This window comes from Nannobrachium achirus (genome assembly GCF_963921795.1).
Source record: "Nannobrachium achirus genome assembly, chromosome: 18".
Classification (NCBI taxonomy): Eukaryota; Metazoa; Chordata; class Actinopteri; order Myctophiformes; family Myctophidae; genus Nannobrachium; species Nannobrachium achirus.
This window is the reverse complement of record NC_137825.1, coordinates 26,760,201-26,882,096: the sequence shown is the minus strand read 5'-3', so window position 1 is coordinate 26,882,096 and position 121,896 is coordinate 26,760,201. Positions and strand designations below refer to the sequence as shown.

Here is a 121,896-nt window from a genome sequence, read left to right as displayed (position 1 = left end):
CACGCAACTAAATGGCACCATGCCATGCCGTGAAAGGAAATGCTTCCCTGTCTCTGATTGGCCCAGATTGTCTTTTGATTATGGGCCCTAATCGTGCTTAATCCATTGATCTCAAGCCAGCTTTAGGTGGTGTGTGTGGATTGTTGACAATGGAGATATTGTGGGGAAGCCCATACTGCAAATGTCAGCAGGCATTCTCCTGAGGATCTGCCCTGATCTCCACAAACAGTAGAGTTTCTCAAATTAGACTCAAACTGTGGGCCACGGGCCATGGTGGATTTGGATATAAGTTAGGGGCTTAAAACCATACACACTACTGGCTTGAAACATATTATCTGCTAAGGTGACTTCTCTGACCAGCCTGTCGGCCTGTACAGGCTCCACATACAGGGGTTTCTATTGTGGAAAGTGGAAAGTTTACACAGTCAATTACATTGTCATAAGGCCACTACTGTATAGTACAATAGGCTGTCTTTATACTTTTATCTCTGAAGGATTTTGTTTTTTTGTAACCTGAATGAGAAATGGAATGTTGTGAATCTGGGTCAATACATTCCAGACACAAGTTCACTACAGTCTCACTCACAGCACGCGTTGAATCGGAAGTGTGATGACCTTACGGCAAGCTCTTCTGGGAGTCAGCAGGCTGTCACCACAGGAAAGAAAAATAATTTGACTCCTTTACACAATGATATTTTATGATTATTTTGTATTTGCAAATGTTCTTTTATTTGTTTTAGCAATACACTAACACATCATGACAGATGCAGAAAGTGCAAGAGTTTCATCCTGTTCAAACTATAGTAGACTGAACATCAAATTTCAAACATGCCTGGTCTTTGCTCTCATCTGGTTGACCTGGGTTTCAGCGATGACTCTTCCAGCTCTTGTTGCATATGACGTGGCTTTGTACTCCGCCTGTAATCAATCAACCACAACATGTCACACTAAGAATCACAAATATGTATCAGTGTTTCTGTGTATGTTTGTGTTTAGAGCTTACAGCTTCCTCCTTCCAAATGTTGAGGATAACACAACAACGTTGAACTAACTAAACCTTATATCAGTGTTACAGCTATAAACAATACTAGGTGTTGACCTAGTACCACCACTTTTCTCCCCAATTTAGTCATAGCCAGTCATGTGTGTACTGCGGTCCCTGTGGCCCCATTTGAGAAACACTGCCCTAAAGGAACCCACAGACTCCCTGGAATCCACTTTGAGAAATACTGGTATAGACAACCACATGCCTCCTTCATTACACATGGAGTCACCAGCTGCTTCTCTCCATCTGACAGCAACATAAAGGAATTTCAACGGGAGAGTGTATTTATTTAGATATATGGTCTATATAAAATAAAGCAAAATGAATTGATAAATGAGACAAGCAATAACATGAACTCAAGGCATTATAATGTAATTAAGTGCTCAGTGTTAATTCTGTCGCCTAAAGCTATGACTGAAAATATTCGCCGACTACCTTCACTGAAAAAAAACGAAATAAAAACTAAGCTGTGATGGCACTAAAATCTTATGAAATTTAGTCAATTAATAGACTAAAACATTTCAATTGACTAAAATATGAGAAACAAAATAGAATATTATTTAAAAGACTATCAAAATTAACACTGTTCCAGTAATAGGCCTACAGTATATATCTCAGAGACCTCCGGGGTCTTCCTCATTCTCGTTATCACAGAGAAACAACAGCATAAGCAACAGACAGGGACGTGCAGAGAATGTTAGAGAGGCAGGGCTGAAATTTTAACAGGGCCTTTTGGTGAAAACATCGAAAATAACAGACCTCCAAGCTCGAAGTTCAGGAGAGTTTGGACAAGGCAATTCTCTTGAATGCTGACTTCAGGTATGGCATGGAAAGAGACACTTGCATTTCTTTCACCATAGACAAAAGAGCATTCATGGTCTGTAGAGGGCACAGATAAAAGCTAGAGCCCCCTTTGATGTATATGTGTACACATGCCTGGTGCTAGATATATCAAGTGAAGATGACTGGATGGTGTAGTAATAAACAAAATTAAACCAAATGGCTGGTTTGGACCCTGACCCCAGCAAAAATGTTTAAAGTGGATTGTGGAATCCTGACTTCACACAATGTTATCATAAATATAGCACAAGGCAATGATAATGACAATGTCTGTCGCTGTGACATTTTAGAATCAGCGATTACCCTCTTTATTCTGTGTTCCAAGCCTTTTGTTCCACCTCACCCAGCAGTCTGCCACATCTGCATCAAGAACAAGGAAAGTAACTCATTATGCAGTATAATGAGTTACCCCCTATGCTTCATGCTTCTGATAAGAGGATAATATCGCTTAAGACAGCCCAAGTTATACCTTGTCACACAACCTCACTGGTGTCCCCCATCTATTGTAGACTCCCTTTCAGTCTGCTCCACAGTGGCTCTCAGCTCTTCCACCTCTGCCAACACTCTCCTACTGTACACTCCACCATGACCACCTACCTGCTGTTTTAGTTCTTCTTGGCTGCGTGACACAGATGGACTCATGGATCTCCATCTCATTCAGGTCAACCGCCATCTTTCTGATTTTGCCAGCTGCCCACAGTCCACTTCAACTTTGACCCATGTGAGCTCCAGATAAATACGGAGAAGCTTGCACTCATTATGTTCCAGCGAAGCCTAGAGAAAGGACAAAAGGAAATTAAGGCACAATGAATAAATAGAAACTCAAGGACTTAAATTATTCCTCCAAGATTATGAGTATTATCAAAATATATAATATAATTTTAACACCTATAGAACATGCAAATGGAAAAATAGAAGTGCGTTTTAAACAGTGAAATGAACACCATCTAGTGGCCAAAATTAAATTAGACAGCACAATCCAGTCAGTTTACCCAAGAGTGTAAAACAGCATCAAATAAAATGTAGTTTTTGTAGGGAGTAAGGGGTGAGGGAGTCGTTAACACTCTGGGACTTACTGTATGTTTTCATTTTCTGCGAAAGTTTTAAACTCACATCCTTAACTTTCTGCTCTTGCTTGACTTTGGCCATGAGAGTTGAGTTTTTACTCTTTTGTCCTCAGGAGTCAGGAATTCTGTGTGTGCTGTTTTATTTATTTATAATATAAATAAATAAAACAGCAGACACAGAATGCCATACCTGCAACACTCCCCAAAGGGGACTGCACAGTGAAACGATAAAGTTAGCTCAAATTGGCTAAATTGAAATAAAATCAACTCTTAACTCCATTGGATACATAAGACTTGTCTGTAAATCTAAATGTGTGTGCCAAAAACAACAACAAAAAATCTCCTCCATGCAGCTCAATCTATCACAGCCACGCAACAACGGAACCAAAGAATGTGGTCACCAGAAGTTACAGCTGAGAAATGTGGACTGCTTTGAACCTTGCTCTTTCTTTAGGGCCACTCTCATTACATCGTTAATGACATTACCTTATTTTGAGGTTAGAGGCCTGTAATGAATGTGGGTGGAGAGGTCACCAGAGTGGTACAGTATGTGTTGTGTTATACCACAACGATGTTTAACCCGGTGTCAATTATCTAATGTAATCCTGGGGAGAACAACGGACTGACCTCATGCTTCCTTCTATGCATTAGCAGTCCAATCCGCTTCTTTTCACCTGACAGGGGGGAGTTTCCCTGGCTGGACGTAGCGCGTGGAAGGAATACGTTATTCCAACCAGTTCCTTTCCGCTCCATCAGGCACCCCGGCTGGCCAGGGGGAGGCAGTATAGAGACCAGGATTACTGCATGTTTTGTGGGGGTATCTACCCTAGGAGTCACAGGGAGAACATGCAAACTCCACACAGAAAGGCCCTTTTGCCAACCCCACCTAGGGTATGCCACGTGCCACATGTCTCTGAGCTTTTGTTGTAAATCTGTGGCAGGGCACAACTGCTGCTCAAGGAAGGAATCAGCATAAGAATGCCAAAAGAGGGCGATCATTGCCAGTCACAGAGACACTACGCTGGCCAGGGCCATTAAATGCTGCCGATACCCCAAGCATGTAGACACAGACACAGTGGAGTATGTATACAGAGATATCTTGGTAGTTGGTACAGCAACTCCAGATCATGCCTTTGAAAGATTGTAGTCGACACGACGACACATCATGAGACACATTTGCACCAGGACACAGCATGAGAGAGTAGATGACAGCAGGCTTTTAGATCAAATTCACTTTCATTTCCGGTGCATATGCCCCGGAAAAACAAAATGCAAGTGAGCAAGCCACTCAGTGTCACTGGGTGGACGGGTGATTAAAGCCCAATCATAGCGGTGCCATTGATACAAAGAGATTTGTGGAATTTGTCGCTGTCGCTGTTATATACTGTATCAGTCAGTGTTTCCCTATACTGTCAACTAACAAGAGAGGGTCTAATAACAGCATGTACATGTGGATCTTGGACGTCATCTGGTTCTTCTACGTCAGCCCAATTCGAACTTCATTGACTCCAGTATAAGACTTTAGTTCTAAAAAGTATAAACATTTCACAATATTCATGGGGAAACCTGGCCTACTGAGCTCCATAAGGAGTCATGCCATGCAGGTGTTGATAGGCTTTCACAAACTTGATGGTTTTGCGCTCAAAGCCTGTACTTCCGACTTCCGAGGCAGAAACTTAGTTTACCCTAGTGTGCACATAGAAGAACAAGGGGTGCCCTGAGAATAGTTGTACCTACAAGCTAACACTGGCCCAGTCTGACGTGTTCGTGATCATGTTCAGTGTGTACTTGCTGTTGTTGCTCACTGTGGGAGCCGTCTCATCAGTAGAGGTTCAGAACCCCAGAGGTGTTCCTTTATCAAAGATTCAGTTCTATGAGGAAAATGTCTCCAACCCTCTCAGCAGTTATAAAATACAGGTAACCACATGCCTCGCGTGGCTTATTGCTTTTCTAAAACGGTTACAATATGGCAACATGTTAAATCATAAACATGTACCAATTAAAACTGTTCAATTTCACTAATAATTCACTACAACGTCTGCAAGAAAGTTCCCAGCTACAAGAAAGTAGTTGTGGAACACTGTGGAAAGAAAAACGCACCTGGGTTTGTCTAATATACCACAGCAATGAAGGGAAACCAGCCAATCAGAATCAAGGAATGGAACTAGCCGTTTTAGAATAAACCGTTTACTTGTTGTCGTTGAATATATAATATAGTTTAGAATACCTTAAGCTAGTTTCTTTGATGCCATCAGTCAGCATCTCCCTATAGTCACTATAGAGAGATGCTGATAGACACCATAGTATAACATAAACAATAGAAACTTAACGGTTTACAGCCAGTAATTAATCACAGCTAATGAGACGGCTCACCTAAACAACATCAACTGGGGAGGCATTGGAAGTAAAGTGTCACTGCGAAAACATCTGCAGGAACACAAAAGGCAAGCCAGGACCAAGTGTGGAGAAGAGGGGTCACAGGTGCAGCGTGCAGCTTGGTTGGTGAGCTGGTGAGACGAATGAGAGCTCCAGCAGGTATAACCCCACAGTCCTGAAGACATCACATTTTCCTGGCCAAGGCTACATTCACCAAACGTGAATGGAGGAGAAGCATCGTTAGATGTAATTATAATCATAATATATCAGCATTTCTATAGTGTCTACTATCAGGACGGGGTCTAACAATGGCGTGGCGTCCATGTGGATCTTGTACGCCATCAGTCTATGATGTCAGTCATCTATGACATCATACTATGATGTCAGCCATTGACATAATTGAGATACGTCTTTGGCCTAATGGCAGTGTGCGCATGACTTTTAGTGCTTATCAGTGTTATCAGTGGATAAAGACATTTCTCATATTTGCCTCAAATAGACACAGACCTTCTTCAAGGACATTCGCCTCCAAGGACCTATGCCATATTAACCAGTTAAATGTTCATCGGTTGAGAGGCTTTCACTAATTGCGGCCCAGGCAGAGACTTATTCTAGTGACCATAGACAACAAGGGGTGTTCTGAGGATACTTGTACCTACTAGCTGGCTAACGCTCTTCATCATCATCATGTTTAGTAGGCACTTACTGTTACTGCTCATTGTGGGAGTCGTCTCATCAGTAGAGGTTCAGCACCCCCGAGGTGTCCCTTTATCAAAGATACAGTTCTATAAGGAGAATAAACCTTTTACTTGCGTCGATGGATCTCGTACCATTTCCTTTGATAGAGTCAATGACGATTACTGTGACTGCAAGGACGGATCTGATGAGCCAGGCACAGCTGCTTGTCCCAATGGCAGATTCTACTGCACAAATGTAGGTTTCCGACCATCTTTCATTCTTTCCTCCCGTGTCAATGATGGAATCTGTGACTGCTGTGACACAACAGATGAATATAACAGCGATGCTTCATGCCAGAACACCTGCCGAGAGCTAGGGCAAAAAGAGCTGCAGGTCCTGCAGAAGAAAGCACTCATAGCTAAACAAGGATTTCTGCTTAAGCAGCAACTTATACAAAAAGCCAAGAAGGGCCAGGAGGAAAAACAGAGCAAACTAAAAGAGCTTCAGGCTAGTAAGAGATATGTGGAAGAAACAGTGAAGGCTCTGAGAACTGCAAAGGAGACTGCAGAGCAACCAGAAAAAGAAGCTAAAGATCAGCATCTGAAGGCTTGGGAAGATCAAAAAGTGCTCATTCAGATGGAGAAGGACAAGGCTAGGATGGCCAAGGTTTTTCTGGAACTGGACCGTAATGCAGACGACTTTGTCTCAATGGCAGAGCTTCTGTCCCACATTGAGCTTAACCCAAATTTGCACAGGTCCTTGAAAAGGGCAAAGGCATTACTGGGGGGATTCGACAAGGTAGACATAGCAGGATTTGAGACAATGTGGAGCAGCAACAAAGAAAACACATTGGGTCTCCAAAATCTTTTTTTCGCTGCTCCACATGTGGCACCAGTCGATGCCCAGGCAGACAGCCCGGCGCCGTTAGAGGCCCCAGCAGACAGCGCATTGCCAGTAGAGGTCCTCCAGGAGGATGTGAAGGAGCCGGTCTCCAATAGCGACTCTGACGTCCCAATCGAAGAGAAGGACGATGATTATTTGGAGGATGAGGATGATGTTGATGGATGGACACCTGAGCCTGACATCCCATTGGATGAGCAGGACGACACTAGGGAATATGAGGACGAGGACGACGACGACGAGGACGACGAAGAGGATAATGAGAAGATTACTCCTCCGAAGCACTCTCATGAGAAAAAGCACTCTGAGGATGACACCCCATTGGATGGGCAGGACATGACTAAGGAATATGACATGGAGGACCTCGAAGAGGGTGATGAGAAGATTTCTCCTCCAAAGCACATTCATGTGAAGAAGGATGATGAGCCAATGCCACCCTATGACGAAGATACACAGAAGCTTATTGATGCCGCTCAGAAAGCAAGGGATGAATTCGAGGAGGCAGATAGAGCTCTCAGAGAAATGGATGATCAAATGAGGAGACTTGAGAAGGAGCTTTCCCTTGACTTTGGGCCCAGTGCTGAGTTTTCTTACCTCTATAGCGAGTGTTACGAGTCATCTTCCAGCGACTACGTCTACAGGTTTTGTCCATTCAACAAAGTGTCCCAGAAGCCCAAATACGGAGGATCAGAGACCAACCTTGGATCCTGGGGATCTTGGGCAGGACCTGATGGTGACATCTACTCCGAGATGAAGTATGAGCATGGGACAGGGTGCTTCCAAGGTCCCAACAGATCTACCACCGTAAAGTTAACCTGTGGAATGGAGACACTACTTCAGTCCACCTCAGAGCCCAGTCACTGTGAATACCTCATGGAGTTCATCACCCCTGCAGTGTGCCATAAACCTCAAAGCATGGATTCCATGCTCCATACACATGATGAGCTCTAGTTAACCCTTAGTGCTTAGCTGCATGAACCTTAGCGTTCCTAAGCTGGATATGTCATAAATAGGTGAACAAAAGCTAAACATCCAGCAAAAACATACAGATCGTCAGATAACCTAGCCATCACAGTATGCTATTTCTGGTATAAAAGGACTGTGTAAGTTCATTTAACAGAAAATGTATAAATCGTATTTTATTTAAAAGGGAAATACATTCCTGAACAATATATGATTTAAAAAATCACACCCAATGTGAAGTGAGCGGTGGTCGTGCTTGCATAACGTCTTCAATTGGTAATTGGTGATGTAATACAGGCTACACACACACACACATTGCTATGGCAAAACGCTGAGGAAAACACATTGCTATGGCAAAACACTGAGGAAAAAGACTAGGATATAAGTCTAGGATGTAATTGGTGATGTAATATGGCTACACACACACACATATTGCTATGGCAAAACGCTGAGGAAAACACATTGCTATGGCAAAACGCTGAGGAAAAGTGGCTACAGATAGGTCTAGGATGTAATTGGTGATGTAATATGATGTAATATGGCTACACACACACACACACACACACACACACATTGCTATGGCAACGCTGAGGAAAAGTGGCTACAGATATGTCTAGGATGTAATTGGTGATGTAATATGATGTAATATGGCTACACACACACACATATTGCTATGGCAAAACGCTGACGAAAACACATTGCTATGGCAAAACGCTGAGGAAAAGTGGCTACAGACACACGCACAGCCACTCTATGGAGCGGTTTACCACCGCTCAAAAGGAGTGACATTTGCTTAAAGGTGCTGTAAGTGTGTGTGTGTGTGTGTGTGTGTGTGTGTGTGTGTGTGTGTGTGTGTGTGTTTCTTTTCTAAAATGATCTTAAATGCTAATGTTAAATAGCACTATAATTATCAGTTGTCCAGCTCTGTAGTAAACAAGGCGTTGGATGTGATGAAATAGCTATTTCATCACCTCCAATTAGCATTTAAAATGTCCATATTTGGTCAAAGTTGGATCCCAAATATTACGCTTCCCAGGGTGTGTGCTGACGTCATCCAATGGAAAACCCTTGAAAAAACAGAATGGTGTCATCAATCGGGCGATGAAGCCATCATCACCATAAAAGCCAATGAGGGGATTGATGAGCTTCACATGACACTTTGACCAGACAGTAAGTGATTGGTCAGATTTCACTTACTATAAAACGGGGAACGCCGGTGCAAACCTCTAGTATCTATCAATTAGCCAGATATATGTGTCTGTGTTTATACCCGTAACCAATCACGGGCCATGGGCCTGTAGGCAATCAGAGGGGCAAAAGGTGACGTCATAACATCGAGGCATAAGGGCGACGAGAGGGGCCCGTATGCCCTAGCCAATCAGAGAGGGACAAAGGGACATACTGTAGCTTCCCCCTGTCAGGTCATAAGAAGCGGTATGTGACTCCTCATGCACTGAAGGAAGCATGAGCTCAGAGACGTGCATGGGTGTCCTGGAATTGGAAAATAAATATTGTACGCCCAGGGTCACATTGGCCAAGCTTTGATCATTTTTCATGAAAATAACGTATCATAAATAGCACCGCTCACTTCACAGTTCAAACTGGGTGTGACTTTTTTTTTCAATTATATGTTTTTACAGTAAATATGTTCAAGGTTCAAGTTTGTCTCCCTTGGGAGAAATGTGTCTTGGAGACAGAGCCACATCTGCCTTGTACATTATAACTAGACCAGGTCAACCTGGTTGTGCCAGACCCCCTGTCTATCATCATCATTTATGACATCATGCCTTTTGTAGGCATGTCATCATCATGTCATCATCATATATACCCTTTATATAGAAAACCCGGACAGACAGACCGACATTTGCTTATGTAGGCCTACCCATTTCATGGGTCTGGCAAAAACAATTAACAAAGACAAAAAAAATAAAAGAACAGACATTGCACCCATCCCATGATACAGTGCCTCTACTCAATCTGTCGTTTAATAATAACATTTTAATTGACAGAGGAACAAATGAGTGCTTATACCTATTGTATTTGGCTATTGTAATTCTATTATTATACCTACCTATTATTATAGGTAAAATATCAACGGTAGAAGGATGCTGAGGTTGGAACTGCCATACGGCCTACTCATAGAGTTATAATAAGAAGGGCCTACTAGCCTAGAGGACATCTATGGATGTAGTGGAAGAGGACATGGAGGTAGTTGGTGTAAGAGGAGGAAAAGGACAGGGTGAGACGGAGTCGGATGTTGATGATTCGTTGTGGCGACCTATCAAGGGAAATGACAAAGGAACACTTCTTGTAAATTACAATCAATTACATCTTTTGATTTGTTTTAACCAGAACTCCCCTAAATCCACTACAGCGCCATAAAAATACATTTTTCAAGAGAAAATCTGTAAAGAAAAAGAATGAAAGAAAGTAAAAGAAGTAAAAAACAAACAAACAAACAAACAAACAAACAAACAAACGTATAAATATTAAATATTCAACTTATGCGCAGGAACAACGCTACAAGGATGTTCTTGAATGCATTTGACACCGCGATATGCAACAACCACCATAGTAGTCCATAGCCCGAAGAGGCGATCCCACTTTGATTGGCTAATTATTGGTTGTTGTAACCGAGGTTACACAACCACAGACGTAGAGTACGCAGACGTGACGTTGTTCGTTTTTTTTTTGCCAACGCCAGCTGCACAGACTGAACCGTCCCTCCCTGCTATGGGATGAATAAGAATACTAGTATGTTGGAATCATTATAACTCTATGGTTGGAATGTACTTAGTTGCGATTGTTGTCATCTATCCAGCTGTATCTGGTCAGTGTGCCACGCACTATTTTGTTCTCGTAACAGGCGTACTGGCTGCATTCCAACATGTCAACAGGACTTTGAGAAGCTACTTGGCTAGGTCTTATTGTGTAGGACGCTCAATCAGGAAACACGGTGTCATTCACAATCACAATAGAACCAGAATGGATCAGGATGACAGCGGTTGCCCTCAGACGCCGCTGTTTACATTCGGAGTCATAGCAGACATTCAGTACGCGGATATCGACGACGGCTTCAATTACAAGCGCACACGAAAGCGATATTACAGGAACAGCTTACAGCTCCTGCGAAACGCCCAGGACACGTGGTGGTCGTCAGCTGTCAAACCGAGCTTCATCCTCCAGCTGGGCGACATAATAGACGGCTTCAACAAGAGGCACGACGCGTCAGAGGCGGCCCTGGACACCGTGATGAGGGAGTTCACCTCCAGTCCCGTCCAGGTCAGGCATGTGCACATATGGATAGAGCCCTTTTATCCGTCTGTAAAAAGTGCCCTCTCCACACCATTGAATTGCAGTTTTTACTATGGTGAAAGAAACGCAAATGCCCCCTTTCATTGCCTTGTCCAAACTCTCCTGAACTTGAATGCAGCAGCTTATGTTGAAAATGGAAATAATTGCCCTCTCTGTGTAGAAATCTAGAAATCCATGCCGTTACGCCACATATCCAGTATTGACTTTATACATGATAATTCTAATAGTTCAGTGAGGCTGAGGCACTTGCACATAGTCATCAAAGGGCGCTTGAGCCCCTTCCCTTTTATCCATCTGTAAGAGAAGTGCCCTCTCCAGACCACAAATGCAGTTTTCACTATGGTGAAAGAAATGCAAATTGCCCTCTTTCCATGCCATAACTGAAGGCAGCATTCAAGAGAATTGCCTTGTCCAAAGTAAACTCTCCTGAACTTGAATGCAGCATCTTATGTTGAAATAAAGAAATGCACGTCCCATGCAATCAGTGTGGTATCGCCCACTGAAAATAGCCGACCTCCAAGCTCACAACGCTATTTTCGATATTTTCACCAGGCCCTTTTAGAAATTTCAGCTGCTGCCTCTCTAACATTCTCTGCACGTCCCTCCGTCCCTCCCTGGTCCAGGTCCACCATGTGTGGGGGAACCACGAGTTCTACAACTTCAGCAGGAACACGTTGTTCCACTCGCAGCTCAACAGCACGGCCCACAGTGAGTGTGACCGGGTCAGTGGCCTCCAGACAGACGGCATCTACGCCTACCACTTCAGTCCAGTGCCCAAGTTCAGGTTTGTCGTGCTGGACGCCTATGACGTGAGCCTCCTTGGGAGAGAGGAGACAAGTGTGCAATACAGCGAGGCACTGAAACTGTTAAAGCAGCACAACGATAATGAAGACCTTAACCATCCTCCAGGTATGCACACTTAGTAATTGGTTCATAATAATGCCATTGTGTTTATTAATTCTGAATATTAATTTAGTAAGTAGTAGCTTACATCACTAGATAGATATTGATCTTTCAAGAGAATGGTTGCATGTTTTGCTTTCTTCTTTTTTTGCCAAGAATCTGAGGTTCTGGACTCTCTGGAGAGAAGGTTTGTGAAGTTCAATGGAGGATTCAGTAAAGAGCAGCTGGATTGGCTGGACACGGTTCTTACCTTGGCTGATGAGGGAAGTGAAAGGGTCACTGTTGTCAGTAAGTGCAATTTAGGTGTTGTATATTACTGGTACATAAATTATACACACACACACACACACACACACACACACACACACACACACACACACACACACACACACACACACACACACACACACACACACCCTTATCGTGCATCCATGTTCCCATATCCCCATTTGAAAGACACTGCCTTATGGGATTGTAAAACATAGATAAAGAGCGACAATCAATCAATACAACAACAGAAACCTCACAATGTTGAGCACAAACAGTCCACACAAAAGTAGGAAAACAGTGAGACAGTACCATACTGTGTAGCCTGTGTTACAGTATGATAAGTCAGAGAGAAAATACCTTTTACTGTGCATTACACCTGCGTTACCTGCAGGTGCTCATTATGACCAAGCAGAGTTGTTTTGGGGGATAGCACGTTTTACATCTCTCAATGTCCTGTGTATCACCTGCTTTGAAATTGCACATAATATATGCAGGACGCTAAGTGATGATGAGCATTCCCCGAAACAACTTGCTTTGGACTCGTCGGCCACGCCCACATTTTTGTGAAACCAGAGCTTGTAGAGACAAAGATGCTAACCCGTGCTATCCATTGATGTGCAATATTGTTGAGTTTATCCTTGTAAAATACAACCAGATAGGACTTCTAGCTCATGAAGAGGATAATCAGCAAGCGCAAAAAAATTATAATTGATATCAAGTAATCAAATTGCTTCTAATAATAATTCTATATATATAAGTCATATCCTAAGTTTTACCCCAACCACACCAGTTCTGCAATTCCATGGCATCACTGGTGTTACAATGTGAGGAAAAATCATAATTATTGTATTCACTCACTGTAGCAATCATGGTGACAATGCAAATGGTTTATTTTCGACAGGTCATCTCCCTGTACACCCAAGCTCCACGGAGCCCATCTGTCTAGCCTGGAACTATGACGAACTACTGGAGATTCTCCATTCCCATGGCAGTGTGGTCTGTTTCATGGCTGGCCATGACCACGATGGGGGATACCACAGGGACAAGGATTCAGGAGTGCACTACCTCACTTTAGAGGGGGTGATTGAGACCCCGCCTGACAGTGACGCTTTCGGCACAGTCTCTGTTTATGACGACAGGATGGTTCTAAAAGGGATAGGAAGAATCGCAGACAGAGAGCTGCTTTTCCCATGATGCCAAAGTGACAGAAAGCATGTAGAATTTCTCTCTGACTTGGACAATTAAACATTACAAAGTAGGAAGCTCTTTGAATACCGGAAAACTATTTATTAGTGCTATTAAAGTATTGCAGAGTAAACAGCACTTAAATCGGCATGCTGCTGCCTGAGGAAAAACTAGGTCGAAATGTATTGCCTGTGATGTCTCCAGTGTGTGTGTGTGTGTGTGTGTGTGTGTGTGTGTGTGTGTGTGTGTGTGTGTGTGTGTGTGTGTGTGTGTGTTTTTAAGTGTTTGAACTCTGCAGTACTTAAATAGCACTAATTAATAGTTTGTTGCATTCACTTTATTTCTTAATTTTACACCTGTTTGGAAGCCCTCCCCCCACTTTTTTTGTGATTTAGAATAATCACACATTTTAATTCTCTGAATCGACAAACCTGATTTAACCACATGAGGCCACAGGTCCCTATTCTGGGGGCGAACATTTGGCTAAAATAGCAGATCTTCAAGCTCATAATGCCTTTGTGTTGCAACACGTGAGGTTGTAGATCGGCTGTCCCTGGGTCAACTACATAGGCTTAAACTGGTTTAATAGGATTCTTTCTTGATTGTGTGCTGGGAACAGCATAGAGAGACTGACATATTTGTTCTGGTCTAAGCAACACTTACCTCATCTCTGCAGATAGGCTACCTCAAATCAACATGTTCTTTTTACCCTTATTTTGTGGGTGAAACAGATTAATATTAAATCCTAAACATAATTTATTTTAAGGTGATTTTTAAGGTGACCGGTGTGGTGATATGGACATTCACTTATTAAGAATGTATAATCTGTATGAATGTTGGCCAAAGGCTACAATAAATGGAGTTACTTTTGAAATGTTTTATTTTATGTGCATGCCCATTTCTTTCATTCTTTATTTGATTTCCAAAGCTGGTTATGATATATTTTCACAAATTACAATGTTTACATAACAGCAGAATTTATGAACACAGCAAATCAATTATTCTAGCTTATTCTGGCCTTGGGGGGTAATGTATAGCTCCTCCCACTACTTCTGTGCTCCTGGGTTTTGTGCAAAGGGGTCAAGGGTTGCTAACTATCTGAAAATCAAATGAGGGACACCTGGCTGGACGTCCTATAATAACCTCCTAAAATAACCTAAAATAAAATCTCACTGCACATACTTACATATTTATTTTGCTATATTTAACCACTTGAACCCCTGCATCAATATATTATGGGCGGAACATTTAGGCAAACCAAGTTTGGGTCCCAAGAATCCCTCCTAGGAATGTGAAGTAAAAAGTGGCTTCAAATTCCCAATAAATATTTGCATTTAAAATGCAAATGTAGCGGAGTAAAAGCATCATGAGCTTGCAAAAATAAATAAACAATAATGTACTTGGGACTGGGTAAGTTACTGTACACGAGTGGCAGTGAACCTAGCTCTTACGATGTCGTGTCTTCCGTCACTGACTCACCACAGACGTGGCCGTGTGTTCTGCAACAGAACTGCGCTCGGCTGGCGCAGTGTCCCGTTTGGAGAGAGAGAGAGGGCGAACTTTAGCGCTCTCTCTCTCTGCGCTTGCAGCCCCGCTGAGCGCTGCTGTGCCGCTGCTGGAATCCAACACAACAATGGCGACTCCCAGTCCTCCTGACAGCAACTCAACAAGCAACAGCAACATCGCAGGCTCCACGTCGCACCAGCACCACCCGCAGACTCACAGCCTGACCACGGTCAGCAGCAGCATGCAGGGTAGGCAGATCGGACGGGCTCTGATCGCCTTGTCCCACTTTATACTGAGACATCAGACATTGGTCTGCTTTTTTAGCTCCCCATGAAACTACATGGCTATTGGCTACCAAAGTTAGCATTGATGCAGTAGCCTTTTCCATTAGCCTTATAGGCCTGCCTGTGCGACAATCTCAACCCTTTTATTCTCCCGCACGCACCATTATAGTCCAGAGATTCCCTGACTTGACAATCGTCACAAATCGCTACATTTGTTTCAATATAACAGTACTGCTATCAGTGGATTTTCATCAATCGATGTTAGCTCTTATATGCTGCTGCATGTACCACGGAGGCCTACATTGGACAGTGTCCTCCCTCTCTTCGCATAAGCGACTATGCATGCATAACTCTGTCTACTACATTATAACTCAGTAATAATAGCGTTTAAACCCTCCTTGTCTGATGTGTATTAGCCTTTATGATACGTTTACGTATTTGCATTTTGACAGCATCATAATATGACAGAAAATGCAAACTGGGTATGTGCCACCCTAAGCAATAGGCTACTACTAATTATGTAGGAAAATGATTTCTTAAATTGTTAGCAGAATTGAGTTGCATGATCTATAAATGTCCCCGATTTTTTAGTATCAAATGTTTTATCTAAACCTTACAGAAACCAACACGTGCTGGAGATGTCAAAATGAAACAGGTATTCAACACTCATTTCTAGAGATTTTCTCTAGGTTCTTCTCTTGAAATCCTTTGAAATGTTTCCCATCAGCATTGCTATTTTAAATTGTTTTCCCAGCTTTGTAAATTATACATCTTCTTCATTTTACTTGCATGTCATTCCATTACTCCATTCTCTGTTGCACATTGCGAAATTGTTGTCAGAAAGCTCTCTTGAGATATTATTCCAGAGGGCTTTACATTGGTCTATTTTCCCTTGTGCTAGCCTGCAACACATTGCTGACTTGTTCATATCTGCAGTAAACTACTTAGCTTTGGACCGGATTTACAAACTTGTATCCCCTATACCGAGATATACCGGACGATGGATCAGAGACCGCAAAAATTGTCCTTCTTTATTAGTCAGTCAAAGCAGATTCACTGTAACCTGCCGTTCCACTCTGTGGCATTTGCACTGGCAGGTATGGTTTGATTGCCGAAATGATTAGAACACCAACCCAAACTGATAGAAGCCCAAAGGAAATGTAGTAAAATGTGTTTTCTTTACTTCAGGGTTTCAGATAAGCCTGTCTGGAGTCCCCCAAAGTAAGCATTAGAACTCGCACACATAGCACACCGACCTCCTCTCTCTGTGGTTATATCTTAATAGTATAAAATGGCTTCCTTTGACTCCAACCATACTGACATTCAAATATTGGGTGATGTGAACTGTGCTGCCTGGCAAACTTGTCTTCCCATGTTGTGGAGGTATTTTCCTTTTCTTCCCCCAGCTTCTGATTGAGTCTGTTCATCACACTGATGTCAGATGCGATGGAGCAGGGAAAATGAAGCCACTTAATACTATTGGAACAGCCTGTGTGGTGCTCTGGTAGTTGGGAAGTCTGTCCACTGTTCACTGCTCCTAACTAATACGAACTCGGATATGGGCAAGGAAGATTAATTTTTTTTGCACCTGGGCTTAAAGGTTATGGGATCTGTTTGCACCCCAGGATTGGTCCCGTAGGGCATGGTAAAGAGGACTCAACACTTTTAACACAACACTTTTCATTGTAACTGGGCTTAGCTATGCTCTGGATGTAAATGATATCCTCTGATTAGGGCTGGGCGATATGACATCAATATCACTATTGTTCCCAACCTTTGCCTTGATTACGATAATGAAATAAGTGATAATAGCAGATATACAAAAATACACATTGTGGTGCGTTGTGAGCTTTAGATAGGCTATTTTCGCAATTTCTATATGCCACTATTGCACATTGAAGTATAATACAGGGTTAAGTGGTTAATAAGACTAATCAGAAATTCTATTAAAAGTTTTCTGTTGATTTGTTTATGTATAAGAAATTCAGAAATTATTATCAAAAACGTTCTGCTTCTCAATTAACCTGCATCAGCAAGATCGGATATTGGTTCTAAATATTGGCATATACACATACACACAAAATTGCCCAGCCCTACCTCTGATGTGCCCAATTCACTTATTGTGTGACTGGGAGAAATGCACTACATTCACCAGCAGCCAATAAATGTGGTCACAAAGTAACTAGTTGTATTCGAATTACTTTGGCACACATTTTAATGAAGTGTTAGATAAGTGTTGGGTCACTTTGATATCTTGAGGGAATTGCTCAAGTCTGAACTGCACAATTCTAAATGTAATCATTGGATTGGTCATGCATTGGGATTCCCAATATCAGTCTTTTGCCCATAATAAGTGGAACTGTACTGCAAGATAGCAGTCTGTTTAAACAAAATAAACCCTGTTTGTTTAATGAAGTTAAGGCAAAAGAAATGGCACAGGTACTGTTGTCTTGAGTACTGGGAACCCCTGCACTTCTGGGCACTTGCCTGCTTGTGTTTAAAGTGCATTTTGTGCTTCCTTTGATCCTTGAGAACATGCTTGAGACAATCCTAAAGTCCCTTGGGTCATTCTGTGTATGAAAGATGATCTCTTTAGAGTTGGTGTTTTTCCTAGCATGAGTAAGTGAAATTGTGATGATGCCACACAATAATCTTCAGGCCATTTCATACCTTTGTTTCCCTTTTCTTTTTTTTACCTCAATATAATTACACAGTGTAACACTGTCTGTTGGGCCACAGGGATGTTTTGACAACATTTATTGTTTAATCTCTATGGAGATTTATTATATCTAGGGGTGCACCGACCGATACCACTTTTTCACAACCATGGAAATTGAGTGGTTTACATAATGTATAGTTTTTTAACTGTCCATTTAAAAAGAGCAGGAATTCTCCCTTGAAATAGCATACGTTATAATAATCTTATGCAAGCATTACTTATGGCCAATCGGTGTCTGTAGAGACCCTGCTCAGCTGTTAATTGACAACCAACTAGCCAATTACAATGCAGCTGTCCCTATGGGTTATGGGAACGATGGCGCTTAGAAACATGCATGTCATTTTCAGTTATTAGAACAGTCTGTCTTAACCAGTTGTTTTCACAAACGGCAGATAGCTACTCGATATTCCTTATCTTTTATTACTCAATAATTGGTAGCATTTTGGAATTTTCTTGCATTTAAGAAAATAAAGTAGGTAAATATGTGTTCACTGTTGTTGACACATTGCATCAGTTCTTCGCATTGTCGGGCTTAACTGCGTGTTTCAGCTTGGTATTGTCCCGTCACCTGATATCGGTATCGGCATCGGTGCACCTGTAGCTAAGTAGAGACAGTTACAGTACCAAGGTAAGACAGGCATTTTGTCACACTGTGTCTGCTGTGCATCATCGTATTTTATCTGTTCTTTACATTAGTGTGTGTTCACCCCACAGTACGTTGTCCATGCTGTGGGACTTTGGCTGTGTTCTTATCTCTTTGCCGTGCCAGGTAAACGTAAAGCGCTGAAGCTGAACTTCGCCAATCCTCCCGTGAAACCGGCCTCCAGACTTCCTCTCAATCCACCACCACCAGCTCCCTCTTTCCAGAACCCGCACATGTTAGTAAAGATAACATAATTATCTCTGTCTTTCTGTTACTACATGTGTCTGGTAGAGCCAGACCAATATTGACCATTAGTTGCCTTTTTTTTTACATATTGGTATTGGCCATTTTGCAGCTGATTTTACCACTTAAAACTTGGTGTCCCCGTTTTGAGTTATGTCATTGCGTATCGCTTTGTGACATAATATTTGGCACTTGTAGATTGGCAATTATATTGACAAAATATAGTGAAAACATTGATAATCAGTAAGTCTAGCACTACTCTCTAAATTATGTTATATAGCTTAGAGAATAGAGATATTAGAACCTTGCTGCCTGGTCTAAATTCATTGATTCTTTTTTTTAATTTTTTTATATTCTTTTGAATTGCAGCTGCCTGAGATTTTTCAGTATTTGCACTCGCCAGGTTGTCTGCCCTCAAAGGCAATGAATTGTGGAGAATGGAGCGAGGGCATTCTTCAAATGTTTCTTGAATTAGTGAGGCTCAGAGATTGCTGATGAAATATTTAGCGCCTCGATGCTAATCTATAATGTATGCTCGCTCTGTCCCACACTGTGCTTCTCTCACCCCCCCCCCCCCCCTTTCACCATCTCTTCTTCCTGTCCTCCTAACCACCACCTTCCAGAGAGCGTCTGCGGACGCACAGCATCGAGTCGTCGGGGAAGCTGAAGATCTCTCCTGAGCAGCATTGTGACTTCACGGCGGAGGATCTGAGAGACCTGGGAGAAATCGGCCGCGGGGCCTACGGCTCCGTCAACAAGATGGTGCACAAACCCACGGGCCAGATTATGGCTGTCAAGGTGACTCGGACAGACCCATCTTGAGCTGGCCGTATTTAGGGCCGTCGCGATTATTACATTTTACATGACCATTTATTTGTCTCTCAAATAATTGCAAATAATTACAATACTGACATTTGACAACATTGCACTTTAAACATTGATAGTGGAAGTAGCCGATCTACAAGCTCACAACGTGTACAGCGCATTGTGAGCTTGTATTGACTTAAATTAGTTGTTGTCATTATCCTATGCTGTCTGGGTGTATACTCACCAGGCAACATCTTGCTACATGTAGTCTAAAGGCTTTTGTACACCTGACCAAGCCCACATTTTTGTGCCAAACATTTGCATGAAAACAAAGTGGTCATTAAATACTCGTGTTTCTAATGACCCTGCACACAGGAGATGCAATTTCATGCGAGTGAAACCTACTAGAAAGCACATTTGGGAAATCCTAGTTGCGAATAGGGTATGGGACGCTAAGCGATATTATTGTTTATCGCGATAAAGAACACACATGATAATCGTATCGTGGAGAATTAATATATTGTGATATCGTCCTCCGTCATGCACTGGGATCAATTCACCTTTTATTTGCCGAGCTGCAGATCCGGTACCACACAAACCCTCTATAACTGGTAAAAGGTACTTATAATATACGTACTTGATACAGTCTTTTTTTTCACTCTCTATCAAATGTCTTTGCCAAAAAATAGCCGATCTACAAGCTCACAGCGCGTGAGCTTGTAGATGTTCCCGCCCCAGGATAATGGATTTGATAATCACGATAATATCGTAAATCGTGATTTATTTTGTCACAATAATCGTGATATGACATTTTCATATTGTCACATCCCTAGTTGCGAAGCTGTGGGCTTGAGGCTGGAGTGCTTACCTCCACAGGGCAACTCAAGTCAAGTGCTTCCTATAATTGACTAATATAAAAAAGTGCCAGAGCAGTAGTCTTCGTAGCTGGGACCTACAGTATACACTCCCCTGCCTGACTGAATAATTGGTTTAAGCCATTCAACGGGTACACATTATTGTGTATTATTATTTTATGCTTTAACTATTGAAAAACAGCACAGAGTGCCGCGCTGCAAGCGTTTTTTTGTGTGAAAAAAGCATGTTTCTACGTCAGTGGTTCTCAAACTCTTTCATGTCAAGGACCCCTAGAATTATATGTATTTGGCCGCCGACCCCGTCTCAATATTTTGTATCAGGGACCCCCCAGAAGCAAATATTTGAGTTAAAAATGTTCACTTTAAAAATTAGATATTCAAAGACATTTTCATATTTTTCAAAAATTGCAGATCTACAAGCTCGCAGCGTGTCACTGTGAGCTTGTATATCTGCTATTTTTCAATAGTTAAAGCATTCAATAAGCTTAGGCTAAATGGGTTAATAACATAGATTAAGTTAGACCCACATTTGTTTCATCTGAAAATCTTTTTTCGTTTCAATATATAGAATTTGTTGTATTCGTCGCCTCCCTCAATCAAATCAAAATGTAACAAATGAATACATTAAGTCTACCTTTGTGGCCACTAATAGGGGTTAGTGGGTAAATGTAAGTGTGTTAATGTAGTGTTTGTCTCTCAGAGGATCCGCTCCACGGTGGATGAGAAGGAGCAGAAGCAGCTCCTGATGGATCTAGACGTGGTGATGAGGAGCAGCGACTGTCCCTACATCGTTCAGTTCTACGGCGCCCTCTTCAGAGAGGTCTGACTAATAACCTCCAAGACTCTTGTTTAATTGATGTTTGCCGCATTTTTCTTTTGCGAATCCGTTATTTCCGGGGTGCAACAATGTCATGCAACAAAGTATAAATTATGTCTTATATTTGAAATATCACACTGTCTATTGTTTGGCTAATTTGATTAACATTTGCTCTATACTTCCAGGGTGACTGTTGGATATGTATGGAACTCATGTCTACCTCGTTCGACAAATTCTACAAATATGTATATTGCGCATTAGATGACGTCATTCCAGAGGAAATATTAGGCAAAATAACATTAGCAGTGAGTAGATACTTTAGTTTTTGTCATTTCATGTCAAGCATGTTTTCTGATCACGAGTGCAAGGAGGCTTTCAGTTAATGTGTTTTACTTCATCTTCCAACAGACCGTTAAAGCACTGAACCACTTAAAAGAAAACTTGAAAATAATCCACAGAGGTAAGTTTCTGTCACTTTAGTGGATTGCGCTTTTTGTTGCCAGTCAGTATTTGGCACAGAAATGCTTACCCTCAGTACCCTGTGTCCCATATGTTCCAGACATCAAACCTTCCAACATTCTAATGGACCGAAAGGGTAACATCAAGCTGTGTGACTTTGGCATCAGTGGTCAGCTGGTGGACTCGATAGCCAAGACCAGAGATGCAGGCTGCAGGCCGTACATGGCGGTAAGCAGATGGCATTATACAGGCTATAGCAGTCAGGTTGTCAATGTGGACTATATTGTCCACTACTCCTATTCCTATAAAGCAGGGGTCTTCAACATGGGGTCCGCGACCCCTAGGGGGTCTGTGGGGATACTGCAGGGGATACCCGAAATTGTTGAAGTTTTATATATTTTCTATTTAAAAAAAGAGATACAAAATAATTTGTCTTTAAATATAAAAACATGATTCTGTCTCTTTTGAATAGCTTGTATACATGATTATTGTGCAATTGACAGATTGTTAGTGATAGATTGATAGTATTGAAATTGGTTCTTCTCAGTTAATAAGGTATGTTTATAAATGGCAGTGGTGCGGCCACTTGTACATGCATGTTTAAAATAAAAGCATGACTATAATAATCTATTATTTTAATAGCATAGTATTGAATGCACATTAACTTCGTATGTTTATACACATGAAACACAATTTTAAACATATAGATATATGTTGTAGCTCCACCCCCACCCTACGAGGTAGGGGGTCCCTGCTTCATCTCCCCATCAGTTTGGGGAGATGAAAAACGTTGAAGACCCCTGCTATAAAGTTATCAAGCTATGCAAGTTATTTGTTATATCTGCCCTGTGCACCTTTTGTTTACGAAGCCTAAAAGCCAAACAGAAATGTAATTCTTATTCATAATGTTCCAATGTTCAACGACAGAAACTCAATTAAATCACTTATCAAAGTTATTTGAGCATCAATTAATCGCCAAGTAAAATGTCATAATCGTGAGCGCTCTACTCTCAGACATTAAGCAGTTTCCTATTTGGGTGAAAGTAAAAAAATAAAGGGTAATATTGCCATAAATAGCAGATCTACAAGGTCACAGCGCATCACAGTACAACAATCTATAAAATATGTCTTACGTTTTTGATAATGGTGCCATCATTGCACAGCCAGTGTGTGCTAATGCTTGTAAGTGGCTGCATGGTTATGCCGCTCGTGTTCATCCAATTGTCACGCTTCATACACCCCAACTATAAATGCCAAATACTCTGCACACATCAGACCTATAGTCAAACATATGAAGCAGCAAAGTGTTGCACTGTTGGAGAATATTTATCCTCAGCAGCCATGACTTCTATGCTAACATATAGACCAGTGGTTTTCAACCTTTTTCATATCAAAGTCCATTATTTATTCTGAGAGCGTAAAATGAAACCAAATTTGGTTTAATTGAAACCAAGTTTGGTTTCATTTTACACTCAAGAGTTAAAGATCCATTAGGTTCCATTTGATTACCAACTCCATCATTTAGCTGGGGACCACCTGGAACCCCCTCAAGGACCACTGGTTGAGAGCCACTGATATAGACTATTCTTGGTGGCTGAATAATTCCTAGTGACACATGTGCAGGGGTGTGTACTAGAGCGCCGCTCCACTTGACTATAGTTTGAGCTGCACGTGGTCCTGTAAGAGTGCGTCTACCTCGTGCATCGATCGAAAAGACCTTTCTCACCTCTTAAAAAAAGCTGCAGAGTGTCAACAGTGTGAATTGACATAGGAATGAATGACCCTGCCTGGATGCATATCAATGGTCCATTGTATGACCTGCTTAGTACCAGTCTGTAGGTGTGGCGAACTAGATGTTATGAAGCAGTCCAAAGAGAACATGGATTCATTAATTAAATTACAGAGGTGACGTCTGCAAGGTTAAACGTATTTGACCCATTATGCAAGTAAAATAAATAGAATAACATTACATATTGCGGGTTAATAAATAGGTCAACATTTTAAAGAGGTTATTTCACTCGGCGATCACTCGCATGCGTCTGTATGCGTGAGCGTGTGGGTGTGATATAGCACTGTACTAGTTAAAAATCCACAGTACATCAACGCACATGTGGTACAACAGCTCTAAACTAACAAAGAGAAATGTCGTCATGTATTCCCGTCAGTCATTCCTGGGGATAAAGTGGTTAAAACCTCTGGTTGGGAGTACTTAAGAGTACCCAGTGTAAACGTACTGCAGTCCAGATATGGGCATGGATGGATGTTAGCCATCAGTGTGTCCTGGATCATGGTTAACATACAGCTTGTGTACAGCTGGATAAAAGGCTATTTACACTATAGTTCCTCCTTCATCCACTGAAAAAGGCTAATGGCTCCAGCCATTTGAAACAGCTAATGGCCCTAAAAGATGTCTCCACCGTGAAATACTGTGCTGGGCTTGACTGTGTGTGTTCTAATCTACTGTGTGCGGTTTGTTTTCCAGCCGGAGAGGATAGACCCCAGTGCTTCCAGACAAGGATACGATGTCCGGTCCGACGTATGGAGCTTGGGAATCACTCTGGTGAGTCTATACGTTTTTTTTTTTTTTTTTTTTGTGATCATGAAACTTTCACAAATGTATGTCTGAGGATTGTTTTTTATAGTTTCTTTTTTGTTTTATAGGGATCGGACGATATGAACATTTCACATCACGATTATTGACAAAAGAAATCGCGATTTACGATATTATTGCGAATCAAAATCCAATCCATTATCCTGAGGCCCAAAAATGCTCCACCTCACGACGCGTCACGTTGTGAGCTTGTAGATCTCGCAATTTTTGGCAAAGAGAGTGATAGAGTGAAAAAAGAACGTATATTAGTACCATTTACCAATTATAGAGGGTTTAAGTGGTACCGGATATGCAGCTCGGCAAATAAAAGGTGAATTGATCCCAGTGCATGACGGAGGACGATATCACGATAAATTAAATATCCACGATGCGATTATCGTGTGTGTGTGATAATCGATAATATCACGTATCGTCCCATCGCTATTGTTTTACTATGGCGCTGTTATGTATGCGTAGAGGTGTGAAATAGAGTTGTGCTTGTGTGTGGAGGATGAGTTCACCAGTGTATCAAGTGTCAGTATTTTGTGTTTGTTTTCAGTACGAGCTGGCCACCGGAAGGTTTCCATACCCAAAGTGGAACAGTGTCTTTGACCAGCTGACCCAAGTGGTGAAGGGGGAACCTCCTCAGCTCAGCAACTCGGAGGAGCGGCAGTTCTCTCCCAAATTCATCAACTTTGTTAACCTATGGTGAATAACGATGGCCAGAATTCTGTATTGCATATTAATGTTGTTTTTAATTTTTTTTGTAGCCTAATGTGTTAAACTGCCACACATAGGATTTTGAGGTAGAATTCAATTCAATTCAATTTTAAGTAGCGGACTCAGGTCCAAATACACCCTTAGTCTGGATGCATACCGTGAACTGCTCATTATGTGGCTTGAGAGCGCCACAATGATGCTGTTTACGATACATGCAGCCGTTGCATGAACTTGAACATTTAATGTTAGAAGTGCTTTAAAAGTCCTCACTCCCGCAGTGACAAACATCTGACTAGCACTGCACCTTCTGGGTTTTTTAAGGAGTATTCTATAATATTATTATATTATATACCGGTATAGAAATCTATAATATGAAATGATGCCTTTAAAATATGAAGGATCCAGTGTTGATCCAGGAAGTACCATAGGTCGCCAGTGCAGTTAAAGAAAAATAATTCAAATTACTTTTATTTTCTTTTTAAATTAGCAATTGTATAATATTATTATTTTATTAAAGAAAGTGTCAATAACTATTAATAGGTAATTTTTTTTTATTTTTCTCATGTACCAGACAGGTGAGAAAGTCTAGTCTTGAAGTAACTGTTTTTGCTGCCCTCTGCTGGCAGATGCCCAGGGCTGCATTATATTCATGAATGATTATTTCTAATAGTTTCGTACTTTTCCAATTCTTTTTACCAGCCTTACAAAGGATGAGTCAAAAAGGCCAAAGTACAAGGAGCTCCTGGTAAGTTCACTAACACATCTATATAAATTGCAGTCAAAATGTAGTTTGCATTCAATACACAACCAACAACAGCAACCTACAATACAAAATTATTTTGAAGCAGTGTTCTCTTTTTTCCCCTTTTTATACACTTGAGAACTGTGGTCAGAAATAATGCTTATTAAATAATGCTTATCACCGCAGCATTTAGAACAAAACAACGTCTTTTTGCATAAACAAAATACATTGGTCCAAACCCAGTTCAGCTCTGTTCCAAAAATTAAACAAATCCTCTTGCTGTCCGTCAAGCTTTCCTTCAGTTACATGACCTGTCTGTTAATATTGACGTACGGGGACGTTACCTGTGCGTTGAACAGGGTCCGCCGTCTGTACTTGGGTCAACGGTGTACTCCAAAGTCCAAACACAGAATCCTGAATGGCAATAATTCCACAAATCCAAGTCTCCAAACAATTGGCATCCAATAAATCCCTAGCTCCAATTCCCCACCCTGGTTCCCAAACGCATTGGAGGAGGAAAAGTTTGACTTAAATAACTTTTAAAACTCCAGTCTCTACCAACTCCAGCCTCTACCAAAACAAATGAGAAACGGATAATGCTGGACAATAAGTCCTTAAGCTGCTGCTACCAGCATACAGACTGACCCCCACACACTCAATCACACACCTGCTGAATATCTCAGTCATGAGCAGGGAGGTTGACAGCTGACACAATAAATTAGAATCAATTGTCGATGGCTCTGGCCAACAAATTCCTCCCCTCCCCATGGAGGAAGCTGACCAAAGAAAATAGATGTTTACCCGGGACTCAAACTAGTGAAAACAAGCACACAACACGTCGCTTCGTGTCTCGTTGTGAGCTTGTAGATCGTCTATTTTTACTACTTCTTAAACATTTGTTTGCTAATTTATGGAATTTCTTCGATTTTTCTTCGATTTCTTCAAAAAATTATTGAAAAAATAATAATTTAATTTGTTTTTTAATTCATGAAATTATGCTTTTTCGTAATGTTTTTGGAAAATGTTTAAAAAAAAAAAAAAAAAAATGTAGAAAATACAAAATAAAGGGACCCATAAAAATGTATTTGGGAACCAACCACTGTTGTAAATTGACAATTTTCACTTAAAATGTTTGAATAGTATTTGCGTATAATGACATGCCCAAAATAAGGATACCAGGTTAACAAGCTAATCTGAATTTGTTGCTATGTCTCACCCCAGAAACATCCATTCATCCTGATCTTTGAAGAGCGCTTCGTGGATGTTGCCACATACGTGATTCGCATCCTGGATCAGATCCCTGCCTCCCCCATCTCCCCTATGTATGTAGACTGATGGAGGCCTGCTGCAGGGGGCCGGGGTGGGCACCGAACACTGCAACACACGACGGGTGGGACACTACGCAACGCGCGGCGCATGACATCTTAGCCCTCAGATGCAGAGTTACTTAGGATCACCTGTTTGTTCACACATGTTCCAACAAAGGAAAAGTTCCAAATTGCCCTGTGCAATATGATTACTGTTATTATCATCATTATTATCATCATCAAACAGATCCTTATGCTACCCATCCAATGTCAGTGAAATGTTGAAAATCACAAAATGAAACATTTTCACCGAGCAAATCTTGAAGGCATAACAATGTCTCGAACTCGGATGTACACAAATACAGAACCTACCAAATAAAAATGTTGAAAAAGTGACACTTATTACGTATGAAAAAAAAAAAAAAAAAACTATGGGATTGTACATTGTCGACCGTATGTATGGGTTTGTGTGTTCACCTCCGCATTGTTCAATTATGTACAGATGTATGCAGAATCAGATAGACCTACTGTCTAAAACACACACGATCACGCAGTTTGTTGTGGGCACCTTCACTCATGCTAAATGAATGCGTATGCAAAAGTATTTTTCTTCTGGAAGCTGATTGACAGGGTAGCGTGGCTTTACTTTTTTGTTTTTGGTTCCTTTTTTTTATATGCAATCTGTGAGAGTTTCTGTCTTGATAGACGATTGGGACAACATGATACAATATCTCACATTAAATGCTACATTGCCTGATATAAATTTGCTCCAGGACATAACGTCCGCCGATGTAAATGTGTATGTATATAGTACATCTTATCTGCTGTTCTTGGCAGGTTCTTTACAGCAGTTGAGGCTTGTTGTTCCCCAAATGGAGAAAGATGTTCTTGGCAGACCCCAGTCAAGTGGTCAAGAAGAGCTTAAGACTACAGTTGTTGTCATGTGTGGTGACATACTGTAAAAGGATATTATAAACCATCTCCCATAGTTAAAGGATACAGCGAGTTGAGAATAATACATTGGCCTTTTAAGCGTTGTACAGTTGAACAGCTCATTAGGTCAACAATACACTTGGCATGCTCTTCTTCAGTGACTCGGCATGTTCCTCTAGCTTGCAGTGATGATGGAATGTTCCATTTCCTTTGCCGAACCATGTATTACATTGTGGGTGGGTCTCCATAGTCTTAATGTGCATCAACGCTCCTTACCTGCTTTCCTAAAGCTGCAGCTGGTGGGGCGCTTCATTCTCCAGACTATAGAGACGCACCCTTTTTGTCTTTCTTTCTCGGAAAGCCACGTCTACCAGTCGGGGTCACCCATGATCCATGTGTAAAATTTGGTGGGGAAAACCAACACGATTTGGCGTAATTTAGCTAGTTAACCAAACTGTACGGTGCGTGTAAAGGGGTGAGGATGGTGGCCGTTCAACATTGGGGCGTCAGCCATGTTGGAAAATGGCTGAAAAACCGATGTTGTTGATGTCAGGGGTTTTGGGGACACTGCATATTTGTGGTATATTCAGGAGGTCGGGACATCATATTGCAACTGGTAGAGAAGCCTTGTAGGCGAGACAATTCTCTATTGTGTAGTCGGAGAATACTGTCAGCTTTCTCTTCGTAATGCTATAAAAACCAGACAGAATCATGGAAACAAGAGAATTATTTCTCACAGAATATGGACACGGGAAGCTAACTTACAATACAACTGGTGAATATAAATGAGAAGTACATATTGTATAAATGGCAATTTACTAGAATGTTCATATTAGATTATAAGATAATATTAAGGGCAATGAGTATTATATTGTATCTTTATCGAGGGTTAAAAAATAAAGTTCACATTGAAAGATTCCAAATCTGTATGGTGGTATTCTTGTGGACACCAATGAAAGGTAATCGCAGAAATGCTTTTGCTGTGATACATTTATTGCTCGACAGTATACATGGCAGTGGAAAGATACTGTATTTTACAAAATAGTACTGTAAAGCAATTCAGTGGCCAAGCAACAAAGAAGCTTCTGTCAGATGTGATTTCTTTTTTTTTAACTTGATAACGGAAAAGAGACAAAAAAACAACAACAACCTCATCACATAAAACACAGGCCCAGTAGATATTGGTCATCTATGCAAAACGGGTTAGAAAGAGAAGAAAGGAACTCAACTTAAGTATATTTGAAGAGGATGGGCTTTAGTACATGTAACAAGTGCAACAGTTCATTCGTAAGAAACAGGAAAATTTGTTTGGCAATACAAAATGCCAAATGAGAACAAATGCTTGTTTGTAGTTTTAAAGGCACATACTTATGAATGCACTATGAATCCTCTCCCATTTAATTGCCAAACAATATGGCCATGGTACTTTCATGTTGGTTGAAATCTCAAATTAATTGACTTCTTGCTGAACTATAAGCTTTTTTTCTTTTCCTTCTGAGACACTTTGAATTAGAGTATCAACATTTTCTCACATTATGACAGCTAGTTATAGGCTAGGGTGCAAGTTTATGCTGTGTTATGTGCAGTATTATTCACAGTTAAGATCTGAATATATTACTTTATTCCTATTCACAAGTGCTGGTCATTTCTGCTTCATATTTTTCCCTCAGGAAGATTTGTTTAAGAAAATTAATTTCCTTCTTGAAGTGGTCGGTTCACTTTGCATCATATTAAGAGTAATTTTGGCTAAGATATGTGCATGGTCAAAATGGTAGCAATGGAAATAAACAAAGAAATCCCAATCTATCATAAAGGAATGTCAGTATAAATACATGATAATGTATAAATATAAATGAAAAATAAAATAAATATCTTCATGTGATCGTCTTGGAAATACAAAGAAAATGTGAAATTCATAAGGACAAAATAAACATTTTAAGTGAATATTTGGGAAAGAATAATAGAGATGACATTTAAGTTTTCTTTAACATTCCTCTGGCTTTGTGTTAAGTTAAAGGAGCACTTCACCCAGTTTCAACCTCTTCATATAATTGGTCCTCACTAATGTTTTAATACAGGGGTCTTCAACAGGGGGTCCGGGACCCCTAGGGGGTCCTCAGTTACTACAGGGGGGCCACCAGATCTTTGTGAGATAGGATCATGTTTTTTACATCAACCATTTGAATCCTAGCATCCCTATTCTGAGTGGAACATTAGCCAAAAATAGCAGATCTACAAGCTTGCTGCGAGGCGTTGTACGCTTGTAGAACGGCTATTTTTTGGCAAAGAGGTTTGTAGAGGGAAAAGAAGAGCAGACTAACTATGTATTTGTCGGTTCAAGTGGTTCAATGTCTGAAAATACACATTACTCCAACATGATGACAGTGCTGTCAAACAACTCTAAGCTGTCGAAGAAATCTATGAACATTTTTAATCTGCAACACAATTGTATACAATAATAGTGGGGGTCATTTATCTCTCTCTCAGCTAAGGGGTCCTTGGCCTGAAAACGTTGAAGACCCCTGCTTAAATAAGATGGCACATGTGAGACAATGGACAGTTGAGAAACCAGCCTACTACAATGACATCATTGGGAATTCCAAGCTAATCGAAACTATAGACTCTCTCTTCCTGCAAAGTTGGCACGCTGAAACAGAAGCCTTTGTTATGGCATTAATACAAATCTCATTGAAATGGCCAAACTTGCCTTTCCGATGACTACCGGTAGGCAGGATTCTGAACTGTCCACAGCCCTCCTCTGAGACACAGACTGAATAGACAGAAATGGTGCCATCTTATAATGAGCATTAGTGAGGAGTCTGAGGACCAATTATAATGAAGATGGGTTTTGTGGTTCTTTAAAATCAAATGACATTATAATCTCTTATAGTTCTCTTAACAAAATGCAGCTAATTAAGGGGGGTCAGGAAAGCAACTAGTGTTTCCTTATACAGTATTCTGTGTTTTTGATGAATACATTTGTAATTGTTTATGATGGAAAATCACAAATACTAGCAATGCTACTTTCAGAGCTTTCAAATTTGTAATAACCTGTCATAATTAAAGCTGAGTTTTATTTGTTTAGTAGAGTAAATCTGTGATAAGACCAAAGGCTGTTCATATAGGTATGTCAAAAACAACAACCCTCCTATTCTGTGAATAAATATGCCCAAATAGAGTGAAAATAAACTTGTATAAAAAGGTCCTTGGAAGGAATGACAATCTTTTCTGCACACATAATCTAGGCTGAAGCAATAAAAAGTGACAAATGTGTACTAAGCTACCGGTGAAAAGTACAAATTTCTTTCTCATATTTACATAAAATAAACTGATTACACAATTGTTTCTAGGTTGCAACGTGTTTCTCCCACACCACTGACAAAATATGCAGACTTCAACTTGTCTCTGTCAGTGAAAATAGTCATGATATTTACAAATTGGCCATACTAAGTAATCCAATTTGATTTTATAATCTTTCTTGTTTCCAGTAATACAAACATAAACTCAGACTCAGAAAGCATACAATGACTGTTAAAAATGTGTCTTCAAGTCTAGTTGGAATAACACTGACATTGAATGCAATTCTTGCATAAATCCCTACAGGTAACCTTTCATTATTCACTTACAGAAAATCATTACTGTATCCGTGACTGATTTGGCAGTTGTGCGCATCATTGTCCTTAAGGACAAAGATCATGACAAAAAGCACCTTGTCATTGAACGCTGGATATGACAGCAACATTTTTCCATTTTGTAGTGGGAAAAATAAAGTCTTTGGCAAAATACAATTCTGTAATTCAATTCCTGACTTAAACAGCAATCTTTGGATCTTGAGTTTACAAATGGTCGGCTGTGTGTGATGACACGTCAAACCATTGCAGTGCAGGAACAAACATTGGCACTTAGACTAACTCTGTGATAAGACGTATTATTGGTATCATTCATTGGCACTGTTTAGTAGATGGTCTGTATTGCAGCTGATCTCTTGTGAACCAGTGGTCCATGGCTAGTTCTCTAGTCGGTGTCACATAGTGTTACTGTTTGACGGCTAACTGGCTGCTAGATGATTCCTAGCTGCCACTAGCTTGTGTCTGGTCAACACTAGCCGGTCGCACCGCTTTCACCAGTGCTCCAGATGAAGGTCCATGGCAGAGTTCAAGTTAATGTCATCCAGGAACTCTGTGTTGAAGATACTGGGCCCGTTTGGCGGAGCAACATGGAAGGCCGTGGCGGAGCTAGGCGGCGTCAGGTCCAGCCACTCCATTGTCTCCCACGACGACTCGCCAAAGGTCATGCCGGTCATCCCCTGTTGATCGGCAACGGGGGACACCTTGCTGTTGATGGGGGACAGGGGGTTCGGAGCGTCCATCAGGTCTCTGTGGGCCAGGAGCTTGTCCTGGTGGGGATGTTGAGGATGGTGGTGGTGGTGTTGGTGATGGTGGTGGTGGTGGTTATGTGGACTGGCGTAACCTTCTCCCCCTCCGTTCCGCTCGTCCTCCTGCCCTCCGTCCTCGGCGGCCATTTTGAGGAGGGCCGCCTCGCCCCCCCGGCCAATGGGACTGCCCAGCAGGGTCTCCAGGTGGCTGTCGGCCATGTGATTGGACGGGTGGTCGTAGGGGAGCTGGGAGGGGGACAGGTGGACGTAGTGTCTGTGGAACTTTGGGACGACGAGGCCGGCACTCCCTGGGGACACAGTAATGTGGGGTACAACTTTGGTTATAGAAGACCTCTCCCTCTCTTCTCTGGCGTTAGCTGGCATCTCTTGAACAGAAAGGGAGGGGGATTGAGGGTCACAGCACAGAGTGGGATTTAACATGGATGTCAAAAGGCGATTTTTACACTATCTTGTGTAATGCCAGCCACACCTTTCATTAAATCAACACTACGCTTATCTTAACAGAGCGACTAAACTCAAATGAGATGGAGTGTTGTAGGCCTCAACTCACCTCCACTCTCTATAAGCACGTCCAAAAGTTCATCCATCTGCTGACTTCTGGTCAGTTGCTGGAATAGAACAGTTAAAACGTCTGTTAGCACACAGCCTTCATCATAATACAAATGATCAACACGTTTCAGGCTGATTCTCTTCAACATGAAATTCACAAACAAAGCGTCAAGCCATCAAGAAACCAACTTAAACTTAATGAAGGGTGAAAAGTGAAGTGCAATGAACAAAGTGGTGCGTAACGGGCGATGCACAGAAAATGACAGGAAAGAAACAGGGGTGAACTGAAATTAAAGCAACGCCAGTCAGTTAAAAAATGAATAATCATAATTTGGCCAGCCATCATCGAATGCATTTTCTGCATGGATTGGAATTTACCTGCTTGACTGCATCCTCATAGCATGGGGGCTGTCTTAAGTCAGATGCAGCTGATTCTGAGCTACTGAAGGCAGAGACCTGGCACTTTTGGCCACCTTGCCGATGAGAGGGCAATATTGACATCTAGTACATGAAAAATAGGTTAAAAGTTAAATCAGCCTACCAATTGGAGAAGGGGAGCTTTCCAGATAGAATGAGAGAGTACTGTAGATTACAAACGCAGAATGAAACACGAATAAAGTCCTAGTGATAAAATAAGCCTTTAGAATTATCCCTAACTTCTTATATATATGGAAAAGTAATGGTTGGCGTTGTGAACAACAGAGTTTTTTTGTAAACATGAAACAATGTGATAAAGCAGGCGAACTGTTCAAAGAACAGAGGTATGATGGAGGTACAGTAACAATGAACCGCTATGGAGGATGACTAGTGTACAGGGTCAGAGAAAGGCAACACATTAATAGAAAGAGAAAAATGGTTAAGGGAACGTGAGGAGGTGATCCAGCAAAGTATCAACACCAAACTACTACATAGCTCTTTTGTGAACTTCTTACCTTTTGCATATTAGAAGGATTGGCCTTGGCTGCAGCTCTGGGGTTGAGACCACATTCAGATGAGTTGGGATAGGCTCCCTGGAGCCCTCTTTGGTCAGAAGGGTAAGAACAATTTACGGGCTGGACTCCACTCTTCTGCTGGATCTGGAGTCAGGGACAGACAGCAAGTTGTGGTGCATTGTTATACACTGTATGTACACCATGCGAAAGAGTGAATTGAAGCCACACGGAGCACAATTACATGGTAATAATAGTTATAATATCAGAAGAACTATAATGAATTAATTAATTAATACAAAACTACAATAGAAATATGAACTCACAGAGGCTGTAAGTATTATTTATAAGAGAAGGGAGGGTCCAAAATGTCATTCTAGAGTTTGTGAAATGTTCCATTGTACTCAGTCTCTGAAAATCCTGACATTAATGTATTTATTTGCAAGAAAAATACACATTCGAGCTCAGGACAAATAGTGACAAGAAGAACGTGATTGTATATTCTATAATATTTAATCACAATAACATTTTCTTTGTTCAGCTGTACTTCTGAGGATCCTAACATTATAGCAAACTGCATGGTCACTGTCGGGCAGAAACCTCGTATCTCCAAGTTTCAAATGTGTACGTATTTTCATAAAGTAAAGCCCTGCTTCATCATACAAGCCTGTCGCCCAAAAATAGCAGATGTACAAGCACACAACGCCTCGCACCTCGAGGCGCTGTGTGCTTGTAGATCGTCTATTTTCACTACTTTAAACCATCTTTTAAATGATAAATACAAGACGAACGGTTTCGGACATACAAGGTTTCCACCCCGACAACGACGGTTATCATTTCCGCACCTGCATGTTGCGGCCCCTGGCGTTGCCCTGGGGCAGAGGGTGACTGCAGCCCTCCCTGCCTAGCGGAGACAGCAGGTAGGGGTTGTTGGGGGAGGAGGAGGGGGGCTGGGGGCTCCCGGAGGAGGAGGGCTCCCCGCTGGGGGAGTCCTGAGGGGAGCACTGGGGGCTGAGGAAGGCAGACATCGTGGCAGTGGCGGTGGGGCTGACAGAAGGGGGCGCCATTGTGTCCATGCAGCGGGGCCCAGCCCCGGGGCCCCCCATGCCGCAGTGTCCCCCCATGTCGTCCATGCAGCTCCCGGGGGGGCTCTTCAGCTGTTTGGGAGAGGAGAGAGGGCAGCTGCTGGAGCCGAGGGCCATGGGCTCCTGCTTGATGGTCACGCCGCCGAAGAAGTGTTGCTGGCCCATCATGGCCGGCGGGGGCGCCTGCGGGTGGTGGTGGTGGTGGTGCATGGAGGGGTGGTGGGGGGGCTGAGATGTCGGGGGGCCGCCGTCCTGTGTCGCGCCGTAGCAGCGCTTCCTCTTGTGGAGCTGCATCTTCAGTTCTTCCACCTGGCAAGAAGACACGGAGCCACTCGATTGGGTGCATTGCGTCATAGCATGGAAATGTCGCGCTTGTTGTGTGAAAGTAATGGCAGTGTAACTGTTAGGGCTGTCACAATTATCACATAATCGTCTATAGTCGCAATTATTTGAGATGATCATTTTTGCCGAATCTTCGTAACCGTGTCCGTGTTGAAACATTTTCAAATGTTAAAGCGAAAGCAGAAATAGCAGATCTACTAGCTTACAACGTGCGCTATTTTGTAAATGTTATTTTGTATAATTATATATATAAATACATTGATTACAAAGACAAACAGAAATAAAATGTATGCTCCTGTGCTCCATGCCAAAAACACAATTGAATCGCTAATTGTTATTATGTGTACGACAATTGTCAACTTACATTTTGGAATCGTGACAGGCCGTTGTGTGTAACGGCGTTAAATTACACTTTCGTGACATTTCCCGGTTGGTAGGTTAGTAGAGAAACTTGTGTTTTTAAATGGCACTTTGGGGGTGTGTGCGCATTCGCAACAATTCACGGTAGGGTTAGCGGAGAAACCCGTGCTTTTAATCAAAAGGCAACGTGGTTGAGCGCTCGGCCCACCTGTCTCTGCTCCTGGTGCAGCTTCCACGTCAGCTCCTCGATCACCTTCTGCTTCTCCACCAGCATCTTGTCCTTCTCCGCCTCCGCTCCGTTCCCCGCGCCTCCTCCTCCTCCGCCCTCCCCTCCTCCTCCGCGAGGAGGGCCTCCGTCCTCCTGGTCTGGGGAGGGCTGCGGCTGGAGCGCGGCGAACTGCGGCGGGGAGGGCATGGGCACGTCGCTGAAGCTGTCCGGGAGCGAGCCGCTCAGCGACAGGTCGGAGGAGGCCGGGGAGATGGGCGGCGTGGAGGAGGTGCTGGGGTACGGGTAGTAGCCTCCCTGCATGCATGGGAACCAGTGGTTGGTTTGGACAGAAGATCTTTTTGATTTTGTTTTTAGTCATTGTCTTTTGAAATGTTTAAGTTTTGGTTTTATAGTTATCTCACAACGTGTCGCGATGTGACGCGTTGTGGTTTATGTATGTTATGGTTTATGTATGTTTTTTAATATTAGAATGTATATCTGCAAAGTAACTAGTAACTAAAGTTTTCAAATAAATGTAGTGGAGTAAAAATACAATATTTGGATCCGAGATGTAGTAAAGATGCAGTAAAGATGCAGTAAAGTAGAAATACTTAAGTAAAGTACAAACACCTCAATATTGTACTTAAGTACATTAGTTATAAAGTAAGTAAATGTACTTAGTTACTTTACACCTGATGTTGATCGAATTGTCTGTACACTTCTTGTCTAAATGTGAAAAAAGTGTATTGTAAATAGCGGAGCTCCTTGAGGTTATTCCTAAATAAATAATTTCAATATATATATATATATATATACCACTGCTCGGAACTACGCCACTGGAATAGAACGAGCGGCGAGATCAAAGCGTGTCGCGCTTATAGCAGATTTACAAATAGCAGATCTACAAGCTTACGCCTCGCGCTGCGAGGCGTTGCGAGCTTGTAGATCGTCTATTTTCGGCAAAGTGGTTTGGTGTAGAGTGTAAAAAGTAAAGAGTGAAAGGCCAAGTTTATTAAGTATTTACGGTTCAAGTGGTTAAATATCTGAAAACATTAATTTACATGAATCCAAAATACACTGATGATCGTGTTGTCAAACAATTAAACTACATGGAATCTATGAAAAGGTTTGGGGGTCCCTGCTTCATCTCTCTCTTAACTAAGGGGTCCTTGGCCTGAAAACGTTGAAGACCCCGCTTTTAGTGGAAGGACTCAACACTGACCTGGGACAGAGCGCCGGCGGAGGAGGGCGGCGACTGGTAGGAGGACAGGGAGCCCGTGGGGGTGATGGGGAAGGTCATGGTGGTGATGTCACTGGAGCCCGACGGTGAGGAGCCCGCGTTGGAGTCCTTGAACGGCCGGAGTCTCTCGATGAGAGCCGTCTTCGTCCCGGAGACGGGCATGCCGCGGATACGCAGCTGCTGCCTGAGCTCTGATACCTTGGACAAGACACACAGAGAGAGAGAGACAGAGATCTTTAATTACATGGACGAGCAGTGGTGAAAAAGGTACTCTTTATTTAAAGGAGTTATAGTCAACTTTTCCTTGAAAAACGGACACTAAAATAAAAATATTTAATTTCGAAAATATTTTATAAAAAAGATTAAGCTTCATATATGTGTTTCATTAAAAAATTACCACAAAAAGCGTAAAATAATGATAAAATAATAATTTTGGCAATTTTCAGACCCTAACCCAGACTTTGTTTATATCCCTTATCAATCCACATAAAAGAATAGAAGTATTGTACCTTCAGGTCGTCCAGGTTGGCTGGCAGAGGGCCAGGTTTGACAGGTGAGATGGTGGTAGTGTGATTGGGATACGTGGTCTTGGACGGAGACGAGGAGCTGCTGTGGACGGCGCTGGCGGAGCCGTTGTGGCCGCTGGGGCTGCAGCCTGTCAGCTGATCACTGGCTGCTCTGCAGAGGGAGAGGGTTCATGGGGATTTGTCACAATGCAGCAGGTTGTAACGTTCATTGCAAGTGGTTAAGACCTGAAAAATAACTAGAAATGTCTTCTAAATCCTAATGGTTTTCTGAAAAACTTGTGTTTCTTTATCTGTGGTGCTCAAAGTTTTTAATGTCAAGTACCCCTAGAATTTTGTATATTTGACCACGGACCCCCATTCTCAAAATATTTTGTTCCAGGGACCCCCCAGAAGCAAAGATGGCGGACACATTTATGAACAACATTTTGTGCAGGCCGGGCACTTTGTGTAGTACAGTACATGTGCAGTATGTAACAACAGTTTTTGTCATTTTTGAACAATACGTTTTTCAGAGAACTTAGGTCAGGCCTTCAAGGTATATCTGCTATTTTTGCTATTACTGAACGATTTTGAACATTTCTGAACAGTTATGCACATTTTTGACACTCATGAGTTAGTGCTCAAAAATTTTATTAAAATGTAAAATGTTTTATATGTTTTATAATTTTCCTTTTGTTTTCCCATTGGCCCCCCTGGTGCCAACAGGTCTGATCCATTCACTGTTTCCATGGCGGGTGGAACTCACTTCTGACTGTGGGCGGGTGGCGGGTGCAGTGGCTGGTAGCTGAAACTGGGCTGCCGCTGCTGCTGGGCCTGGGCCTGTGCGTGCTGCTGATGCTGCTGCTGCTGGGAGTGTGTGTGTGACTGTGCGTGAGCGTGGTGGTGCTTCTGCTGGCTGAGGATCTGCAGCTGCAGGAAGAGCTGCTGCTGCTGCAGGAGGCGGGCGTAGGCCGAGTCCATGGGCGGAGGGGACTTCTCCGCCTTCTGGTCCGGGGGAATGTACTGGTGGTACTTCAGCTTCTTTACCTGGGGCAGCGGTGGGGAAAAGTAAACTCACATAAGTATGTGAAAGTATCGATACTGCAATGTGGAAACACTCTGTTAGACTGCACACCAGAGTACCTATGAGTGTGGAATCCCCATTCCGCCAATGCATTTCAATGGGAATAATGGAGCGGTTTCATGCCAGTAGAGGATATCTGCGCGCCACGCCGCGCCAACCTTGCGTTTATGCTGGAGCAGATACATTCTTCGGTTTTCACCCTCTGTCTAATCGGGTGAGTCGAAGGCGGAATGGGGATGGTTCTGGAAGTGACTGACAGGCGCGGCACTGGCTTTGGGACAGAATGCACTCTCTGCGTTTTTTTGATCCGCTGGCGACCATACTTTGGTCTGGGTGCAGCCTTACAAGTAAAAGTCCGGAATTCAAAATGTACTTGAGTAAAAGTATGAAAGTGTTCAAAATCAAATCAAAATGTACTTAAAGGTACCAAAAGTAAGGTACAAAATGTTTGAAAATAGCAGATCTACAAGCTCACAACGCTTGAGCTTGTAGATCGGCTATTTTCAAGTAGCCTAGGTATAAAATAGTGCTAAAGTGGGCTAAATGTATGTTTTTTTTTATATTGTAATTTGCATTTGTAGTCCTACACCAGCCATGTTGAGGACCAACACAGGTGTTCTGATTGACATAGAACATTAGATCCATGCCAATCAAACAAATTGAAACACCGTTGTTGGTCCTCAACATGGCCGTTTAGACTACAAATGCAACCCATGAATATCTGCAAAGAGTAAAAGTACAATATTTCGATCCGAGATGTAGTGGAGTAGAAGTAAAAGTATTGGAAATTGGAAATAACTCAAAAGAGTACTTAGGTACAGTACTTAAGTAAATTAGTTACTTTCCACCACCTACCTTGGGCTTCACATCTTTGGGCTTCTTGTGTCGGTTCTTGTCCGACGTCTTGGACTGTGAAGGAGAACGGGGCGGGGTCAGGGGTCAATTGTGTGCGGTGAACATTTTGCGCCGAATGGAAAGCTACTGTAATAAAACCGGCAGGCCTGTGAAGACGTTCTTAGATGACGTGCGTGTATTAAGGGAAGTCTTTGAAGTAGGTCTGACCTTGACAATGGCAGGAACGGGTATTGGTGGAGTCGTCTGGCAACCGTTGGCACCCGGCATCCCCTCATCCTGGCTTTGATCAGGTGGGTCTCTGGACGGACCTCCCTGTTCAAACAATTAGCAGCAGAATGAGTCTCTCAGGACACAACGTTTGCTCACAATCTTTTAATTTTCCTAACAGTCAACATCAGAACTGCTGAAGTTGCGTAGAAAAAAAAGAGGATGTACACCTCCCAACCCCCAACTTCGGTTTCGCCTTTGCAGTCTTGTAAAATAACTCTGGAAACTGGAAAACAAATTAGTGAAAGCCTATGCCTATGGAGCTTGCTATACAGCATAAATGGAAATTCTCAAATAGATTTTTAGGGATATTTTCAAAAATATTCCTGTGGAACATAAGTGACAAACCGATGAGCGCTTCCCATCGCAACTTTTGTGTGAAGGAGTTACAGACAGTAGCATTCAGAGATTGTGGAATACATGTCTGGCTTGAGAGACTAAAGAAGAAGAGATACATGACCTTGCAAGATCCGCTAAATCAGGGTTCTTCAACAGGGGGTCCTCAGAGTTTCTACAGGGGGTCCTCCAAATCTTTGAATGATAGAAACTTTTTTTCTCCTTTTTTTTTATTAACCAATTGAACCCTAGCATCCATATTCTGAGAACTTTAGCCAAAAATAGCAGCTCGCAAGCTTGTAGATCGGCTATTTTTGGCAAAGAGCTTTGGTGTAGAGAGGAAAAAGAGCAGACTAAGAACAGAGTGAAAGGTCAAGTTTGTTAAGTATTGACGGTTCAAGTGGTTAAATATCTGAAAATACAAATTGACATGAATCCGAAATACACTGATGATTGTGCTGTCAAACGATGACACTATATGGAATCTATGAACAGGTTGTGGGGGTCCCTGCTTCATCTCTTTCTCAACTAAGGGGTCCTTAGCCTGAAAACGTTGAAGACCCCTGGCCTACACTGTAAAAGTGTTCACTCCGAGCAAGAGATAAATGAACACTGAGTATTTTACGGTGTATTATCTGGAATATCAACAATGCTACACATGGTTCTACTTCCTTTTAAGAGTTGATGGACAGACCCACTTAGCCCTTCTCTTCACCTTCTCATATTCACCCACCGTTCTACTATTCCCTGATGCAATAGTAAGTAATAACTAAAAAGCTAAAGGAAGAAAGAAACACTATCCAAACATATAGACTTCTGAAGAAGATTTGGACCCAGCGAAAGCTTTGAAATGCTTGATGAATTGCTTTGGTTATTGTGTTTGTCATCGATGTCGAATCTCACTGGACTGCCTGCAGTTGGAGTGTCACGCCGGATTATTGTGATTGGTTGAAGGAACATGAATTCCAACGCGGCTACATAAGAGCGTCTGAACCTCTGGGGGAATGGAGGTCATGCGGGAAAATGAAATGTTCGGCAAATGTATTAAAACTCCAGACCAGACCTTATAAAACATGACATGTTTATGCGCACACGTTTTAAAATGCTGTGCACCTTCTAAGTAGCATTTCGGAGGGAATCAATTTCACTTGCGCGGACAGCATTCGCAGAGGAATTCTGACAAGCATGCCCAATCAATCATATATTTTGACATTGCCATGGGGTTTATCGTGCCCCTCATGTCTGGCAAATGCACTGGCACAATGCTAATACAAAGTGTGGATTGGAAAGCAAACAAAACTGCCTTTTCTTTCTCCGTTAAAAACGAGGTCCACTGACGTTATAATTGTGTGCTGAAATGTCCAGACAAACATTTCCAACTGACTGTTGGATAACCAGACTTTGTCCAGTAAACGGGGACATGTCACAGGTGAGGATAATGAGTTAGAAAACAACAACGTTCTGGTGGGGGTGTTTCAATCAAGGGGACCGTGGGGATGATGTCATCGGTGGATCGTAAACAGTCTGGAATGCGGAGACTGGTGTTGTTTGACAGGGCCAAGAGCATTACTCAGGGTGACACGTAGGGCGTTAGGCAGGAACATGGCACAAATGGACCAGGTATACTCTCAGCTCAATGGGTCGCCAGATACCACAGAACAGGGGAAGATAGTGCAGGTCTTCATGCAGCCATACGAGGGCAGTATAACCAAAGCCTTTATGGACTGCATGCCATAGTAAGTTGGTTCACAGTTGGTAAAATCATTACTCAAGTAGGATATGTTGTATGCTTTGTTTTCTCCATGTATCCTTTTTCATCTGTTTTAGGTTCTCTTTGTTTTCGTTTTTTTTTTCCATTGTATAATTTTGACCCAGAAGAGGTATGATGGTGTTTATACGGTACATGCAGGTCACGGTGTTTTCTCTCTCCATATATATAAGTCTGGGCAAATGTGGGGGTATGGGGAGGGGGATGAGAGACCTTTTGTCCACGAGTAGGAAACCACCGGAACATAATTATATATATTGTATGTCAAATGAAATGAACTGCAAAGAAATGTAATGTCTCCTACACAAAGTGGATTTCAGGGACTTGACCCATACAAGTCTGTAACTTTGACAGTGTACAAATGGACGGGTTCATTTGGTTCCATTTGTACACTGTCAAGAGTTATGGGGAGACCTTGAAATTTGAAAGTTTGAGAAACACTGCCTTCCTTAGTAGACATCAGTAGGCTATTAATATGAGTCACTGTCTGAGGTGAGATTCTTCCTCTCAGCGACAGAGGAAGGAAGACATTGGAAGAACCACTTCAACCCTAGCGTCCCTATTCTGGGCGTGTCATAATAGACAAACATGAGTCAAAAATAACAGATAGATACGAGCTCGTGAAGCGTGTTGTGGCTATTTTCAGAGATTTCCAAAAAGATTTGGTGTAGAGGGAGACAACAACCTATAGTACACAGACAGATAAACAGGGGGTTCCAGGGCAGGGGGTCCCCAGCTATCACACACATTTTAACCACTTGAACACTATTTTATACTTTGTATTTACTGGAGTATTTCCAATTTCCAATACTCCACTACATCTTGGATCCAAATATTGTACTTTGACTCCACAACATTCATTTGACAACTTGAGTTACTAGTTACTTTGTAGATTGATTATTATTAGAAAACATACATTAACCACTTCAACCCTATATACCCTTTGGCCATTTGAAGTTGGCCGATCTACAAGCTCACAATGCGTCGCGATGCAACGCATTGTGAGCTTGTAGATCTGCTATTTTCAAGATTTTTATACATTTGAAGTTGGCCGATCTACAAGCTCACAATGCGTCACGATGCAACGCATTGTGAGCTTGTAGATCTGCTATTTTCAAGATGTTTATACATTTTAAAACTTGAAATGGGACATTCTGCATAATGAGTACTTTTGACTTTTGTTACTTTAAGTACATTTCGATGCCAATACCTTTGTACTTTTAATCAAGTAAAATTTGAATTCCGTACCTATACTTGTAACAGAGTATTTCTTTCTACATTGCAGTATTGATACTTTTACTTCAGCAAAACATGTGCGTACTTTTCCCACCACTGGAGAGACAGCAGTTCTCTCTCTCACCTGTCTTGGGCTGGTGAGGGCAGGCGAGGAGGAAGAGGAGGGCGCGCTGCCAACGGCCTCGGACGAAGGGCAGGCTGATCCCTGTGACTCATCACTGTTATGCTGCTCGGGAGACAGGCTGTCGCTGCTGCTGTCCTCCTCGAAGGCATACGAGTCCTCTTGCTTGGGGAACTTACCATGGTTTACTACAGGGAGAGGGAGAGAGAGAGAGACAGAGGTAAATAAGATGTTATCCACTCCCCGCAGCAAAGCAGAAAGAGAGAGTGCTGAAACAGGCCATGCTTTAAATGTTGTTTGACACATGAAAAAGGAAAAGGGGGTGAATGTTTGTGTGTCTCGGCCTCGCCAAAGTGTGTTTGTACAAGGCTCATGTTTGTGGGTGGCTTTTGTACGTGTACCGGCGTGCACTGCACACCTCCCCACCCGCCCCCACCACCGCCTGGATACGGCGCGCGTTACTGGACTTTCAGGCCCGTGAACAGACTGAACAGTGGTATTCACACACGGCCTGCCTGTCACTTTCACCTAGTGCAACACTCAGCGCGGAGGTGTTACGCCGCACTGGTGAGAGACTGAAACAAGCTACTTCACAGTGACCAAGGCCGCGATTGGCCGGGCTGATAGTGAACGGGAGCTGTGATTGGCCGAGCTAAGAGTGGCTGGCGCTATCTGGAGGAGCTGAACCTGGGGTTAGTGAGGGGACACAGAGACAGAGCAGGGTAGAGGGTCGTGTGTGTGTGTGTGTGTGTGTGTGTGTGTGTGTGTGTGTGTGTGTGTACAGGAGGTATAAGACTCTCCTTTAGTATCCAAACATGTGACCTGCCAAGAACAGACCCTGGTTTCAATCACACCACAAGCTCTGTGAAAGACTCTAAACCCACCCCAACCAAACCCCGACCAGCCATGGTCACATGCGCGCGCACACACACACACACACACACACACACACACACACACACACACACACACACACACACACACACACACACACACACACACACACACACACACACACACACACACACACACACACACACACACACACACACACACACACACACACACACACACAGCTATGGCTGTGTATTAATTGTGAAGTTCCAAGCGTGTGATCTGTGCATTTTCTATCCGCTAAGTAAGTATGAGCCTTTACAAGTCATTTTGATGTCACTGGTTGACTGAGGTGCACAAATTGTAGGGAATATGCGAGATAAACTTCCAAGTAGGCGTTTGGAAGTTATGACAGTTATGCCACTTACAAAAAGCGATGGGCTGCTGGCCTGGTACGGGCCTTGGAGGAGGCCATTGACGTATTATTTAAAAAGGGGTTGTAGAGCTTTACCACTTAAGCCCTATTTATAATACTTTGTTGTATGCAGGTGTTGTGTGGCAAATATAACTCATGAGCAAGAGGAGAGACAGCTTGTAGATCTGCTAAGTGTTTGCATATAATAACACACTCAAAATAGGGACACCAGGTCCCTTTCAGTAGGGTCAGTGAATACATGGGGACCAGCAGTAAAACAGCCTGGTCCTATCACAGAGCGTTGGACAGTGTAGGTCAGGGGTCTTCAACGTTTTCAGGCCAAGGACCCCTTAGTTGAGAGAGAGAGATGAAGCAGGGACCCCCACAACCTTTTCATAGATTCCATATATCGTTTCACTGCACAATCGTCAGTGTATTTTGGATTCATGTCAATTTGTGTTTTCAGACCTAATAAACTTGCTCTTTCACTCTGTACTTAGTCCGCTCTTTTTCCCCTCTACACCAAACCTCTTTGTCGAAAATAGCCGATCTATAAGCTCAGCTTGTATATCGGCTATAGGCTAGGGTGCAAGTTGTTAATATAAAAAGTATTGGAAGATTTGGAGGACCCCCTGCAGTAACTCTGAAACACACACACACACACACACACACACACACACACACACACACACACACACACACACACACACACACACACACACACACACACACACACACACACACACACACACACACACACACACAGTACTATGTACCAACATATAGCGTTGGCATCAAAATGTACTTGTACCAAAAGTAAAAGTAGTTGTGAAAATAGGCAGATCTACAAGTTCACAACGTGTCACAAGCTTGTAGATTGCTTATTTTCAAATAGCCAAGGAATAAAATAGGGTTTATGTAAATGTTTTATAATTATTATATAATTATAATGTATATCTGTCTATTCAAATAAAAGACGTAGTGGAGTAGAAGTAAAAGTATTGGAAATTGGAAATACTCAAGTACAAATACTACAAAAAAATGGATTCAGGTACATTACTTAAGTAAATGTACTTAGTTACTTTACACCACTGGTATGTATAAGCCAACCAAGCATGCAAACAAACACACGTGTGCTTGCATACATGTGTGGATACAAGGTTATACAAACACATATACGATACAGTACACACAAACACGCACACAGACACGCAAACATACTTACACTTCTAAAGAAAAGGCTGGACCCAAATACAGCTGCTGCTCATCTCAATAAACTACAGTCCTCCTAAAGAGGTACACTGCTAAACCCCCAGGGTTCATTTCACTCAGAGTGGACACACTGAACCTTGCGGGTCCATTTTTACACTCTAATACAGTGGTTCTCAACCTGTGGGTCGGGACCCCCCAAATTATTTTGGGGGGTCCCCAGATGATTAACTTAATGTGCAACATTGTTTTCTCACTCAACAGTAAGGTATCTGCACATTTCTAAAGTGACAATTTAAGGACTTTTTAATACCTCTAAAATGACAAATTAATCATTGGCCAAAATGTCAAATATTAGAGGCAGAAATTGTGAAAATAGTTGCGAGCCGTTGTGAGCATGGAGCTCTGCTATTTTCACAATACCGTGTTATACAAAATGTAATGCCTCAACTCTTAGTGCTCGTCAGGGTGGGAGGGGGCGGTCCCCTGTTAAAATATGATTATTTTGGGGGTCTGAAAAGGTTGAGAAACCACTGCTCTAATAGAGTTAAATGATCACCCAGGATTTGACAGTGCAGTCAGTGTAAACCGTGTGACTGCAGGTACTTTACGCAACATGTTTATACTGAGAGCGAAAGTGGCCAAACATAAATCCAGCATATCTCTATATTTCACCTTTACAATGTTTTTTCTTTTCTCGTAAATGAATGTCCTCATTTGACTAAAAGGGTGTTTTTTTTACCCATTAAGACCCAATGCCTATTCTACAAATGCCTTCTAAATCAGTGGTTATCAAACCTTTTCGTGCAACTTAACATATATACTGTATATTTGGCCGCGGACCCCCATCTGAAAATGTTTTATGCCAGGGATGTACCCCCCAGAACAGAAGATTTATTTTTTGGCAGATGTACCAGCTCATAGTGTGTGTGAGCTTGTATATTTGCTAAATGTATGTTGCTATATATAGCTAAAAACTTAAATGACACAGATTTCCTTGTTTGAATGGGGTAAAGTGAAAGTACATAATACTGGACATACAAATCTGGACAGGGAGGAATTATATCGAGACTGCTTCTATTAGTCTCGATATAATTCCTGGGATGTTGGGGTATAAGACAAACAATGCAAGGTTAAGAGTGTTGAACGGGCCACTGAGCACTACTCCTTTCTCCTTAAAAATGATAGAGTGACACATATGTGTTCCAGGTCTTAATGGGTTTATGAGTTGCAGGCAGCAATACTTGTCAACCAGTAGTACGTGTCCTACCCAACACCACTGCAGATTGCCTAAATTAAAAAGCAGGGAGACGTCCCAAACCACTACAGATGTGCTCCATACCATATCATTAAAATAACATTGTATTCATTAACACCCATTAAAACCGGGTCCCATCGCACCTCTCCTTAACAGCACCACCACCATGCCATCCACTGGAGCAGTGGTTCCCAATCCTTTCAGGTCGAGACCCAAAAGAGAAATTAGACGTTTGCCCGGGACCCAAACTAGTGAAAACAGCAGATCTACAAGCTCACAACGATGTTGCTTCGCTATTTTCACTACTTGTTAAACATTTGTTTTCTAATTTATGGAATTTCTCAGATTTTTCACATATTTATTAATGACATTTCTTTCATTAATAAATAATAAATAAATAAAGTTGTTTCATTCATGAAAATCCTAGCTTTGTGGGGAATGTTTTTTGAAGATGCTTTGAAATAATAATAATCAAAAACAAAATGTAGTAAACCAAAAAATGAAGGGACCCATAATAATGTGTCCGCGACCCACAAATGGGTCCAGACCCAGTGCTTGGGGAACCAGTGCACTGGAGAGACCGGCCCAGACGTGGCCGCTTCACAATGCAATGGAGTTCATCCTGGATTACAGCCGCGAGCAGCGGATTCCTCTGAAATGTTTAGTTCACCGCTTTGACAGCCGTTTTGGTTAATATCTACACACACATTGAGTTGAGTCGAGAGTCTCGAGTTGAGAGAAGTGCACTTTCATCCGCTCAAAACAAATGACGTTACGTGAGTGAAACACCTCCCCAAAGGAAATCACACACAAACCAAGCTGTGAATCACACACATTTAAAAGGTATTAGTTCATACGGGGGTGAAAATCCTCAGTGTTAATTTGTCCATTTGAAACTCAGAGAGTGAACAAAATGGTAACCAAATGGACCCTTACAGTATATGGCAGTGGTTTTCAACCAGTGGTCCTTGAGGTGCTTCCAGGTGGTCCCCAGCTAAAAGATGGAGAGTTGGTAACCAAATGGACCCTTATAGACCTTATAGACTCTTAAAGATCACTCTTTAAGAGAGTATAAAATGACACTTTCAAGAGTTACATTATTTTTAAACACCTGTATTACTTAATTTACAAGAAGTTTACACAATTAGAGAATGTAGAATGTAGAAAGAATTGTTATTTTGGTCAATGTTTGCCTGTTATTATCTCCTATGGTACCAACATCCATACTGGAATTGTGGACAAAATCGTATCCAACGATAACAAAATATTCTACGTTTTGAGACTGAGAGGCTGAATCTCATGTTGGTGGTCCGTGGCTCAAATGCCCAATAAATAATGGACCCCGATATGAAAAGGGTTGAAAACCACTGGTATATGGGACCATTTTGGAAACATTTTTGAACATTCTCAGTGTTAAATGGACAGAAAACTGCACAGCAACCGTTCCACTGATACCTGTCATGGAGTCCATTGTGACAGCAGAGTCTAGGGGAATGATATTCTTTTGTACCAACTCAAGGGGGCCGGGCCTCACGGCCAGTCTCTCATTGAGGTCGCTGGCCAGCCTGGCTCGTTTGAGCCTCATTTGGGCCTCCAGACAGGAGGCTTCTGAGACGGGGTCTATACACGGCACACACACACACACACAGACAGACGCACGCACGCTTAGCTATCATACCATACATGTGTTCATAGTGTTACAGTATCAAATAATGTAACATCACCAGGGTTTATATTAATGATTACAACCAGACAGTGGTGAAAAGCAACTCATGTTACGTGTACTGTACTTAAGTACTGTACTTAAATACAATTTTGAGGTGCTTTTACTTCTACTCCACCTCAGAGGATGTAGTGGATAATTATAGTGCATTTTACTCCACTACAATTATATAAAAACGTTTGTGATTTACAAGTTACTTTGTAGATTTTGATAAAAAAAAATTACGAAACACACTAACCACTTCAGCTGTATATATATTTCAGCCATTTAAAAATACAAGTAGATTGGCTATTTTTTCAAAAGATTTTTGATACATTTTGACAGTTATGCCAATACTTTTGTACTTTCACTCAAGTACATTTTGAATTCGGGACTTCTACTTGTAACAGATCTACGTTGCAGTATTGACACTTGTGCTTAAGTAAAACACTTCTTCCTTCACTGCAACCATATCTGTATTCCAGAATGCGAGCATGCAAGATGGAAGCCTCTGGGTGTACCTGCTTGCTGCAGGGAGGGACCTGTCTGTCCATTTGCAAATGCCAACGTGCACACAGTGCTGACGCCACACTGACAGGAGACAATCAATCTATCCTGGAGTTCTTCAAATTACTCCTCTCTGTTTTTCTCCGCCACTCAACAGCCAGACACGTTCAGCGTTAGGAAAACAAACGCAGTGGCTCTAATTAACGGGAACGGGCTGCAGCCGGGGCGAAATCGTCTACCTTCCATCCATCGCTCCCTATTAAGACCTGTAAAATAATCAGTCCCAGACATGACCTGGCTTGGCCTAGAATGTATTACCCATCAGTGATGACAGGGCTAGGGGGGGATCTAGTTGGATTATCTCACTGAAAGAAATGGCAATACGTATTTGGTCGAATACAACTTTCGTCCCATCTCTCGGGAGCCAAATGTGGAGGATGAAATTAGATGCATTGCCAACATTAAATTAATGATATGAGGTGTTTTATTGGCCCGGTTCAGGTGAAATATTATTGTGTGATGAAAAATGTATTGGAAATGGAGAGGTGACAGGTGATCCGTCATAAGAAACACAAAAAACAGTAATTTCAACATCAGAATTAAGTTGTGCTGATGTCCAATATCAATTATAATCATTGCGAAACACAGAAAGTATTTGGCTAACAGGCTAATACTCGCTTCAGTGTCTCACACAAATTAAAGTGTACATCTTAAAAACGTGGGAAAGAAGCACAAGAGTTTGAGGAACCGAGGATGGATGCAAGGAAAGGGCAGAGGGAGAACAAAAGAACGTGTTAAGGATACATTTACAGGAAAACAGGAAATGAGGATGAGAGGAAAAGCATAAGGAAAGGAAGGAAGGATGGAAAGAAGGAAGTGTAAATGGTGGACGGCAGTGGCCAAGGAGGTAAAGCGGAACAGTTTGTAATCGGAAGGATCCCGGCTCGATCCCTAGGTTAGTGTCAAGTGTCCTTGAGCAAAACTGCCCCCGATGAGCAGTCCTTGAATATCTTCCTAGTTCCTACGCAGTCGGTGTGAAAACGCTTTGGATAAAAGCGCTGTATGAATGCACCATTTACAAGATGAAAGAAAGTAAAGGCTCGATGAGCCAACACGGAGAGAAGTGAGAGAGAGTCCTTTTACCCACAGAGGCCTGGATCAGGTGACGGCTGCACTGATTGATTGATTGAAGACTTTATTAGAAGTTTGCATAGGAAAAGGTACAGTTTCATGACGGTACAGTTCACTGGTACAAGGTCTACTAAAAGGAGATCCATGAAAAGACTAAGCTTATTTCCACTGGAAACCATTTAAGTATCTCATATAACATTGAATGACAGACAAATAGAACACAGTACTATGCAGTAGATATGTAAAGAAAAAGAAAAAAGAAAACAGTAAGTCTAAACAAACAGTATATACAAAGAAGGGGCAGGGGAGGGTAGGGTTGGGCTAGGTTCATTTTTTACCAGTTGCGAACGGCTGCTGCCTGTAAGTGTTTTTTTAGGGCAATTTAAAGGATGCTAGTGATCCACACTCCTTTATGGCCTTCGGTAAGGCTTTCCACATTTTGGTGGTATAGCAGAAAAACGAGTTTGACCCTTTGTTGGTTTTGACTCTGGGTTGGAAGTGATCTGTGGCGCTGCCTCTGTGGCGCTGCCTCTGGTGTTGTAGTTATGGACATCCTGACACTGGTCATATGACACTGATGAGTCATATGACCATGTCAGTTACTTCCAGTGAGTGACGTGGTCATACGGCGAAGTCTTAAATGAGCCATTAGTGTCCCTCATGTTGACATGCCATGTCTGTTAACCCAGCAGGGTGACATCAGCATCTGTTTATAATTCAGCCGGCCCTGGACCTGTCACCGCGTCCTCCCCGCTGTCTCTGAACTCACTCGCCACACCTGACACTCTCTTGGCATGAGGGCTGATTTAAGACCTGATTCTACATGGTGGGGATCAGGGGTGTCACAAGGGGGGGAAAAGTGGGAATGAGTTACTAGGGCCCAAGGTGAAGGGGCCTTAATTATGTTATACTTTAGCTATTGAAAAATAGCAGATATACAAGCTCACAGCGTATAGATCTGCTATTTTTGAAAAGTTGTGAAAATGTGTGCAAGTCTTTGAATATATGATTTTTTTAAGCAAACATTTGTAACTCAAATTTTGCTTAGTTTGGGGGGGTCCCTGGAACTAAATATTTTGAGATGTGGGTCCGCGGCCAAATTTATATCATTTTAGGGGTCCTTGACATGAAAAGGTTTGAGCACCATTGACATAGAAACATAGTTTAAAAAAAAAATAGCAGATCTGTATATCTGCTATTTTTCAATAGTTAAAGCACAAAATAAGGCGTAATAATGCGTTCCCAGTCTAAATGGGTTAAATCTCCTCCCCCTATGAAGAACATTCATGGGGGGCCCGCAGTGAATCCTTGTACCCAGGGCCCAGAATTTGGTGCGACACCCCTGGCGGGGATACGCGCAGAGCTTTGACTGTGTTTAAACTGCATAACAGCGCTGCCGGGCTGTCCCTCAGACTTGGCGGGCGGACGTCCCGGAGCGCGGGCATAATGTAACGCGATACGGTGAGCCTGGAGTCGGCCTTACAGACTTTTAAACATTCCGTGTGGCTGTGTTAAAACACACGGCGCACTTTAAGCCTATTGCGAGTCCTACCTGCTGACTGTATCTGTCAAATGTAAACATTGCGGCAAGAAGCAAGACGTATGGTGCATTAGGCAGGAATAATTCCCTTTGTGGTTCCATTTGCAGAGGATTAAATAAAAAAAGTGCCGCTGCCATGGAAATGGAAATGCACAGGCCTTGTATAAATCGACGGGTGCCTAGGTACATACTGGATGTGTGCATGTGATGGTGTGTGCACAATGCACAGCTGCAGTATAGCTGTAGCAGTGTATGTGTCTGTTATATTGTGATGAGAAAATGTTACATTGTTCGTGCAACAAAATCAGGGACGCGCAGAGAATGTTAGAGAGGCAGGGGCTGAAATGTCTAAAAGGGCTTTTTAGTGGAAATATCGAAAATAGCAGACCTCCAAGCTCACAACGAGTCGCAGCGCAACACGTTGTGAGCTTGGAGGTCGGCTCAATTCTGGAGATGTGGTAACGGCATGGATTTCTACACAGAGAGGGCAATTCTTTCAACGTAAGATGCTGCATTCAAGTTCAGGGGAGTTTGAACAAGGCAATTCTCTTGAATGCCGCCTTCTGCTATGGCATGGAAAGAGGGCATTTGCATTTCTTTTCACCATAGTGCAAACTGCATTCATGGAGGGCACTTTTTACAGACGGGTAAAAGGGCAGGGGCTTGATGTCTATGTGTGCACGTGCGTGTTATGTGCGGTGTGTGTACGTGCGTGTGTGTGCATGAATGGCGAGACAAGTGGCGAGCGGTCAGACGGCATGCCCCTCCCCAAGGCCACACGCCAGCCGGCCCCGAGAGGCTGCGGGCTGAATCTCACAGAGCCTAATAAACACCAGATGTTCCCTGGGTAATATATACACAGGCGCTGTGCTGTGTCCATCTCCCCAGCAGGAATAACACAGCCAGGGAGCGCCCGCCAGCCAGCCAGCCAGCCAGCCAGCCAGGATCTGAAGTATCACATCTACAGGAGAACGGAGGAGGAGGAGGAGGAGGAGGAGGAGGAGGACGCGCCTGCATGAGCTCGGTGAAATGTTTTATTCTTTGGGGGCAGATCCTGGACATAAAGATGCAGTGGAACAGGCGAAGGCCCCCGTTGTCAAGACTAGCCTCGCCTGCGGCTACCGGGTTCTTTATCTCCCTGTGTGCGTGGAACTAATAAATAATACTCACAAACTCTTCAACAACCCCTCTTCAATCTGCCTGCGTTGCCAACCTCTCGGCTACAATTGCCAGACAAAACGACCAATCGAGGAAAAAAAAAAAGAAAAAGAAATGTAAGTGCTCGAGGCCCACCGGTCCAATCGCGTTACTCCTTGCTTCCTTATCTCCGTCAGACTCCTAGAAACTGATAGGGCCGCGCTGGGCCTCTGGATTCCGTTCCCCCGCACACTTACCCCTGGTTATCGGGAGGCTGGAGCCTCGGCGAAACAGCACGCGGTGCCAGAGATATCATTCAACAAACTCCTGGCCTGCACCTCCCTATAGTCCCCATGTCCCCTCCTCTCCCCACAGACAAGTCATGTATAAATACCCAGTCAAGAGCAGCAACGTCCGACCGAAGGCACCAACGGTACAAAACTGGCTTCTCTCACCGCCTGCCTGCCCGTTTGCCGGGAGAAACACATTGTTTTGCAGCAACAATGTGCAGACTGTACCCAAGGCACAGATACTATCTCGGTTAAATGTGGTTCTCTGACTCCGTCCCCCGCTGCACAAAACATCTATTATACAATCAAATTTGGTTTTCCCAGTGTGCACTTGTGCAGAGCACCCACAAACATTTGATATGTGATATTTCCCCTACACACGAACGAGCTTGAAGCAAGTGCATTGTGTCCCATATTAACCCTTGTAATAACAGTTAAACACTTACAACCCTATACTTTGTTGCACATCAAAAACACTCAGAACCTGTCGCAATGCGACGCAGAGGGAGCTTGTAGATTGCTAAATGTATCTGAATGTTCGCCTATTTTTGCAGAATGTTCTCCTATTTTTGTCAAATGTTTGCTAATTTTACATTTACCATGACTTGCCCAGAACAGGGACATGCCGATAATTGGGACGCTATAGGGTTAAGAAGCACACTGTGTACACTACTTGGCACGGTGCAAATACTGCAGGTCTGAATGCTCTTGTGATGTTTTTTGATGTCTCATACCAATCTAAGGAGTGCAAAGCCTCTGCGCATGCAAACACATAAATCTGAACCCAAAGCTCAATCTAGCAGGATTGCTCTATTTAGATATCCCTGTACTGATGCACTGTGCTGTAGGCACTGTGCTGTAAACAGGTGCCGTCAATGTAAATCTGGCCTGCTGGCCGAGCGCTCGCTGTTTCTACTGAGACCAAGGGCCTCTCCAACACAAGAGCATTCCTCGGCGGTCACTCACCGACCTGTCTGCTCGCTGCTTGCTGGCAGCAAAATCTGCCTGTCTGTCTGTCTGCCCAGGGGTGTCGCACCAAATTCTGGGCCATGGTGCAAGGATTCACAGCGGCCCCCCCCCCATGAATGTTCTTCATAGGGGGAGGGGGTTTAACCCATTTAGACTGGGAACGCATTATTTTGCGCGTTAACTATTGAAAAATAGCAGCTACAGTATACAAGCTCACAGCGCGGCACTTGGTGCCGCACTGCAAGCTTGTAAATCTGCTATTTTTTAAAAATCATGAAAAGTCTGAATGTCTCAAATCCTTCTAAGGTTTTTTGAAAAACCTATGTTTCTATGTCAGTGGTGCTCAAACTTTTTCATGTCAAGGACCCCCAAAATGATATGTATTTGGTCACTCAGTGTGAGTGGCCACGCTGAGTGAGCTTGTATATCTGCTATTTTTCAATAGCTAAAGTATAAAATAATTAAGGCCCCTCCACCTTGGGCCCTAGTAACTCAGTCCCACTTTTCCCCCCCTTGTGACGCCCCTGTGTCTGCTCGGCCTGCTTTGTTCCTGTGGCTACCTGTTGGACGACTCCGACTGGAGACGATATCGACCACTTTCGTAACTTTATGAACTTGTCCTCTGCGATCGGTCACCTCCTGCATCTTCAAAATTAATTGACCCCTGATATACAGTACGTCTGTCTCTCCTCCTATCGGCATGTCTAGGGGGCTGTCTGTTTGATTTCATGCTCTTAAAACAAGACTGTATATCGTCACTGTCGGGCAGAGACACCTCGTATCTCCAAGTTACAAATGTGTGCGTGTTTTAGTGAATTAAAAGCCCTGTACTTCATCATACAAAAGTGTTGCACAAAAGTAGTGAAAATAGCAGACCTACGAGCACACAACGCCTCGCATCGCGATGCGTTGTGTGCTTGTAGATCAGCTATTTTCACTAGTTTAGTAAAAACAAACACTTTTGGACATATGAGGTTTCCACCCGACAACGACGATATACTACGAGAAAGAGAGAGAGCGGGGAACCTACCCAGAGAGAGAGAGAGAGAGAGAGAGAGAGAGAGAGAGAGAGAGAGAGAGAGAGAGAGAGAGAGAGAGAGAGAGAGAGAGAGAGAGAGAGAGACACAGACAATGACAGTAGGGAAGAGGCCAACATGCTGTGATGGGGTGGGGGTGGGGGGTGGGGGGGGGCTTTACACTGTTTTATTGTGAGGTAAGTGCCTCGGCTCGTGTAGGCAAGGCCATGTCGTGTGTCAAGTTTCAGGGCCAGAGTCAGACGGCACAATGCCACATTCTAGATAGATAGATAGTCAATCTCCCTCTACGCATGTCCTCCCCCTCCCTCTCTCTCTCTCCCTCTCTGTACCTTTCTTGGTCTCCTTTCCCCCCCTGGCAGTTGGTATTCAGTTTTATTAGTTCAGGTGTCTCTCTCCCTCTGTCTCTCTGGCGTTATCTATCTCGTTCCTTTCTGATGAAGGGGGTTTCGTTGCACTTGTCACGTTGAGTGTTAAAGTATGTTTGCATGTGTGTGCTTATTATGTGAGAATCCTGTGTGTGTGTGTGTGTGTGTGTGTGTGTGTGTGTGTGTGTGTGTGTGTGTGTGTGTGTGTGTGTGTGTGTGCGTGTGTGCGTGTGTGTGTGTGCGTGTGTGTGACTGTGTGCGCGCGTGTGTGTGTGCGCGCATGCGTGCGTGTGTAGGTATAAGTGCATGTTTAGCTGGAAGGCGTTACTCACGAGGCATGATGCCTTGGTCTGCAAGCTGCTCTTGTGTCCTCCTCTGTTGAAGTCTTAGCTGCAGGACTATAGGTGGGCGGGAGAAGGGTGAGAGAGAGAGAGAGAGACGGATGGACAGACAGACAGACAGACCAGGTGGAAAAAACAAAGAGAAAGACAAAGACAAAAGGGGGTGGGAAGGACAGACAGACAGGTAAGGGAAAGAGAAAAAGGGGGCAGGGAGAGACTGAGAATTCAGCTGACTTTTAAATTAGTAACATATTTGTTTGATTGCGTTTCATAATGTTTGATTTGGACGGCTATACTTTGAATCCGTTGGAGAGTGGATCGTAATGCGTGAGCGTGCGCTCACTTTGAGTCCATGTTGCATTTAGGCAACGATCCATCATCGAAACAAGCATCCCAATGCCAATCTCTGGAACTCATTAAACAGACAGCAAGCAGTTTGGGACGCGCGCACATGCACACACACACGCACACACACACACACACACACACACACACACACACACACACACACACAGATGCCTGCACAAACCCTCACTCTCCACACAACCCACGCTTACATCCATGGGCGCACACGCATGCATCCACCTGCAGGCAGAAAACAAAGAAGACGAAAAAAAGTGAAGCCGCTTTCTCACAAATATTTCTTTCTCGTAGGACGTAGGGAATGATAAACACTGCTCCTGGCCTTTAAACAGATCTGTTCGGCAGTGTGTGGTCTGGGTCCATGGATGTGTGTGTGTGACCGTGTGTAAGCACATGATGTGAGCGTGCGCATGTGAGTGTGTACAACGTGTGTGTGTGTATTGTATGAGTGCATGTACGGTATGCACACGCCCATGTACAATGAGTGGAGTGTCTCAAACATAAAAGGAAGGGTCCTAAACATAAAGTTCCCCCCATACGGTCTCCGTTTGTCTGTGTCACATGCCTCTGATTAGGGATGGGACGATACGCGATATTATCGTTTATCGTGATTAATGGTATCGTGGAGATTTAATTTATCGTGATATCGTCCTCCGTCATGCACTGGGATCAATTCAGCTTTTATTTACCGAGCTTGTACCACTTAATCCTCCTATAATTGGTGAAAGGTATAATATACGTACTTGATAAAGTATTTTTTTCACTCTATCAAATGTCTGCCAAAAATAGCCGATCTACAAGCTCACAACGCGTCGCAACGCCACCCCAGGATAATGGATTTTGATTATCGCGATAATATCGTAAATCGCGGTTTATTTTGTCACAATAATCGTGATATGAAATTTTCATATCGTCCCATCCCTACTACTGATGTGTGTGTGTGTGTGTGTGTGTGTGTGTGTGTGTGTGTGTGTGTGTGTGTGTGTGTGTGTGTGTGTACGTGAGTGCGTGCGGACGTGCATGTGTATGCATGCGGATGTGTGTGTGTGTGTGTGTGTGTGTGTGTGTGTGTGTGTGTGTGTGTGTGTGTGTGTGTGTGTGTGTGTGTGTGTGTAACACCGCTGTTAGCTGAGGGTCTCCGGGAAGAATCCTGTGTCTGACAAGCCAGCACGATGTGTTCTGCCCTTTTTTATGGGCTAATCACTTTACGCCGTTGCTGATCACTCTCAGGCGTTCGGTGTTAGTGGCGTGCCGCCGTGTTACGGAAACAACATAAATCCAAAGAACCAGCCGTTAAAGCGAGGGGAATAACAAGTTCTCCTATTCTCTCCTTAATTAGCCGGGGCAATATAATCTCAAACTAATTTGAGTATGTCATTAATTTAACCTCCCCCCAATTCAAAGTAGTAGCCTGTTTCAACTCATGACGCAAAGAGCCTTTGTGTTCTCCAACTAGGGATGGGATGATATGAAAATTTCACATCACGATGATTGTGACAAAAGAAATCGCGATCTACGATATTACTACAACAATTATCCTGGGGTGGGACATTTGCCAAACAAATAGCAGATCTACAAGCTCACAACACATCACGTTGCGACACGTTGTGAGCTTGTAGATCGGCAATTTTTTTGGCAAAGACATTTGATAGAGAGTGAAAAAAAAGACTGTATCAAGTAGGTATATTATAAGTACCTTTTACCAATTATAGAGGGTTTAAGCAGTAACGGATATGCAGCCTCGCAAATAAAAGGTGAATTGAGGACGATATCACGATAAATCAAATCTCCACAATACGATTATTGTGAGTGTTTTTCTAGTACGATAAACGATAATATCGCTTAACGTCCCATCCCCATCTCCGACACAATTTGATCAGGTGTCAGGTGACCCGCGGGGTCTTGGGAGAGCATCTCCGTTATGTAACAACACCTTCACCTTCGCAAAATCAAACCATCTGCTTCGGTTTATACTAGAGCAGGGGCCATGACCTGCTGCCCCCACCCCCTCTCCTCTCCTCCACACACACACACATACATCACAAAGACTGTACGCAGGCATTAATCTGTGCCCTTAGATCTGACCGAAACATGCCACTGATCGGCCTGGAAAACCTATTCTTACACTTGCACAAATGCCGCACTGCATTCCCACAACAATGCACTCTCGGTCTGTGCCGTGTGCTCGCACACACGTTAGCTCTCACCTCTTATCTTTTGTTGTGGCTCTCTATCTCTCATGAGGATGAGTCACGTGATATAAAAGGCTGGCTGGTTCTGCTGCACTGCTTCTGTCGGGTGGAAACCTTGTATGTCCAAATACCGTTCACTTTGTATTTATCATTTTAAAAATGATTTAGACTAGTGAAAACAGCCGATCTACAAGCACACAACGCCTCGCGGTGCGAGGCGTTGTGTGCTTGTAGATCTGCTATTTTCACTACTTTTGTGCGATGGCCTTGTGTGATGAAGCAGGGCTTTACATCGTGAAAAAACATGCACATTTGAAACTTAGGAGATACAAGGTTTCTGCCCGACAGTGACGATATCAACTCTTAGGAATGGATCGTCATTGAAAGAAATCCCATCTCATTATTACACAGAAAATTACACCCAACATAATAATTCTGTCTTGTAACCGCAAGTAATTTAGCCTGTATTTGGTATATCATCTGGGCCCTATACACAGTCAAATGTATCAGAATATTCAAACTAGACCCGTACAGCGTGCGTATCCGTGAACCAGCATTAAAACCCCTGAACAGCGAAGAGCATCACTTCATCGGCGATACACTGACCGCCTCTCAGATGTCCATTTCAATGTTGTGCGGGATGAACTTGCATGTGTAAACAACCGAGGCTCTACCAGCCTGCCAGTGCGTTCGCAGTTAAGCCTAATTTATATACAGAGCTCTAAAAGTTAATGCATTGCATTAAGATGTGTTGTCAGCCTGTTGTCTCTTTGGCAAGGGACACCCTCACGCGATGGACCATAAATTAAGCTTTAGGGATGATTCATCTGCTGCCAAGCTCATGGCCTTGTCATGACCAGGGTCGTCTTCTAATGCAGGGCTTCTCAACCTGTGGGTTCTGGGGGGGTCACCAGATGATTAACTTAATGTGCAACATTGTTTTCTCTCTCAACAGTAAATAAAACCAACATAAAGTTTAAGTGTATAGACTAGAGGGTATCTGCATATTTCTAAAGTGACAATTTAAGGATTTTTTATACCTCTAAAATGACAAATTAAACATTGGCCAAATTGTCAAATATTAGAGGCAGAAACTGTGAAAATCAACATTCTCACAACGCCTCGTTGTGAGTATGTAGATCGGCTATGTAGATCGGCTGTTTTAGATATATCGGCTATTTTCACCATATAACCGTGTTATACAAAACGTAATGCCTCAACTCTTAGTGCTCGTATAGGGTGGGGGAGGGTCCCCAGTTAAAATATGATTATCTTGGGGGTCGCAGCCTGAATGGGTTGAGAACCACTGTTCTAATGGGGCAAGAGGCTTATAATAACCCAGCACTAACTTCTACTAACCAGCACTAACTATCCTCATCCTCTTGTAAACTAACTAGCAGAGCTACAGCAAAAGGGAAGGGACGGCATTAACTTCATTGGCACCCGTGAACTTTCTTTCAACAAGAGCAGGAATGTACTCAAGACGGCAGATGTATTAGCATGTGTGTATGACTTCTCATAAACAGGTATTCCTCAATGACGTATGGAGTTTATTTTAGCATAATACCTTAGCCTAAAAGCGAAAATCCGTCCAAAAAAACAGAACACTCGTGTTTTATGACTACGGGGTTGGTCCTAGTGCTAGATTTGTGAACATGAAACAGAGCCCAGATGAAGGAGCAGCCAAGATTCTAACCTGTGATGTCATTAAGATATACGTTCTGGAGCTGCTTTGCTGACAGTGAATGATAAACCTAGTTTACAGATATGGTGACAGAACTCTGGGTGATTCGCTGGAGGTACAGTATGGACACATTACTTCTGCTGCAGAACACTTACACCTGATGTGTACTTAGCTGCGCGCTGGTGTCTCTTTCACTGACGACAGACGATCTGCAAGCTCAATGTGTGTTGCATGCGTGATACATTGTGAGCTTGTAGATCTGCTATTTTCAGTGTGAGACGCCGGTGTGCGAGTAAGTAAATCAGGCGTTAGCACTAACAGGAACTCTGGCTCTTGGGATAAATGTGTAAGATTTAGTTTTAACTATAACTATACTGATTCAACTGCACATTATGTATTTTTATCTTACTTAAAAAAAAGAGAAGATAAGCTATAAATATTAGCTTTTTTCAACCCTTGTCAAAGTTTGAAAAGCGTAAAACTTAATTTTTTTTCTATTCATTTGTAATGTTTGAGTAGTACATGAGTAAAGTAGAATTCATAATAATAATAATATTAATGATAATAACCACCAGTAACTAATAATAGCTTAACCACTTAATCCCTAATTAATTGCTATAGCCTACAACAAAAAGTAAACCTGTCGTCACTGTTTATGGGAGAGGGTTTGGACAGATCTCGCCAATCATTTCCCCACAAAATAGGTGACGCCAGGGTTAATGTGGTTAATGCACACCACAGTACTCCAACTTCCAGGATTCAAAGTAAATGTCACAGTGGGCGTTGTGTTCGTTCGCAGGTATTGAACGGCTTGCAAAGGTCCTGGCAATGTGTGTGGAGCTGTTTTAATGTGTAACATGCATTTGACATCTCAGCGTATTGATTTAACTTCTATTTGACACCTCTGTCCTAGGATTACGTAATGGCTACAGAGAACAGACCACATCCACTTAAGCTGTTAATCAAGGCAGCATGAGAAACGGTCGCGCACGCACGCACACGCACACACACACGCACGCACACACACACCCACGCACACACGCACGCACACACGCACGCACGCACGCACACACACACGCACACGCGCGCACACACACACACACACACAAATATACAGAAAAAGTGGAGGTTCACAGGGAGTACTTAAGTGAGATCTTTATCTTCACTTGTGGCCAGGCCCATGCAGCAGTAGTTCCCATAGCGTTGATAATGCGCCTCCAGCATGGTGCAAGGAACAACAGTTGCCGGTGTCATATTTTTACTGGCCACCGAATGCAACTTAAGCTGCTACAGTTTAAAGAAAAGCCATCAATCCAGCAAAAAAGCCAGCAACTAAATTGGCTAAGACCCCCCTCTGTCATCAGTGGCTATCAGAGAGAGATTTAGAGACAGTTTTGCTTTACTTTTGGGGACCATATTTCAGTCATGCACTCGTAAATACGCTCGCCAATCACTGCTTGCTGAAGCCTGTATCACCAGACATTAATTAATCACAGACTGCAACATCGCACAGGTTCACAAGCGAGATGACCTTCTCTGCATCGGAGACCGTGTGCTAGGTATCGCCACATCTGTGGCACGTTAACAGCCTACAGCAGGGGTCTTCAACGTTTTCAGGCCGAGGACCCCTTAGTTGAGAAAGAGATGAAGCAGGGACCCCCATATTCCATGTAGTTTCATCGACAGCACAATCGTCAGTATATTTTGGATTCATGTCAATTTGTGTTTTCAGATATTTAACCACTTGAACCGTCAATACTTAATAAACTTGACCTTTCACTCTGTACTTAGTCTGCTCTTTTTCCCCTCTGCACCAAAGCTCTTTGCCAAAAATAGCCAATCTACGCTCACAACGCCTCGCAGCGCCTGGCGTTGTGAGCTTGTAGATCTGCTAAAGTTCTGGCCAAAGTTCTCAGAATATGGACACTAGGGTTCAAGTGGTTAATATAAAAAAGGAGAGAAAAAAAGGTTTCTATATCACACAAAGATTGGAGGACCCCCTGTAGTAACTTTGAGGACCCCCTAGGGGTCCCGGACCCCCTGTTGAAGAGGGCCTACACTACAGCATGTGTGGGCCAAAAGCACCCCAAACATGAGCCACTGTGTGAAAATCTTCGTGCCCTGAAAGCTGTTTTTTCTTTGTTTAGCTTTTTCACGCAGGCATTGGGTTCTCTAGAACTGCCCTCCCCAGGGCACTGACTGGGGGTCATTTCCCACCCTGCTCTAACCAACACAGAGGAAAAGCATCATTTACCCTCCCATTTCTGGAAAGCAATTACAGCCCCAGAGATTGGAGCGAAGTCAAGTACGGCTCCACCGAGCCATTTCAAAGTAGAACAGAAGTTCCATGAAGCGCCACGATCAAAAGTGTTTTATTTGAGTTAATTGCTTATATCAAACACTGCACCGCAAAACCCAGAGTGTTAATTTAACTAGTCCTTCCATTTGTAACTCAGAGAGTGTACAAATGTAACCAAACAGACACTCAGGGTTTCACAGCGCATTACACACACTCAGGGGTGTCGCACCAAATTCTGGGCCCTGGGTACAAGGATTCACTGCGGCCCCCCGATGAATGTTCTTCATAGGGGGAACTGGGAACGCATTATTATGCATTGTTTTGTGCTTTAACTATTGAAAAATAGCAGATATATAAGCTCATGCGAGCTTGTAGATCTGCTATTTTTGAAAAATCTTGAAAATGTGTGCAAGTCTTTGAATTTTTCAAATCCTTCTAAGGTTTTTTGAAAAACCTATGTTTCTATGTCAGAGGTGCTCAAACCTTTTCACGTGAAGGACCCCCAAAATGATATGTATTTGGCCAAGGACCCCCATTTCAAAATATTTAGTTCCAGGGACCCCGCAGAAGCAAAATTTTAGTTACAAATGTTAACAGATCTACAAGCTCGCAGAAGTGCCGCGCTGTGAGCTTGTATATCTGCTATTTTTCAACAGCTAAAGTATAAAATAATTAGGGCCCCTCTACCTTGGGCCCTAGTGACTCAGTCCCACTCCCTCCCCCGTGACGCCCCTGCACACACTGGCTGCAGAACACAGAGCGTGTGTCACAGAGGCCGAGGCCCGGTCACTGCCATCAGTTACGTGCTCCTCAGGGAGGTGGCAGTGTTGCTCAGACTACAGACAGGAAATACAACATATGGTCACCGCAGACAGACAGCACTACCAGACCAGTGTTTCTCAAACATTCAAATGTCATCCCCATAACAGTGTACGAATGGAGCCAAATGAACCCCGGGCAATGTCAGAGTTACAGACTTGTTTGTATGGGTCAATTTAGACCCCCCCTAAAGAAACCCACAGAGTCCCTGGAATCCACTTTGAGAACCACTGTACTATAGACTACTACACGTCCCCAGAGAGGAGCACAGCAGATGTCCGACGAGCGGATAGAATGAGAATTCACATGGACGGGGGAAATACAGAAGGAGTGAAAGATGATGTTGTTGGGAGAGACAGAGAGGGATGAGGGATTGACTGAGAGAGAAATACAGGGAGGCATACACACACACAGACAGACAGACAGACAGACAGACAGACAGACAGACAGTGTGATGTGAATGTAAGATGTGGGTAGAGAGGCTGGGTGTGTGTGTGTGAGAGAGAGCAAGAAAGACAAACCCCCAACAGCTGCTGTGCGTTAAGGGGAGTTTAAATCAGTGTTTGCAGTCCATACGTTCCTCCCTGTTACAGTATGTACCTGCAGGTAGACACAAGCATGCACGCACACACACACACACACACACACAAGATCGCGCGTGCACGCATGCACACACACACACACACACGCACACGCAGGCTGTGTGATGATAACCTATGACCTCCGCCTTGGGTCTAATCTCTCGTTATCGGGGACCCCTGAGCCTGGGAGCGGGGAAGGTCTCTCTCCCTCGCTGCGCTGAGCAGCAGCAGGTCACACAGTTGGCACGAGACAAGTGCACTAACCTGCCCCGACGGGAGGAGACACGGACCGGTGCTCACGTGTTCCGCTTTTACGAGCAGGCAAGGCCGACATCAAAAGAACACGCCCAGTCATAAATCCCCGGCGGCCGTGGCAGGACGCATCGTCAGGCCTGGTACATCATGAAGTCTTCCTCTTATATACGCCAGGGCCGGCCTCCCCTCTGGTATTCCTCGTACCAGCACATGCCCGCGGTAAATCACGCACACCTGTCACTCTGCTGGTGGTGCTACTGAGCGGCGTGTCAGCACTAGAATCATCGCCGAGGCGAGGACACGGGAGTGAGATGTCAGAGTGCAGACGATGTCAGAGGGGAAACTATTGGGTTCATATTGATTAAACACCAGAAGCGTGCCAAGAGATGACCAACGAACTGGTTCAAAGGAGAGTCTCTTATTGGTTGCAAGTGGCAATTCTTTCTTTCTATTCTTCAAGACAGATATTGGAAACTGTCCAAATACCACAGTCCATCCCATAATAAACAACATACACTGCAATAGATAGGCGAAATAGTTGAGCACAGCAGATAAGCCTTGGCATCTGTCATCATTTTGACTTACCTGTTCTAAACTTGCTTCGTATCAGTATGGAGTGTTCAGAGCCCAGAAGAGTCATAATGGTTAAAGTACGGTTCCAGTGTTCAAAAGAATTACACGCACACACAACTCGACAAGCGGCACACGCTCTCAGTTCCTCCTCCACGCCCCCGGCCTCTTCGCTGGACCCCAGAGACTGAGATGAGCTCCAGCTGACCCAACCTGCCTCATCAAAGGTCTTCAGGAGACTGGTGGAACTGGTGCAGAAAAACAAAAACAAAACTGTTGTATCTTAGCCTCTTGTTGGGTCTCCACTCTCTTCCTGTCTCCTCTTCACTGCCTCTCCCCCAGGGTCTTCTTGATGTGGGAGTGTGTTTGTGTATGTGTGTGTGTGTGAGAGAGAGAGGGAGAGAGAGAGGGAGAGAGACACGGTGGGCCGGTTAAGGCTTTGGTCCCATCAAGCTGCGAGCTCTGAGCAGGGCCAGAGAGAGGGAGAGGAGATATGCCCGGCTCTGGGGAGGGGCTAGCAACTGCTGCTCGCTCCACCCCCTGGGGAGAGGGCAGAGCAGGAGGCTGGACCGGGACGTCTGATGGTTCCTTCCTCCCTGCTACCAATGTAAATATATCTGCCTATCTGACCACAGGCTGACAGCAGAGAGAGAGAGAGAGAGAGAGAGAGAGAGAGAGAGAGAGAGACACAGAGAGAGAGAGTATAAAGAGATACAGGAGCACTAGTACTAGTGCCAAGCGATAGAAAGTGTAAAAAGTGAAAGAAGTTCTTATGAAATCATCATTCTGAGGAGAACTCCTATAAACAGCTCCCGCCGTTAAAGTACAGTATATAGAAAAGTGCCCAGTTACGCCCAGTCAGTCATCCAGTACTGAGAAGCCCTTATCTTATCAGCAAAGTATGATAGGAGATTCTCCAGCCTGTATTCAACAACGCATCCCTTCCTCCGGCTCCCACATACCAGCCGGACATTTGTCAAAGTTGAACCGAATTGTCGACCTGCGTTGCCTGCTCTCCTCCAAGACGGCGTTGGCCAACAACTGCTGCCAGGGACGTGCAGAGAATGTTAGAGAGGCAGGGGCTGAAATTTCTGAAAGGGCCTTTTGGAGAAAATATTGAAAATAGCTGACCTCCAAGCTCACAATGCGTCGTGCTGCGACGCGTTGTGAGCTTGGAGGTCAGCTATTTTCAGTGCTTGATACCACACTGAACTATAATCATAATCAAATCAGTAGTAGATGTGGCCTATGGCATGGATTTCTACACAAAGAGGGCATTTTTTTAAACATAAAGATGCTGCATTCAAGTTCAGGAGAGTTTGGACTATAATTATCTTGAATGCTGCCTTCAGGTATAGCATGGAAAGAGGGCATTTGCATTTCTTTCACCATGGTAAAAACTGCATTCATGGTCTGGAGAGGGCACTTTTTACAGACAGATAAAAGGGCAGGGGCTCAAGCCCCCTTTTATGTCTATGTGTGCACGTGCTTGACTGGTGCTCCCGTAAGCGGCACGCAGCAGCACTCTAAAGATGTCCGTCAGCACGTCAGCTCCTACACACAGGGCTGTTGGCTGAACATGTTGAGGCTTTCTCCGCCAGTTGTTCTTCCCTCAGTCAATGAGGATCGGCACATAACAGGAATAGGCCAGATTTTGCGCAAGGACGAACAGGGCACTTCTTCAACACAATTAAATCATTAAGGGTGCATTGTTACACTCTTTACCACCCTATATAATCCACTGACCAGAGTCATCCAGGGGTCTATATTAGGCCCCCTCCTTGTCCCCCTCTACAACAAATCTCTTCGCCGAAGAATAGTCGAGCTACAAGATCTGCTATTTCCACTGAATATTTGCCCCACGATAGGGATGCTAGGATTCATGTGGTAAATGAACACTCAGTGACAGTGTGTTTTGTTCGTCCTGTTGGACTCCCCGAGTCCCCCTCTATGTCTCTCTCTCTCATTATCCCAAAAATGGTCAAAATGGCTTGGCAGGCCAAAAACACATATTGGCAATTTTTACACCTTGTTAATGTTAAGCTCAGTGTCAGGGAAACCCCAAGGGGAGTAAATGCCAGCAGAACAGTATTTCAAGCCATTTTGGCAAAATTTTGATCGGCGCTACTCACACGTTTGGCAGTGTAGCTCATGCCTCGAATGCCTGATGCTTAAAAGCCGTACCTCGTTGTAAAGGTGACAAATCCAACGATAAAAATGTTATAAAGTCATCTAGGAGTCTATATTAGGCCCCCTCCTTGTCCCCCTCTACAACAAATCTCTTCGCCGAAGAATAGATCTGCTATTTTCACTGAATATTTGCCCCACAATAGGGATGCTAGGGTTCATGTGGTAAATTAACACTCAGTGACAGTGTGTTTTGTTGGACCTGTTGGACATAGGGGGAGTCCCCCCCATGTCTCTCTCTCTCATTCTTTCATGGTTTCATCTTTCCCTGTCATCCTCATCTCAGGTTTCGCATTGTTACCATTCTCTTTGGGGGTCTCCCAATGTCCCCACTAATCTCCACGATAGGAGGCCTCATGGACGTCCCTACACAGCAACTCTAATGGACCATTATGGCATGGTTCTCAAAGTGGGTCCCGGGGACCTCCAGGGGTCCTTGAGAGGGTTCCAGGGCGTCCCCAGCAAATTTAGTTCATACACTGTAGCTTAACCTTTTATACGTCAGCTATCAGCTACTAGCCGACAAGCTACTCCGATAGGGGTCCACAACCAAATACATATCAATTTTGGGGATCCTTGACATACAGTTGCTTTATGGGTCTGTGTTTTAACGTGCAATATTCAGTTGAGACATAAATCCAGTGAGTCTATGACAAGGGCATGATGACGCTGGTGCTTAGCACATTTCCACCGGCCTCCACTTCTCCCACTATATCACATCAGTTCTGCATCAGCTCACTGTGGATACACAGTAGCAGCATTAACTACCAGTCACCATGGATGTAGTAGCAGCATTAACTACCAGTCACCATGGATGTAGTAGCAGTATTAACTACCAGTCACCATGGAGATGTAGCAGCAGAAAACTACCAGTCACCATGGATGTAGTAGCAGCATTAACTACCAGTCACCATGGATGTAGTAGCATCATTAACTACCAGTCACCATGGATGTAGTAGCATTAACTACCAGTCACCATGGATGTAGTAGCAGCATTAACTACCAGTCACCATGGATGTAGCAGCATTAACTACCAGTCACCATGGATGTAGTAGCATTAACTACCAGTCACCATGGATGTAGTAGCAGCATTAACTACCAGTCACCATGATGTAGTAGCAGCATTAACTACCAGTCCCCATGGATGTAGTAGCAGCATTAACTACCAGTCCCCATGGATGTAGTAGCATTAACTACCAGTCACCATGGATGTAGTAGCAGCATTAACTACCAGTCCCCATGGATGTAGTAGCAGCATTAACTACCAGTCCCCATGGATGTAGTAGCAGCATTAACTACCAGTAGCAGCATTAACTACCAGTCACTATGGATGTAGTACGGTGTAGACCGTTCTACTTGCCCAGGGAATTTCCTTGTGTGTTGCTGACGGCTGTATACATCCCACCAGAAGTGAGTGCATCCGAAGCTATGGACGAGCTTAGTGATGTCATAGGCAAGCAGGAAAATAAGCACCCGGAAGCCATATCAATCGTGGCTGGGGACTTTAACCACTGCAACTTGAAATCGGTGCTGCCACACTTTTACCAGCACGTTAAGTGCCCAACAAGGAAGGAAAGGACGCTGGATCATTGTTATTCCACCATCAAGGCTGCCTACAGAGCGGTCCAACGGCCCCACTTTGGGAAATCTGACCACCATGCGGTGCTACTGCTACCTGCCTACAAGCAGAGAATGAAGAGCGAGCAACCCAAGGAGAGGTCTGTTCAGTGCTGGTCCACAGATAATGTATCTAAACTCCAGGGCTGCTTTGAATCGACAGAATGGTCCATCTTCAAAGACTCAGCCACAAGTTTGGATAACTACGCTGACACTGTCACCAGCTATGTTAAATTCTGTGTGGATAATTGCATCCCAGCGCGAACCGTTCGCTCTTATCCCAACGAGAAGCCGTGGATGAACCATGATACTCGTCTGAAGTTGAGAGAGCGCCGAGCCGCTTTTCAATCTGGGGACGAGGAACGGTACAAAAAATCCAGATACGACCTGAGGAGGGCGATCAGAGACGCTAAGAGACAATATAGGGACAAACTGGAGAACAACTATAGTGGCTGTGACGCACGGCGTATGTGGAGAGGGCTGCAGGCGATCACGGATTACAAACCGAAGCCGGCTGTTATTAACACCTCGGACTCTCTACCGGACGAATTGAATAACTTTTTCGCCCGCTTTGAAACTCACAACACGGACCCAGTTACACCGGTGCGGGGAACACCCGGTGCGGTGGAGCTGCAGGTGACACAACGAGATGTGAGTAAAACTTTTAAAAGCGTTGGGACTCATAAGGCGGCCGGCCCTGACGGGATTGCCTCACGTGTCCTTAAGTTGTGTTTCGACCAGCTTTCGGGAGTCTTTACTGACATTTTTAATATGTCCCTGTCATTGTGTGTGGTACCGTTGTGTTTTAAGGAAACCATAATTGTACCCATAGCAAAGAAAAAACCTGTCGCATGTCTCAATGATTATCGCCCTGTGGCTTTGACCTCTGTTCTTATGAAGTGTCTGGAAAAAATGGTTATATCACATATAACGCACATTATCCCTGCCAATACTGATCCATTACAGTTTGCATACTGTGCTAATAGATCAGTCGATGATGCTATTTCTCTCGCACTACACATTGCCTTGAAACATCTGGAGAATAGGAACTCTTATGTCAGACTACTCTTCATAGATTATAGCTCTGCCTTTAACACGATTGTACCATCTAAGCTTGTGTTGAAACTCAGGGGTCTTGGTCTTGGCAGTAGTATCTGCAACTGGCTGTTTGACTTTTTGACAGGCAGGCCACAATCTGTACGAATAGGGAACAAGCATTCATCTAAGATATTGACCAGGACTGGAGCGCCCCAGGGCTGCTGCCTCAGTCCCTTGTTGTATAGTCTGTTCACCTATGATTGTGTTGCCAGGTGTGGCAATAATTCTATTCTCAAATTTGCAGATGACACCACGGTTATAGGACTAATATCCAACGATGATGAGAGGGCCTATAGGAGGGAAATTGAAGAGCTAACCCTATGGTGCCAGAATAACAATCTCTCTCTAAATGTTAGTAAAACAAAAGAGATCATCGTTGACTTTAGGAAGTCTAAAGTCAATCACAGTCCCTTAACCATAAATGGTTCACCTGTAGACATAGTGGACAGTTTCAAATTCCTGGGTGTTCACATAACAAACTCACTCACATGGTCTCAAAACAGCGAAGGTATCCTTATGAAAACGCAGCAGCGATTGTACTTTCTGAGGCGCCTCAGGAGATTTGGCCTGAGCACCAAGGCTCTTGTTAATTTCTATCGCTGTACCATAGAAAGTGTTTTGACAGGATGCATCACAGTGTGGTTTGGTAACGTGACTGTTCAAGACAGTACACAGTTACAGAGAATTGTGAAGAGAGCTGCCAAAATCATTGGCACAGAATTACCACAGCTACACACAATTTATAACACACGCTGTAAGAAAAAGACAGAGAACATCTTAAAGGACAGCTGTCACCCCGCCCATTCCCTGTTCTATCTCCTCCCATCCAAAAAACGTTACCAGAGCATCAAATCTCACACCACCCGTTTCAGTAATAGTTTTTATGCTCAAGCAATCAGGATGCTTAACGAAGAGATGGAAGCGAGACGTAGGTAGTCAAGTGCAAAATACGCAGTTTTTAAACTGTACACTGTTACACTGTATGGTTGTTTTGTTGTTTTTGGGTTGTCCTGGGTGACCTGTTGTTGTCTTGTTTTTTTTGTGTGTAATAAGGCGAAGAGTGCTCTTGGCACAAGCATTTCATTGTATGTCTATACCTGTATGGATATGCATTTGACTAATAAACCTGAACCTGAACCTGAACCTAGTAGCAGCATTAACTACCAGTCCCCATGGATGTAGTAGCAGCATTAACTACCAGTCCCCATGGATAGTAGCAGCATTAACTACCAGTCCCCATGGATGTAGCAGCAGCATTAACTACCAGTCACCATGGATGTAGTAGCAGCATTAACTACCAGTCCCCATGGATGTAGTAGCAGCATTAACTACCAGTCCCCATGGATGTAGTAGCAGCATTAACTACCAGTCACCATGGATGTAGTAGCAGCATTAACTACCAGTAGCAGCATTAAACTACCAGTCACCATGGATGTAGTAGCAGCATTAACTACCAGTCACCATGGATGTAGTAGCAGCATTAACTACTACATATTCTGGCAACGGACCCCACCATCCGAAAATGTTTCATGTCAGGGACCCCCAGAAGAGATATATAAACTCAGCACAAAAAGAAAGTAAACTTGACTTCGGTTCATTATATCTCCCCTTTAATAATACCAATTTGTATTGTGTTTTATCATTTTCATTGTTGATTCGTCATCTTTACAACGAGGTACAGTTTGTAAGCAACGGGCATTCGTGGAATGAGCACCACAGCCAAACGTGTGGGTAGCGCTGACCCAAAATTTGCCAACATTCGGTCCATCATATCCCCCCTTTAATTATGCCAAATGGTATTGTTTTTTATATCATTTCATTGTTGATTTGTCGCCTTTAAAACGAGGTACAGCTTGTAAGGATCTGACATTCGTGGAATGAGCAACACAGCCAAACGTGTGCAGCGCCCCTCCAAAAGTCAAATAGTCAAAATGGCCTGGCAGGCCAAAAACAACATATTGGCCATTTTTACACTTTATTAATGTTAAGCTCAGTGTCAGGGAAACCCCAAGGGGAGTAAATGCCAGCAGAACAGTATTTCAAGCCATTTTGGCAAAAATTTGGTCGGCGCTACTCACACGTTTGGCAGTATAGCTCATGCCTTGAATGCCCGATGCTTAAAAGCTGTGCTTCGTTGTAAAGGTGACAAATCAACGATAAAAATGATATAAAACACAAAACAACTTGGTATTATCAAAGGTGAGATATAATGGACCGAATTCAAGTTTCCTTTCACATAGTCAATGTCAGGCAGAAACCTTGTTTCTCCAAGTTTCAAAATATATGCTCTTTCATACATTAAAGCCCTGCTTCATCATACAAGAGTGTTGCACAAAAATAGTGGAAATAGCAGATCTACAAGCACACAACGCCTCGCGAAACGCCTCGCGTGTGCTTGTAGATCGGCTATTTTGACTGATGATAAATACAAAACCAACGGTTTTGGACATACAAGGTTTCCACCTGACAACGACGATATATATATTTTATTTATATATTTTTCAGATAAGAAGAAAAAAGTTGTCATGCGCTATGAGCTTGCAGATCTATCAGTTTTGAATAGCCAAAGTATAAAATATGGCTAAAATGATGCCATAACTCATTATTATGATGGGGACCCCCTGGTATCCCATCAAGGACCGATGGGGGTCCCCGGACCCCACGTTGAGAACCACTGCTTATACCAAGGGTCTTCAACAGGGGGCCCGGGACCCCTAGAGGGTCATCAGAGTTACTACAGGGGGTCCTCCAAATCTTTGTGTGATAGAAGCTTTTTTTCTCCTTTTCTATATTAACCACTTGAACCCTAGCGTCCATATTCTGAGAACTTTAGCGCTGCGAGGCATTGTGAGCTATTTTTGGCAAAGAGGTTTTGTGTAGAGGGGAAAAAGAGCAGACTAAGTACAGGGTCAAGTTTATTATGTATTGACAGTTCAAGTGGTTAAATATCTGGAAACACAAATTTACATAAACCCAAAATACACTGATGATTGTGCTGTCAAACGATGAAACTATATATGGTATCTATGGGTTGTGGGGGTCCCTGCTTCTTCTCTCTCTCGACTTATTTTTGCGCGACACCCCCGTAAGAAGAAAAATAAAATAGAGCTCAAGTCTTTAAAATAGTGGTTAAAGGACAACTTTGTTTTTTTTTTACAACAAGGGTCCATATTTTAGATTGTAATTAGAGAAAAGAAAAAAATAGTGTTAAAATGTTTTCATTTACTGCTTTCTATCATTTTAGCGAGTTTAATGGCTTTGATTTCAGTGGTTGGGGAAATGCATGCAAGTGGCTAAATATGTCATTTTAGACACAATAAGCCCATTCCCAAGATGCACCACAATCCTTCATGGGCAGATGTGATTTATGAGGGCTGCTTAAAGAAATCGCCGGCTTATTGTGTCTAAAAAGACTTATTTAGCCACTTGCATGCATGTCCCAACCACTGAAATCAAGTCATTAAAATCGCTAAAACTATAGAAAGAAAGAAAACTCATCTTTTCTTTTCTCTAATTACAATCTAAAATATGAACCCTTGTTGTAAAAAAAATAAAGTTGTCCTTTAAGTCTGTGAGAGTGTAAAATGAAACCCATGCATAAGGGCATATTTTTTTGTTGTGTGCAACTTAGTTATAACGAAACAATAAGTCAATGAAGTAAATGACACTCCCTCTATCTGTTACCTACTGGCCTGTGTGCTTCTGGCGTGTGCTGACGCTGATTCCAAAAACCATACGATGGGAAAGCCAAATATTTACATAGGAACTTCTTGGACAGAAAATCCATCGGTCCGACGGCCTCAGACGTGCTTCATTGTCTCCAACATGTTCACACACACACACACACACACAGACACAGCAAAGACGCATGTCGAACTTGCACGCCCACACACACACACACACACACACACACACACACACACACACACACACACACACACACACACACACACACACACACACACACACACACACACACACACACACACACACACACACACACACACACACACACACACACACACACACGCTCACAATTACAAATAGTCCAGGGTGTTTTAATTAGCAGGTGAAAGTGCTTAAAGGAGAGGTCTGTCAGAAAGTTTGACAGTGTACACACACCGTCACAGGGAGATTCCTGCAGAGGTCACCCAGTCCTTGCTTAATCCTCCCCTTTAATTGGGCCTTGTGTCAACGTACATGACAAGTCTCATCTGATCCGCTTGGAGCCTTATGGTTGTGTGTGTGTCTGTGGGGGTGTGTGTGTGTGTCTGTGTGAGTACATGCGCGTGTGTTTGTGTGTAAGTGTGTGTGTGAGAGAGAGAGACAGAGAGAGACAAGGAGATACAGAAAGAATGAGACCATGCTCATGTACCAGACAGAAATGTGAATGGTTTGTACATTGTGCATGCGCGCAAGTGTGTGTGTGCAACTGTGCGTGCGTGCGTGCGTTGATTCTGTAAAGAGGGAATCTCAACCTCTGGACAGTGATTTGTGTGCAACAGAATGTCATGGACAGGCCCCTAGAGCCCAGCTGTACGCTCATTTCAAACACGCTACTCTAATGAAATAAGTCATATGCATTGCACATTGTGGACCATGACAAAGATACACGCTCCATGTTGTACATTAACCACAGAGTGCTGTGTGTGTGTGTGTGTTTATTGGCGAACAACATAGACATCTCTATCAAAATATGACTATTGTTAGTGTTTGTGATTCCTTGTGTTTTAGATACAGCAGATGGGGAAGGCATAAACGGTTAAACAATGAGCAAAAAAAGAAAAAAGAAAAGCTAATATATGATACGTGAAAATCCTTTCTGGATTCTAGGAAGAACATCATCTTCGGACTTTCAAACAACAGCATCACCATGCTCTTCTTTACAGTAATGGATCACTGATATGTGGCTCCTGTAGCCACTGTTAGGAAGTGCCGCGCGTTTTACGTGCTTAACATATCTCTGCTACATGTGTCATGTGCGGAATCCAGTTGTCCCCTTGGACATTTGTCTGGGAAGAGTGTCGCGGGAGGAAGTGTCATGGAATTCTAATGCCTAATGCCACATGAATGCAACATGTGCTCCGCACCATGGCAACTATCTGCACATTAGAAATAGAATACAGGCTGTAACCTCCTAGTCCAGGGGTCTTCAACGTTTTCAGGCCAAGGATCCCTTAGTTGAGAGAGAGAGAGATGAAGCAGGGACCCCCACAACCGGTTCATAGATTCCATATCTTTTCATTGTTTCTGACAGAACAATCGTCAGTATATTTTGGATTCATGTCAATTTGTGTTTCAGGTATTTAACCACTTGAACCATGATTACCTACAGTAATAAACTTGACCTTTCACTCTGTACTTAGTCTGCTTTTTTCCCCTCTACACCAAACCTCTTTGCCAAAAAACTTTGCAGCGCGAGGCGTTGTGAGCTTGTAGATCTGCTATTTTTGGCAAAAGTTCTCAGAATATGGACGCTAGGGTTAATATAAAAAAGGAGAAAAAAAAGGTTTCTATCACACAAAGATTTGGAGGACCCCCTGTCCTGTAGTAACTCTGAGGACCCCCTAGGGGTCCCGGACCCCCTGTCGGACCCCCTGTCCTAATCCCTCTCTCTTCTTCCTCCTGTATCTTCAGCACACACCGTTCCTCCCCTTTAGAACTTCTCTCTGTCGTTTCTCAAAGCTATGCCGACTCTGAGACGATGAGGCCGGCTGGAATCTGAGAGCTGCGCGCACTTGCCAATCAGTCCCGACAGAGCGAGAGAGGCTGGTGATATGAGGGGATCAAACCCTGAGCGACGTCCCTCCTCTGGTGGGGGGTCAGAGAACCACGGGAGGGGAAAAGAGTAGGGGGAGTAGGGATGGGACGATACGAAAATGCGATTTAGGCCTACTATATTATCGCGACAATCAAAATATCCCCACCATCCATTATCCTGGGGCGGAACATTTTCCCCAAAATAGCAGATCTACAGTTGTGACGCGTTGTGAGCTTGTAGACCGGCAATGTTTTGGCAAAGAGATTTGGTAGAGAGTGGGAAAAAAAGGCTGTATCAAGTACGTTATTTACAGGTCCGTTTTACCAATTAACCAATTAAGTGGTACCGGATATGCAGCTCGGCAAATAAAAGGTGAATTGATCCCAGTGCATGACGTAGAACGATTTCACGATAAAGGAAATCTCCACGATATGATTATCGTGAGTGTTTTTTTAAGCACGATAAACGATAACAGCGATTATCGTCCCATCCCTAATGGGGGGGATGGCTAGGCACCGAAGAGAATTGGAGAGCCGAGGTATTGGGAGGACAGGATGGGAAGCTGGTAGGGAGGTGGGGGGGGGGGGGGGGGTTGGCGTGGGGGAGGTCAGGGGAGGTTTCAGTGCAAGGGGAGGAGGAATGGAGATATAGACAGGGATCGGGGGGAGAGTTTGTCTGACGACAAGAGATGAGTCTGTTAGGTCAGGAGTGGACAGGATATGGGTGGGGGGTCTAGGGCATTAGTGCGTGTCTGTGTGTGTGTGTGTGTGTGTGTGTGTGTGTGTGTGTGTGTGTGTGTGTGTGTGTGTGTGTGTGTGTGTGTGTACACAGAGGCAGCCACAGCAGCCTCTATGGCCCCAGCAGCAGCTGTGTCGTATCAGCCTGAGTGCAGTTGCAGGGTCCCTGCCTCAGATAGCAGTACTTTAACGTACCCCCCAAACCCCCCCACTCCCCCCCCCCCCCTCGGCTGCTGCTTACTGTCCCCGCATATGGGCTGGGCAGCACGCCGTGATGAACACTGCCCAGGTAAACATTACCCGAGAGGGCCCATTTAAATCAACTGTCAGATTACGGCTGGAGCCGGCAAGACTACGTATAACACGGCACTGTTCAAGATGCTTATGTGAAACATTTGGTACATGAAACTTTTGCTAAACGGTGACGTTTTTTGTTTTTCTTAACTCTCCCTCTTCAATTAGTTCCACTGTTAAAACCTTGAGGAAGTTGACACGTTCATACGAGACTGGATTAGTCGACGGAGACATTCTTGAGAACAATTCAGGCTTTTATCAAGACCAAATCACTGTTATCAGGGAACTAAGGGTTTTCTCACGAACATAATCTGGCTATCTGAAGCCAAAAAGAAAGGGGGGGGGGGCATACAGCAATAAGAAGGGGAGAAAATGGAGGGAATTGCGGAAAGCACATGTAATGACTCAAACGCTGAAAATGAGTTCGGGAAGCAGAGAGGGAGATGATTTTTTGACAAGATCAAAAGCTATCGGAGAGCAAGGAAGTGTGAGAGAGAGAGAGAGAGAGAGAGAGAGAGAGAGAGAGAGAGAGGGGAGAAGAAAAGGGGTAAAGGGGGTGAGACTGAGACTTGGATGGAAGCAGACACAGAGTCAGGTTCAGTGCAAGGACATGCAGAGAATGTCAGAGGCAGGAGCTGACATTTCTAAAAGGGCCTTTTGGTGGAAATATACGACGCGTTGTGAGCTTGGAGGTCTGCTATTTTCTGTGCATATACCACACTGAACTAAGCATAATCAAGTCAATACTGGAGATGTGGCGTAACGGCATAGATTTCTACACAGAGAGGGCAATTCTTTCAACATAAGATGCTGCATTCAAGTTCAGGAGAGTTTGGACAAGGCAATTCTCTTGAATGCTGCCTTCAGGTATGGCATGGAAAGAGGGCATTCATGGTCTGGAGAGGGCACTTTCAACAGACGGATAAAAGGGCAGGGGCTCAAGCCCTCTATGTGTGCACATGCCTGGTTCAGTGTTTTCCCCGCCTGCCTCTGAGCTGCAGCAGTTCATGGTGATGTTGCAGAGGTACGAGCGTGAAATCAGACCAGAGGCGACAGAGCGGCTGAGGGCGGCTGAGGGCAGCCATCCTCCCCTTCATGTTCTCCTCTTACATCTTTCTTTTAATTCCCCCTCTCTTATCTTATCCAATGCAACTCAACATCGGGTTCTCTCCGTCCTCTCCCTTTTCCTGTAAGCTCTGTCACCTCCACTCTGTGCTTTCTCTCATCAGCCTCCGCGGGGCCGCGGATCCAAGCGGAGCGTGTTTGCTGCCGGGGAGGGGGGCGTAAAAGTCGATGTGTGCGAGAGAGACATCGAGACTCTCTGGGTCCCCTGGCTGTGTTAACCAATATGAGTGGAATCCCAAAACACAATAACAGAAAGAGAGAAAGGTAGAGAGAGATACAGGCTTACTGAATCTGAATCACACAGAAAGCAAAATCACACCCGTGTGAACTGAGCGGTGGTTTACCCCCCCCCCCCCCCCGTGTGTGTGTGTGTGTGTGTGTGTGTGTGTGTGCGTGCGTGTGTGTGTGTGTGTGCCTGGTCTGGCCTGGCCTGAACAACAGCGCCCCTCCCTTAACATGTGTGGTCATAAAAGGTACTGCAGGCCTGCAGGCTACATACAGACACGCACACACGCACACACACACGCATACACACACGGCCACGTATAGGAGACGGTGTAACCACCGCTCAAAAAAAAAAAAAAACACTGGGGAGATATTATTTTGGTGTCTTTGTGGTTGTTTAGATTTCTCTCAATTGACTTTGCCTCCGCTCCAGTCTGCAGGCGCTGGACGGTGGCCATGGCAGGGCAGACAGCGAGGGGGGGCCTTGCCTGTCAGCAGGGGTGTCACAAGGGGGGAAAAGTGGGACTGAGTTACTAGGGCCCAAGGTGGAGGGGGCCTTAATTATTTTATACTTTAGCTATTGAAAAATAGCAGATATACAAGCTCACAGCGCGGCACCGAGTGCCGCACGGCGAGCTTGTAGATCTGCTATTTTTGAAAAGTCGTGAAAATGTGTGCAAATCTTTGAATATATGTATTTTTTGAGCAAACATTTGTAACTCAAATTTTGCTTCTGGGGGGTCCCTGGAACTAAATATTTTGAGATGGGGGTCCGTGGCCATGTCATTTTGGGGGTCCTTCACATGAAAAAGTTTGAGCACCACTGACATAGAAACATATGTTTTTCAAAAAACCTTAGAAGAATTTGAAATATTCAAAGACTTTTCACGATTTTTCAAAAATAGCAGATCTACAAGCTCGCAGCACGGCACTCGCACTGTGAGCTTGTAGATCTGCTATTTTTCAATAGTTAAAGCACAAGCACAACAGTTCTCCCGCTATGAAGAACATTCATGTGGGGCCCGCAGTGAATCCTTGTACCCAGGGCCCAGAATTTGGTGCGACGCCCCTGTGCATCTCCACAGCTTAGCTGTAACTCCTGGCCCATGGGCCGGCTTTGTGTGGTATTCCCAAAACTTCACTATCAGAAAATGTAATAACTCAAAGAGTCTACTTTGTTGTCGTTAATGTGTGTGTGTGTGTGTGTGTGTGTGTGTGTGTGTGTGTGTGTGTGTCCGTGACTAACAGGGCCAAATGAAAGACACATCAATGAGGAACAATCATTTATGCCAAACAAATGTCTTTTATCTCGCCTGACTCCAGCAGTTATAAGAGGAAAACTAATGAAGAGTTGAAAAAAGAACTTAAATTAAAATAGAAAGTAATACAAAAAGAAGAAATATCTCTGTAATGACTGATATCATTTCTGTAATCGTCCCAGAGGTTTATGTGAAGTCATTCCAGGGTAAATAGTAAGGATAAAGCTATGGGGTGTTGCAGGAGGTGAATGAGAGCTGATGATGAGCCCAGTCTGCATCTCCACAGAGGCATCAATTAGCTATGGCAAGGTATGGCAGCTGCCATACCTTGGCTACAGGGGAAACAAATTAAATGTACTTCTTAAAGTAAATTCATCATGCCTGTTAGCTTTGGCTGAACTGACGCCACAGCATCTCCATCATCTGCATCTGCATCTGCAATGATTGAAAATAGCAGATCGACAAGCTCACAGCGTGTCGAAATGCGATGCGTTGTCAGCTTGTAGATCAGCCATTCTCAAATAGCCACGGTATAAAATAGGGATAAAGTGGTTAATGTATGTTTTATAATATTATAATGTATATCTGCAAAGTAACTAACTCTCCCCATCTCTTTGTCAAAAATGACCGACTGCGTTGCAACACAATGCATTGTGAGTATTCACATTCACTATTCACCTAGCTTCACCAAATTGCCCAGAACAGGGACGCTATGGGTTTGTGTGATTTCAGGTCCAATTAGAAAATATGAATCAAAGATGCGCGGTAATCAACAGCTAGTGAACCAAATAGCCTATGTGTCACCACTGAACAGTAAATGCTTGTAGTACAGTATGTTGCTGACATACAATGGATGTTCACACACAGAGGGTACGAGTGCCAGTTAGACCTACCACAGCATTATTAACATAGCAGATTCAAAACACAGAGAACGGATGGATACCCAAATATTTGGCTTTCTGGATATCCCAAGCCAGTCCAACCAGGTCCAAACGGCCTGGTTGAAACGGCCTGTCAGCCAGCACATTCTTTCTCTCAATGAGGAGAGTCTCGGGCCATGTTTTTGTTGGTATGACCCAGCCCACCCCACCTCCCCTCCTCCTTTTTCTGCCTGAACGTTATGACAACTCGCCTGACGCGTATATCAGACAGCGATAGAGTAAAAAACACTGCCCCAGACTAGGGATGGGACGATAAGCGATATTATCGTTTATCGTGATAAAAAAACACTCACGATAATCGTATCGCGGAGATTTGATTATCGTGGATTCGTCCTCCATCATGCACTGGGACGAATCCACATTTTATTTGCCGAGCTGCATATCCGGTACCATTTAAACCCTCTATAATTGTTAAAATGTACTTATAATATACATACTTGATACAGTATTTTTTTCACTCTCTACCAAACGTCTTTGCCAAAAAATAGCTGATCTACAAGCTCACAAAGCGTTGCGTTGCGACACGTTGTGAGCTTGTAGATCAGCAATTTTTTGGCACATGTTCCGCACCAGGATAATGGATTTTGATTATCGCAATATCGTAAATCGAGATTTCTTTTGTCACAAAAATCTTGATATGAAATTTTAATATCGTCCCATCTCTACCCCAGACGCTGATCTGAGGTCAGAATCGCGTTCCCCGTGCAGAACGATTCCGGGCGACGTCTCCCCACCGCAGAATCTGACGTGAGTTCAGCGCTTGGAGGCAGTTTCTGCATGGAGGCTGACAGACAGAAAGCAGATGCAGGGTTGCCACGGGCCACAGACTGGACACTGCTGGGCACACTGGACCCTTATCTACTTCAATGGACTCTACTTGACCCCACAGGACAGAGACTTATAAATAGGACTACTTGTGTGTGTGTGCAGGGGCGTCACAAGGGGGAGGAAAAGTGGGACTGAGTTACTAGGCCCTAAGGTGGAGGGCCCTTCATTATTTTATGCTTTAGCTATTGAAAAATAGCAGATACAAGCTCATAGCACGGCAACGAGTGCAGCGCTGCGAGCTTGTGGATCTGCTATTTTTGATAGCAGTCGTGAAAACGTGTGCACATTTTTGAACATAATTATGTATTTTTTAAGAGAACATTTGTAACTGCCTCTGGGGGGTCCCTGGAACGAAATATTTTGAGATGGGGGTCCGTGGGCCAAATACATATCATTTTGGCCTTCACATGAAAAAGTTTGAGCACCACTGACATAGAAACATCTTTTTCAAAAAACCCTAGAAGGATCTGAAATACTCAAAGACTTGCACAAATTCACGATTTTTCAAAAATAGCAGATCTACAAGCTCGCAGCGCGGCTGTGAGCTTGTATATCTGCTATATTTCAATAGTTAAAGTACCCAGGGCCCAGAATTTGGTGCGACGCCCCTGTGTGTGTGCTGTGCATGTGTACATGTTGCGTGTGCACCACCTCACACTGCATGTGTGTGCACGTGTGCCATTCTGTGCATGCGTGCATACATACTGCCCCGGGGGGAGCGGTCTTATCTGCGCCGCGAGGCATTCATCAGGGGTGACATTTTCTGCCATTCCGCGTTCAAACCAAACAAATAGTTACATGTGCTATATACCTCCACCCCTGCAGGATGTTGAGAGCCCTGACTTATGCCGGTTGTCAGTAAGAAATTACTACACTATCGTCACGCCGAGGCTAAACTGATGCGGTACGTTGCCATCTTTTATTATTTTTCCTGTGATAGGTAATTTGGTCAGACAAACCTCTCTTTCTCTCCTGATCTGAAAGCTGAAACAACAGCAGGGGCACCAACAGCTACAGGGTCATGCTTGCTTTTAACACCCCAGGGACCCTCCGTGGGCTCTGATCAAATGTTGTTCCAGGGACCTGGATGAGGCCATGTTTCTTCGCGCGCGAGCGTCTGCGTTTTAACCCCCAAAGCACACCCCTCCAAGACCAAAAGTGCATGCTTTTGGGAACTCGCGCTGCTTTCTCGATCGAAGATAATTGGATAAACCACAGCTGATAGGATCGCGAGACACCGAAAAACTGTTACCTCATTGGTTAAGTCAACATTCATGCCCGGGAGGCAGACTGCCTTACAGGAGGGGGGCAGAGAATACGTTGAAGGAAAGTGTAGAAAACGATTTCCCAACAGGTCATTTGAATCGTGTAGTTGGGTTCAATCAATATTTGCCAATAAACAACATTCTCACGAAGTTAGACCACATGAAGCATCCCTATTCTGGCCATAAAAAAGTGCATTTGTATAGTGCCTTTATCCAATGCGCTTTACATAGATTGTGCATTATATTCACCCATTCACACGCACATTCATACACCGATGGCAAAGGAAACCATGCAAGGCACCAACCTGCTCACCGGGAGCAGGGGTTCAGAGTCTTCCTCAAGGACTCTTCGACACTAACTCAGGGGGAGCCCGGATTCGAACTGGGAACCTTTTGGGAACCCTCTGTGTGCTTATTGGCGGTTTCACAACCCCTGAGCTATGCCGGCCATGTCATAATCATAAAAGGCTCACATTCAGTGAAAATAGGAAGGAAATTCATTCATTGTCACAACTGTAGATTGTCTATTTCCGGCAAAAAGATATTAGTGTAGAGGTAAAAGAGGAGGGGGCCAAGTACAGACCCCAGGGGGACCACGGTCAATGAGGTATAAAGGGTTTAAGTGGTTAAGAACCAGAGAAGCAAGATGAACCTCTTAGAGTTGACAGTGAACAGTAGGCTGACATTGTGTACTCCAACAGGTTTGAATAAGCTGTTGCGCGACATGCTAAATGAGCTTCGCTTAGTGCACTGCTGATAGTGTGGAGTCATAAATTGCACCGCTGTCCCAGGACAGGGTCACTGTGTCCACAGAGCTCATCCATTGTCTGTGGTTGCATCAGAGAACAGTAGCTCCATTCCAACTTCTTAGTGTCACACTGATTAGGCCCCAGTTAGACTTGGATGTGGAGAGACAGCCGCTGATACGAACGACCTACGGCCTGGTCGCGACCTAGGCCACGACCTGGAGGTCGTAGGTCCCGGTTCTGGAGGTCGTAGTTCGCGGTACATACTTGTTAGGTCGCGGCCGGTCTAGTTTCGCGACCCCCGGCCGTGGTTGCGCCACCTCGGTCGTCCCCGGGCCGTCTTTTTGCAGAATATTCTAGAGCAGCAGCGCTATTCAACCTTTTGAAGCTTGTGATTGGCTGAACCGGAGGTAGGAAGCGCTCCATTGTAGTTACTTGGACCGCGCGAGGTGCACCAAAACCTATCCTTAACCCTAACCCCAACTCTAACTCTAACCCTAACCTTAACCCTAACCCCAACTCTAACCCTAACCCTAACCCTAACCCTAACCCTAACCCTAACCCTAACCCTAACCTGCCGACACTGAGTAGCTAACCTGCCGACGCTGTTGAAAACGAGCGCTCCTTCCCTTAGCAAGCGTAGAGTTTCTAAACTCGCGTCCCTTCCCTTAGCAAGCGTAGAGTTTCGATCGCGGCGCTCCTTCCCTTAGCAAGCGTAGAGTTTCTAAACTCGCGTCCCTTCCCTTAGCAAGCGTAGAGTTTCGATCGCGGACTTCCCAGGTCGCTGAATTACGACCGAGATCGCGCAAAACCTCCAGAACCGGGACCTACGACCTCCAAGTCGTGGCCTAAGTCGCGACCAGGCCGTAGGTCGTTTGTATCAGCGGCTCTTGCTGGGGATGTGTGCGCACCATGCCGCATCGTAGCGCTACAATGCATTGTAGCCTTTGGATTTTCAGGTCCATGTACAGAAACCTGTAACAATCTGTCCCAGGGACATAATAAATATAAAATATATCTTGGTGTTTTTGACACTTATGTCAGTTTCATTTGGTTCTGTTTTTATTTCTTCTCTAAATCCTTGTCTTAACACTTATGTTGCAATGATTTTTTCCGGCCAATGTCCCGCGTTGCCATGGTTACCATAGACTTCCATGTAATTGTGCAAGTGTGTAAAAAGTGCACGCCCATGCCTAGATGATGCACCACGTGTGTAGATGCTGTTCACAGCTTTCAAACAAAAAAATCCGCTTGGAAATCCGTTCAGGCATTCATGATTTATCAGCCATTATGTTTTCTTCAGATGTAAACAAACATGGCTGCCATGTTTGAAAGAATGGGTTGGTATGGGGGTTAAACATGCAATTTCGCGATCGCGATCATGCCTAATACATTTCTGGAGGTCCCAAAAAAAAATTTGAAAAAAAAAGATTTGAATTTTTTTTTTTTTTTTTTTTTTTCAAAAACGGCCCAAACTCGGGAAACTCGGGGTTGGCACAGCACTAGTACCAATACAAACTCGGGAAACTCGGGGTTGGCACCATATGTGTTAACACCTTCAAAGCCGTCCGCACTTGCCCGTACTTGCCTCGACCACCAATTAGCCAATCGTCTATTCCCGTACTTTCCTGTAATTTATGAAATTAATCATAATTTTTTTAAAAATACAGTCGCAGGTCGTGCTCTGTCTCTTTAAGAGACGTTGTGCAATCGGATCACGTCAGAAACGTGATGACGTCATCGGCTGGCTCTGCCACTGGCTCCACGAGCGGCCATTACGTTCCCCTTCACTGTGTGTGCTGCAGCCTGGCTTAGCCCATCCCCTCGTCTTTTTCGACCAGACGACAGGCGAAATCAAGGCTTCGGAATGAGTGGAATACATGGAATTAGATCAAGGTCCTTCACATAAAAACGTTTTCTTTTTATAATTTTTATCCCATGATTACACTCCACGCTACACTCCCTCTGCCAACATGGCATGGGGAGAGCAACAGAATAACCTCATGCTTCCTTATATGCATGAGGAGTCCAAGCCACTTCTTTCCACTTTAGAGGGAGGAGTTTCCCCAGTTGGACGTAGTGCGTGGAAGTAACGTAGGAACACGTTATTCCAACCAGTTCCTTTCCTCTCCATCAGGTGCCCCGGCTGACCAGGGGGAGGCAGTATAGAGACCAGGATACTGCATGTTGTTTGTGAGGGTACCTACCCTAGGGGACACGGGGGGAGAACACATAAACTCCACACAGAAAGGCCCTTTCGCCAACCCCACCTAGGGTATGGGCACTGATGACGCAGAGGAGAGAACACGCCTCCAGCGGGAATCAAACCAATTTCAATTTACATTGGGGGCAATTAGGCATATTTGGCTTATTAGCTAGTGATCCTTTTAATGGCTTAATGCCTGGAGAATCATAAGACCCTGCAAAGGGCAAGAAAGCACGGATCCTTGTATAACGGAGGTGATCCAAACCTCCCCACCCGGCTTCGAACCCGGGTCTCCCACATGAAAGTCCAATATCTTAACCATTACTCCAAAGTGATATCCCTATGGTACGAGGGCAGATACTAGACTTTTGAGGCTTCAGGCTGGGGCTGCGACTCTCTCCGCCACACTTGTATTAACAACACACATTGGAGACGTATGAGCATGTTCCTTGGACGCACACACACACACTCATGCACGCACGGCGCACGCACACACATGCACGTGCGCGCGCACACACAAACTGACTCAGTGTGCAAGACATCAAGGATGAGACAGATAGTGTGTCACAACGACCAGAGGTGTCACTTTCAACCCCCCCCCCCCCATCCCTCCATCCACAATGAAGGATGATGTCATTGGCTGCCTGCTCACTGGCCAGTGGACCCTTGCCATGACTCCAGGCTGCACGACTCACAGACTCCACGCGGGCCGCGGGGAGAGGGGGTGAAACCCCGAGGGTGGGGAGGGAGAGTAAACGGCAGGCACGTGCACACATAGACATCAAAGGGGGCTTGAGCCCCTGCCCTTTTATCTGTCTGTAAAAAAGTGCCCTCTCCAGACCATGAATGCAGTTTTTACTATGGTAAAAGAAATGTAAATGCCATCTTTCCATGCCATACCCAAAGGCAGCATTCAAGAAAATTGCCTTGTCCAAACTCTCCTGAACTTGAATGCAGCATCTTATGTTAAAGGTATTGCCCTCTGAGTAGAATGCCATTCTACACATGCCGTTACACACTAAAAAATGGTGGGTTGTTTTGGCTGGGTTAAGCCTATTGGGTTATTTAATTGGGTTGTTTTCATGCAAATGGGTATTCTGATAACCCAATTCGCTGAGTTATTTCTGTTGGGTATGGTGTTATTAGCTGTTGGGTTGTAATTTCCATAGAATTTGTTGAGTTATTTTGGACTACCCAACACGTTGGGTAAATACGTTGGTCACCATTGCTTTGCATAACAATGCAAAGCATGCTGGGTAAAGCATTTCCAGTGGCATTTTAAGCTTTTAGGAGCAAAAAATGCTAAATGTGTCAATGACACTGTGTGGATATGACACAGTGTCATATCCAAGTGTCTGCCAAGGCAAGCTGACTGACATTATGTCAGAATTTGATTTGTCAGTATTTGAGCTTCAACCATAAGCTAAAGTGCTAGGGTGCTAGGTTAGGGTTGAGCTCCCTCCCCCTAGAGGTGAATTTAGATGCAGAACCTTTGAGGACTCTTGAAGGTTTAGCCTCTGAGACCATGCTATTCTTCCATGTATTGTCTCAGTTTGGTAATGTCAATAAATTAGTTGATATTGTAACTTAACAGGGAAGATTAGCATAGGCTGAATCGTTTCGCCCATGCTTTGTGATAATGTGATTATTTAATTAAATTGACAACTATCAGTTGTACCGATGAAATTTCAATTTAAAAAAGGAACCACCAACATAATAGTAATATATAATAATGAGGAAATATAATACATTTTAAATAACCCAACACATTGGGTTATATGAATAACCCAACATGTTAGGTTAAATTAACCCAGCGATGGGTCGGTCCAATATTTAACCAGTGTTGGGTTGGGAAACAACCCAAATTGGGTTGTTTTTAACCCAGTGTTTTTCTGTGTGTAGGCCACTTCTCCAGGTTTCACTTGCTTATGCTTAGTTCAGTGTGGTATCAAGCACTGAAAATAGCAGACCTCCAAGCTCACAAAAGCTCACAACGCGTCGACGCTTGGAGGTCCGCTATTTTCAATATTTCACCAAAAAACCCTTTCAGAAATTTCAGCCCCTGCCTCTCTAACATTCTCTGCACTTCCCTGGTAAACGAGGAAGGAAGCAGGCTTGAGACATGCTGTATTGTTTGTGTGGGACCAGGGAGACATGGAACCTAGTGTGATTCCTGGCCAGATGATCTTCCTGGGGACATCTACCGTAGATTCAACATAGTGGCTAGAACAGTGGTTCCAGGGGTCCCCAGAATAAGTGACAATTTAAGTTTTTTAATAACAAAAAAAAAAGAAAGAAAGAAAAGAAAAAGACTATTACTGCATCCAAAGTAATCAACAAACTATACTATAAAAACGGGTCAAACATTGGTCAAAATGTCAAATAATATAAGAACGAGGCAAAACATGTTTAAATTAGCTGATCTACAATCTGAGCTTGAACTGTAGATTTGCTATTTTCACAATATGTATCTGTGGGTCCCCAATTTGGGGGGGGTCACGACCGTCACAGCCTGAAAAGGTTGAGAACTACTGGGCTAGAACAACAGAGAAGACCTACACCGACAAACCTACAACACCCACCGATTTGAAAACATATTATCATATCACCGTCAAACATGAAGGCGCGCCCTCAATTGTTAGCATTGGTTCTGCGACGCAGTTAGATTTTAAACGTCTACACATTATTTTCCACCCAGCTTCAGCCACTACATTGAATTTTGATGTCGCCAGACGTATCAGTAGGCAGAGATCTCAGATCGTCTGGCTACGTATACTACATCCTCGAAGGGACTCGATGAAGTAACGTTTTCTTTTTTGGAAAGTTGTTATTTCTTGAAAATGAGTCATTTCTGGCGAACAACCCAATTGTATGATGAAGTGTTAGCCTTTACTCCACTGATAACACTTGAATGCCGTGGTTCCGCTGGAGAGAAACAGACCTCCGGATTTCACACACAAATACAGATATTCACACACATATGCAAATATAGTAGAATGCACACGCACACATTAGCACACTCCCCGGCAAGGGGAAACACCTCACTGACATGCATGATCCACTTTCAAACTTGCGTCTCTAGTTCGGGCATTCAAAAGTCTTTAAAAGTAATAATAAATGGCTGGTCTACAAGCTCACAACATGATGCTAAGCATTGTGAGCTTATAGATTGGCTACCGGTATTTGTTTATTTTTTATCTTTCAAAAAGCTATTTGTGTTACAAGTAGGCTACATTATTTCCAGGTCCGTTTTACCTATTATAGAGGGTTTAAATGGTACCTGAATTGATCACAGTGCATGACGGAGGATAATTTCACGATAAAATTTAAATCTCCACGTTACGATTATTGTGAGCATTTCTTTTTTTTTATCACGATAAACGATCATACCGATTATCGTCCCAAATCCGGATAGGCATCAGATCAGACCCAAAAATGTGGCATGGGTCGGGCACTGCATACTTCACACAGGCCTGACATCTGACCACAGTGGACCTGCTACTGCTGCCCTCCCCGTAGGCCACGGGTGCCTGCGTCAACCTGAGTGACATCCCGGAAATGTTTAGCTTGTCCGCGAGCGTAATTTGTGAGATAAACAGCACTCGAAATCTGACAGCAAACTGGCTTGTCAGAGGAGGAGGAGGGGGATAGTAAACTTGACTCCTGCGGACAGGTTGCATTTTTTTGCTATCTCTGTCAGTGTGTCAGTTTCAATAATCATACCATTAGTGAAACAGATAACGGCTCACTTTCACTTTGAGTGGTTTTCACCTCCTGACCTGTGTGTAGTGTTGATTTAGAAAGGGAATTTAGATTTCGTTTTAGTCATTGTCTTTTGAATAAAATTTAATTTAGTTTTAGTCATATATTTTAGTCATCTGAAATGTTTTAGTTCGAGTCTAGTTTTTCTCAACTAAATAAAAGATGTTATAGTCAACTAAATCCACAATTGATTTAGTCTCTAAAATGTATTTTGGCGGTGCCTTGATGACGTGATTATCAATTTTACATTTGGTTGCGCTCTGAAAATAGCCAATCTACAGTACATGCTCGTAGTAAGCTTGTAGATCTGCTATTTTCAGAGTGCACCTGAGCGCAACCAAACATAAAATGACTTGTCTTTTAGTTCTACTGGATCTCTTCTCCACTAGTCCCTCCCTAACATTTTAGTTTAGTTTTTATTTGTTGACGAAATTGCAAATATATTTTGTCTTATAGTTTTAGTCGTCATCGCTTAGTTTTTACCGGTATATAGTTTTCGTCCTTGAAAAAAGTCAGTCGACAAAGTTTTAGTCAACGAAATCAACACTATGGTGTGGGAAAATGTAGGCTGGGATGTGTTTTCTTACATGACTGTGAACTACTGGGTGCAGAGGTTTTTCAACTAAACACTGACAGATACCTGCAGTACTCTGTCTCTTATGCTAAAACATTCTAAATAAATCTTGCTGCGAACAAACACAATTGAACAGTGAGTGAGTGTTTTCTTTCCTGTGTGTGACCTTGTGTTGTACGGAGGGCTTTGGGCTGGTTTTGTCAATGGGAACGTGCTGCACGGTGGCTCTTATCGTTCCAGCCTGTCAGGAGGAGATGGGAACATGCGTGGTTTGTGGAGACGGCTGCAGGGGTGTCGCACCAAATTCTGGGCCCTGGGTACAAGGATTCACTGCGAATGTTCTTCATAGCTGGAGAACTATTGTGCTTGTGCCTTAACTATTGAAAAATAGCAGATATACAAGCTCACAGCGTGGCACAGAGTGCCGCGCTGCAAGCTTTTAGATCTGCTATTTTTGAAAAGTCGTGAACATTTTGAATATTTCAAATCCATCTTCTATGTTTCTATGTCAGTGGTGCACAAACATTTTCATGTGAAGGACCCCCAAAATGATATGTATTTGGCCATGGACACCCATCTCAAAATATTTAGTTCCATGGACCCCCCAGAAGCAAAATTTGAGTTACAAATGTTCGCTTGAAAAATACATATATTAAAAGATTTGCACACATTTTCACGACTTTTCAAAAATTGCAGATCTACAAGCTCACAGCGGGGCACAGAGTGCTGCGCTGTGAGCTTGTATACCTGCTATTTTTCAATAGCTAAAGTATCAAATAATTAGGGCCCCTCCACCTTGGGCCCTAGTAACTCAGTCACCCCCTTGTGTGACGCCCCTGGACGGCTGCATGGAATTCTCTGGAGAGCTCTACTGTTGGCTCCAGCACTACTGGCCAGAGGTCACAATAGACACTGTCCGAGACGCTGCACAATGCAAAAATGCTCCCAAACACTTTCTTGCTATTCAATACCTGGTGGAGGCCAGACAACCAAAGAATTCTGTGGGTCAAAATGTCCAAGTGCTGCCACAATACGAACCCACTCCTAGTGCACACAATACATCAAATTTTGTGTCTAAATATTTGATATTGTACGTAACCGTTTCAAAGCATAATACGCTGCTCTATCTCATCTTCGTCCTTCTTATAGGAATGCTAATTAATATCATTAGACAGATGACCCCATGTAAGAAAAGCAAACTCAAGATAGAAAATACATCTTCTCTATCTCTTCTTCAGTTTAATGAGATTTATATCAGAGTTATGAGCTTTAATTACGGAACACCTGAGATGAACAACTCCAGCTTCTAGGATAGGATCTCCATACGTTTGGCGCAAGCTCCATCTTAATATTAAAGCTGGTATCCTGTTGTTTTTGCTGTAACAGATTCCCATAGTTGGTATGTCAGCTGAAACCTTTAAAAAATATGCCTTTCTGCGCCATGTTATGTTTGGACACTGGGATAGGCAGGTGGTTAGCACTACAACATACTCTTAATAAGCATGACTTAACAGTTAACAACTTGGGAGCCACTGGAGGTCGCTGTGCCAAAACTAAGTTGTCTCGTCTCTCAACGAGACAAAGGGTTAACTAGGTTACGTGCAGCTGCATCCGTCCTGTGTACCCTGTGAGAGACGCTGGTGCATATGTCATAACATGAAGCGCACAGAAGCAAAATGGATCGTCTAGGCTGCATACACTTCCATTCTATGCTGAAACATAAAAAGGGCTTTATCTCTGAATAAGGTGCAAAGAACATTAGGGAAGCAGAGCTCTGATCGTTTTCACGGCAACACTTTACCGCGATGGTCGGCCCCGGTTTGGATTTTAGTTTCGCGAGCGTTTGTAAACAAATGGATTATCTTCCTCAATCGTCAGCGGACACTCACGTGCACACGCACAAAGCTTCCGAGGCTCTTCTAAATAAAGCATAAGTGTACGGCGGCACCAGCAACAGCGAGAAATGTTAGAAACCTTGGCTTCCGTTGTGTTAATAAGGCATGATAATATGCGTATTAACCTGTTTGTGTATTTTTTTACATTTAACATTCCAAGCGAAAAATAGACAATTCTATTTGATCAACACTTCCTGTTGTTTTCCGAGGCGACACGTTGCACTGGACAAACCGCCTGGCACCAGTAAGACTCCCTAATCGGGAGATAAGCGACCGTCTGGTCGCATGTATAAACGCAGCCTCATGGTGGCGCTAGAACAGGGACACGTGAGAAATCAGGGGCGGAGGTTGTGGTTTGCCAGCCAAGGAGTGTGGGTGCAAAGTTTGGCATGGATAGGGGCAACGGTGCCGGAGATACAGTATGGTGTCTGCAAAAAGCAACCTCATTGTGGCGCTAGAAGAGGGGCATGTGAGAAATCAGGGGCAGGGGTCGTGGTTTGGCAGCCAAGGAGAGTGTGTGCAAAGTTTGGCATGGATAGGGGCAACGGTGCCGGAGATAAGAGTAGGGCCAAAAGTGTGACGTGACTTGACGGACAGACTCACAGCCGGTGAAGCTTTTCATAGTAACTTGTGACCTGACGGTCGCAATAAATTAATGGACTACTGTAAGCAATGAAATCCTTTGTTTGTTTACTTTTGGGTCCGATTATTATTATTTTTTTTAAGTAGCCACGTAGCGATATAAATTACGTCAAGTCGAGGGATGCGTCTTCCTGCTAGGGAACACACCACCACAATAGTAGAGTGGCTGATAGAGGGACACAGGGCTCATCGCCATGCTGGCTTGTGGTGTAGTGAATACTTTTGTTAAAATTCTAATTGTTGCCACGTACATACAAAATGAGTAGACAATAATATTATCAGAAACACATAAAGAGATAGCCCTGAATGACCATAAAAGGTCTGTAAACTCTGAGAGTGTACAAATATTTGGTTCCATTTGTACACTTTGGAACACACTATGGTTTGTATAACCACAGTGACAGCTAAACACCTAAATGAACATAGACTATAGAGACCTCCGTGAAGTTGGCACCCCATATGTTGAAAACATTACATATATAACAATGGTGTCCTTATTTAGTGCTGAATTTGTGCTGAATTGTGCCATACATTTTATAATTTGGCTCCAAATTTGGCTCCAAATCGGGAAAAAGGGGTCTCATTCTTTAGTGCTGGATGTGCTCTCATTTGTGCCGTTCATCAATTGTGTTTTATATATTTATTGCGACCGAAGGTCGCATTTACCCTGAAAAACCTTGTCGCTTGAGTGACCTTCCTTCTGTGACCTTCCTTCTGTACAGGAAGTGATGTCAGTGTGATGAAGCGAGTTGTGACATCACTTCCTGTACGGGGCAGCTACACAAGACTAAGAAAGACAAAAAAAAGAGAAGGATACACAAGACTAAGAAAGACAAAAAAAGAGAATAATAAAAAAGAAAAAAAGGAGGAGGAGGATAAAGATACCAAAAGGAGAGAGAAGAAAGGGTGGATGAGGTACAATGTGCGGTATCCTCCTCCGATCTGATACGGGGCGGCTGGACTTAGATCACCAATGAAAGAATGTCCATCCACCTAGAGAAAAGAAAATGTAACAAGGAGGTGGCAACGGGGTGGCCAGATAAAGTTATTAGGCCTGGATCAGGATTTCAGAAGTGTAGCGCTTATTCGCTCTTTTATCAAACCGGTACTCGAAACGTTCTTAGAATTTAACATTTCTAAAGTAACTAGACCAGGTCAACCTGGTTGTGCCAGACCCCCTGTCTGTCATCATCATTTATGACATCATGCCTTTTGTAGGCATGTCATCATCATGTCATCATCATATATACCCTTTATATAGAAAACCCGGACAGACATTTGCTTATGTAGGCCTACCCATTTCATGGGTCTGGCAAATATGGGGGCGGCTGTGTTAAGAACGTTTCGTTGTCAAGCTCAACGTTGGGCATTTGGACCTATACATGGAGAAATGGAGAAAACCTGTTTGGCCTAAACATGGAGATGTGGAGAACACTATATATGGAGATAGTCCAGTCCATCATGGCATATGGGACCACCGTCATAGACAGTAGCCATTGTTAGGCCGGAGTCAATGGCTGTCTGTCTGACTGTCTGTACAGGAAGTGATGTCACATGACATACTTTTTATGCCCATATATGAGTCATTCTGTACCACATCTCCATGTTTAGGCAAACTCCACACAGAAAGGCCCAATCGCCCACAACCTAGGCGATAGGGCTAACATGAACAAACTCCCCCCAGAATGACAACAACTAGAATCGTCAGAGAAACGCTGTGGTTGGCCAGAAGGTCAAGAATTGGCATGTCACCCTGGGGTCGCATGTCACCCTCAGGTGTCTTACTAGTATATACTAGTAAGACACCCAAGGGTGGAATGCGACCTCAGGGTGACATGCAACCTCGCCCTAAAGGGCGAGGTCGCGCCAATTCTTGACAATCTGGCCAACCACAGCGTTTCTCTGACGATTCTAGTTGTTGTCATTCTGGGGGGAGTTTGTTCATGTTTTTGTGAGGGTATCAACCCTAGGAGCTCAGCACACTCACAGAATCATGGCACACTCACAGAATCAATGTTATGCCCATACATGGAGTTCCCTGACTATGTTATGTCAAAACATGCCCATATGTGGACATTACCAAATATGGGCATTTCCAGATATGTCCTTAATATTGATAACATTGGGACAGGGATCTCCATATATGGGCATGAAACATATGTTAATTAGTAAAGCCAAGCTTAGGTTTGATGCCTTGGGATTTCTATATTTGGACATAAGTGTGTACCCAATAGGTCATCATCTGGAAAGGTAGGGTGTAAATCAGAGTAAAGCAGGCTTTTGAGCTAGTTAGGGCCAGAGATTGATGACATCAGAAATCCCCATATATGGGCATAAAGGGATTTTGCTTTTGGGAATGCCCATCTATGGCATTTTTATTTTATTTTATCCTTTATTAATAAAAATACATGTATGTATCCATATACATATGGAGTTCAATATTGATGTTTTTGGAGAAGGTATGTTGTAAATGTATGCTACTTAGTAAGGGGCCTCGGGTTAGATACTCTTTGTATGGCCTCTGGAGGTCCTTGGCGTCGGTTAGTAGTATGCCCAGCACATACGATGTGGGACGTCACAAAGCCTGCGGCCATGTATCATTTTCCATCAGGCCTGTTGGTTTTCACGCTCCAGTGCGGCGTTCATGCGCTGCAAGTCAATGGCAGACTTGGCAGTCAGACAGACAGCCATTGACTCCGGCCTAACAATGGCTACTTTCTATGACGGTAGTCCCATATGACATGATGGACTGGACTATCTCCATATATAGTGTTATCCACATTTCGTGTAGCTGCCCTGTACAGGAAGTGATGTCACAACTCGCTGACATCACACTGACATCACAGAGGCTTCGGAAGGACGGTCACGAGGCTTCGGACACTCAAGCGACACGATTCTTCAGAGTATATGCGACCTTCGGTCGCAACAACAATAAATATTTATATGGTTATGAATTAGCAGATTTATCAGCATTACAATGGTGTGGCCTGCATAGGGCGATGGAGAGCAGCAGTGCTTAACACAACTACTGCCTCTTAATCTGAAGGTTTGCTTGGTGCCTCGGTGCCACGCCGTTTCCTCCATAGGCCGCCGCTATTTTTTTGGATTATCACTTGACGGCAACGATTACGTCATCTAGTCACATGACAGTGTGAGCCCAGAAGAGAAACATGGCTGCGCCCAGCTTTTGTGTACAGTATGGAGAGTGGAGACCATCCTTTGTATAAGAATGTCCCTTTTGAGTAAATGAAGTCTCTTTATGGGCCTCTCAATGGATTTACTATGGAGGGCGTTCACTTCGCGTGCACGCCCGATGTGCGTTGTAAACAAATCGCGGACATTACCGATGCGGGCGGGACCGGAACGACGTACAGTAAGTAATAATACCTTTACTGTATATACAGTAAGATTGACAGTCCTCGCCGTCAACGGCGCCATGGTATTAACCCTTTCAATGACGGTGAGCGTCGTCAAGGGCAGCAGAACAGTTAATGGTAGAACATAGGAGCAGAACAGTGGTGTTATGTAGAATATCTAAAAAATGATACCAGCAAAAATTATAAAATTTACGGCACAATTCAGGACTAAATAATGACACCATTTTTATATATGTTTTCAACATATGAGGTGCCAACTTCACAGAGGTACTATAGAGGACTGCATAAATGAACCGCCTGAGATGCACTGTGGGTAAGAAGTTAGCTTGTAACAAATGAGAATGAACAGACTGCATTGGTGGGAGTATGAATTAATAACTTAGAGAATGATAGAGAATGAATGAGGGGGGGGGGGGATAGCATGTAACTTTCTGCCTGTCCATGTCTACATGAACTAACACTGCGCTGAATGGGCTCTTGAGTGTGTATGTGTGTGTGAGGATGATTGATTCATCCTGTGTGTATGGATGCACACAGGCCTGCAGTCACACCCAGCTCAGAATACAATTAGTTTGGCCTCAGGCCAGGTGTAGCTGCAATAGTTAACTGAGCTAATCAATTATGACAAATATTTGTTTTTAATGAAAGTTAGTTTGTCTAAAAAATTAATTGTAGTAGCAAAGGTTTTCAAAAAATACATAAATGTTGTGTGATTTATGTGCATGACACAGTTGTACAACAAACTATAAAATAGGGCTTTTATTAAACCCATTAATCAGACTAATGGGTTTAGTCGATTTGTTCGTTTCAGCATGAAGAATGCATCTAAAGGGCACAAGCAAGGTGTGAAATTCTGAGAAGAGTGAGGGCCTTATCAGCTACAACACTTGACTAACCTTCCAGTAAATCAATGGATCAAGTCAATGTTATCATGCACTGTTTGGTCCAATGACGCTGAAGATGGGTCAGTGATTTACAGTAATGTGGCAGCCATCTTTCAAGTCTCTGTTCATAAACTGTAGTCCCGGGTTTCCAGAAGATGACATACGGTACAGTACCTGTACCGATTCAGTATCCCACAGCTTTGTTTGATTGGCTCGACAGCAGAGTTGAACGGCATACTGTACACAAATGACACCTTTATGTGTGTTTCCCATTCAAATGTGCGGCTTAACCAATCAAATGGAGGTATGGGAACTACTACTGGAACTGGGATTGGGTATAAGCCATCTTCTGGAAACCTGGGTCTATAGAGTTATGGCCAGAGTCTATGGCCATGTAACTCCATGGTAATTCACTGGTAGGTTTGAGGTCAGACACTGTCCCTTTGTCTATTATAGTGCCCTAAAATTGTTTCAATAGCCTGGCTTCCTGACATCATGTTATACCTTTATATATATATATATATATATATATTTTTTTTTTTTTGCGCAATTATTTGTATTGGCTTTTTCCGTGGGCATTTAGGGTCAATGAATAGTTTTACATTCAGACCCATCTACAGTCCATGTTTTTGTATACTGTAGGCGACAAAGGATGAATAAGTTATAGTTATCTAAGTCAGTGGTTTTCAAAGTGGATTCCAGGGACTCTGTAACTCTGACATGTGTACACTGTCATAGTTAAGAGGAGACCTTAACATTTTAAAAACCTTAAAGTTTGAGAACCACTGATCTAAGTGACCAATATGAGAAACCACAAAAGAAGAGAAACAATACAAAAGGCAAAAGACAAACCAGAAAATGATATTATATAATAGGTATATATAAATGTAGTATTTCCGTTTAAACAGCTGTTTATTTTCTTCACACAGTCTAGATACAGAAAAAAACAACAGCTAGTTTCATCTAGTTTTTAATTTCTAACACCTGGCCCTGAGTATTGCAGCATCCCTCAGAAAACATCATCTAGCTAGCTTTGTCAAGGTCTTTCGCTCAAACAAGCCCCATCCTGAGAAGGAAATTGTAAAAATGAATGATGTCACGTTTTATTTTGGAACTCTACTTGTTCAGGCACGTGCACACATAGACATGAAAGGGGGCTTGAGCCCCTGCCCTTTTATCAGTCTGTAAAAAGTGCCCTCTCCAGACCATGAATGCAGTTTTCACTATGGTGAAAGAAATGCAAATGCCCTCTTTTCATGCCATACATGAAGGCAGCATTCAAGAGAATTGCCTTGTTCAAACTCTCCTGAACTTGAATGCATCGTCTTATGTTGAAAGACTTGCCCTCTCTGTGTAGAAATCCATGCTGTTACGTCACATCTCCAGTATTGTCTTTTTTATGCTTAGTTTTGTGTGGTATCAACTCAAGTACTGAAAATAGCCGACCTCCAAGCTCATAACGCGTCACGCTGCGACGCGTTGTGATCTTGGAGGTCTGCTATTTTCAATATTTTCACCAAAAGGCCCTTTCAGAAATGTCAGCCCCTGCCTCTCTAACATTCTCTGCACGCCCCTGTACTTGTTGACACTGTGAGACGTCTGCCGTCACGATGATCTGCTTCCAGAGATGGCATCTGCATCTGCACTAACCCTGTCTGTCTGCCTGCTTATTAATCTGAATCCTTCAGACCTATAAATGTTTTGAATCTGATCCTGAGCGAGAACAACGTCCTAAGCATTGTGCTCTCTCCTTGGACGTGGCCCAGCGTGTGCGTTTCTATCATCTACGCTACGGCCATAATCACAACCATGTGCCTCCCATTCAAATTAACATGTGGTTCTAACTTTCCCCCTATTTTGACTAATACATACCTGGGTTGCTGACTAGTAAAACCGTAAAATGAATTCTTCTTTTTTATTATTCACAACACATGAGGACGGCTGGGAGGGCAAGGTGGAACGTAGCTGAGAATGATTTCACCTTGCATGCAACTCAGCTCCGCTGCACTGCTGGTTCTTGCGTTCCGTGATCCTTCCTAAAACCTAATGTACCTAATTTCTTAGGCTGTTCCAGATTATTGTTTTCTTTCATGAACACGGCTGTTGTTGTTGGTAATTGTTCTGCGGCACAATGCTGAATTGAGTTAATGATGTCAAAAGTCTGATTTTAATCAAACATGTAATTGCATCTCACCACGTACCTCAGAGACTGTAGGAAAAAAGTACCAAATTGTGAAATTGTATATCAGCAACAGGATATCAGGTGATAGGATTTCGCAAATTAGAAAACAATAGGAGGTGAGACATAACGCCATGGTATCCTTTAGTGATATGTCTGGTCTTGGCATTTATCAAATAAAAAAGAATATTCATTATGTCAAGAGGAAAAAAGTTTGTAAAAACATTTCTCTAAAACAGGGGTCTTCAACAGGGTGTCCGGGACCCCTAGGGGGTCCTCAGAGTTACTACAGGGGGTCCTCCAAATCTTTGTATGATAGAAACTTTTTTTCTCCTTTTTTATATTAACCACTTGAAACCCTTGGTGTAGAGGGGAAAAAGAGCTCACCGAGTACAGAGTGAAAGGTCAAGGTTATTAACACTTATGTTGCAATGATTTTTTCCGGCCAATGTCCCGCGTTGCCATGGTTACCATAGACTTCCATGTAATTGTGCAATTGTGTAAAAAGTGCACGCCCATGCCTAGATGATGCACCACGTGCGTGCAGGCTGTTCACAGCTTTCAAACAAAAAAATCTGCTTGGAAATCCGTTCAGGCATTCATGATTTATGAGCCATTATGTTTTCTTCAGATGTAAACAAACATGGCTGTCATGTTTAAAAGAATGGGTTGGTATGGGGGTTAAACATGCAATTTCGCGATCGCGATCATGCCTAACACATTTCTGGAGGTCCCAAAAAAATGTTTGAAATTTTTTTTTTTTTTTAAACGATTTTTTTTTTTTTTCAAAAACGGCCCAAACTCGGGAAACTCGGGGTTGGCACAGCACTAGTACCAATACAAACTCGGGAAACTCGGGGTTGGCACCAGATGTGTTAAGTGTTGACAAGTGGTTAAATATATGAAAACGCAAATGTACATGAATTCAAAATATACTGATGATTATGCTGTCAAACGATTAAACTACATGGAATCTATGAAAAGGTCCTTGGCCTGACAACGTTGAAGACCCCTGCTCTAAAATCCAAAGTGACAATCCGGGCTCCGTCACGCCTGGCATTCACTTGCTCAGGGCCCCATTCATATAAATGCCACACATATCATCAATATCTGGGAAGATCTAGTGATGTATCTGCCCTTTTCTCTCTCTCTCTCGGGCATGGAATGCAAACCAGCTCCACGTATTTGTGCGGTGAGCTGGATCAGAGCTGTATATTGTGTTACTGTTTTCATTTCTACTGAGAGGATTTCTCTCCTTGGTAAAATTCACCACCCAAAGCTCTTGTATCCACAATACAACACCTGGAAAAAGAAACTCTTCATTAATCCCTGCAGCCTAAAGAATCTGCGGTTTTAACCCATTCAGAACGGGTACACATTTTGTGTATCATTATTTTAAGCTTTAACTATTGAAAAATAGCAGATATACAAGCTCACAGCGCGGCACCGAGTGCCGCGCTGCGAGCTTGTAGATCTGCTATTTTTGAAAAATCGTGAAAATTTGAATTTTGACCCAATTCTATAAGTGTCTTTTGAATCCTTCTAAGATTTTTTGAAAAACCCTATGTTTCTATTTCAGCAATCTGGCTAGCCATCGTCAAAGGAAAGGTCCTTTTCACTTAACTGGAGCTCAGTTAGTCTGTTCTTGAGAGACTATGTCAGTGGTTCTCAAACCTTTTCATGTGAAGGACCCCCAAAATGATATGTATTTGGCCACGGACCCCCCCATCTCAAAATTCTTAGTTCCAGGGACCCCCCCAGAAGCAAAAATTGAGTTACAAACGTTCGCTTTGAAAATACATATATTCAAAGATTTGCACACATTTTCACGACTTTTTCCAAAAATAGCAGATCTACAAGCTCGCAGCGCGGCACTCGGTGCCGCGCTGTGAGCTTGTAGATCTGCTATTTTTCAATAGTTAAAGCATTCAATTGTAGGCCTAAATGGTTTTAAGCAGCCCCTGCTTCCAACCCACATGCGAGGGCGGCACAGCGGCTGGAGGCAGAGCCTTTGTTTTAGAATAACTCTGGGTTATTTTCAGGTCATTGTGGCCGAGTGGTTCCTTAATTGAATTTCTAAGCGTTTTGTTTAATATGCCACCCGTTAAAGGGCTCTAAAAATAGCCTCCTAGTGGATGCAATGATGTAATCTTTTTCCGGAGTTTTGGAGAGATAGCTAATCCTAGGCAGTCTTTATCTCTCTGACAAACAGCTGATGGCTGAATAATTATGGAGTGCCACAGATTAGATCAATGTCAATGTTGTTCTTAACTTACGAGCATTAAATCATGTGGTATCAAACTGATAGTGATACCTCTTAGAATATACAGCAGTACACTGCACTACATTGTTTATTCGCTCTGTCTTTCACTGTAGCTCTCTTCTTCTCTCTGTGTGCACGACACGTGCAAGTATTTTTGACATTTCACAAAATCTTTTACAGCTGTTAACAGAGGTATATTTGTATTGATAGATGATTCTTAGGCGGCGATGATTCTTTAATTGCTCCATCTGCTTTCTCTATGAAGACATTAATGCTTAACAGCTTTCAAATAAAATCTCATGCACTTTGAATGACCAGTCTTATCAAACGTGATCCAAGCACCAATTCCTAACTTAAGACCTATTTTACGTAACAGAAAATAGCAAAAAATAACTGATCTACAAGCTCACAACATACAGTATTGCGATGTGATGCGCCATCATTTTGTCCCTGCTTTTCTTAATATGTTGTCTAGAAAATGTGGTAATTTTTGTATGCCCAAACAGGGACGCCAGGTTGAAAGGAGATAAATCCATAAAACCACAGAAAAACGTAGCTGTCCAACCGAGCTGTTTGTTTCCCAACAGCATAGTAGCCTGACATCAGAAAACACCATCCTTTTCCTCGTAACAGCAACAGTCAAGTAATGGGGCAATCTATTTCCTTTAGCCCACCCAATTTGACTAATAAGCTGGGCATTTTACAAGCACGATGTCATCCCTGCGGGTGGCTAAATGGAGCAATGATAAAGTCCAGCACGATTCTCTCTGGGAGGTGTGAGTGGCAGCCGAGCAGCTGGTTTGTCACAGAGGATCAGAGAAGGAGTGGTATAGCCTATGACCTCACCGTCTTAATTAGTTGTCTGTGATTGAGGGCAGAAGCAGAACACACGCGCCTCGCGATTTATTAACATAAAGCTAACATATCCACCGTGTACTTCACTGCTAGAGCTGGTGACTAAAGCCTGATTTATACTCAAACTTCTACTTGTAAAATAGCAGATCTACAAGCGCACAACACGTCACATCCGTGACTCGCTGTGAGGTTGTAGATCAGCTATTTTCGGTGCAGAGTTCCGCACAAGGGCCTGCCATCTCTCTCCACTACAACAGCCGTGCCCTGTATTTATATTAGCTGCAAACCAATTTCAACTGTACATTCCAGATAGGTGAACAACACTTGGCCAAGCCAGATGAAATATTTCAAAGCTTACAACGAAAATCAACTATCAGTGTCCAGTCAACAGAACACTTGGCACGGGGAGGCGCGCAGCATTTTTGCAACAAAGGTAACAAAGCTTTATTTATGTGTCTGAGCTCACAGAACCCTGGTATACCTTTCAATGAAGTTTAACTGTAGTACGACTAAATATGAAACCAATTACGAAGTTGGGTCGGTACTACAAACACGGTCCCTCTGCTTCCAGGTTTTTATTATTTTTTTAACCATCCCTTGAATGCAAGTATTTATTTCATGTTTTCCCACTTGGTTTTTCATCACATCCCGGCCTCGTTTGATAAATAATAAATGTGTTTACTGCCCGTATGGACTGAGGTAATATTTGCCCTCAGAAATGTTCTATCCATCAACTGATTCTTGTCTGAGCGCCTGCGTCTCCCGGCTCTGGTCGGATGATGAATGGACATGTGAGTAATTTCACGGATGAATTAGGAGCTTAAAACAACAGCAGGGAAAATGCATCGGCACACATTCCACCTGTTTCCTAATGAGAAAACGCTGCCTTTCGGGTGATCTATACTTGGTTGCAAGCTGGTGTCGCGCACCAGAAATGGCTGGATCTAATAGATCACAAAGCCTCGCATTGTGACACATCATGAGCTTGTAGATGTGCTGATTCCGATGCGTGACACAGCATGCAACCAAGTATACGGTAACTCACGATTTTGGTTCCGCAAGACATGGACATTTTGCAGGAGGTAAACAATGTTTTAGTGTTTTCTTTTGGGGAGCCTACCATCACTATAAAGACTCACTAGACTTTCCCTATTAAGACCCAACTGCAGTCGTTGTGATCAAGCCACTGTTGTGTCACCGAGTGATTATCTATAATCAGAAACGTGCGTTTATTTCTCCTGGAAATCCACTAATCGGTCACAGGTAGGAGCATATTACAGTACAGCACAAATGGGAAAGCTGCTGCAACAGCACATTAGACTGCATGTAGCCTTGGTGATGAAGTCTTCAACTGATCATCTCGATCAGCATCACTGACTAATCTTCCCCAGATGAGAGTAATCTCCTGAACGCAGCGGCCACCTTCAAATCAACATGGTATCCATGAGGCATGCAGGGAGAGGCACCGCATGAGAACCCAGCCTGAAACAATAAGTGCAGTTTGGACTGCAGGTGTCAGAGAGACTGGAGGTGCCAAACAGCCCTCTCCCCTCTCCTCCCCCTTTGTTTTGCTAAATAGAAAAGAGCGCAGCCCAGATTTGTATCAGGTAAATCTGGGTTGTGTTTTCACATGAAAACCCTGTGAAGAATTACGCTCACGCTGATCCACCTTGCAAGTCGGTAACCGGAACGCTACCCAATCAACATCTTTGATGTGAAGCCAGTGAGGGTTGATTGCATGCATGCTGGGCCCTGTGCTCTGCACACCAGCAATTCTTCATAGAAAAAGGACATTGCTACTCCACTTTTGAATCAGACCTTAGGAAATCAGAATTAGGATGGAGTGTGCTCTAGTGTAAAATTACAGTGTAAAAGTAACCGAACAGTGAATCAATCTGACTTACAATGAACCAAGTACAAAATGCAATTACGAAATGTAGTCCTATAATTTATTTGTATGTATTGATATTTAGCCCACCCAAAATCGGTGGGCTCACAACAGCATTTAAAATGGATCAAGAAATCGACAACCACTTCCTGATAAACCATAAGTGAACAGATCCACTTCCGGGTTGCACCATCCACAGCCCTCATGCAGAGTGTGTGTGTCGGTGAAGTTTCAAGGCAATCCTAAGCGGAAGTAGGAAGGGAAAAAAAACGACGTTTTTGATTAGATTGGAAGTCATTGTGATCAACTATGAAGTTTGAAGCCTTTAGCATGGTGGGTATTGGAGTTAGAGGGGGTGGGGCAAAAGCAAATGACAGCCCGTCCCCATTGGCCGCCTAAGAGCACCTATCGAGTTTGGGGCCTTTAGCATGCTGGGAACTGGAGTTACGGTGTCAAGTGGTGCCGCTTGACACCGCAGCCACGTATGGTTGCTGCTCTGAGAAATCGGCCTCTTAACTCATTCAGAGCCCCAGACATTAACGGATTATAATGTCCAAAGTGCCTCCTTCAGGTCCCATTCACTTGCGTTGTCTTATTTTGAAGGCCAGAAGTCCACCTCGCAATCACTTCCGGTCTGACGTCATCGGATCGTGCGCCGGAACCGATCCGTGTCCACGTGGAGTTGTGAAATGGCCGACCGGAGCTTTTATCATTGTGTAACATAAGCGAGCATCTGCCTCCATCCTAGCTTCTAAAGTGTAGTTTTGAGATAATGGACATTAAAGATGAGATCCCCCGTCCACCTCAATGTTATGGATGGGACTATTTTGTGCTCGTGGAGCCGTGATGATGCGAAATCAGCGACGGATTTCGTCTCCGGACCGCCGGCGATTCTTCTCGGTAATGTACTCGCCGTTACAGTAATCTATTACTTTTCCCGAGATATCCCGTGAATGGCACTACTACTACTCGAGTACATTTCGCGAGACATCTCGCGAATGGCACTAGATGAGTTAATAAAGCTGAACCAACTAGACTCCACTCGAGGTGCCAACTTGCACCTTGTGCACTCGTGGCCATGTATGGACTACTCGTGCGCCAGCAGAGTGCGCAAGTACTGCGTTCGGTGAATCCGTCGCGTATCTGTTTGCCCGGTGTTATTTATATCGGGTCGCACTTGTTGATGGTGAGTTGGTGACTTCACCAAGACTGCCGGTCCCTGATTGTCTACGGGCGTAAACACAGACACACACGCGACAGATATGCGGCAGATACGTGCCACCGAACGCAGCACTCTGCTGGCGCAAGTAAATATAACATGCCGCCACTTTGACCTCGCTCCATTGAACTCAATGGAGGCAGCCACCCTGTTCTTCTCTGTCGCCCTATTACTTTGAACAAGTATGCTTTACAAGAGTTTCCCTTCTAAAGCTCCACAGTAGTTCGGCAAAATCTGAATCACTTTCATTTCCACAGAGCGGTCTCCCATAGGCCCTGCATGGCGGCTGCACCACGACCACACTGACTGCAGCGACGACTGAAATAAGGAGCGTTTCTTATGGGCGCCACCCCCCAGGGAGAGAACACATTGCTGTGTGTGGCAGGCTGGAGGGACATCATGGACGCACAACATGGAACTTTGGCAAAGAGCCAAGTCTTAGACCATGCTGTGTTGATGGTAAAACGTGCTCTTTCTTACTCTGCCCCCCATCCCCTTCTCTCTCACAGTCACACACACACACACACACACTCAGCTGCTTGTGAGGGCTCTGCGTGTTCCACTGGTGTTTACAGTGCACGTTGTGTGTGCGCTGGGGTTTCCAGGCCTTGTTGCTGTTAAATAGGTGTGAGGATGGCAGTAGACGGCTGTAAAATAAGGACCGTCTATAAACAACTTCTCTTCTGGATCAAACTGTAAAGCCGGGCTCTTGTTTCAGGTGCAAAAAAAGGCCTTTTCATCTGCTACACTTCACAAGCTGCTCACGTTACATTTAGGGGTGGGACGATACGCGATATTATCGTTTATCGTGATAAAAAACGATAATCGCATCGTAGAGTTTTAATTTATGGTGATATCGTACTCCGTCATGCACTGGGATCAATTCACCTTTTATTTGCCAAGCTGCATATCCGGTACCACTTAAACCCTCTATAATTGGTAAAAGGTACTTATAATATACGTACTTGATACAGTCTTTTTTTCACTCTATATCAAAAGTCTTTGCCAAATAGCAGATCTACAAGCTCACTGTAGATCTGCTATTTATTGGCAAATGTTCCGCCCCAGGATAATGGATTTTGATTATCGCGATAATATGGTAAATCGCGATTTCAAGTTCAAGTCCAAGTTTTATTAGAAAACATCATAGCATAACAGTATGAATTTTGATGTTTCTTACAGTTCAGATCAATACAATTTCTTTTGTCACAATAATCGTGATATGACATTTTCATATCGTCCCATCCCTAGTTACATTCTGATATGGAAAAACGTGTTTCCTTGAGTTCTATCACTGCACATAGTGAATAAATAAATAAAACAATGACAGCATCAGCCTTATCTGGGATTTCTGTTTGGAGTCTGTCGTCAAGCGTTTTTGGCAAGAGCGCGAGGAGACATGGTCAAAGCTCCTCGGGCTTTCTCTTGTTTTCTTTCACTTTCTCCTCCCCGTCTTTGGTCTTCGGGACGGTTTTTAGAACGCAAGAAGAAAATGAATCGCTCATGTCGAGGAGATTCCAGTTTCTATTCATCCGCCTCTTCAATTACTCTCACCCCAGCGCCACACATGACATCATGGAAAACTTTGCGGCCTCTAGGAGTGAGGTTGGAAGTGCTGTATTTCTCTCACCGTCCACAGAGTCGGGGGGGTGTTGGTGTGTGTGTGTGTGTGTGTGTGTGGGGGGGTCTACATCATTCTAAAAATACCAATCTGTATCACAGGATTCCTCAAATACTTTCACCTTCAATCCTGTGATGCGAGTGGCATTTAAGCAGGTCTGATTTGGGCTGTGAAGTTGAAAAGCGGAGCGTACAGATATCTCAGCATGGATTAGTCATCAGATGGCTTCAATAAAATGTTCAAACTAACACATTCCCAGGACTTTACTTGGCAAAGCCCCACTCTGCCTTGCTCACTTACCAACAGTACTGTGTGTACCTGCTCTGCAGAATGGCCAAGGTATAATAGAAGTGATTTTATCCCTAAGAGCTTTGCGTAATTATGAGGTTCGACAAAAACAACCAAAATCACTTTTTGTATAACACTATGACTGGTCAAGTGGTCATGGTCTGTGTTGTAGTCTGCGCTGTTTTGATTGATTGAGACAACTCCTTCGTTCTTCCGTTGATAGCGCTCATTAGTGTGCTTGCAACTGTCAACGCACGCTGGTCAATAGCCAACAAATACAGAGGGAGATAACTGCTTGTATATACGCACAGTAACGGTTATTGGCAAGTATCCCGTAACATATAGCACACGCGGTATGGATAAACAGGTTTTACAGCCTTCACTTATATACATTTCAGAGGAGAAATAAAATATCAACCCAGCTCACCATTACTTTTCTCTGTTGATAGAAGCTGCTTCTCCGATGCATGGTTAGTCTCGTCCTTCCCCTCTCCAGGGTCTTCTTCGCGATCCTCTGGAACAGGAGGGGGCCCAGGGAGCTGGTGGGCAGGGACCTCAAGGGATCTCACAGCATTCATGGTCCCGCTCCCGCCTCACTCCCCGGTGGACCACATCTCTTTTGGATCACCTCGACTCCCCCTTTCAGAGAGAGGGGAGAGAGACAGCGAGAGAATGAGGGAAAGAAATGTAGAATGAGAAATAGAAAGAGAGATAGAAAGAGCATACTCTTAATCAAGCACCATCACACACACACACACACACACACACACACACACACACACACACACACACACACACACACACACACACACACACACACACACACACACACACACACACACACACACACACACACACACACACACACACACACACACACACACACACACACACACACACACAAGCACTTGACTTTGACCACAGCTCTACTCAACCGTAACTATTCGAGAAGCCGGCGCAGACCAAGGTTGTGTTGGCACGCGACTGGACGAGAGACGCGGCAAACAACAAATGTTGGATTTCAATTTGTTTGCATTTTGAAAAGCCTTTAGTGGTTCTCGAGAGCTGGAACCCAAGCCATGTTAGTGTTGACAAAACGTTCCAGCTTTTTGCATTGTTTCTTCTCCGAGTGTCCGTCTCAGCCAAGAGAGACAGCGAAGCGCACGTCTGTTTGTTTACAGAGCTGTAAGCCCACTTTCAACCCTCGCGGACGGACGCATCCCTCCGTCCTCCGCCGTGGGCCAACTTATCAATTTACAGAATTTACAAAGTGCAGACCTTCCCTACCTCCTGAACAAATATTAAACACGTCGCGCTCTGTGGATCCAGTAGCTTAGCAGGGCCCCCCCACAAGGTGTCGATGTGAAAAATGAGCCTCTTACTCGCGTCCCAGACAAGCCAAGCCTTTTCTGCAGCCTGTCTGGGCTCCATACAGTACATCATCTCCTCAGCGCTTCACCATAGGGTACCACAAACATACGTCTCTGTTTTCTTTAATAAGCTCTGTTTGGAGAACCACTGGGATGCTTACAGGACAATAATTCCCTCATATGTCACGTCTGATAAAATATACCTTGTTATCAAAAGGCTTCTCAAGTTACCGTATGGACCGCACGTAAAGGCCGGCATTGTAAAACGAAATCTTTATTGCAATCATTAAATTATTTAGCGTGAAACAAGGCAAAACATATATTTATGCTGAAAATTTGTCCCGGGAGAATGAAACAAGTGCAGTGCTGCTTCTGCAAATCTGCCAAGGGAACATTTTACAAGTTAAACAAATTGTCCCAGCGAGGACATTGCAAGGGCTGTTAATGATAGAGCACCTACTAGATCTAAAGCAACCTAGCAGACTGGTCACTATATATTTTCAGCTGCACATCCTCTTGGAGCCTCGTAGCACATTAGAGTGAATCTACAGTGTTCCACGGGCCATCATTGCCTTGGAAATAGACAGGGGCGTCACAAGGGGGGGAACAGTGGGACTGAGTTACTAGGGCCCAAGGTGGAGGGGCCTTAATTATTTTATACTTTAGCTATTGAAAAATAGCAGATATACAAGCTTGTAGATCTGCTATTTTTGAAAAGTCGTGAAAATGTGTGAAAATCTTTGAATATACTGTATGTATTTTTGAAAAGTCGTGAAAATGTGTGAAAATCTTTGAAAATACTGTATGTATTTTTTAAGCGAACATTTGTAACTCAAATATTTACTTCTGGGGGGGGGGGTCCCTGGAACTAAATATTTTGAGATGGGGGTCCGTGGGCAAATACATATAATTTTGGGGGTCCTTCACATGAACAAGTTTGAGCACCACTGACAAAAAAAAAAAAAACATGGTTTTTCAAAAATAGTAGATCTACAATTTTTCTAAAGTTAAAACACAAAATAACGCGTTCCTGGTCTAAATGGGTTAAGCCCCCTCCCCCTATGAAGAACATGCATGGAGGGCCCGCAGTGAATCCTTGTACCCAGGGCCCAGAATTTGGTGCAACACCCCTGGAAATGGATGCCTTGCTTGCTTTTCTGATGGGATTCCGCTCACCGTGACCCTCCTCCCCAGAAGAAGATATCAAAGACGCTGCATCTGCTCCGACAATATCTTGACATGCAGATTACAGTACACGTAGCGAGAGTTCCAAAGGAACAAAAAAAGAGCGAGCGGTACATAAACACTGGCTGGAGGGGAAATAATAACAAACTGGTGCATTTACCTCAGAAACAAGACAACACTTATAGTAAATCATACTCTGTTAAAAGGGTAACAGAAAACATGCCTCCTCTGCCGAGCGTCGGGGACCTCTGTAATGAAGCCTTAACTGATGGGCCTGGCTTAAAAGCCCACCCAGAGAAAGATAGAGCCCACTCGGGGCAATTTATACCACAGTGACAACCCCCCACCTAAAGATGAGATGGCCGTGGATCGGTTCGAGATAGGCTGAGGGATTTACTGTCATTGATACCAAGCAGATGAGTGTGCAAACATTACAGACTATGATGAATTCCACTTGAAAACAAAAGCAGTGTTTTATATCTGTATCCGAGACTTGAGTATAGCCATTGTCGTGGAGCTGCTTTGGTGTCAAGCTGGAGGGAAGTGTGTTGCAGCAGTGTGTGTGTGTGTGTGTGTGTGTGTGTGTGTGTGTGTGTGTGTGTGTGTGTGTGTGTGTAACTAAGTACATTTACTCAAGTACTGTAATTACGTACAATTTTGAGTTACTTTTACTTCCAAATTTCAGAGGCAAATATTGTACTTTCACCTGTAACAGAGTATTTATCAATATTGATGCTTTTATTTGGGTAAAGAATTTGAGCACTTTTTCCACCACTGTGTGTGTGTGTGTGTGTGTGTGTGTGTGTGCGTGCGTGCATGTGGGGGCGCGCGTGCGTGTGTACGTGTGTGTGTGTCCATCTTCAAAAGACCTAAGTTACCGCATTGCCTGATGCTATCTGAGCGGTGTGGAGTGGGGGACGTGCAGAGAATGTTAGAGAGGCAGGGGCTCAAATTTCTAAAAGGGCATTTTGGTGAACATATCTAAAATAGCAGACCTCCGAGCTCGCGACGCGTTGTGAGCTTGAAGGTCGGCTATTTTCAATGCTTGATACCTCACTGAACTAAGCATTATCAAGTCAATACTGGAGATTTTGCTTATAGAGCATGGATTTCTACACAGAGAGGGCAATTCTTTCAACATAAGATGCTGTATTCAAGTTCAGGAGAGTTTGTTGGACATCAGGCATAGCATGGAAAGAGGGCATTTGCATTTATTTTTTCACCATAGTGAAAACTGCATTCATGGTCAGGAGAGGGCACTTTTTACAGATGGAAAGGGGCAGGGGCTCGAGCCCCCTTTGATGTCTGTATGTGCACGTGCCTGGCAGGCCGTATCTTTGTGTCAGCACAATGAGAGACAAGACACGTGGCACTAGCAGGGGGCGTTCCACTGGAGATGGCCTTGATAGGAGGTCCCACTTAACGGTGTTCCTCTTTATCGATTCCTTCAGCGTGCACGCATGCCTGGGTTTTATCTGCCCTCCAGTCTAATGACTAACAGATTAAGGAGTGAATGGAAACGACCGGGGACACAGGATGTTTATGATGTCCCCTAGATCTTCTGCGTGGCATGCCATGCTCTTAATCTTTATTACCTGCAAACGTTTCAGCCAATTGGTCACACAAGACGACGCTCATTGCATTTTGTGTGATGCTCCAAGTTAAAGGTGCTTTGTATAGGATTCCCTCGTTAAACTGTATATTACACGGTGACAGTGCACAATAAAATCCTCAGTGTCAATTTTAATTATAATTTCTAACTATGAGAGAGTACAAATGGAACCAAATGAAGTACTCTTTTAGAGTAAGGTGTATGTTTTGTGTGAATGAAATGTTATTTGGACCAATCTGTATGGTGAGTATATTAATTGCGACCGGAGGTCGCAGTTAACTATGAAAACCATCACATCTTGTCCATATTCTGTATCTTCTGTAACACCTCAATGTCTCTAGCTGCTGACCTGTTTTGACATCACATCATTGTGGCATCACATTGTGACATCACATTCCGTCCTTGTCCCTTGTATGTCCATATATGGAGATCCCTGATGTCATCAATATTAAACCCATAGCTTGGATGCCCATATATGGACATATTGTGTGAGTCTCAAGTGGTCCGTAACATAAGACATCTATGGTGTCAGACGTCAGTCGACATATCCATACTTGGGAAAATATTTTGTCCAATTCAAACAACCAACCGCAACTTGAGTCACAGTTGCAAATGAATTCTGTCCTATGCGAATTCCGTCCTGTGCGACCTGAAGGTCTTACTGGTACAATATAACTACCACAACTGCGCTGCGGTGGTGGTTGTAACTGGTTGTCAGCGGCCTGACGGCAGCCGCATGAAAAACTGTTAAAAGAAACCTGGTGGTGGTGCTCTTGATACTGTGGTAGACCCCCTTGCCCACCGCCTAAGTCTGGTATTCGGTGTGTGAACGCTTTGTTGATGTCCAAACGTGCTCGTCTATCATAACTCCTTATACTCCTGACGGCGTAAGTAAAGAAAGAAATGCTAAAAAATAAAAAAAATGAAAAACACTACAATGTTGTGGTCCCTGCACGGGAGCTGTCGTCCACTCTCTATTGGTGCTCCACATTCCACACAATCCACATAATAGTTAGGAACTGCCGCTTTAAATTAACATTGAGAGTTTTACACAGTGTTGTGTGAAGCTGTCACAATTCTCCCCCTAACACAAATGTGACTATTCTGCATTGGGTATTAATTTAGTTCTTCAAAGGATCAAAGGAATCCTGTGATAGGTCATGCATCAAACACAGTCGGGGGGCCTAATAAAATAAGGCAACAGTCTAACCTTGAAGCAGTTCAGGTGCAATAAAATGTAGAGCTGCCATTATCACTATTAATTTAATAGTAACATAGTTGGAGGAAATCCTCTTGAGGTCATCCTTAAAATGTTTGACAACGAGGTTATGACTCATTACATACGCCAATGGCTATTACACCGTTCAATTATAGCACACTTACAGTACGCAGTAACAATGTAATTGTGCAATTCCTTGTGGGATCATTATATAACTGCACAGTAATCAAGCATCGCTTTGTTTTCCTTGGAATGAAAATGTGGAACATATTACATTATATTATAATCCCCTTCCTAATTTGGGTTTAAGTTTAATATTCCGGGCCAAGAGTTAACACATCTAGCCTCGCAAACAAATCCCTTCTATTGGTCCAGGACTTAATTCATTGATAATAAATTATTAATTCAAGCGGCATCATCTGAAAGATCTTCTTTCATTTTGTCTCCTCATCCTGCTTCTCTGAGACTCTCTGTGTGTCTTCATGCGACCACCAGCTGAGTTGAGCCGGAGCCAAATTGACGGGAGGCTTTCATGGTCCTGTCATATTTATGTTGGGGTGAAGCCCGGACTTTCACTTATGATTGTGAATTTATGTTGCAATCAATATGTGGATTCTCCAGATCTCCAACCGAGCTCATTAAGACACTTCCATCTCGGCTATCACTCAGTCTTAAGTCTGATTTATACCCTGCTGTACGAAGGTGTCCTGACCCGAAACTAGCCGATCTAAAACGATCACATTTCAACAGAAGCATAATTTGTGTCCGTTTTCAACCTTGCTAAAATTTCATAGAAATGCTCTGTTTACTTTATGACATTCATCTACACAGTATATCAGTGGTTTTCAACGTTTTTCATATCAAGGTCCACTATTTATTCAGCATTCTACATTCTCTAATTGTGTAGACTTCTTGTAAATTACGCAATGCAGATGTACAATAATCTAACTCTTGAGAGTGTAAAATGAAACCAGATGGACCCATAAGGGTCCATTTGGTGTCATTTGGTGTCATTTTACGCTTTCGAGAGTTAGAGATCTAGAAGGGTCCATTTGGTTACCAACTCTCTATCATTTAGCTGGAAACCACCTGGAACCCCCTCAAGGACATCTGCTGGTCCCTGGACCACTGGTTGACCACTGATCTATATCTTCATACTGTAGTGCAGGGGTCTTCAACAGGGGTCCGGGACCCAAATCTTCCAATCCTTTTCATATTAACAAATTGAACCCTAGTATCCATATTCGGAGAACTGTAGCCAAAAATAGCAGATCAACAAGCGCACATTGTGAGCTTGCAGATCAGCTATTTTTGGCAACGAGGTTTGACGTATAGGGGAAAAAGAGCAGACCAAGTACAGAGTGAAAGATCAAGTTCATTAAGTATTGAAGGTTCAAGTGGTTAAATTAAAATATCTGAAAGCACAAATTGACATGAATCCAAAAAACACTGATGATGATCGTGCTGTCAAACAATGAAACTATGGAATCTACGAGAAGGTTGTGAGGGTCCCTGCTTCATCTCTCTCAATCAAGGGGTCCTTGGCCTGAAAACGTTGAAGACCCCTTGCTGTAGTGTATAATCTGCATCTATCGTTTTCCTTTGTAATCATTTTTGAACGCTTTCATCTCGAAGGGCGGTGCGCTGAAGTGAACTCTTTCTCACACCACTATGAGGTCAAGTAGTGATCTCAAATCATTTCTCCTTCTGATATTCTGCTGTACTGTACTGTACGTCCTCGTGTCTCATGTTGGGCATTCCATTGGGCTAATCAGGGGAGAAAGGATGGTGGAGCTTTAAGCCAACAGCATGATAACAGTTATGAGTCTGGAATGTGACCCTATATCACTGATCGGTGACATAAAATACTTATAAGAAGACCGCCGTCTTTCTGATGAGCCAGAGGTATGCTTTTATCCACCCCCTCCCCAACGTTGACAAATTGGAATAGTCGGCCAGTCCGCTCGGTCTGCGCTTTATGAAATGCACCGGTTAGGGATGGGACGATATGAAAATGTCATATCACCATTATTGTGACAAAAGAAATCACGATTTACGATATTATCGCGATAATCAAAATCCATTATCCTGGGGCGGAACATTTGCCAAAAAATTGCAGATCTACAAGCTCACAACGGCGTCGCAACGTGACGCATTGTGAGCTTGTAGATCGGCTATTTTTTGGCAAAGACATTTGAAAGAGAGTGAAAAAAAAGACGTATATTATGTATTATAAGTACGTTTTACCAATAGAGGGTTTAAAGGGTACCAATTATGCAGCTCGGCAAATAAAAGGTGAATTGATCCCAGTGCATGAAGGAGGACGATATCACGATAAATTTATTCTCCACCATACGATTATCGTGAGTGTTTTTTATCGCGATAAACAATAATATCGCGTATTGTCCCATCCCTAGCCAGAGGTACCGGTATGCTTTTATCCACCCCATCCCTCCCCAACGTTGACAAATTGGAATAGTCGGGCAATGCGCTCGGTCTGCGCTTTATGAAATGCACCGGTCCAATGGGAGCCTTTACGCACGCGCCTGTGTTGAAAAAGGTGGTGTTTCGGGATTTGTTTGAAAGTAAATAGTCGCGAATAATGAAAAGGTACCGGTTCTATGTTCATGGCGCTTCGCTTTAGACAAGCTGTTATTAAATGATTTTTTAACAGAGGATTTGGCAAGATTTAGAACTTTTGCCATTCTATAATAAACAATGGCATGGCCATAATGAAAATATTTACTTAATTCTCCAAAGTGACTTATGGCAACTTTGGCCACTAAACAGAGTGTCATGAGTGTTATGGCGTCAGGTGCCACAGTCTGTATAAATACTGCCTGTACACTTGTTTATAGGAAAACCCCCATCTGGCTTCAGCTAACACAGTCAGACGCACTGGTGACCCCTGGGATTCTTCGAATGGAAAATATAACAGGGCTGTTTGCTAAGCGGGGGATAGTTGTACAGCAGTCAACTGTCAAGTGACAGACAAGACAATGTTGTAAAAGACTGCAGGCTCCACAACTCTGAGCCCAGCCCTTTCTCAACCTGTAAACACGGAGCCTGGGCTTTTGAAGAACTATCCAGAAAAGCCCAGTGGCCCTTTTTTTTTCATCCCCCCCCCCATTTACGGGATTTATAAATGATGACAGTGTTATGGTGGTTTGCAAACTTAAGAGTTCAAGTAGGTGACGACTGGAAGAGGTAGTGCGAGGATGCCTTCCCCTGATCTCCGATATCTTAAAATGTGAGAGAATAATGCAAGCAGGCTATCAAATCAAGCTGATCCGCAGTCCATGCAAGCGTAAACAAAACGCCAAGAGTCAAATAGATAGAGATTTAAAGATAAGAGGCAGGGATAATATATGGTATTAAAGCGAGGCTGAAAAGACTCATTTGACATTTTCAGCCCCAGTTCTGAGCTGGATTTATTAGAGGTTAAAGGATTATTACGCTTATTCATTTGGAAATGGATTAAACAACCCCAACTTTTTGTTACTTTTACCTATTTTATGACCAATGTGGTTTAGTCTGGAAGGCCCCTAAAAGCAGCGGGTGACAGTCGACGCGTACACAGAACTGCTGTAACTTATGGGAGATAGAGCGGTGGAGAAAGTTGAAAGGTCACATGTTTCAAATAAACAGGGAAAGGCTTCAATCACTGTTTGGTTGTACATCAATGACAGGGACATCTTTGTTAGCACACAGGCTCTCAAAAACACTGAGGTGTGTGTTGGGAAAGACTAAAAAAAGGAAAACAAAACAAAACACAAAAGTAGTCAGATTAGATGTTCCTTTTTTGATAATCCATGGAAGTTTGTTATTAATAATACAAATCATTTTCATATAATTTGTTAACAGACTTAAAAAAAAATCAGACCCAATCCTGTCAGTGGAGTAAGCATCTATCATTACTTGTGATACTGTACGTGAACTGTTTTATAAGGATGGACAATGAAAATCAAAAAGGAAAAATAAACATTTTTGATTTGATTGTTTCATTGTATTTTTCCTCCCTTTTCATTTTGTGTTGGGGTTTGTTTTTTGTATTTTGTGAGGTTTTGCCTATGTAATGTGTCAGTGTGTATTGTTGTGTCTGTCTCTTGTTTTTAAATCAGGGGTCTTCAACAGGGGGTCTGGGACCCATAGGGGGTCCTCAGAGTTACTACAGGGGGTCCTCCAAATCTTTGTGTGATTTATTCTCCTTTTTTATATTAATCACGTGAACCCTAGTGTCCTAGAGAACTTGACCCAAAAATAGCAGATCTACAAGCTCACAACTCCTCGTGCTGCGAGGCGTTGTGAGCTTGTAGATCTGCTCTTTTTGGCAAAGAGGTTTGGAGTAGAGGGGAAAAAGAGCAGACTAAGTACAGAGTTTTTAAGTATTGACGGTTCAAGTGGTTAAATATCTGAAAACACAAATTGACATGAATCCAAAATACACTGTTGTGGTGGGTCCCTGCTTCATTTCTCTCTCAACTAAGGGGTCCTTGGCCTGAAAATGTTGAAGACCCCTGTTTTAAATGTCAATAAATAAAGAACAAAAAAGGTCTATATGGAGGATATACAGTATGATGCCTGGAGGTGCTCTTCAGACGGCAATGCTGCACACGCAACGCATCTCATGTGAAGTGGCTGGAAATAATGTGAATTGCAGGATGAGCAGTATCACATGAGGGTAAGTGAGTAGCAACGGTTAGCTCGACATGTTTCTGCTCCGGACAATGCAGCTGGCCTTCTAGTATTCCCCTCCTTCAAACTGTTTAGCTCCACTGACTTCATGCGCATCAATCACATGAGGAATTGAGCCACGGGCGTTTCATCAACACTTTTCACAGTGAAAACAGTGGACGTCCCAGGCCCACTTATAGCGTACATTCAAACAGCATAACATAACTGGAATACTGCGTAGTAAGGGTGCGGGTTAATACGTCTGGTCAGCAATGCCAAGAAAGATTAAGATATTCCAGAAAAAGAGGATCCCTTAATACTTTGCACACTTCACCAGATGTGTCCGGGGGTGTTATGAAAAACATGCTTTCTACGGATCCATCATCTCCCAATCCCGTCCAAACCCTCAAAACTCACCAAATACTTCAAAGGCACTGGCACATGGTGTGTGTGTGTGTGTGTGTGTGTGTGTGTGTGTGTGTGTGTGTGTGTGTATGAGTCTGTGTGTTGTTAAGAAAGTATTACCTCAATGTTAAAGTAGAGCCCAACCGATATATCGGTCAAACCGATATATCGGTCGTTTTTGGACCCCGATGTCGGTATCGGACATCGGTCATTATCTCTCCGATGTATCGTAATATTAGACCACCATTTGATGACATTTAGCCACTCAGAGCCAAAACTTCAGAATATATTGTCGTTGCCCGTAAGGATCCATTGGGTTTCATTTTACACTCATGAGTTAAAGATCTTATAAAGGGTCCATTTGGTTACCAACTCTCCATCATTTTGCCGGGGACCACCTGGAAACCCTGAAGGACCACTGGCGGGGTTTTTTTGGTAAAAAAGGAAAAAAAGATTTTGAAGGAAAGGAGTTTTTGAAATTTAGGATATTTATTATTATTTTATATTATTAAAAACATCGGTTAAACATCGGCAATCGGTGGTCTAGCACTCGCCATCGGCAAACATCGTAATCGGTCAAAGGAATATGGCATCGGTCGGGCAGCTAGTTAAAGGACAACCGACGTCACCAATTTTCAACCTTATCTTCAAATGATTGGTCCTCACTAATGCTCATTATAAGATTCGTTATAAGTTCGCTCTACTCACTCTGTGTCTCATTGGCGGGCTAACAGTTCAGGAACATGTCCACCAATGACATCATTCATGCATGGGGATTCCAAGCTAATGAGTTTGAAATGACCGAACCTGCCTAATACCAATGATGTCACTGCTAGGCTTATCCTCAACACTCCTCTGAGACGCTAAGTTACGAACAGATAGAAATGGTTCATTCCATTTAATAGTGAGGACCAATTATATGAAGATAGGCTGAAGGTGGGTCCAGTGGGGGGACAAAGTTTATGCTCAAGTATTCAAAAGTTCAAATTATGAAGTACATTTTCAGACATTTCCAAAAATTGTCATGCTACGACTCGGTCGCGAGCTTTTGGATCGTCTATTTTCACTATACATTTTTGTACGTTTCGGTCCCAGAGTCCCCTCCTAGAAATGTGGCGAAAAGTGAAAAGTACAATACTTCTATTTAACGTCGTCATCTTGCAAAAGACAACCAACAGAAAACAGAAAACAAACATACCCAAGTAACAACACTCAAGTATATGTACTTAGTTACTGTCCACTGAAGTGGTCCTCTGGATCCCCATCATGTCCCTCCTTGTGTTAGTAGACGTTACACATAGCTGAGCTGAAGGGGGAGGAATCGACTGAAGGAGGTCAGAAAGTAAAGCCTGATCTCTTAAATCCCACTGAGCAGCCGCTGGTATTCTGTGTGCCCATGTCAACCAGCCCCAGCCAAAAGCAGTGTCAGGCATCCTGTGTCTAAACCCCCCCCCCCCCCCCCCCCCCCCCCACACACACACACACACACACACACACACACACACACACACACACACACACACACACACACACACACACACACACACACACACACACACACACACACACACACACACACACACACACACACACACACACACACACACACACACACTCGAGTTACAAATCGCCGTTGTTGGGTGGAACCTTGTATGTCCAAAACCTTCGTTTTTTTTGTATATTATTTAAAAACGATTTAAAATAGCCGATCGACAAGCGCACAACGCGTCGCATCGCAAGGCGTTGTGCGCTTGTCGATCTGCTATTATCACTACTTTTGTGTGACACTTTTGATCGATGATGTAGGGCTTTAATTTACGGGGGAAAAAACATACAAATTTGAAACTTGGAAATACAAGGTTTCTGCCCTACAGTGACGAAATGGATAAATTAACGCTGAGGATTTTTAACGTGTGCAGACACGTCCAATGGGCTTGCGTGCATGTGTCACACAAAATGCACAAACACAATCACTCGCACAAGGAATACAGCACACGCTCACACGCGCACACACACACACACGACAGAAATGCATACTGTACATACAAATTACACAGACACAGGGTTTTCATAGTGATGCAGTATGAGGGATACTGTTGATCCTGACGTTGATCTGATGTTGCTGTGGTGTGTAATATCACGTGTGTTCTGCAGCACATAGCCGGGGGCCCTGAGAGTACCTTGTCTAACCTTGTCCCGCACACATCCCCTCCGAGGAGAACCGACACCAAGATTTACAGCCAAGCTGCGTGCAGACTTAAACATTTTTATTGGAATAACAAATCTCTTCAAAAAATGAACCAAAAAATATGGCTATTTATGATTATTTGTGAGGCTGAAATTAAACAAGGATAAAAACCACGGAGGCGCGGGACGCTCGAGGAGAAATGGCCGTGACCCTGCTGTTGTGGTCGAAAAGCGGGCCGTCCAAATCGTGGGAACACCGAGAACCTTTTGGGGGAATTTTGTAGGACGGGAATACTTAATTAACATGCAAGATGATTAATGTTTCCTGTCCAAATGAATGTCTATGTTCAAGGTAAAGCAGTTATTACCCTCAGCTGGAGCTCGTCACCAGTAAAATACACTAGGCCAATCGATACAGTGTGCCAATGTCTGTGCCAATGTCAGGTCTCCCTAACCTAAATGTTTGTGGCACTGCTCGCGATAAATTCGTATTTATGTTCAATTACTGTCATTATGTCCTATGGCCCCCATTGATCATAAGCGGCGCAACAGACTTGCTACCATCTCTGAAGATTAATCAGTATTATGGTGACACACTATACACAGATTCACTTACGGTAGCAAGTTGCTGTTCTGCGCTAAATGCTCCTCAATCAGCGTTGATTGCTTTCTTTAACAAGTGACAGCGCTAATCCTTGAAGTGCCATGATTGTTTTTGTTAGTGAGTTTAGTGACAGTCACAGATGGCTCCGGCGATAGCTGTCCTGTAATAACCTCGCCGCCGCAGCGCTGTGACATCACAGCGCTGCCCCGGCCCCCGGCAGGCAGCCCACCGACCCCTCCCCCACAAGCTGTACAGGCTCCCTGCTGGCAATGTTGAATAATGGCCTGTGTGTTTAACTTGCTCAACACAAAGAAGCCATGTAATCTAAATACATATGGTAATATAAATACAAAGCAACCGTATAATCTCGCACACCACGACTGCGGACTCCAGGTGTGTGTGTGTGCATGTGTGCATGTGTGCGTGTGTGCGTGTGTGTGTGTGTGTGTGTGTGTGTGTGTGTGTGTGTGTGTGTGTGTGTGCGCGCGCCACTGTGACATTTTGGCTGTGCCTCCGCGGTCCTGTCTCTGGCCGGGTAGGCTGGCACTCTCTGTGTTTAAAAAGCTCCCGGAAAGTTTACAGAGAGTGTACTTCTGCTGGGCTTTGTGTGACAAGCTTTAACGCACCATACCCATCACCAGCAAAACAGCCACAGACCTCCCTGGAATCCACTCTGCCACTTTCCATTCATGCATTTCCATGCATTCCCCGGCTTCCTTCAGTGTCCCGTGTCTGAAAAACGTTCGCTTGACAATTAATATTGGTTTTGTTTATCAGGCTCAGCGCTATGACGCTACTGTATCTTCCCTAACCCTTTTTTGTTGTTGTTGTTGTGTCACAATATTGAATTGAAATAATTCAAAATGGAACAACTGTCCGATTACGAGTGGTGTTCGGCTACTTAACTATCGCTCTGACCGGTGGCGTCCCATGAACATTAAACATAGTAACTGACACCCGCCTAAAAATAAAACGATTACTTGTGAACTAGAATTGCTGGACTGGTGGTAAGCTTTAGTCACACCTTCATATCTATTCTAGGCGAGCCATCACTCTGAGAGTGTCGCCTGTAGGCCTATCACAGGAAATTAAGTGTCGGTGTCGCCTTTCAAGCTTTGTTCAATCCCTGCTGCTGACTGTGCTGAGGCCCGAGAAAGTACACCTGTACGTATTGTGACAAACCTTTAACCCTATCCCTATTTTGGGCATGTCGTCATAGATGAACATTTTCAAAGTTTCAAAAGTTTTCAAACGTCTTCAAAAAGTACCCCTCCTCCCTAAATAAATAGCAACATTTGCCGATCTAAAACTCCAAACGAGTCACTGCAAAGCGTTGTGAGCTTGTAGATCGTAAATCGCCATATGACAATGAATATACAGGGGCATAAGTGGTTAAAAATCCCTACCACGGCGAGAAATGTCATAGTGTGTCACATGGTGCCGGCCCGGACACTTTGTGCGCTAATTTTTACTTCAAGAAAGCGAATAAACAGAGTTTTAAATACAAGTTTGGTGTTTATGAAAGCAGCACATTTCACTTGAAGTAAATGTAATCTATGCTTGCAATTTGGAAGTGAACAGCCTGAAAAGCAACACATCCATCACTGCGGCGGGCTGAGGAGGAGTGCAGTTGTGCACGGAGGACTTTGATGTGGAAAGAGAATGCTGTACGTCACTGATCTGTTATTCTTACTCGTCACAGATATTATGGCTAATAATAAACGTGTCCCGTGGTGTCATTTCTAGGAAGCCATATCCCTAAGAAGTAATATTTACATTAGGCAGGCAGTCAGAAAACATTCTGGGTATTGCTCACACAAACACACACACCACCATGTACAGTACAGCAGCCTTGACATTACATAGGAACAAACCATGTTGAAGGAGATGACGTCAACCTATAGTCGCACTGATTGAGATTATACCACAAGGTAGGG

At 43.5% G+C, this 121,896-nt stretch overlaps 4 protein-coding genes across 7 annotated transcripts; 3 read left to right on the top strand and 1 right to left on the bottom strand.

The window, feature by feature from the left end:
• Positions 1 to 4,725: 4,725 nt before the first annotated feature.
• Positions 4,726 to 7,857, top strand: LOC308302998 (glucosidase 2 subunit beta-like; the record flags this gene model as incomplete). The annotated part of the gene is made up of 2 exons (XM_080747317.1): positions 4,726 to 4,836; positions 6,127 to 7,857. 2 exons carry the CDS (start codon positions 4,726 to 4,728, stop codon positions 7,855 to 7,857), a joined length of 1,842 nt encoding a protein of 613 aa, XP_080603443.1.
• A 2,919-nt stretch (positions 7,858 to 10,776) lies between these two features.
• adprm (ADP-ribose/CDP-alcohol diphosphatase, manganese-dependent) lies at positions 10,777 to 14,221 on the top strand. The gene is made up of 4 exons (XM_080747757.1): positions 10,777 to 11,151; positions 11,808 to 12,093; positions 12,244 to 12,375; positions 13,259 to 14,221. The coding sequence occupies exons 1-4, from the start codon at positions 10,855 to 10,857 to the stop codon at positions 13,549 to 13,551; spliced, it is 1,008 nt and encodes a 335-aa protein (XP_080603883.1). The 5' UTR covers positions 10,777 to 10,854; the 3' UTR covers positions 13,552 to 14,221.
• Positions 14,222 to 15,080: 859 nt separating this feature from the next.
• On the top strand, positions 15,081 to 31,324 carry map2k4b (mitogen-activated protein kinase kinase 4b). 4 transcript variants are annotated; one of them, XM_080748158.1, is made up of 13 exons: positions 15,081 to 15,296; positions 15,952 to 15,987; positions 16,521 to 16,553; positions 18,833 to 18,929; positions 19,561 to 19,735; positions 21,320 to 21,439; positions 21,622 to 21,741; positions 21,845 to 21,896; positions 21,996 to 22,123; positions 24,378 to 24,455; positions 25,045 to 25,193; positions 25,905 to 25,950; positions 27,169 to 31,324. In XM_080748158.1, the coding sequence occupies exons 1-13, from the start codon at positions 15,176 to 15,178 to the stop codon at positions 27,280 to 27,282; spliced, it is 1,269 nt and encodes a 422-aa protein (XP_080604284.1). In that variant the 5' UTR covers positions 15,081 to 15,175; the 3' UTR covers positions 27,283 to 31,324. The 4 variants fall into 4 exon arrangements, with proteins under 4 accessions (XP_080604284.1, XP_080604283.1, XP_080604286.1 ...); XM_080748157.1 differs by having other exon boundaries at positions 18,821 to 18,929; XM_080748160.1 differs by lacking the exon at positions 16,521 to 16,553.
• A 983-nt stretch (positions 31,325 to 32,307) lies between these two features.
• On the bottom strand, positions 32,308 to 65,037 carry myocd (myocardin; the record flags this gene model as incomplete). The annotated part of the gene is made up of 15 exons (XM_080747738.1): positions 32,308 to 32,948; positions 33,134 to 33,191; positions 33,511 to 33,633; positions 34,065 to 34,208; positions 34,907 to 35,455; positions 36,057 to 36,371; positions 37,279 to 37,494; positions 37,806 to 37,974; positions 38,569 to 38,849; positions 39,742 to 39,795; positions 39,949 to 40,053; positions 43,473 to 43,657; positions 48,641 to 48,805; positions 56,196 to 56,261; positions 64,983 to 65,037. 15 exons carry the CDS (start codon positions 65,035 to 65,037, stop codon positions 32,308 to 32,310), a joined length of 3,126 nt encoding a protein of 1,041 aa, XP_080603864.1.
• Between the last annotated feature and the right edge of the window lie 56,859 nt (positions 65,038 to 121,896).

Coding starts and splice junctions, on each gene's coding strand:
- adprm (XM_080747757.1), top strand. CDS start 10,855: ATGGATCAGGATGACAGCGGTTGCCCTCAGACGCCGCTGTTTACATTC. Junction 11,152..11,807: donor TCACCTCCAGTCCCGTCCAG/GTCAGGCATGTG, acceptor TCCCTGGTCCAG/GTCCACCATGTGTGGGGGAA. Junction 12,376..13,258: donor TGAAAGGGTCACTGTTGTCA/GTAAGTGCAATT, acceptor TATTTTCGACAG/GTCATCTCCCTGTACACCCA.
- map2k4b (XM_080748157.1), top strand. CDS start 15,176: ATGGCGACTCCCAGTCCTCCTGACAGCAACTCAACAAGCAACAGCAAC. Junction 15,988..16,520: donor GAGATGTCAAAATGAAACAG/GTATTCAACACT, acceptor TCTTTACTTCAG/GGTTTCAGATAAGCCTGTCT. Junction 21,897..21,995: donor CTTGAAAATAATCCACAGAG/GTAAGTTTCTGT, acceptor CATATGTTCCAG/ACATCAAACCTTCCAACATT.